The sequence below is a fragment of the Xiphophorus maculatus genome, chromosome 18 (assembly GCF_002775205.1).
Source record: "Xiphophorus maculatus strain JP 163 A chromosome 18, X_maculatus-5.0-male, whole genome shotgun sequence".
NCBI lineage: Eukaryota > Metazoa > Chordata > Actinopteri > Cyprinodontiformes > Poeciliidae > Xiphophorus > Xiphophorus maculatus.
In genome coordinates, this window is record NC_036460.1 from 16,514,516 (window position 1) to 16,658,694 (window position 144,179).

The 144,179-nt window shown below is 37.8% G+C and overlaps 5 protein-coding genes across 11 annotated transcripts; all 5 read right to left on the reverse strand.

Annotated features, from left to right (window-relative positions):
• Positions 1-10,686: 10,686 nt before the first annotated feature.
• On the reverse strand, positions 10,687-24,873 carry LOC102217182 (acetylcholinesterase-like). 2 transcript variants are annotated; one of them, XM_023350964.1, is made up of 10 exons: positions 24,768-24,873; positions 23,293-23,582; positions 19,456-19,690; positions 17,435-17,567; positions 17,183-17,334; positions 15,032-15,218; positions 14,112-14,422; positions 12,824-13,033; positions 12,590-12,747; positions 10,687-12,285 (listed from the first exon to the last, which is right to left on the reverse strand). In XM_023350964.1, the coding sequence occupies exons 2-10, from the start codon at positions 23,573-23,575 to the stop codon at positions 12,197-12,199; spliced, it is 1,758 nt and encodes a 585-aa protein (XP_023206732.1). In that variant the 5' UTR covers positions 23,576-23,582; positions 24,768-24,873; the 3' UTR covers positions 10,687-12,196. The 2 variants fall into 2 exon arrangements, with proteins under 2 accessions (XP_023206732.1, XP_023206731.1); XM_023350963.1 differs by lacking the exon at positions 24,768-24,873 and adding an exon at positions 24,226-24,284.
• Positions 24,874-27,006: 2,133 nt separating this feature from the next.
• On the reverse strand, positions 27,007-41,414 carry LOC102234152 (acetylcholinesterase-like). 2 transcript variants are annotated; one of them, XM_023350966.1, is made up of 10 exons: positions 41,352-41,414; positions 34,819-35,108; positions 32,039-32,273; positions 31,253-31,385; positions 31,002-31,153; positions 29,420-29,606; positions 28,524-28,834; positions 27,877-28,086; positions 27,647-27,804; positions 27,007-27,381 (listed from the first exon to the last, which is right to left on the reverse strand). In XM_023350966.1, the coding sequence occupies exons 2-10, from the start codon at positions 35,099-35,101 to the stop codon at positions 27,293-27,295; spliced, it is 1,758 nt and encodes a 585-aa protein (XP_023206734.1). In that variant the 5' UTR covers positions 35,102-35,108; positions 41,352-41,414; the 3' UTR covers positions 27,007-27,292. The 2 variants fall into 2 exon arrangements, with proteins under 2 accessions (XP_023206734.1, XP_023206733.1); XM_023350965.1 differs by lacking the exon at positions 41,352-41,414 and having other exon boundaries at positions 34,819-35,233.
• LOC111612027 lies at positions 41,362-42,772 on the reverse strand. The gene is made up of 3 exons (XM_023351706.1): positions 42,166-42,772; positions 41,909-42,077; positions 41,362-41,488 (listed from the first exon to the last, which is right to left on the reverse strand). The coding sequence occupies exons 1-3, from the start codon at positions 42,479-42,481 to the stop codon at positions 41,362-41,364; spliced, it is 612 nt and encodes a 203-aa protein (XP_023207474.1). The 5' UTR covers positions 42,482-42,772.
• Positions 42,773-44,364: 1,592 nt separating this feature from the next.
• On the reverse strand, positions 44,365-72,539 carry LOC102224809 (acetylcholinesterase-like). 4 transcript variants are annotated; one of them, XM_023350968.1, is made up of 10 exons: positions 72,225-72,539; positions 71,718-72,007; positions 68,937-69,171; positions 68,154-68,286; positions 67,900-68,051; positions 63,421-63,607; positions 62,509-62,819; positions 61,868-62,077; positions 61,638-61,795; positions 61,011-61,372 (listed from the first exon to the last, which is right to left on the reverse strand). In XM_023350968.1, exons 2-10 carry the CDS (start codon positions 71,998-72,000, stop codon positions 61,284-61,286), a joined length of 1,758 nt encoding a protein of 585 aa, XP_023206736.1. In that variant the 5' UTR covers positions 72,001-72,007; positions 72,225-72,539; the 3' UTR covers positions 61,011-61,283. The 4 variants fall into 4 exon arrangements, with proteins under 4 accessions (XP_023206737.1, XP_023206736.1, XP_023206735.1 ...); XM_023350967.1 differs by having other exon boundaries at positions 71,718-72,539; XM_023350969.1 differs by lacking the exons at positions 61,011-61,372; positions 61,638-61,795 and adding an exon at positions 44,365-44,376 and having other exon boundaries at positions 61,848-62,077; positions 71,718-72,539.
• Positions 72,540-82,729: 10,190 nt separating this feature from the next.
• LOC102221435 (acetylcholinesterase-like) lies at positions 82,730-110,357 on the reverse strand. Of its 2 annotated transcripts, none has more exons than XM_023350971.1 (10): positions 110,301-110,357; positions 106,127-106,404; positions 100,636-100,870; positions 99,882-100,014; positions 99,628-99,779; positions 88,065-88,251; positions 87,155-87,465; positions 85,247-85,456; positions 85,013-85,170; positions 82,730-84,281 (listed from the first exon to the last, which is right to left on the reverse strand). In XM_023350971.1, the coding sequence occupies exons 2-10, from the start codon at positions 106,395-106,397 to the stop codon at positions 84,193-84,195; spliced, it is 1,746 nt and encodes a 581-aa protein (XP_023206739.1). In that variant the 5' UTR covers positions 106,398-106,404; positions 110,301-110,357; the 3' UTR covers positions 82,730-84,192. The 2 variants fall into 2 exon arrangements, with proteins under 2 accessions (XP_023206739.1, XP_023206740.1); XM_023350972.1 differs by having other exon boundaries at positions 110,319-110,354.
• Between the last annotated feature and the right edge of the window lie 33,822 nt (positions 110,358-144,179).

The window sequence follows — 144,179 nt, forward strand, 5'->3', positions numbered from 1 at the left end:
TCACACTCAAGCTGTACATTATGCCCAATCAAATACATATACAGGAAAACATCATCCACTGTATACTAAAAATAATTTTGACTCGCTTGCATGAAAAAACCTAAACTTAGTAAAAACAAGAAGGAGAACAAAATAACCATCACCAAGAAAAAGGCAAATGTAAACAGAAGATGTAATAAAACAATAAACAAAAAGCTGCTGAATTGCATGAAACAATACAAAGAGAACTAATGCGATCTGTGCAAAAATAAACTTCTGTAAAATAGTACTAAAATTTTATGATTCAATGTTCTGATAAAATGGCACATAATTACAAAGAAAGTCTTCTAAACTTATTAAATGAGGAGTTGTCCTGAAATTCTATCGCACTGTTTGTGGATTTAACATCTGTTTTAAATTAAATTAACAGTAGGATGCCCTTATGTTATGATCGGGGGCAAACTAGCATATAGGACTACCAGAGATTTCTCCGGTGGACCCATGAGAGGGTGGGCTGCTAGTTTAGACCGACATTGTTGCTTTGGGATGACACTCTGCCTCAAACTATGCCTCAACCAATGCATCTCTGTCTCTCCTCCGCTCCAGTTAGGCAGATCTCAGCACATGAAGACGTGCTAAACGGCCAGCCAGCTGACAATGAAGAGCACAGATCAGAAAATCTAGTTTTATGAAATCTGGCCCACAAAAATAAATAGGTATGGGGCCTTAAGCACAATACGATTTAAGGGCCGCTCTTGCTTTTAGGAACATCACCATCACTCACAGCATTTTAATTCAGATTTGGTGGAACCTGGAAGAGAGGGCCAAGTTTAATTGGCCAAGCTTAAAAGCAATCACGAATTTGCTGATAAATATTTGAGAACAAACTGGGTAGTCCAAAAACATGACTGTCAGGTCAATTGGCCTCTTTAGGTTCTCATTAGGTGTGAGTGTGTATTTGCGTGGTTGTTTGTCCTGCTTATCTCTGTGTTTCCTTGTGATGGACTGGTTACCTGTCCAGGGTGTACCCCGCTTCTCGACCATTGATCACTGGAGATAGCCTTTATCCTCTCTCGTGAACCAGCAAGACAATGGATGAATGGATGGATTTTGCAAAGAAAAACATCACGTGTTGTTTTAATTTTTCAAATTATTCCAACAAATCATTGTAGAAAAACTTACAATAACAATATCTGGCCTCAAAGTACTTCTATTAGTAATGAATACTTATATCAGATTATTGTTCAAACTGTAGTAAATTACTGTAACGCTTTACTCTCAAGAGACGCTGAAATCAGAAGTACATTAGTCCTCCAATTTCCTGTTCAAGAAAACTCACATTAATCATCATCAGAATCATTAAGGTCTTTGTAGATATACACCTTACTTACTATAAGAAATTTGTGAGAAGGTGATTCTAGAGCATTGTGTAAAGCTGTGAATGTCATGGTTCTTTTGGAGTTTAGTCCTATGATTTTGTGAATTTCTGATCATTTTTGGATTTTTGTGGTGTGACTATTTTAGTTTTTGGTGAATTTGTTTCCCTGAATCCACAATCATTCCAAGTCAATTAGTCATTTTCCCTCTGCTCTTCCAGCAATGACACTTCCCCCACCTCAAACCTTTCACTTTAATTTGGTTTGAATCACTATCTCCTTGTTCCATTGATTATCCCTCTTTGTATCAAAGTTCTCTTTGCCTTCACTCCTTCTTTAATGCAACATGACACCCACTGTGCCTGTGGTTTATGTATGTTGTTTAATTCCTGTTGTGGTTCCTGCACCTATCCATTGTAAGCTTGAATTTTATTAATTAAAACTTTTCATTTTGACTGTCAGCCAATTTGTGCCTCCTTTAGGTCCTCAACCACAAAATATGGCAATACATCTCCTTATGCCATGTACACACAAGGTAGAAATGCAATTGTGTGACGGGGGCATTGGTATTAAAAATTGAGCGTGCCGAAACAGCTGGTCGTATTAGTCCACCAGATCAGTCCAGACTCATTATTCAGCAGGTAGAGGTGCAAGTTCATCAAGCTTTAAGTGAAAATAGAGATGAAGCAAAGCTGATTTTTTTTCTAATTCATATTCAAAAAATTAATTTAAGCACCAGAATGAAGGAATGCAGGGAACTGCATTTTGTGAGACACAGACTCACTGAAATACTGCCTACACTAAGCTACGTCTTTGTCAAATTCCCTTCATGACAGCACTATCAGTCAGGATATGATGGCAACAAAACATAGTTATCACCTTTGTACCTCCAAGTAGATTGTGCTCTCTTTGGAGTTTCAGTCCACCATTTTTCTCTCTGCTGTGTTTCTTTGCTCTTTTACTGCAAGTTACTTTGGATCACACAAATCATGTCTTGCCTCACCAAAAAAAGTAGCCTTCACCAATTTGATTGGTTGTTTTGCAGTTTTGAAATGATAAAGGCAGAAGAATGAGTCCTAACTAATTATGCAGATTGTTATAACTTTTACATGTGATGTGGACATTGTTGGACTGAGCAGTGGTGGTTTCTGATATGGGCTATACGGGCATTTACCCAGGGCTGTACTGAAAGAGGAGATGTACAAAAGCACCATATTGGAAAAAAAAATGCATTACCCTGTGTTGAGTAGGAAACCCTATTGCTTTTAAGAACAGATAAGTTGCACTGTTTGCTGTCTTTCCAACTGAGCTCATGTTAAGAAGGAGGTGGATGTTATTCTGAGTGCTCCATTTAGATAGGCAAACCAGAAAATGTCAATACAGTCTTTTCTTAAACTGTGCAGTACAGGAGTTAGGGGATGCTGAAGTAGGATACTTGGTCATTCATGCAAAAATCACTGCTATGGCTACAAAAACAGGTACAAACTCTGGGTTTAGCTGTTTTATAAGGAACAGCAGTTTGACAAGGCAATAACAGTATTCCAACAAGAGAAAGTTTCTTTTTCCAAACAAACTCTTGCATAATCAGGAGAGGTACAGAGTAAGAGTTTTTACTTCAAAGATCGTCTGTTTAACCCTTGTGGTTGTGTTTATGGTCAAGCAGGATATCCAATATTTGAAATCAACTCTAGAAAGTATCTGTAATAATGTACATCCTTCGTAACGGTTAATAACTTCTAAAAAGACTGAGTGCATTTTTAGATAGCTTTAAACTCCACAATTTAGCTGGTTAGCTTTAAGATCATTTTGTCTGTTCAAAAATAAGCACAGATTGCAACTGCTTAGGGGGAGTAACCTGGTCATTTTGTTTTAGATATGTGCAATCTGCCCATCAATATTTTCTACTGCCTGCTTTGTGGATTTGAACAAAATGGGTGCAAAAAGTTAAGGATATTGCATTGCTTTGTAACCCCCATTTTCTCAATGTGTTAATGGTTCCCAGAATACCAAATTAATACTTAAGCATCCATCTGTTCTCCAGCATGTAGTTCGGTTTTTCAGCTAACTTTGTGTCTGAGCTATAAGTTTAGCTATTTTTGTATCTGTGAGTCAAAGTTTTTTTTGTTTGTTTGTTTTTTTTAGAGTGAATGGCACATCCCACTATTTGAAGATAAAATTCCATTTCTTTTTTCACTTTTCAACTTGATTTCGAATTTTCCTGAGGGAGCTATTTTTTCCCCAGTCTAAGCTTTTAGACACCATATGTTCCGCTTGTGGTTATGTTTAGGAATTTAAGTGCCTGCCGATCTGATATCTACTGCAAGGGCTCATCATGTGGTGATAAGCACAACACATCATTATCTCTATTCTATTGTGTAGAGATCAAGAGAAGCCAAATCTTCTTGGAACCATTTAATTTACTTCAGGCAACCTTCTGCCCACATTTGCTTATCACACTGCTTTGATTTGCAGATTGACTAGGCATTTACTCTTTTTGTTAGACTGCTTGCATTTCTTACCTTTACCCAGTAATTAACAGCATCATTTGAATGGAACAAAACTGTAATTTATCACAGCATTTGCAAGTGATTTATTCACAACACACACCTCTGTGTAATTTTTCTAGAAGCTCACCTGAATCTTTTGCAGCTGTCCTCACAGATTTGGGAATCAGCAGCGTAGAGCAATCAGATGTTGCTTCTGATTGCTTCTGTTTTGCAATACACAGACTAAGTAATTATTTCACACAACTGACATGTTCCAGGATTCACTTGAGCTCATTGTTTTAGTCTTCAGTTAAATATTAAACTAAAGATGTGAGATTTGTGTTGCTTTTAACTGCTTTGCTTTTTAAAGCTTCCCCACAGTAGCAAACAATCAGCTCAACTCCCTCAAGAGAATTTGCTCCCGATTCTTCAACCTGAGATCATTCGGGTTATGTTTAGCAGTGGATGATGTACTGAATGCTAAAAACATACCCCAAAAGTCCATGAGATAATGGCTCGAGTGGCATTTGTGTCACGCAAACTAAGACTTCAGAGTTGACTCTGTCTAGTTTTGTAAATGCTAGAGACTTGAGGCCATCTTCCCTTTGGGATCAATAAAGTATTTTTGAATTTGAATTGAATGTGAATTTGAATTACTCTCTCTTTGGAACTCAAGTCTGATGAACAAACCTTATCTTGTATTAGCACAACAACACAATTTGAGTACTAAGTATCCTTGTCTTTTCTGAGTTACCCTACTAAATGGGTGCCAAGTAAAGTCAGGTTTATTTGTATAACACATATCAGCAGCAAGGCAGTTCAAAGGAATTTAGTATATAGAAACATAATACAGCAATTTACTATAAAACAAGGAGTAAACATCACATTTTGTCAAATACCATCATCAAAATCATCAAGAATAATCATTAACTATACATCAAATATATTGATTAATATTCCATTTATTATGAATCAAAGGGAACTTGTTAGCTTTGATGTAAAGGATCTCAGTACTTAAGCTGTCTGTAGGTTTGTGGAACATGAAAACTGAACGCTTGTTCTCCATGTTTGGTTCTGGCTGCAGAGTAGACTTGACTTGGTCCTGGAGGTGGTTCAATGACAAAAGGTCTCTCATGTATTTTGGAGCTAAACCATTCAATGATTTATATTGAATGGATTATACAGAAACTGAATTCTAAAATGAGTGTAGTTTTAATTATTTACTTAAAACAAGGTTAAGTATCTTTCTGAAAAGTTACTGTTAAGTTAGTCTTGTCTTATCTCATTTGCACTAGAAAGCAGTGAAAAATATTTAAGAAGATTTTATGTCTTTACAGTGCAGTGCTGCCAGCTGTGCCACCACACAACTCTATTGGAAAACCAATACTTTCTTAAGTGACTTTCCAATGCAGAACATTTTTACTTATCCTATGTTGACAACTTAAAAGTAGGTATGCTTTAACAAATCATCATAGGGAGCCTACAGAACTACTTTTGTGCCAGTGCCTAGAAAAAGTCAAATTATACAGTAAAGCAAAATGCATGACCAATACCATGTACGACAAAGACTGACTCATAGCAAAAAGAGACCCATAAAGGTTGAAGTGTTAAGTCACTAAGGGGAAAACCTTCCTGCATCTGAAATTCATTGAGGTAGTTATCGCTCTGTCCATCTAGATTTATACTTTTCGAAAGCCATGAGAGACGATAAATGGTTTTCTATTCCAAGCACTTTTCTTTCTAAGTGCCCAACTTTAACGACTATGGGGTAAATGGCAATTTAGGTCTCAGCACTTCTCCATCTTAATGTATTTAGCCTTACTTTAGTGTTGAAAGTACAAAGTGTAAACTGACTGAAGAATTGATTTAGTGAATTCAAACCTGCCAGTTACTGTATTTGGTTTTAGAAGATCATAGTTGCCAACTTATTCAAATGTCAAACACAAAGTGATTGCACTTTAAAAGATACATAAAAATAATTCATCTCACTATAAATGTGACATTACACAAATAAATACTGTATATGAACATTAACATAAATTTGTGTGACCCTTTAGTCAATGTTTGCTTTTATCTAAAGCAATCACAAGTGGTAAGTCCATACATTTACAAGTTACAGACCACAGATTTACAAACCAGACCCCAGTCTTTGCTAAAATTCTTTTGAGAACACCCCAAACAAGACCAGAGAAATAGAGCAACCACAACGCCATTTTATAGCACAATAAAGTAACCATACTACTTTCAGTTGTTATAAAAATGCTGCATCTATCCAACATGGCTTAAAATTATTTTGACTTTGCAATTTATCACCTTGAAATTGGGCCTCTGTCTCTTTAAGAAGCTCCTCCTCTTTCTGACTGTCAGCACACTTCAGCACGCCATCACAACGTTTCTCCATTAAGTTGCTTCCAACGTGTTGTTAGGAGGTTTGCACTTATGAAGTAGTTTGTATGATGAGTTAGGCAGATGCACACTTCTACCAGGTGTTAGTTGTTGGTGCCACTTATCTGAAGTAGTTGAGTAGGTAAGGTGCAGGGTAGGGATGGTGTGAGGTGGAAACTCGGCTTGGAGACTGCAGCTCCGGTGCTTGGTGAGAGAAAGTGGTTCTGCATCCCAAATGGCCGAAAATGGAAATTAAAGGATTTCTAAAGAATTAAAACAACACTTTGATTTTGGTTTCTGAGGAGGGATTAATATTACAACATGATGATGTAAAGCTAAAAATTATACATCATACTCCACCTTAATGAAAAAAGAGAGCCAAAAACCAGTTATATTTTAACAAACTTTACTATATAGGAAATATATTTTTTCTGGCTATCATCTTGTTGAAGAGAATGTGATTGATTAAATCATAACTGAACTTTTTAAAACAAATGTTTTAATCAAGGTCAAATCGAAATATAAATTACTATTTTAGGCTTAATGTGAATTTGGTAACTGGGCCTTCAGAGGGACTTTACAGATTTAATCCACCACTATAATGTTACATTTATACAAGCCACCAATACCATAGTAAACAAAAAACGTAGTGACCAAGGTAACACATAGATAATCTAATCCGATTGGGCAGAACTCCGATAATCCACACTGACATGTATGGGAAGCAATGCAGCCAAGAGAAAAGTTATAAAAAAGAGAATGGATTATTGGGTGTAGGTTAATAAAAATTGAACAAAAATCATAATTTAGGTTGTAGATATATTTTAGGTATTTTGATGGCCTGCAGAGAAGGCCTTGCAGGCCTGATAGGCCCAACACTGATTTTTACATAAATTGCTCACCAGTCATGAATGTCGCTGGTTCATATTAGACTACCTTGTGACCTTTTAGCCAAACAAGTTTTGATTACGATATACTGTTTCCTAAAACAGATAGAAAGTAAGGTAATGCTTGACTAAAAAGAAATGAAAGCTAAATTACATGGCAATAAAACTGAACAAGTTGGCTTTATAAACAACACAAGCAGAAGTATTAAACTTTGCAACATGGACATGGGAAAGTTAAAAATATATTCTTCATTTCTAGTGCTGGGCAGATTTTTATATCAACTGATGACATATACCCACACTCTGCATAATGTATGCAGGGACTGAGGTGGTTTTTAAAGGAGAATGCCAATTACGTTGTCACTGTGAATGACACCAAAAGTGGTTATACATTTAAAAGACAGTCAGTACAAGGTTGGCCATGTAATTAAAACTCTATGTTATCACTGGTTAAATGTTTAAGTTACAAAAAAGCATCTTCGTGAAAGTGAAATGATAACAGGTATAAAGCTATGTGGAAAAAAGAAAAGGGAAAAACTGGATGTACATAATAATATTTTCTCTTTGTCTTTTATTTCTTCTGAATTCTATATATTTATATTTGATAACTGTATAATGAAAGCAGATTTGACCAACCCTTGTTTGTGCACACAACCCTGGACAATAAAGCTGACTCTGATTTATCTTCATATTATATTAGATTTTCTAAATTAAAGTCACCAGAAGTGCTTTGAATTTGAAGAACGCCATGTCTCTGCTGCACCATCTGGAGACGTTTTTGAAAATAATTTGATGTTATTATGTTCATTAGAACATAATATAAAGAAGAATGCCATTGACGTCATTACACAAGGACAGAGACATTGATTTCAACTGACGCAGTTTATTGAAGCATGTTCAAAAATTATGACTTGCAAAAAAACAAAATTAGGGTTGAAGAAATTCTGGCCCATAAATCTGCAGGAGGGACTTCCATTGTGCTCCAGCAATAATGCACAAGTCCTCTGGTGATGGGTCAAGTCTGGTGGTGGTCAGTGCATGAGAGACCAACCACAAAGCACAATGAGGTTTTTTTCCCCCTGTAAATTAGTTAATTTCATATAAAGGCTGAACACATGCATTAATTGGATGAATGAGAACAACTGGGAACATTTTGTCCCCATGTGACGCAGACAAATTAGTCCATGCACTTGTTACATTATTACAGGATAGAGTTTTACAATTTTTTTAAACAAAATGTCCCCTGGAAAAGCTCTAAAAAATAAACATTCTGCTTAACCAAGGAGCTCAAGAGGGAGAGAACAGCTTGGAAACTCAGATACACTGTTGTCTCTGTGTTGCTCGGTAATCAATTGGAGATCTGTCCACTGCCTCTCTCCCATTGGCCATCGGAGAGAGAAAATGGAGAGATGGATGGTATCCAGGGGCAGGGAGGGGTTGAAATTCAGCCTGGGAGCTTGGTTTGGAGTGGCCTTTTATCCGATCGTGCACAAAAGTGGAATCGCAATTTTAAAATGACAGAACTTTCTGTGTTGTATGAAAACACTAAGTTTTTTCAACAATCAAAACTACTGTGTGTGTTTATGTATTTAATGACAGACAGTCAACAAAAATTTATTAACCCCTTAACTGTCTCCCTGAAAACGCTTGCATGTTGTCCAATGGGTTTAGGAGAACAACTGTGTCCTCATGACAGCTATACAAACAGCCTATAAAGCAAATGTTGGGGAACAAAAAACAACTTTCAAAGTTATACAGACCCAGACATCAAGAAGGGAAATTAATAATTTTATAGAATGTTTTTAGATCTGAAAAACCTGAGGCTTGGATTTTAAGAGGTCAACATAATCCTAAGGAAAGAAACATAAGTAAAGTAATTCCATCCTAAATAAAAGGCCTGTGCCTGGCCTTTTATTTTCATGGTTCCAGATCCACTCTCCTGTTTCTTCTCCTTCTGCTCATTTCTACTCTGACTGGAAACACCCTGTCCCTCTTTTACAACTCTTAGACTACAGCTGACACCGTTCTTGTCTACTTAACAGCAATAATGATAAACTGTATATGATTTTTGCAAAGAATTCGTAGTGTTAGAGTACAAAAACGATAAGAAAATCAACTTAAGAAAAGCACTAAACAGACAGGAAGTCAATGACTCACTTTATATGTATATTTCTTGAGCTATCAAGAAAAAAGCTACGTATTAATAAAAAATAAAAAAAACAGAACAGGACCACTAGATGTATAGTCTGAATATTCAGATATATTTTCTAAATTTGAACACACTTTGTCCTAAAATGTTTTTTTTATAAAGAAATGTGTCTTCTGGTCAGATGGTGTACAATTATTTTAACTTACGGAGCAGATGAATTATTCATGCATGCATACTGATAGGCTGCCTTTAATGTCCTGTGTGTCCTGAACACATTGAAAATCAAAAAAAAAAAAAAAAAACACAATATGCCAAGTCTGGGAACGGATTGTAGAGCGATGCAGACAATGCTTGCTTACCGGGTGAAAGAAAACATCTGTTAATTTACTCATGATACCTTTTTTGTTTTTTTTCTGTGTACTTTTTTCAGTCACTTCCATGTCTTTCACCTGTCTTTTTTGCATATTGGCTAACTTGACCCACTCCTCCTTACTCCTTTCCCTTTCAAATTGGCATGCAAACTATCAGGGAGACCCAATCTGACCTTTCACTGCATGTGAAGGACCAAAGTGGTTGTGAGGGCGGCAGTGTGGCAGCACTTTATTTATGGGGTAGGAAAATAAAAACACATTCCAACCACTGGCTGGTTTTGCCTTTAACACACCAGCTGCTTGGGTAACGTCCAATAGCGAAACCAGCCAACGATGCTGTGTCCTGACAAACAAACCACAAAATGAAGTGGAAATTCTAATTTTACATGTGGTCCAACAGTAAATATTGTTGAATGGCAGCCATAACAACAATTTCCAAGAGTTTCAACAGACAACAACACTACTGGGAAAATATCTAGTCAATATTTTTAGCCTCAACTCAACTCAACTCAAAATCACAGAGTTGTTCTTGCACTGTTGAATTTTCTTCCACATTTTAATTTAGATTACATACATGTTGCACATACCAAAAATCTAAAAAGAAATATTGGTAAGGATACTCTAAAGTAATGCAGACGCAAACATTCTAAAAGTCACACATTTCTACGTATCCAACAATGCATAAACAGAACCACACTGTGGAGGCTTTAGAATAAATGTGCAACTTGCTTTCTGAAGGAAAATGAAGAAGGACAATGGATAATTGTGAAACACCTTCACAGAAGATCAACTTCATAAGTATAATTATTTTTAGCTTTTCTCTCTGAGCGGCTATTGCTTCCTCTTTTTGTTTGATGTATGTTTGTATATAGATTAACTGTGGTGTGCCACATTTTTGAAAGGGTGAGTTAAATTTTTTTATCTGAACTCCAAGTCAGGTTCCAGATCCAAGCACCTAAAGTGAGTAATGAGCCTGTTTTCATCTTCAAGAAGAAAATCCTCTGTCTCTAAATTCACTCGCTGAGGATAAATATAAGTAAGCTGGATGACATGAATTCACTGCTGGGTTTTTTTTTTTTGCATTTATTCCTTTTTCTGAGGATATGGAAAAAGTAAAGTAGCTATATTATTTATCTGTCTTGACCTCTTGTCTTGAAAGCTCAAGCCAATAGGTTGAATAAGGATCATTTGTACAAGATTAAAGGACAGTTATTAAAGCCAAGACATACTTACAACGCAATATAAAAGATAATATTATCAAAAGTGTTCTATCAATATTCAAAATTGATGAAAAGAACTTTGGATTTTGATCTTAGCTTGAAAGAAACTTGAATGAAACATATTAATGCAAAGTTAGACTGCATTAGGTTTAAACCTGCTTTAGTTGCTGCTTCATTTTATTTAAATCTGAGATAGAAAAAACCCAAACAGTGGTTTCTAAATCCTTACTGCTTATTTGAAATTTTTAGCACATATTGGGAAAAAAAAAACCCTTTGAAGTAAAGAGAGTCAAGGGTGCCTCAAACAGATAATGCTTGCATTTCAATGGAAATAAACATAAGAACTACCCATCCATCCATCTTCTAACACCCTTGTCCCTAGTGGGGTCTGGAGGGGTGCTGGTGCCTATCTCTAGCAAATTTTCTGCGTATTTTTTTCTTTTCTATGGACAATAGCACCTAAAATAGTAACAACAATAGAATGACAGCATATTCTTTGAGAAAGGTATTGCTTAAGAATCTAACATTGTGGACACAAACCTTTTTGTCACATTTGTTAAGACACTGAGTCAGCTTTCATGTTTGAGGTTAGTTCAGATGACCAGAGTTATGTCTGTTTGCTACAAGATTGAATAGTATAGGGTTAGAGCCAGTAAGCTCGAACCCTTGAGTTTTAATTTCTTGAAACTCAGAAATTGACATGAAGTAGTTACTCTGCATTTATACAATATCTGAAAACCCTGAGGATGATGTAATAGTTTTGTAAGCTTTTAATGGGTTAATAATAAAAGTTCTCATGTGACGTCACACTTCAGTGAACTTTGTAACTGATGGCCATCTTGGTAGGCAGTTGCTATGGAGTTGCTATAGCAATAACAAACAAACTACAAGTTTAGAAATAGCTCTTGCAAATGTAGCTTATAAAGCTTATAAACAAGAGAGAGAGAGAGAGACTGACTACTGGACCATTTTCTGTTGCTATTTTCCCATTTTTATTTAATAACAAGGTGTTAAAAAGGCCAAAAAACAACTGGTGACTTCTTGTGTGTCTATAACAAATAAAAAAACAGCCAATGCACACAGCAAAACTTGTTTTAACAACTATTTCTAATAAGCATAGGAAGCAAGTTATTCAAACAGTGTAAAAATAGTTTTAAAGGGCCTTTTTACAAACTATGATTTTCAGTGAACCCTCAAGTAAAACAGGCTATAGGGCCCCAAGGATCAACATATAGCCTTCAGGTGGTGCTCTGATAATATTTGACATATTTAAGAAAAGCAAGCACCCACCTGTTACACATTAGACATTAAACACATGAACTAAACAGAGAGCAGGAGCTCGGTTAATGGGTAAAACTGATAACTAACAAAATAAGAGGGAACACCCAATTGTAGTGAACAATCCCACTTGAAGTGCACTGCGTCAGGGAATCTGTGAAAGACAAAGAGCAAAGAGATTGTGTGTGGGATTAAGTAATCTTTCACAAGGAATAGCTTCAGTTACAAGCTTTAATTTCCTCTTTGAGGTGAAAGAGAAAATTTCAGCTCAAATTGAGCTGAAATTTCATAATTTTTGTTTAAAAAATTAGAGCAAACCAAAATGGTGAATCTCAACAGGTAAATCATCTCTTTTCGAGATATGAACAAAAACTTTCCAACTAGAGATGCTTTATATGAAACCTAACGTGTACATTTGTGTCAGACTGTGTAGATTGACTTGTTAGTGTGTGTCTCACCTGATAACTGCTGGTATTTAGGCATCAAATTGTGCCACAAATGACACTCATTAGCTTTTAACCTCTTCTTTACTCTTCTAGTATCGTCATTCAAAGTGACATACTCCTGAGTATCAGCGGTAAACAGCGGCCATTCACCTCCTTTAAACCCTGGATTTCTGAAAAGGTGAAACAAAATAGTTTTTAGGTTTCTCACAATCCCTGCATGACTGACTGAAAATCTGTTTAGCCTACCCAGACCGGGCAAAGGCGCCAAAGTGATGCATAATCTTCTTGGACACAGTCATTTCATCCCACGTGTACTTAAGGGACTCATTCAGAGGCATCCCAAAGACAAATTCTATCTCGTAGCCATGCATAACACCCGCCCATTTTGGCCAGGGATTTTTGGATGACATTTGGTCAAAAAAATACAAAAACGTATTACCGCCACGTTCTGCATACCTAAAAAAATAATGAAAAGTCAATAAATACATCACATTTGCATTTCCTTAGAAATATTGCCACAGTTCAGAGGTGACATATTTATTTCAGTGCAGATGAAGCCCCAAACAGAAATCTGACATTTGAAACCCTTTTGTCCATAATAGAACCGCATCTCACTATTCCAGCCACATGCTTTATAGAGTAAGTCATGGTGCTAAAAGAAAAGTATTGAGCCACCTCCAATTTTATTTTAGCTTTTCTTTTTGAGTATCATGAACTCTATAGTAGCTGTATAAATACATAATATGCTTTTGCTACAAGCAGCATCTATAGAATCCATTATTTATTTTTTATCTTGAAAACCACTGATAACATCAAATAATTACCGTAGTTTAGTTTGACAACTAGAGTTTTTTTTTTTACTCAAATTATCCATTCATAGTTCTGCACTGTAACTAACCAGAACAGGGGTTTTTTTTGTATTATTGATATTTTTGTAAAGATAAGAAAACATTCATTTCCCCCTTTATCCCACCTTCAACTTTTTATAATTTGGCCAATTATAAACACAGCCTTATATGCACAGGCATATTAAAAAAGTGGCAGTGCTACTGAAATGTATTAAAAATTAATCAACTGAAACATTAGAGTAACTACTGATAGTAACTTATTTCTGGTAATTATGATAATTTTTGCTGACAGATCATGAAATCCAAAAATAATCCAAAACTGTGGCCTACAGAAAGGTATGTTAATAACTGCTTAAAAGTTATTTTCAAAATACATTTCTATTCTGAAAAACAAGCCTCATCAAAATGCACATTTAGATTTGTTGAATATGACTGTATGTGTTTGAGATTTTATATCATGGATTTACACAAGACAACCTGTGTTTGGTTGTCATTTCAATTCAAAAATACTTTATTAATCCCAAAGTGAAATTAAGTAAGTTCTATAACTATACTTCTATAAAGTAGTTCGATAAAGTTTTTTGGTATTGCTATCAGGGATCAAACATATGTAGACCACAGTTAGAACAGAGGATGTTTTTTCTATATAAAAGCATTTATCACTTAACCTGAAACCTGGAACTTACCGAGTAGCAAAGTCCATTAAAGGACAATTGAACAGCACATCTCCAACCATCCTCCCCATTTCATCACGGTTGGTCTTCGTATTGTTTTCATCTTGCCAATCGGTGTAGTGAGAAATAGCGGTTTCTTTAACAATCTCACTTGAATTTGTCAGTACTAGTGGTAAACCGTCCATAAAGTTCTTCCTGGTGATGAAACTTTCACCTTCAAGAGTGAAACCAGGCATTCCATAAAAAAGAAAGTAGGTTCCTTCATCTTTATTCAAGCCTATCAACAGTTCTTTTTTGGGAAGAGTAGAGCTGCTTAACAACGTCTGCAGATGAAAAATTATATGATTAAAATAATTATGTTGGACCCATACTCAATTAAAAGTTTTCTTGTTGTTAGGTATTCATTGACAAGTTAATTTTTTTGTTACACATAGGTTTCTAAGACCAGTTAAAAATTATGTTGAATCGCATTGTTTATTGGCAACGAATGTCACTTTCCTAGTGAGTAGAACATTAACAGGCAATAACCACACAACTACTGATTTAACATGAGCAAAATATTGTCTGTCCATATCCAACTTAAGATATTTCTGGGACCACAAGTTTACAGTGCCATACGGTGTAAAACCTACAGGAATTTACCACAAAATCTTATTTTTAAAAAAATCATAAAATTAAGTATGTACTGGAGTTAAAAGATTTTCATTTCCCCTTGAATGTTTGGAATTCCATAAGAGAGGAGAGAATTAGAGATCCTTGGTCACTGAGACAAGGTTTGCTGTTGTTGTTTAGCAAGAAGTTATTATTTTTCAAATGATAATTTAACATAGCATTCAATACAATTCAAATCATAATATTGCAAGTAATATGTCAAACATTTGCAATTCTTCACTTTTTGAATAAATCTCTTATACAAACACGTAGAGACTTACTTCTATATCAGATGGTATGACGTCTCCATCAATATGTGGGACAAATGGCATGGTCAAAATTGAAGGCGGAACAAGATTTTCAAATTGCTTGAGTGACATCTTTTCAGGATCAGCATTCAGCAAACAATACTCCAGACGAGCAGGATCATCCACGGGGCAGTCTAGCAATTTTGCTAGTTTTAAGGATCTGTTTGTTGGGAAAGAAGTTCAATAAAGCAACTAATTAGCACCAAGGAGGAATGACAGTACTATGTAATGTAAATAATACTGAACATTTATTAAAAATACTATATAAAAAAAAGATGGGATAAAAGCTAGCATGAAAAATATAAGTTCTGGGTTTTGGGATTTAGATCAGTCTGCCCTTGGTTAATGTAGTTAAATCACGTTTAGTATTCATTCTTGCATTTAGTTTAGAATTTATTTACTGTACATTCTCACTTATTAAGATCATTTTCTTTTTTATAATTAAAAATTAATACTTGTCCATGTCATGCAGCAGTTTGACACATTGATGATTAATGGAAATGGTCGACACTGTAATCAACCATCCTCCAAATGCCAATTTGAACGAGGTGGCTGTTAATACTAATTCAATATATGGGCACAGAGAAGCATATTCACATCTACATAACATGTGACAAAAAAGAAAATATCATATTTACATCCAATTGAGGTCTATCATCTTTTTTTAATGTGAGTCACGCTATTTTTGGAAATAAACTGGTTCAATTTTATCATTTAGCTTTAAACAATATAAGATGAAAATTGGGTTTGATCCTCTTCGAGTTAAATGACACTGAATGGAATCATATTATTTCAGTTCAAGTAGGTGAGCTTTGGAGATTTGTAGTTTGGTATTGTCAAATGAAAAAGTTCGTGTTGGTGCTGTAAACTTTTGATCTTCCACGGCAGATCAAAAGTTTGAGTGGATTACCGCTATCTGTGATAATGCATTTATTGGGAGTCGATCCAATACCAAGTACATACAGGGTCAATACCAATACTGATCATTTTCATTTAAGTTTTTATTTAAGACTACAAATCTAACAGTAATTGGCAGAGATTTTTAATTGGTGAAATTGGGTGTTTCTTAAAGTTAAAAGATAACTAAAAGAAGCAATTATTTCACTTGATAATATTGATGTTAGTCAGTCAGTTTAGAGTGCGGCCATGCAATTTTTTCCTGATATGAAAAAGTTATGGCTTTATGTCCCTCACCTCATTTTCTCCCTCCCTGTTTGTCGCAAAAAATAACATGATGGATGTTTTTACTTCTGCAAATGTGCCTGCAGAATTTGTCTTAGTTGTATGTATTTTAGTATTATTTTAATGATTATTTATTTATTTTAAAAAATTCAGCTGATCATTATTAAAAAATAAACAACCCATCTCTTTATCTTGTGTTGCTAGTAACAGTCCTCCCCCAATCAGAACTTCCACCACACGGCTTTGATCAACTTATCTTAGTTTAGATTCAAATTTTAGATATGTGTTCATTGTAATTGTTGATGTTTATTTGTAGTTGCTTTAAGGCGAAGAAAATAACTGGGAGTAAACCATTAAATCTGATTGAGATGCTGTGGCAGGATTTTAAATGTCACTGATGCTTGGAAGGTAAATGGCTAATGGAAATCTTGTTACACTTATAGGTGGCACAATCATTTTTTTTTAGTACATCAAGCAGGAATTACCTTTTCACATAAAACTAGGTTGGTTTGGATTATTAATTGAAATTAACATTTGAAAACAGTTTTTTATATTTCCTAAGATCATATTTGATATTACAAATAGTTTAGTGATCCATTAAGTGCACTAAAAAGCCAAAAGAGAAGAAAGCTCTGTCTATTTCAAGACCCTGTATTTTTTTACTAATAATGCTAGTTTTTTGGACACCCATTGCACTGCATATGAGTGGAAAAGAAAGCTTGGAATGAATGTATTCTTTTATGCTTTATTTCTAAGTTGCCTTCAGTACCAGGTGCCAGAACTGCTGTAGAACATGTTCAAAATTACCCTTCAGTATCAAATATTTTTTACTATATGGCTATAAGATATTTTGAAAGGTAATTGTCATACTTCAGAAAAAAACAACTAAATGATCTACACAAAATATCTAGGAACAACTAGCTCAATACTAAGCACACATACCTGTCATATATCTCAGTTTTATTTGCTGTGGCCCATGCTGCATTAGGGATGCCACTCTGCATCACAGCCCTTTGAAAGAGGCCCTGGCTGCCTGGAGAGAGCAGGTGGAACCCCACAGATGCTGCTCCAGCACTCTCCCCAAACAGTGTTATCTGGGAGCAAAAGTAAATGCCAGTGCATCTACATTAATTCATTCACGGTCCATACAATATTACTCTGATTTTAGGAAAAATAAGGACAATATTATTTTACCTTGGTAGGATCACCTCCAAATGCAGCGATGTTATCGGCCACCCATTTAAGTGCCAAACGCTGATCCAGTAGACCTTGATTTCCCTGGATGTTTGGGTTGTTAGGAATAGCCAGAAAGCCAAGAGGTCCCAGTCTAAAAATCATGACCACAAGAAAAAATAAAAAAAATACTGAAAGCATTCACCATATGTCAATATGGTGACATATTTTGCTGTCACTTACACCTTGTGTTCAAACTGACCATTGTTATCATTTTTGCAGATAAAGCGATGTAAAGGATACTTTATCGAAAGTATAGCAGTAACAAGAAAAATTATGACAAAATATGTAAAACGATTCAATTCAAATTGTAAAATGTGATTTGATGAATATACTATTATGATATATTCCACTGATACTCTTTTTATTAATCAGACTTTTATTAATCAGAATTTTGCAGTATAGTATTGTTATAATGTTCGCACGTTTGGGGTTCAGAATGAAAATGGTGATCGCAGACTGTGCACCGATTAGATGTCCAGATGACCCCGAGCCAATAATGAAGCCAAGTGATGGTTTGACTCTTTAATCAGCAGAATACAACTACTTAACAGGCCAGATGTTTGTGGATTGAAATGTGTAGGTGTGTAGTTCTACAAAGAAAATGAATAAATAGAAATTACCATCCACCACGAACACAGATGCTCTTTTACAAACACATTATAATCACATTACTTGTCCTTTTCATTACTATTAAAATTAAATAAAGGAAAAGAAAGCAACTAAATATAATATGGTTTACCATTTTAGAATAGAAATTAGCTTAACCTAGCCTATGCTTATTCTAAAAAAAAATCTAAGAGAAAATGTTCAAAGTACTAAAATACACATATAATGCCACTCAAACATAAATACACTGCAACCTACCACTCATATGGATGCACACTCGAAAGAAATCACAAACCCCGCTCAAACATCACGCCCGCTGACCTGCACAGCTTTTCAACAATGTTTTGCTATATGAAAAAAAATATACTACCCACAAACGCCACCTGGTGGCGAAGCTAGGAACTACAACATGGATTTCAGAACAAGTATATAGATAGATAAACATCAACTACCTTTCCGGGACTATAGAGCGCACCTTACTGTAAGCCGCACCTACAAATTAAAAAATAAATAAATATAAAAACTGGAAACGTAGATATATAAGCCGCTGGTATCTACTCCGCTCTCGGTTTTTCACAAGGACACAGCAGAGGTCTGCGTCCTTAATAAATCTGCTATTAAAGACGCAGCCATGGATTCGTGCAGCGGCTGTTTCCCTCCTGTACTGCCAGATCGATACTCCTAAACTTAAAAGCAGCATTTTTTTATTCGTATTGTTTCCATGATGAGAGGGTATGAATGAGTTTGAAGAAATATCTTCGTTGTGTCTGCTTGTTCTGTTGTTCGTGCCTGCTTGTGCTTGTTCTAAATGAAAATGAGCACTTTCTTCTTTTATTTCCAATATGGACTTCCAATGATTAATTTCCTGCTAAAGAGCCCCCTGGTGGTTGAAGAAAATTCCACCGAAAAGCCGGACGGGACGATAAACCTCATGGTTCAAAGCCTGGGAAAAAAGTAGTAGTAGTAGAATTTTTTAGTGATTTCACTTCTTCTGGCTGTTGTGGAGTGAATATGAACATGTTTATATTAATGTTTCACAGATGAATATTGAACTTGCTCTTCTAGTATTTGAGATTATCAGTTCAGTCAAACAGATGTATGAGATGCCTATTGTGGAATTTGTAACAGCGTTTCTCCAATCCTGGTCTTTTGTTCTCACTTTTAACTTCCCTGTTCTCGATGACTCTCATGTCTGAACAAATGAGTCAGAAAAGAGTTGTAAAAACTTGATTCTGTTGACATAAACTTTTTCTTTGAAAGCAATGAAAACTTGATGAAATGCTTTTGAGCAGAAACAGCCAAACACACAGAAAGCTGTGTCGCAAGAACTAGGATTGGGTACACTCGTGATTTCAATTGAAATGTTTTCTCACCTGTAATTCATAGTTACCACAACAACGTTCTGAGATTTACACAAGAAATGGCCTTGGTAGATATCCAGGGTGGATGTTCCTGTCATAAAGGCACCTCCATATATCCAAACTAATACAGGAACACTATCTGCAGGTTGGGGTGTGGGTGTCTTGAACACAGGGGCCCAAATATTCAAGTACAGACAGTCCTCACTCACAGGGGTGTTTGGATTCCACATCTCTGCACCTTCAAACCCTGCAACAATATCACATTGTTATTAACAATAAAGTTTGATTACAGCCAGAGTACTTGCAAGATTATAAAACCTTTGAGTACATTGAATCCTTAGCCTTTATCACAAGCATTTCACAGATTAGATATGCTGAACTAGCTCTTAACTATTATAATCTTAAGGTCAAAGTCTATTTAAAGTCTAAAGTCTATAATGTGCAAAGTTATGAATCACTCCATAATTTGTTGATTATTGACAAGCTAGGAACAAGGCATGTGGTGGAAGAGAGCTTTTTACAAGTTTTCACAGTTACAAATAATTCCTGTAGATTATTTGAATGTCCTTAAAAGCTTTTCATTGGACATCAGCTGCTTTTTCACTTATTTTCAGCACCAAAGTTTTTAGTTTAGTGTTGGGCTGTTCATCACTCAGTAGAAGGCTGATAATTATAATGATAGCTTTATAAAGTAATTAGGATACGAATTTCAATCAGCACATAAGGCAAAAGTTCAGTAACTTTCCTCATTAACATGAGTATATTGTTTGTGTTTGTATTTACCTTAGTAAATACAAACCAGTTGAAATTAGAAATATTTCTACCTTTAGCTCACACACAAGTGACATCTTCTGTCCATAACAGAAGGGAAAGGTGTTTGGTTAATTTTCAAACATCTATTGAAAATTAACCAACAAAGATCAGACAATGCTTTTCAAATGAGGTTCAACTAAATCATTTTAAATAATAAACTAATGAACAGTCCTGGACAAAAATGATGGCACTTTTAGAAAAAAACTTAAAGAAGTTCGACCAGATAGGGATATGTTCAATAAAAGTGTGTCTTCTAATTAGTATTAAAGGTATCTTAAAGCTTGTAGTCAGTCAATGATGCTCCTGCGACTACAGCTGCACATAATTTATTTAGAAGTTTAAGGTACACAAGACTTTAGTAAACGTCTCTGGCTGTGGCTGCAGGTGGAAACTGATGACAAACTGAAGGGAAGGATAATATGAATGGTAACCAAAGAGTCCAGAACTCAACATCCAAAGAAATTGATGGTAAACTTAAAGGTCAAGTTACGCCTGGGTCAGAACCCACCATCAGTCATTTGAGCAAAGTGAAATTCATGGGAGACGACCAAGGAGGAAAACAAAACATAAAAATATGAGACTGCAATGTCGGAGAAGGCTTATTGACTAGCCACAAAGCTTCTTGGAGAATAACCTTTGGACAGATGAGATAAAACTGGAGTTTTCTGGTAAGGCACATAAGCCTAATGTTCACAGATGGAAAAATTAAGCATACCAATAAAAAAACACCGACCCTGCTGGGAAACATGGAGGAGGCTCAATTATGTTGTGGGGTTGCTTTTCTATATCTGGCACAGGGTGTCTGGAATCAGTGCAGGGTGTCATGAAATCTGAAGACTATCAAGGCATTTTTGAGTAAATATGAAAACCTAAAACACACAGCTAAAAACACCCAATAATGGCTAAGAGCAAAACGTTGGACAATTGTGAACTGGCCTTCTATGAGCCCTGCTCACAAAAACCTTTGAGCTACATCTGCCCAACTGGCAGACAGGGAAATGTCTCATGCAGGATATTTTTGAAACACATATGGTTACACATAGGATAATCTACTTGTTTGCCTCAGATATATATCAGTTTAATTGAGGGTACTGTAGTGACCTCCAGTATCAGCATATTATACACTCTACATTAAACAGTAGATAAGAATTTTATGTATATAACAAATTACAGCTGCTGCTGTCAAGGTTAAACCTTAGTAGTGAACAGTGGAATGCCTGATTTGTTGAAATAATTTTAAAAAAATCAAACCTTTGTTTATGCAAAACTTTTCTACTAGGAGGTTTGGACAGTTACTCTGCTTAGTCAATTATACCAAGGCTGTACAAACCGCCACAGATTAGGTCACCCTACTTCCCCTTGATAAGAAAGTCTTGTATGGGTAATATAAAAAATATTACGTAGTCTGTCCTTCTGTAGGACAGACTACCTAGTCCAGTCTTTACAAAGAGATCAAGCAGTTCCTATACAGAGATTATTTGTTTGCAAACACAGCGGATGCTCGCTCAGCTTGACTGCAACAAGGGTCGGTTGGCCTTTAAAAGCTCATTGGTTGCCATGGTTACCCGCATTTATCTTGCTGTTATAATATTAGCCAGCATTTTTTCAGTGTACTACAACTCTTTATCACAGCGTGATAAAATGAACTATGCTACAACATTGACATTAGTGAATGAGATGAGTTCTAACGACCCATAAGCATTAAATTTAGGTGAATCGATAAACGACGAGAAAAAATGGCCCAAACGACGGACATTACCCAATACCAATGTGCAATCAATTTGTTCACTGTAAGATCATCAGCAATCATATCTTGAGTCCCTCCAAATAAGATAAACATATAGGTAGTCAGCAATATCGAACCAAAACAGGGATTTCCTAAAATGTAATTTAATTTGAAAAAAAAACAACCTCATATTTACCATGCAAAGGACAAATAAAATACAATAATTTCTTCCTAGTTTGGTCACATTGAGAGGGAAAACAAGAATGTTGCAGCATTCATCAAGGCAGGCGATAAACTAAGTCATCAGAAATTTAAAATGCAGTGAGTTGAATTGTTGCATTCAACCTGCGAATTGTAAATTATTTTATTAGCCTATTGTAGTATTTTTTAGCCTAATCAATGAGAAATTAACTATTGAAAGAAATCTCGGTTCTTTATGTAACATTAGAACCAGCTGAGTACTGGACCAGAGTCCTACCCAACTCTCCAGTCGTGTCAGTAATACTGTATGTCATGGTCAACAGTGTCAAATGCTGCACTGAAGTACAACAGAACCAGAATTATGGTTCTTGCACAGTCTGTATTTATATGGATGTCATTGAACACTTTGACGTGGGCAGTCTCAGTACTGTGCTGAGCCCTGAAACCAAAGTGGTTGGGTGTCATTAGGAAGCTATTTCACTGTTTAAACATTACTTTTTCAATAATTTTGCTGTAGAATGGGAGGATGGAAATTTAAGTTACCGGTAAATGTATCATAATTTTTGTGAAGGTCTTTTTCATTAGTTGTTGCTTGAAATGATAATGTTGAGCCACAATTCCAAAACAATGTCTGATTTTCATTGGTTAATTTTTCCAAAAACTCTACTAATTTCACTTTTGTCCAATTCAAGTTATTTTAGTGACCATTGTGGGATTTTTGGTAATTAACATTTGACATTTCTCTTCCTATGTCCAGTGTTATAGCCAACAGCTTTGAACTACTGGTTTAAAGGACTTTTAAAGGGTCAGCTGATAATTGTGGTTTAAAGAAAGGCATTAACATTTAGGTCATTGCATTTTTCCTCCATTGAGAATTTCTGGCCACTTCAGTTTTGCTACCTCAGTTTTACAAATGCCCCCACATCCAACTTGCAACAGCAGCAGATCATCTTTCTGTTGTTTTTTACTATTGTTTTATTCTCCTAAATTTAGTCAATGCAAAGGACAGAACTTCCATCATATTAAGACAAGTTTTTCAATGATACACAATATTTAGGTGAATTAAACATATTTTGAAATATCTTTATTTGTGTAGTATTGAATCATACCTGGAAACGTTTTATCTCGCAACTGGTAGCAGGAATTTGGTAAATCTTGGGCATTTTTTACATCATCCCAATTATCCATAGGCTCTGGAGGACGGAATCTTCGATATTCAGTAGGCGGCTTTGCATACGGAATTCCACGAAATGCTTGAATATGACCATCTAGCACATTAAATAAATTCCCTTGAACTTTTCCATATTTGGTGGTGATTATAGGTTCATTTTCATTGGCAAATGATGTAGTCAGGATGAGAAGCAGCAGAAGTAAAGGCTGCAAGTCTGCCATGGGAAATCTAAGAAGGACAAAGCAAAGGAACAGATACCCATTATTATTCATTCAAGAACTAACACTTTTAATAAACAGTGATTTTACTTGATTTTATCCTCCTTGCTATTCAACTATATTCACTTCTTTCATTGTCTGGCTTTATGGGATATTATTTTGTGTGCTGTTTAAATATCCATATCTCTCTATATCTAGTAGTTTTTATTTATATATTATTTCTGGCACATTAAGTTTACGTTTGTCATGTGAAATTTGTCAAAAAAAAAAAAACATTACAACATATGCTATTCACTTTAAATAGAAACTAATAGAGTTAGAGCATATTATGCTTTGAATTGCTTGTTACAAAAAACATTACCAAGCACTGTCAGGTGAAATTACTCAATCAGGTTTATTCATATATTGTGCACAATTCAGAGAGCGTGTAGGACAATCAATAAAGAAGGAGTTCTGGGTGAAAAGCTCTCCCAGGCAGAGACAACACATGAGTTTTATACCAAACTAAGGAATCTAAAACATGGGCGAGACAGTCTGGTTCCCTTGCAGCTGCAGCAAAACAATTTCCAACTTTTGTGTGTAGCCCAAACAGGTTCTTTTGGTGAGAATTCACAAGCATATCAAATAACATGATCAGCAGATGTTTACTTAACATAATTTTCCACCACACGCTGACTCTGGAACACACCGCACACATTTGTCTATGTCTCTTATTTTTGAGTAAAGCTAACATAATCGTATAGTTTCAAATCAAGTAGATCACTTAGCGTCAGAGCCCTGTGCCAGGTGGTCAGGGGCTGAATGCGGTGAGTGGCATGAACGCTGCTTGTGACAGGCGCACAGCCGACAAAAAACTGATCAAGCTGAGTGTGCTGCTATTTCTGCATCGTCTATATTCTTCAAATAGGGGTGAACTCCGAATGCGTGACAGTTCAGGTTACTGGATGTGCACAAGCTCTTGGGGAAGGGAGGGGAGAATGCAAGAGAGTGGGACTCTGCGCACACATGTTCAAACGCATGCAGTAATTATAAAGGCAAGCAACTTAGAAAAGAAAACACACGCGTGCACGCCCCCCCCCCCCCCCCCCCCCCATATATATATACATACATACATACATACATACATACATACATACATACATACATACATACATACATACATACATACATACATAACGTTTTAGGCATGTCTTACCTTGTCACTCAGTTAAGAATGTATTTGCGTGGACTGAGTCGGGACACAGCCTTAATGAGATGAGGAAGGCGTTTACACCCTTAGGGTAGTGTCTACCCGGCTGTCCCACCCATAATATGACTTCAACAGCTCCCGCCAACACACAGTCATTACAGCAAAGAGCAACTATTAATAGAAGCATTTTTGGTCACTACGTAATTTTAAATGATAACAATAAAAAATAAGTAAATGATAAAAATCGAATCATTTCAGTTTACTTTATAGTGCTAATTGTGCAACTGATGTCATCTGCTTTATGGGACAAACACGCCCAATTCACCCTCACAAATACCTAAATTAATCCGATAAAACATACACATTTTTTTTTAGCACAAATTACAACTAGTCCTAGTTAAAATAAAAATCTTTCTGAGTTTAAAGGTGTGTGCAAAATTCACATTTTGAAAGTTTCCCTTCCATTCTTCCGTTCTCAACTGCTTCCAAAAACAACCCAAGCGCTTAAAAAGACACTCAGTTTAAGTTTTTTGCTGCCGTTTCAAAAATCTCCAGATACGTAGTTGCAATTAAGGAAAACTACGCCATTACCTAGACGTTACCTAGCAACCCCAGCCGAGCCCATTTTCTCACGAAGCAACCCAAGCAGATCTCCAGCACCTTTAAGCCTTGTCCACACGGCAGGATTTTGGTCACGATTTTCCGTTTCCGACAACAATTTAGATTGTGTGGCGTGACGTCCCCCTACTGCAAAAGACAACGCAGCTTTTTGACGGGTAAGCCAATCAGAAAGCACGGTGACGTAAGCACAAAGGGGACTAACAAACGTGATGCAAATATGGCATACTACTACTAAAAGACAATATTGTCAAAAGTGTTCTATCAAAAGGGAAAATTGATGAAAATAACTTTGAATTTTGATTTTAGCTTGAATGAGAGATGAATGAAACATATTAATGCAAAGTTAGCCTGCATTCGGTTTAAACCTGCTTTAGTTGCTGCTTCATTTTATTTAAATCTGGGATAGAAAAAAACAAACAGTGGTTTCGAAATCCTTACTGCTTATTGGAAATTTTTATCACATATTGGAAAAAAAAATCCTTTGAAGTAAAGAGAGTCAAGGGTGCCTCTAACAAATGTTTTGCATTGCAATAGAGACAAACATAAGAACTACCTCAAGAAAGTCATTTCTCTCCAGCTTTAATTGCCATATCTCTTAAACAGTCAATAATTCATTATTCTACGACATAGAACTTTCTTGATATTTCAGAATATTTTTTTCATATACTCAACAATATTAAGTGTAATGTTTAAGTTTTCCAAAATCATGTCAACACAAATCAACTGAAAAAACAAATATAAATCAACTCGGATAATGTCACTCATTGGGTCCAAAACTGCATAACACAAATTTAAGCACAGTCATTTGTGTTACTTGTAGCCGGCTTCTGCAACCAATAATGGAACTGATATCCCTCCGCTGTCTGAGAATATTCAGTCTAAATTGTCAGCATTCTAGAATGTCATTGTTGATCTACGATGCAGATAAAGATGCATTCACCCTCTTGGATGTTTTACCCTTTTCATGTGTTTACAGGATTTTAATACATGAGTTTTAATCTACTGATTCTGATCAGCAGACAATTTATTATTATTTTTTTTCTATGGACAATAGCACCTAAAATAGTAACGACAATAAAAGGGCAGCATATTCTTTGAGAAAGGTATTGCTTAAGAATCTAACATTGTGGACACAAACCTTTTTGTCACATTTGTTAGACACTGAGTCAGCTTTCATGTTTGAGGTTAGTTCAGATGACCAGAGTTATGTCTGTTTGCTACAAGATTGAATAGTATAGGGTTAGAGCCAGTAAGCTCGAACCCTTGAGTTTTAATTTCTTGAAACTCAGAAATTGACATGAAGTAGTTACTCTGCATTTATACAATATCTGAAAACCCTGAGGATGATGTAATAGTTTTGTAAGCTTTTAATGGGTTAATAATAAAAGTTCTCATGTGACGTCACACTTCAGTGAACTTTGTAACTGATGGCCATCTTGGCAAATAGTTGCTATGGAGTTGTTATAGCAATAATAAATAAACTACAAGCTTAGCTGTTGCTATTTCCCCATTGTCACATTTGTATTTAATAATAATGTGTTAAAAAGGACAAGAAAGAATGGGCGACTTCTTGTGTGTCTATAACAAATAAAAAAAAACAGTCAAGGGCACACAGCATAAACTTGTTTTAATGATAAACCACTTTATAAACCATTTCTAATCAGCATAGGAAGCAAGTTATTCAAACAGTGTAAAAATATATATTTTTTGCACAAACATTCTAAAAGCCTTTTTTCAAACTATGCTTTTCAGTGACACCTTTAAGTAAAACAGGCTATAGGGCCCCGAGGAACATCATATAGCCTTCAGGTGGTGCTCTGATAATATTTGACATATTTAAGAAAAGCAAGCACCCACCTGTTACACATTAGACATTAAACACATGAACTAAACAGAGAGCAGGAGCTCGGTTAATGGGTTAAACTGATAACTAACAAAATAAGAGGGAACACCCAATTGTAGTGGACAATCCCACTTGAAGTGCACTGCGTCAGGGAATCTGTGAAGGACAAAGAGCAAAGAGATTGTGTGTGGGATTAAGTAATCTTTCACAAGGAATAGCTTCAGTTACAAGCTTTAATTTCCTCTATGAGCTGAATTTTTGTTTAAAAAATTAGAGCAAACCAAAATGGCAAATCTCAACAGGTAAATCATCTCTTTTCGAGATATGAACAAAAACTTTCCAACTAGAGATGCTTTATATGAAACCTAACGTGTACATTTGTGTCAGACTGTATAGATTGACTTGTTAGTGTGTGTCTCACCTGACATGTTCTGTAATTTAGGCAGGAAAGTCTGCCACAAATAACACTCTTTAGCTTTTAAATTCTTCTTTACTCCTCTGCTATGGTCATTCAAAATGAGATACACCTGACTTCTAGCATTAAACAATGGCCAATCACCTTCGTTAAACCCTGGATTTCTGAAAAGGTAAAACAAAATAGTTTTTAGGTTTCTCACAATCCCTGCATGACTGAAAATCTGTTTAGCCTACCCAGTCCGGGCAAAGTCGCCAAAGTGATGCATAACCCTCTTGGACACAGTCATTTCATCCGACGTGAACTTACGGGACTCATTCAGAGGATTTCCAAATACATAGTCTATCTCGTAGCCATGCATAACACCCGCCCATTTTGGCCAGGGATTTGGGGATGACATTTGGTCAAAAAAATACAAAAAGGTCTTACCGCCACGTTCTGCATACCTAAAAGAATAATGAAAAGTCAATGGCCTAAAGAAAGGTATTTTAATAACTGCTTAAAAGTTATTTTCAAAAGGCATTTCTATTCTGAAAAAAAAGCCTCATCGAAATGCACATTTAGATTTGTTGAATATGACTGTATGTGTTTGAGATTTTATGTGATGGACTTACACAACAAGTACATAATTTTGAAGTGTAGGGAAAATGATGTATTTTTTTTTATTATTTTAGAAAGTTAACCTTTGTTTGGTTCTCATTTCAATTTCAATTCAAAAATACTTTATTAATCCCAAAGTGAAATTAAGTAAGTTCTATAAATAGTTCTATAAAGTTTTATGGTATTGCTATCAAGGATCAAACATATGTAGACCACAGTTAGAACAGAGGATGTTTTTTCTATATAAAAGCATTTATCACTTAACCTGAAACCTGGAACTTACCGAGTAGCAAAGTCCATTACAGGACAATTGAACAGCACATCTCCAACCATCCTCCCCATTTGATCACGGTTGGTCTTTGTATTGTTTTCATCTTGCCAATCAGTGTAGTGAGAAATAACGGTTTGTTTAACAATCGCACTTGAATTTTTCATTACTAGTGGTAAACCGTCCATAAAGTCCGTCCTGGTGATGAAACTTTCACCCTGGCGAGTGAAACCAGGCATTCCATAAAAAAGAAAGTAGGTTCCTTCATTTTTATTCAAGCCTATCAACAGTTCTTTTTTGGGAAGAGTAGAGCTGTTTAGCAACGTCTGCAGAAGAAAAAAGACATGATTAAAATAATTATGTTGGATCCATCCTCAATTAAAAAATGTCTTGATCTTAGGTATTCATTGACAAGTCAAACTTTTGTGTTACACTAAGATCAGTTTAGAAATTATGTTGAATCGCATTGTTTATTGGCAACGAATGTCACTTTCCTAGTGAGTAGAACATTAACAGGCAATAACCACACAACTACTGATTTAACATGAGCAAAATATTGTCTGTCCATATCCAACTTAAGATATTTCTGGGACCACAAGTTTACAGTGCTACACGGTGTAAAACCTACAGGAATTTACCACAAAATCTTAATATTAAAAAGATAACTTTTTTCTGTAAGTATGTACTGGAGTGAAAAGATTTCCATTTCCCTTTGAAAGAGAGGAGAGAATTAGAGATCCTTGGTCACTGAGACAAGGTTTGCTGTTGTTGTTTGGCGAGAAGTTTTTTTTTTCCAAAATGGTAATTTAACATAGCATTCAATACAATTCAAATATTGCAAGTAATATGTCAAACATTTACAATTCTTCACTTTTTGAATAAATCTCTTATACAAACACGTAGAGACTTACTTCTATATCAGATGGTATGACGTCTCCATCAATATGTGGGACAAATGGCATGGACAAAACTGAAGGCGGAACAAGATTTTCAAATTGCTTGAGTGACATCTTTTCAGGATCAGCATTCAGCAAACAATACTCCAGACGAGCAGGATCATCCACGGGGCAGTCTAGCAATTTTGCTAGTTTTAAGGATCTGTTTGTTGGGAAAGAAGTTCAATAAAGCAACTAGTTAGCACCAAGGAGGAATGACAGTACTATGTAACGTAAATAATACTGAACATTTATAAAAAAAAAAAAAAAAAAAGATGGGACAAAAGCTAGAATGAAAAATATAAGTTCTGGGTTTTGGGATGTTGGTTGTCTTGGTGTTTTTTTTTTTGATTTACAGTTTTGATGATTTGTTTTGTGTTTGCTATTGTTTATTTTGACTGATCTTGTGCTTTAGATCACCTCACCTCATTTTCTCCCTCCCTGTTTGTCCTGTTTGTTGCAAAAAATAACATTATGGATGTTTTTACTTCTGCAAATGTGCCTGTAGTATTTATCTTAGTTGTATCTATTTTAGTATTACTAATGATTATTTACTTATTTTTAAAAACTCAGCTGATCATTATATAAAAAAACAAACAACCCATGTATTTATCTTGTGTTGCTAGTAACAGAAGCTAGCACGTCTTTTCCTACCCCAATCAGAATATCCATATATGGTAAGGGTATGGTACGGCTTTGATCAACTTATCTTAGTTTAGATTAAAATTTTAGATATGTGTCCATTGTAATTGTTGATGTTTATTTGTAGTTGCTTTAAGGCGAAGAAAATAACTGGGAGTAAACCATTAAATCTGATTGAGATGCTGTGGCAGGATTTTAAATGTCACTGATGCTTGGAAGGTAAATGGTTAATGGAAATTTTGTTACACTTATAGGTGGCACAATCATTTATCTTTAGTATATCAAGCAGGAATTACTTTTTCACATAAAACTAGGCTGGTTTGGATTATCAATTGAAATTAACATTTGAAAACAGTTTTTTAATATTTCCTAAGGTCATATTTGATATTACAAATAGTTTAGTGATCCATGAAGTGCAGTAAAAAAGCCAAAAGAGAAGAAAGCTCTGTCTATTTCAAGACACTGTATTTCGTACACAAAATTATAGTTTTCTGACAACCATTGCACTGCATGTGAGTGGATATTTGGAATCAAAAAGAAAGCTTGATGTGAATGTAATCCTTTATTTTTTATTTCTAGGTTGCCTTCAGTACCAGGTGTCAGAACTGCCAGAACATGTTCAAAACATGTTCATGTTCAAACTTCAGTATCAAATATTTTTTACTATATGGCTGTAAGATATTTTGAAAGCTAATTATCATCCATACATCCATTTCTTAACACCCGTGTCCCTAGTGAGTTCGGGAGGGGTGCTGGTGCCTCCCTCCAGCTAACGTTTCGGATGAGAGGTGGGGTACACCCTGCACAGGTTGCCAGTTTGTCGCAGGATAATTATCATACTTCAGAAAAAAAAAAACAATTAAATAATCTACACAGAATATCCAGGAACAACTAGCTCAATACTAAGCACACATACCTGTCATATATCTCAGTTTTATTTGCTATGGCCCATGCTGCATTAGGGGAGCCGCTCTGCATCACAGCCCTTTGAAAGAGGCCCTGGCTGCCTGGAGAGAGCAGGTGGAACCCCACAGATGCTGCTCCAGCACTCTCCCCAAATAGTGTTATCTGGAAGCAAAAGTAAATGCCCGTGCATTTACATTAATTCATTCATGGTCCATACAATATTACTTTCTGATTTTAGGAAAAATAAGGACATTATTTTACCTTTTTAGGATCACCTCCAAATGCAGCGATGTTATCTCGCACCCATTTAATTGCCAAACGCTGATCCAGTAGACCTTGATTTCCCCGGATGTTTGGGTTGTTAGGAATAGCCAGAAAGCCAAGTGGTCCCACTCTAAAAATCATGACCACAAGAAAAAAAAATACATACTAAAAGAATTCACCATATGTCAGTGCTGTACTCAACATATTTAACTGTCGCTTCCACCTTGTGTTAAAACTGACCATTGTTATCATTTTTGCAGATAAAGTGATGTAAAGGAAACGTTATAAAAAAAATAGCACTGATGCTCTTTTTTTTAATAAGCTGACTTTGGCAGTGTAGTATATTCAGATAGATAAACATCAACTAGTTCATCTTGTGATTTTTTAGTGATTTCACTTCTTCTGGCTGTATGGAGTGAATATGAACATGTTTATATTAATGTTTCACAGATGAATATTGAACTTGCTCTTCTAGTTTTTGAGATTATCAGTTCAGTCAAACAGATGTATGAGATGCCTATTGTGGAATTTGTAACAGCGTTTCTTCAATCCTGGTCTTTTGTTCTCACTTTTAACTTCCATGTTCTCGATGACTCTCATGTCTGAACAAATGAGTCAGAAAAGAGTTGTAAAAACTTGATTCTGTTGACATAAACTTTGTCTTTGAAAACAATGAAAACTTGATGAAATGCTTTTGAGCAGAAACAGCCAAACATACAGAAAGCTGTGTCGCAAGAACTAGGATTGGGTACACTCGTGATTTCAATTGAAATATTTTCTCACCTGTAATTCATAGTTACCACAACAACCTTCTGAGATTTACACAAGAAATGGCCTTGGTAGATATCCAGGGTGGATGTTCCTGACACAAAGGAACCTCCATATATCCAGACTAATACAGGAACACTATCTTCCGGTTGGGGTGTGGGTGTCTTGAACATAGGGGCCCAAATATTCAAGTACAGACAGTCCTCACTCACAGGGGTGTTTGGATTCCACATCTCTGCACCTTCAAACCCTGCAACAATATCACATTGTTATTAACAATAATGTTTGATTACAGCCAGAGTACTTGCAAGATTATAAAACCTTTGAGTACATTGAATCCTTAGCCTTTATCACAAGCATTTCACAGATTAGATATGCTGAACTAGCTCTTAACTATTATAATCTTAAGGTTAAAGTCTATTTAAAGTCTAACGTCTATAATGTGCAAAGTTATGAATCACTATAATTTTTGTGATTATTGACAAGCTAGGAACAAGGCATGTGGTGGAAGAGAGCTTTTTACAAGTTTTCACAGTTGCAAATAATTCCTGTAGATTATTTGAATGTCTTTTAAAGCTTTTCATTGGACATCAGCTGCTTTTTCACTTATTTTCAGCACCAAAGTTTTTAGTTTAGTGTTGGGCTGTTCATCACTCAGTAGAAGGCTGATAATTATAATGATAGCTTTATAAAGTAATTAGGATACTAATTTCAATCAGCACATAAGGCAAAAGTTCAGTAACTTTCCTCATGAACATGAGTATATTCCTGCTCAAAGTTGTCATGACAAAAACGTCCCCATAAATAATGACTGAAAGAATAAAATGTACAAACCAGTTGAAATTATGAATATTTCTACCTTTAGCTAAAATGCATGTGACAAAATTGTTGGCATCCTCTGTCCATAACAGAATACCCCTCAACCATCATTTAAATAACTTGAAAATTACAATTACAATTAAAAAGGTAATAATAAATAAACATCTATTGAAAATTAACCAACAAAGATCAGACAATGCTTTTCAAATAAGGTTCAACTAAATCATTTTAAATAATAAACCAGGTGGAAGTTTATCAGGTCATCAGGTGGAAACTGATGACAAACTGAAGGGAAGGATAATATGAATGGTAACCAAAGAGTGTCAATGATATGTTCGATTTGTTGAAATAATTAAAAAAAAAGAAAGTATTATTTATGCAAAACATTTTTCGTTTGGACAGTCACTCTGTTTAGACAAATATATATACGAAACCACTTCAGATTAGGCCACTCCACTAAATCCTCCTGATGACAATGTCTTGTATGGGTAATATTTTTAATGCATCCTTATAGGACAGACTACCTAGTCCAGTCTTTACAAAGAGATCAAGCAGTTCCTATAGAGAGATTATTTGTTTGCAAACACAGCGGATGCTCGCTCAGCTTGACTGCAGCAAGGGTCGGCCGGCCTTTAAAAGCTCACTGGTTGCCATGGTTACCCGCATTTATCTTGCTGTTATAACAATAGCCAGCATTTTTTCAGTGTACTACAACTCTTTATCACAGTGTGATAAAATGAATTACGCTACAACATTGACATTAGTGAATGAGATGAGTTCTAATGACCCATCAGCAATATTGAACAAAACAGGGATTTCCTAAAATGTAATTTAATTTGAAAAAAAACCCCTCATATTTACCATGCAAAGGACAAATAAAATACAATAATTTCTTCCTAGTTTGGTCACATTGAGAGGGAAAACAAGAATGTTGCAGCATTCATCAAGGCAGGCGATAAACTAAGTCATCAGAAATTTAAAATGCAGTGAGTTGAATTGTTGCATTCAACCTGCGAATTGTAAATTATTTTATTAGCCTATTGTAGTATTTTTTAGCCTAATCAATGAGAAATTAACTATTGAAAGAAATCTTGGTTCTTTATGTAACATTAGAACCAGCTGAGTACTGGACCAGAGTCCTACCCAACTCTCCAGTCGTGTCAGTAATACTGTATGTCATGGTCAACAGTGTCAAGTGCTGCACTGAAGTACAACAGAACCAGAATTATGGTTCTTGCACAGTCTGTATTTATATGGATGTCATTGAACACTTTGACGTGGGCAGTCTCAGTACTGTGCTGAGCCCTGAAACCAAAGTGGTTGGGTGTCATTAGGAAGCTATTTCACTGTTTAAACATTACTTTTTCAATAATTTTGCTGTAGAATGGGAGGATGGAAATTTAAGTTACCGGTAAATGTATCATAATTTTTGTGAAGGTCTTTTTCATTAGTTATTGCTTGAAATGATAATGTTGAGCCACAATTCCAAAACAATGTCTGATTTTCATTGGTTAATTTTTCCTAAAACTCTACTAATTTCACTTTTGTCCAATTCAAGTTATTTTAGTGACCATTGTGGGATTTTTGGTAATTAACATTTGACATTTCTCTTCCTATGTCCAGTGTTATAGCCAACAGCTTTGAACTACTGGTTTAAAGGACTTTTAAAGGGTCAGCTGATAATTGTGGTTTAAAGAAAGGCATTAACATTTAGGTCATTGCATTTTTCCTCCATTGAGAATTTCTGGCCACTTCAGTTTTGCTACCTCAGTTTTACAAATGCCCCCACATCCAACTTGCAACAGTAGCAGATCATCTTTTTGTTGTTTTTTTACTATTGTTTTATTCTCCTAAATTTAGTCAATGCAAAGGACAGAACTTCCATCATATTAAGACAAGTTTTTTAATGATAAACAATATCTAGGTGAATTAAACATATTTTGAAATATCTTTATTTGTGTAGTATTGAATCATACCTGGAAACATTTCATCTCGCAACTGGTAGCAGGAATTTGGTAAATCTTGGGCACTTTTCACATGATCCCAATTACTCACAGGCATTGGAGGACGGAATCTTAGGACAGAGCGAGGCACCTGTGCATACGGAATTCCACGAAATGCTTGAAGTTGGCCGTCTAGCACATCAAAAACATTCCCTCTAACCTTTCCACTTTTGGTGGTGATTATAGGTTCATTTTCATTGGCAAATGATGTAGTCAGGATGAGAAGTAGCAGAAGCAAAGGCTGAAAGTCTGCCATGGGAAATCTAAGAAGGACAAAGCAAAGGAACAGATACCCATTATTATTCATTCAAGAACTAACACTTTTAATAAACAGTGATTTTACTTGATTTTATCCTCCTTGCTATTCAACTATATTCACTTCTTTCATTGTCTGATTTTATGGGATCTTATTTTGTGTTCTGTTTAAATATCCATATCTCTCTATATCTAGTAGTTTTTATTTATTTATTTATATTTTATATATTCTTTCTGGCACATTTAGTCTATGTTTGTCATGTGAAATTTGTCACAAAAACATCACTTGACTCAAAACATACGCTTTTCACTTTAAATAGAAACTAACAGAGTTAGAGTATATTATGCTTTGAATCGCTTGTTGTGGAAAAAAAAACATTGCCAAGCACTGTGAGGACAAAAATGAATTAACTTCAACCAATTTTTTTTTGCTGTCTGGAAATTGAGCCGTTTCAAAAATCCCTATAGGCCTATCTCAAGTTACAATTAATAAAACTCTGCCATTACCTAGATTACCTATAGCAACCCCAGCCGAGCCCATTTTCTCACAACCCAAGCAGAACGCCAGTACCTTTAAACTTAGTCCACAGGGCAGGATTTTTGTTCCCGATTTTTCCCTTCTGACAACATGTTGGATTGTCTTGGCCCAATATCGCATCTTGTGTGTTGTCCCCCTACTGCAAACCAGAACGCAGCTTTTTGACAGGTAAGCCAACCAGAAAGCATGGTGAAATAAACACGGAGGGGAATCCCAAACAAAAAAATAACTGACATGGTGGAACTAGAGTCCGGTGGACATCAGAATTGAAGGACTGTCTGGTTGATATGTGGAAACACTGTGAGCCATGCAGCTATACTATGGTACGCACTGTGCAAGAAAGTAATAGTTTTTGAATTTTTTTAAATTATCTAATCCTCTTACACAACCTACTAACACAATTGTAGAGAAATCTTATTGACCGAACGGGACTGTAACGCAGTTGTACAAAGCATAGATGAACCATAGCTTCCAGATCAACAAAAAGAAAGTATGAGTCTAGACCACAGGCGTCAAACGTCAGTCCTGGAGGGCCTCTGCCCTGCACCTTTTAGATGTTTTATGTAAATTCCTTCCTCTTTCTTCTAAATGTCATCTCTCCTGCCATATGTTATTTATTTTATCTGTAATAATTGAGAACTTATCTACACAAGGAGGAGGTAAGTAAGCCATTTCATTCCAGTGTTTTGTACCTGTGACACATCTAAAAACTGCAGGACAATGGCCCTTGAGGACTGGAGTTTGAGACCCCTGGTCTAGACCAAGGTGCAAGAGAAAGGGATCAACCCTTTTGAGATAGGTAAGGAAAACAGGTCAGTCAATGTGGACAAGCCGCCTCCGAGCTCTATGACATTTCATTGCTTAGTGAACATGAAGAGTGCGCATAGCATGGAGGAGTTGTGCGGCTTGGAACATAGTTATACAGTAAGGTACACATGTCCGTCTCAGCTTGGAGATAAAAGCTTCATTAGCTAAGCTAATTTTGCTAGTTCGACAGTAAGTACTACAGTAAATACTACTGATATTTATCTTAGTATTACAGAGAGGTGGAAGAGTACTCAAAAATAGTGGTCGAGTAATATTTGTAGTGTACTTATGCTGTTTTCAAATTAGACAGGAAGAGATGAGAGCTGGTTTTGAGTCTGCGGATTGTTTCTTGTTGTCATAGCAACTCCGTAGCAGCTGCCTTCCAGAAAGACTGTCAGTTACAAAGTTTCCGGAAGTGTGGCGTCACATGACAACTACAGGATTATTTGTTTGTAAACACAGGAGAATATTCAACTGCCAGAGAACCGTTTGACAGAACGAGGCCAGCAAATGAGACGGTTTCGGGCAAAATAACGCTGGACTCAACAAATTGCACCACAATGTCAAACTTCACTCAGAAACATAAAGATAGAACCCTGAATAACATATTTAGATAGTTTATCAGCAAAAATAAAAGTTGATTTGGGTGTCAGTTTCAATTTAAGGTGACAAGAGTGCCCAAAGCAGTTCATTCTGAAAGGAGCTCAAAAATATGGTGTACCACTTGTAAAGTTACAAGATAAAAATAAATAAATAAATAAATAAATGAATGAATAAATAAATAAATAAATAAATAACAGTAATATTTTTGGTTTATATAACCTGTCACATAAAAAAGGGTGTTTTTTTTTTCCAGTCATAATTTCATCATAATTTCACCATGTTGTTTGGATATAGCTTTACTTACGATTTAATGAGATCTAATCCCTTTAAAAGCACATTCCATTCATCATAGCATTAAAATCCACATATCACCACTGTAAGAGCTGAAGCACATATAAAATGTGAGTAGCTAATCATTTTACAATGCTTAAATTCATACGCTACTTTAAGTTCATGCCAAATAAACATATCAACAGACAAAATACACATTAAAAGAAAATACAATGTACAATTAACAAACCTTTTCAGTATTGGCATGGGCTGCCAGTATGAAACAATGTTTCTTGTTGCAAGGTGAAATACAAAGTGAAATACAAAGTGCTGCACTAACTGCTGTAACAACTGTACTAACTGCTGCAACTGCTGTAACTGTCATAACTCCTATACCAACTGCTCTATTTGGGGAAAACCAGGTAACTGTTATACAACAGCACTAGACAGAGCGCAAATTCAAAAAGAAATGTATACAGCTCAAAATAGAAATCAAGGACTTCACTACATAAACATCAAAATTACTGGCAAAAATAAAATGTATTCAAATTTGCTGCAATAAAAGCCGTTTATGGTTTCTCACATTATTCATACATTTGTAAAAGTCAGCATTCCAAACTAGATATTTAATCCACACCTTTTAGAGTAAAAAATAAATATTTACTGTACATTTCAAATAAAATATTTAGTTAGGAAGCTAAATATTTAGCCTTCAAACAAATGTTTAGTTTCCAACTTGATGTTTAAATATGCATTTTTCTAACTATATATTTAGTTCTAAACTACATATTTATTTTCCAAGCTAAAAATTTAATTTTTAAACACTTTTTTTTTTCAAAGCAACAAACAGTTAATTTTCAAGTTACACTGTAAAAAAAAAGAGTCATTTTTACAGTAAAATACCGGCAGCTGCGGTTGCCAGAATTTAACCGTTAAAATTACAGTCAGACAATTTTTACAATTAATGATTCTACAGTAATAAATGGTGTTTTATTTAACCTTTTACTGTAAAAATGACTGTTTTTACCATTGAAATTGATCAAGTTTTATCCTAAAATTTCCATTAAAACAATATTACAAATACAGTATGTATATGAAAGTATTTTGCTGTAAAATTAACACTCTAAATTATAAAATATGTCACTGAACCTGTATTTCAATCTGGAGAGACTCAGACGGAGATAAGAAGACAATTAGAAGAGTTTATTGACAAACAGAATTTAAAGTCTTTGGCGCTCGGGCCCCGGCTGGGGATAACGGTTATTGCAGCGTTAGCGATAGGCTTCAGGTGAGAACCCCCGATGCTGTTAGGAACGTCATTAATGAAGGTCCTTATCAGCTGGGACTTGGTCGATGATTGGACGTGACGTGGCTTGGTCCGGCGTTGATAGGTCGACGATTGTGGGCAGGTCGCTTCAATTAACGGGTCCCGGTGGGGATAAAAGAGTCTTCCAGTTTGAATTTGCACCTAGGCTTCATAATTACAGGGTTTTGTCTGTATTTTTAACAGTAATTAGCCAGCAGCTGTGGTTGCCAGAATTTCACCGTCAAAATTACAGTAAGATATTTTTTACAATTACATAGATGAGTATTGGTGTTGCTGATTCTACAGTAATATTTTTTTTTAACTTTTACTGTAAAAATTACTATTATTACCATTATAAAAAATGATATTTTGTCCTAAAATTGATATATAAGATGCGGTTCATGCCATGAAATTTGAAAACATTTTACTGTAAATTTAACAGTTTTACCATGCTAACATTTCCCTAAATTACTGTATTGATACATGTTTTGTCTTTATTTTTCAAAAGAAAAAAACTGTAAAAATGTAGGATATTTATCCTTTTCTTTAATGGTAAAAGAGCACCAGTATTGCTGATTTTATGGTTAATTACTGACTTTGAAGCCATAATGTTATATAAAACTAAGAAAAAAAACCTTTCTGGCTAAAAATTAACATTGAAACATTAAAGAAATGTTTAGTTAGTGCAAATTGTGAAATTAAAAAGTGCAAATTTACATGGTAAAATTATCAAATCGATTAGAGCAGCTAAATAATGTGTTACCAGTTTTGTCTAATGGTAAAAACATGGAAAAGTATAAGTAGATTTTACATAAAATATCCAAAAACCAAACATTATTGTATTTTTTTCCAATTAATGAAAACTTTTTGGACTGTACAAACTTCTCACAACCCTGTGAACACTGATTACTACGGTGGCCGACAGGTGCAAATGCGCAGCAAAAGAGAAAACATGCAAACAAAAAAGAAGACACCCCCGAATGAAATGCAGCAAATAAAAAGAGAGACGCAAACACCCCCGAATGAAATGCAGCAAATAAAAAGAGAGACGCAAACACCCCCGAATGAAATGCAGCAAATAAAAAGAGAGACGCAAACACCCCCGAATGAAATGCAGCAAACAAAAAGTGTTGAAAACGGAAGTGCTCCAGACCACTAGGGGGAGTCAAAGAAAATAGTATTCATTTCTATGGGACCAGATGCAAGATTCAGAGAAAGAAATTTGAAAGAAAGTAAAGGTATCTCTCTGAATCTTGCATCTGGAAAGTGTGATTATTGTGAGAAGTCTGAAACAATAGAGCATGTTATTTTAGAGTGTTGTAAGTATGAAGAAGAGAGAAGATGCATGCTGAGAGAGTGTGTAGGTATTAAAGAAAGGTTTAATTTAATAGAATTTTTGAGGAGAGATTTCGGGAGTAGACATATTCAAATAATTATTCGGTATCTTAAAAAAACAAAGCTATTTCATAGGATATGAGTAGAGCAAGTTGGGTGTGAATGTGTAAAGAATATCAAAGAGGGGTATATAAAGTTATAAGCAAGTTGGATAATATAAGCAGGTGTGTATGTGTGGGGGTATGTTTAATCAGGAGTTAATGGAGGGAAAAGGTAGAAAGTGAAAGTTTATAGACCATCTCGAACCACACTCCATACTGGTAAGTGGCGGTAATGCTACTGTAAGTTTGTTGCCAACCGCCAATAAATACCAAGAAGAAGAAGAAGAAGAATCTTGCATCTGGTCCCATAGAAATGAATACTATTTTCTTTGACTCCCCCTAGTGGTCTGGAGCACTTCCGTTTTCAACACTTTTTGTTTGCTGCATTTCATTCGGGGGTGTTTGCGTCTCTCTTTTTATTTGCTGCATTTCATTCGGGGGTGTTTGCGTCTCTCTTTTTATTTGCTGCATTTCATTCGGGGGTGTTTGCGTCTCTCTTTTTATTTGCTGCATTTCATTCGGGGGTGTTTGCGTCTCTCTTTTTATTTGCTGCATTTCATTCGGGGGTGTTTGCGTCTCTCTTTTTATTTGCTGCATTTCATTCGGGGGTGTTTGCGTCTCTCTTTTTATTTGCTGCATTTCATTCGGGGGTGTTTGCGTCTCTCTTTTTATTTGCTGCATTTCATTCGGGGGTGTTTGCGTCTCTCTTTTTATTTGCTGCATTTCATTCGGGGGTGTCTTCTTTTTTGTTTGCATGTTTTCTCTTTTGCTGCGCATTTGCACCTGTCGGCCACCGTAGATTACAAAGAACTTGTAACACATCTTCCAAAAAGCAGCAAGCACTTATATTAGTGCAAAAGTTTGAACAGATATGACACAACATTATCACTTCAACCCCGGTGCAGTGTGTTTCAAATGAATAATCCATATCATATGGGATTGGCACATACACAGAAATAAGAACTTTCTAACATATGTGCTGGGCACCACTGTAACCTTTCTGAAATCTGTGAAATCTGTTCACGTTTGTCAGGTTTTTTGACTTGTAACTTGTAAATCACCACATATTCATTAAGCCGTGACAGTGGTGCAGCATAAAATCTGTTTTATTGTCATCTGCTATATACATATATAGAAAAAGAAATGTCTAACTGTCTTGCAAATGTCTTGCAAGATTTAACATGAAGATGAAAAATGTGAAATCTTACAGTGTAAACCTTAAATACCAATAAAATGCAGTTTTCAACATACCGCAACATAACAACATTACACATCATATCACATGACTCACAAAGTATGGTCTAAGTCCACTCATGGTCTGCAAGGTCAGCGATGAGTGTGAGGACTCTTGGGTTGACCGCAAAGATTTTCCTCCTCTTGCTATGCTCAACTTTTGTTCCTCTCTCCGGATTAATTGAAAAGAAACACCTTGAAGAAAATAAATTTTATTGCATTTAATGTTATGTTTATAAATGACTTAACAGAAAGATATCACGAGATCCAGCTTTGTGGTGGCTGGATTCAGTGGCAGAGCCAGAGGAATATTTAGTGACAGGCTTTTGTGCCTATCCTTCTTCACAAACAGACTGAAGAACTCTTCTGTCTTCATGGCCATAAAAAATATACAATTTAAACACTGCTCAGCAACAGCAAAGAAATGATAAAACATTTTCACAGTTTCTACTGGCATTATTTCTATCATGAATATTTAGATTTAGCAGTTTTTTCCCCTCCATTTCAATTGTCTTTTGTATTTATTATATTTCGGTAACTAGTAACATTCTGATATATATTGTGAAAACTTTATCTTGCTGGTAAATATAGACTGTGTGTAAGTATAAGAATGACCTCTGGAGGAACTCCAGTGTTGACCGCAGTCCCACTGGGTAGTGTATATTAAAACAGTAGTAACTGCCAAACATCAGGCAGATGGCACAGGAGAAGGCAGTGATGTGGTCATTGATAATCTTCTGATCAATACTCAACATGAAGCAGTCCGCAGTGAAGCAAGAGGACCCTTTGAATAAAAAACATGAACAAATTTATATCACAAAAAGCCCCTGTGTGAACCATTCAACTACTTTGTCAACTTGGTTCAGACATACCACACACAATAAGGCAGGGTGTTGCTGGCACATCCTCCATCTCAACCTCTTCAGGAAGGCTCGTCTTCTCAACATAGTGGAACATATGCTCTTCCTTCTCACCAAAAAAAGCAAGTAGAAGAAGAATCATCTCTGTACAACCACTGGACTGACCTTTTTCACTTGCTAACTTGAGGAGAGACTCCAGAACTTGTTTTTCTATCTGAGCAAAAACAGTTTTAAGGAAGTTGACGATGCGCTCCCCCTTTTTGTCTAGATTGGTGAAGAAGGCTTCCATCAGACTGATGCCAGTAAGTTGCTGGAAGTGTTCTGCCATGCCAGTTTCATGGAACAAAAAAGGCCATTCTTGGCATAGCTTCAGGATGCTTGTACCTTTATTGATGTCCTTTCGTTGCGTGTAATAGGTGGACTTGATAAGTTCTTTCACATCTTCTGCAGCATATTTTTTGTCTTAGAACATCTTTTTCATGTATTCTTTTTTCTTAAGCTGACTCTACAGTCTCAGAAAGGGGCAAAAACTTTGGCGCCCAGTTGACACAGCCATACGTGTCTTGAACACTGGCTTTCTGCTCAGCAGGTATCTCATCAGTGTCATTATCTGATTCTGCCTTGCGTTTAGTTATCTTTGGTGTGTCTTGTCGTTTGACATTTTCAATTCTTGCCTGGAGTTGTTTTACCAGGGAATGATAACCAAGTATAACGTCACCATCAATGACATCCTTAAGTGACTTTGGATACCTGCTCACCATCCTTTCTGCTATTTCAGTAGTGTTGCGTTTGGTTGGATTCTTGCAAATCAGCATCATTTCAGGGACAATAATCCTCACCATTTGTCTTCGAAGTCATGCACTTGGCCTTTTCTGTCGTTCCAAAATCTGTATCAGCTCTTCTGGAAGCTTCTGCCACGGTATCTGAAAACTGTCAACCCAGGTTGGCAAAACTGGGGAGCAGCTCAGGGAAGGCAATGAAGTAGCAGTAGAATTGAGCGGACTGAACGGACTGTGGAGAGGAGGATGCCCCACCTGAAGTTGAAGCCATTGAGTCTGGAAAGGTACAACTAGGCCTGTCGCGATAAATGATAAATCAATTAATCGTACGATAAATTAAAACTACCGACGTCATTTTAATTATCGGCATTATCGTCTCTTCCGACCTTTTTCTTTTTCAGCTAATGACACTGAATGAAAAAGGGCTCAACTCCGGTGCTCTCCACTGACTCCTCCCTTCCTAATTTCCTTAGTTTAATGCCCAGCGCACACCACACGATCTTAGAGCTGTCAGCCGATTGTCGGCCCATTTTCAAAACCTGACAGACCACACATTAGCCGACAGAAATCCTAGGTATAACGGTTCGATCGGGTTTGTTCCTGCCGTGTGGTGTCCAACAATGGGCACAAAATAATGGCTACAAGTCCAGTGAACTAATTTTAAAACCAGGTATTAATCAATGCTTTACTACAATCTACCTGCAATCCATGTGGCTAGTGTCAGTCCTGACTGAATGAAAATCATTAGAACCTATTTACGTCACGTTAATGAAGAACAGCTGAACAGTTACCGGTTTCGCTCCAACTCCTCCCGTTGTCATTTCTATATTCTTTGCATGTTGAATAAACATTAATGCTGTTTCCACGTATCATCTCCAATGTCTGCTGGTTGCACCGTGTCAGCTGTTTGGGATTCCCCTCTGTAATTTCCCCTCAGAAAACACTGAGGAGAATCCCCGCTTTCTGATTGGCTACCTGTCACATTCAACAGGCTGCATTAATGCTCCCAGTCGGGGAAAACCCCTGATTTGGATCAGAGCGGCAACGATGATCTACCATAACACACCACACAATCTTAGAAAGACCAACGTTCTAAGATTGTCCTACGGGGAAAAATAGGAGCAAAAAATCGTGTATCCATCCATCCATCCATCCATCCATCTTCTTCCGCTTATCCGAGGTCGGGTCGCGGGGGTAGCAGCTTCAGAAGGGAGGCCCAGACTTCCCTCTCCCCGGCCACTTCTTCCAGCTCTTCCGGGGGAATCCCGAGGCGTTCCCAGGCCAACTGAGAGACATAGTCCCTCCAGCGTGTCCTGGGTCTTCCCCGGGGCCTCCTCCCGGTGGGACGTGCCCGGAACACCTCACCAGGGAGGCGTTCAGGAGGAATCCTGACCAGATGCCCGAGCCACCTCAACTGGCTCCTCTCGATGTGAAGGAGCAGCGGCTCTACTCTGAGTCCCTCCCGGATGACTGAGCTTCTCACCCTATCTCTAAGGGAGAGCCCAGCCACCCTACGGAGAAAACCCATTTCGGCCGCTTGTATCCGCGATCTCGTTCTTTCGGTCATGACCCAAAGCTCATGACCATAGATGAGGGTGGGAACGTAGATCGACCGGTAAATCGAGAGCTTCGCTTTTTGGCTCAGCTCTCTCTTCACCACGACGGACCGGTACAGCGCCTGCTTGACAGCAGACGCTGCGCCAATCCGCCTGTCGATCTCCCGCTCCCTTCTTCCCCCATTCGTGAACAAGATCCCGAGATACTTAAACTCCTCCACTTGGGGCAGGACACCCCCCCTGACCCGGAGAAGGCACTCTACCCTTTTCCGGCTCAAGACCATAGCCTCGGATTTGGAGGCACTGATCCCCATCCCGGCCGCTTCACACTCGGCTGCGAACCGCTCCAGCGAGAGCTGCAGATCACGACCTGATGAGGCCAGTAGGACCACATCGTCTGCAAAAAGCAGAGATGAGATCCTAAGGCCACCAAATCGGATCCCCTCAACACCTTGGCTGCGCCTAGAAATTCTGTCCATGAAAGTGATGAACAGAATCGGTGACAAAGGGCAGCCCTGGCGGAGTCCAACTCTCACCGGAAACGAGCCCGACTTACTGCCGGCAATGCGGACCAGACTCTGACACCGGTCATACAGGGACCTGACAGCCCGTATCAAAGGGCCCGGTACCCCATACTCCCGGAGAACCCCCCACAGGGCTCCCCGAGGGACACGGTCGAACGCCTTCTCCAAGTCCACAAAACACATGTAGACTGGTTGGGCGAACTCCCATGCACCCTCCAGGACCCTGCCGAGGGTGTAGAGCTGGTCCAGTGTTCCACGACCAGGACGAAAACCACACTGCTCTTCCTGAATCCGAGGTTCGACTATCCGACGGACCCTCCTCTCCAGTACCCCCGAATAGACCTTGCCAGGGAGGCTTAAGAGTGTGACCCCTCTATAATTGGAGCACACCCTCCGGTCCCCCTTTTTGAACAGGGGGACCACCACCCCAGTCTGCCAATCCAGGGGAACTGCCCCCAATGTCCATGCGATATTGCAGAGTCGCGTCAACCAACACAACCCTACAACATCCAGAGCCTTAAGGAACTCCGGGCGGATCTCATCCACCCCCGGGGCCTTGCCACCGAGGAGCTTTTCAACCACCTCGGCGACCTTGTCCCCAGAGATTAGAGAGCCCAACCCAGAGTCCCCAGGCTCCGCTTCCTCAGTGGAAGGCATGTTGGTGGGATTGAGGAGGTCTTCGAAGTACTCTGCCCACCGGCCCACAACGTCCCGAGTAGAGGTCAGCAGCACACCATCCCCACTATAAACAGTGTTGGTGCTGCACCGCTTCCCCCCCCGAGACGCCGGATGGTGCACCAGAATCGCCTCGAAGCCGTACGGAAGTCTTTCTCCATGGCCTCTCCAAAACTCCTCCCACGCCCGAGTTTTTGCCTCAGCAACCGCCCGAGCCGCATGCCGCTTCGCCCGCCGGTACCCATCAGCTGCTTCCGGAGTCCCACAGGCCAAAAAGGCCCGATAGGACTCCTTCTTCAGCCTGACGGCATCCCCCACCGACGGTGTCCACCAACGGGTTCGAGGGTTGCCGCCGCAACAGGCACCGACAACCTTGCGGCCACAGCTCCGATCGGCCGCCTCGACAATGGAGGCACGGAACATGGTCCACTCAGACTCCATGTCCCCCACCTCCCCCGGGCAGTGTTCGAAATTTTGCCGGAGATGGGAGTTAAAGCTCCGTCTCACAGGGGATTCCGCCAGACGTTCCCAGCAGACCCTCACAACACGTTTGGGCCTGCCAGGTCTGACCGGCTTTCGCCCCCACCACCGGAGCCAACTCACCACCAGGTAGTGGTCAGTGGACAGCTCCGCACCTCTTTTCACCCGAGTGTCCAAGACATACGGCCGCAGATCCGATGAAACGATGACAAAGTCGATCATCGAACTGCGGCCTAGGGTGTCCTGGTGCCAAGTGCACATATGGACACCCTTATGCTTGAACATGGTGTTCGTTATGGACAATCCATGGCGAGCACAGAAGTCCAGCAACAGAACACCACTCGAGTTCAGGTCGGGCGGGCCGTTCCTCCCAACCACGCCCCTCCAGGTCTCACTGTCGTCGCCCACATGAGCGTTGAAGTCCCCCAGCAGAACAAGGGAGTCCCCAGGAGGAGCACTCTCCAGTACCCCCTCTAAGGACTCCAAAAAGGGTGGGTAATCTGAACTGTCGTTCGGCCCGTAAGCACAAACGACAGTCAGAACCCGTCCCCCCACCCGTAGGCGGAGGGATGCTACCCTCTCGTTCACCGGGGTAAACCCCAACGTACAGGCGCCGAGATGGGGAGCAACAAGTATGCCCACTCCTGCCCGACGTCTCTCACCCTGGGCAACTCCAGAGTGGAAGTATGTCCAGCCCCTCTCAAGGAGACTGGTTCCAGAACCAGAGCCATGCGTCGAGGTGAGACCGACTATTTCTAGCCGGAACCTCTCGACCTCACGCACTAGCTCCGGCTCCTTCCCCACCAGAGAGGTGACATTCCACGTCCCAAGAGCCAGTTTCTGCAATCGAGGATCGGACCACCAGGGTCCCCTCCCTTGGCCGCCACCCATCTCACAGTGCACCCGACCCCTTTGGCCCCTCCCACGGGTGGTGGGCCCATGGGAGGGGGGGCCCATGTTTCCTCTTCGGGCTGAGCCCGGCCGGGCTCCATGGGTAAAAGCCCGGCCACCAGACGCTCGCCATCGTGCCCCCCCTCCAGGCCTGGCTCCAGAGTGGGGCCCCGGTGACCCGCGTCCGGGCGAGGGAACACCAAGTCCAAGGTTTTCCTTCGTCATTGGGGTCTTCGGGCTGCGCTTTGTCTGGTCCCTCGCCTAGGACCTGTCTGCCTTGGGTGACCCTACCAGGGGCATGAAGCCCCAGACAGCATAGCTCCTAGGATCATTGGGACACTCAAACCCCTCCACCACGATAAGGTGGGAGCCCAAGGAGGAGATCGTGTAGTGTGAACTATTGCATCAGGTAGTCGATGTGCCCATCTTCTCTATTTAGTTCCGGTAAACCTAACCCTCCATTACTCTTTGAGGACTGAAGTATTTTAAATTTGATTCTTGCCTTTTTATTTGCCATACAAACCTTGATATTCTTTTATCCATCTCTTTAAAAAAGGAGTTAGGAATGGAAACTGGGAGTGATTGGAATACAAACAGTAGTCTTGGTAATACATTCATTCTGACTGTACCTACCCTCCCCCCGAGGGTCAGTGGTAGGATCTCCCATCTTTCTAGGTCTTTTATAATTTCCTTCTTCAGTTTCTCATAATTTGCTTTGAATAATTGTGAAGTTCGAGGTGTGATAATTATGCCCAAGTATCTAAATCCTTTATCGGTCCATTTGAACTTTACTTTATCTTTTAGCTGTGCTGGGCATTCCCCTGATACCATCATTGCTACTGATTTACTTTTGTTACTTGCATACCCAGAGATATTCCCATATTCTTTAAGGCTTTCTAGTAGAGCTGGTACTGACCGGAGTGGTTCTGTTAGGAGTACTAATAGATCGTCGGCAAACAGTGATATTTTATGTTCCACCCCTCCCTCGTCTCTTATTCCCTGGATTTGTTTATTCTGTCTTATTGCTTCTGCCACCGGTTCAATATTAACCGCGAATAGTAGAGGGCTTAAACAGTCCCCCTGTCTAACTCCTCTCTTGAGATCAAAAAATTCTGAACAGTACCCATTAATTTGAATTCGGGATTTTGGATTTTTATAGATTACTTTCACCCATTCAACAAATTGCTGTGAAAATCCAAATCTCAATAATGACTGGTATAAAAAACTCCATTTTACCCTGTCAAAAGCCTTTTGGGCATCTAAACTAATTAAAAGGGAGGATAATGATTTAAATGTTGTATATGACATTACATTTAATATTCTTCTAATATTGTTTGCTCCCTGCCTCCCCAGAATAAATCCCGTTTGGTCTGGTTTAATCAATTTAGCTATATATTTTTGCATTCTTTTTGCCATTATACTTGTTAGTATTTTTAAATCGTTGCATAATAAGCTCACGGGTCTATAGCCTTCACACATAGTTGGGTCTTCACCTTCTTTATAGATTGCCGATATAATGGCTTCAGACCATGATTTAGGGGGGTCCCCCTCTGTTAGTGCATAGTTGAATACCTTAAATATTGCTGCCGTTAGTTCTTGGCTAAATGTTTTGTAGAATTCCCCTGGCAGTCCATCTGTCCCCAGGTATTTGTTGTTTTTGAGGTTTTTAATAACATTTATAATTTCCTGTGAAGTTATAGGTTGGGTCATTTCCAGCGACTCTTCTTCTGACAAAGTTGGGAGATTAATCTTTTTGAAAAAAGAGGATGTTACATCTTCCTGAGTGTTTTTGTCCATATTATCATATAGTTTTTTATAGTATTCTGAGAATGCTTCAGCTATTTCTTTGGGTTGTGTTTTAGTCTGCATTGTTGAGGGGTGTTTTATTTTGGGGACATGTCTATTTATTTGGGCTTTCCTAAGTTGAAATGCCAAAAGGCGACTCGCCCTATTGCCCGACTAAGAGGTCAGTCCTGACTCGGAGGCCAGTCCCAACTCAGAGGCAGCCCCGAGTCAGAGGCCGGCCCCGAGCCAGGGGCCAGTCCCGAGTCAAAGGCAGGTCCCGAGCCAGGGGCCAGCCCCGACTCAGAGGCCGGTCCCGAGTCAGAGGCAGGTCCCGAGCCAGTAGCCGGTCCCGAGCCAGGAGCCGAGCCAAGGGCCAGTCCCGACTCAGAGGCCAGACAGGACTCAGAGGCCGGTCCCGAGTCAGAGGCAGGTCCTGAGCCAGGAGCCGGTCCCGAGCCAGGGGCCAGTCCCGACTCAGAGGCCAGCCCCGACTCAGAGGCTGGACAGGACTCAGAGGCTGGTCCCGAGTCAGAGGCAGGTCCCGAGCCAGAGGCAGGTCCCGAGCCAGGGGCCAGCCCCGACTCAGAGGCCGGACAGGACTCAGAGGCCAGTCCCGACTCAGAGGCCGGACAGGACTCAGAGGCCGGACAGGACTCAGAGGCCGGTCCAGAGTCAGAGGCAGGTCCCGAGTCAGAGGCCAGCCCCGACTCAGAGGCCGGACAGGACTCAGAGGCCGGTCCCGAGTCAGAGGCAGGTCCCGAGCCAGAAGCTGGCCCCGAGCCAGGGGCCAGCCCCGACTCAGAGGCCGGTCCCGAGTCAGAGGCCAGTCCCGACTCAGAGGCCAGCCTCGACTCAGAGGCCGGACAGGACTCAGAGGCCGGTCCCGAGTCAGAGGCAGGGCGAGGCTCAACATTTGGTCCATTGTTAAAATCGTCTTGACTCTCTTCTGAATCCTCTCCACAGCAGACAGCCTGTTCAATCCACTTCCACGCCTTTCTAAGATAATTTTTCTTAAGATGAATTTTCCTTGGACGTACCAGGGTTCTTCTGAAACATTCGGTGAGTTTGTAAATGACTATCGGGTTTTCACTTTTTATCATCTTAAACAATAATTCTTTAACTACGTCATCATTGCCACTGAGACGTTGAAAGATGTCTTGGCCGAGTTTTGTCTCCATCTCCTCAAAAAATACAAAATCTATGTCCTTTACTGCTTCCTAGAGTTTTGGAGCAAGCTTTTTGTGGACAGGGTCGGTGTCCTTCATTTTATAAGCACCATAGCTAGATCTGTAACTAGACGTGTAAATCAGTCTCCAAAAAATTCTTTCCACCGTATTTCTCCTTTCAGCTTCAGTTCCCCGTTTGAATCCCATCTCATTTGTGTCCTTCAAAAACTGTTCCGGATCCATGTCTGCCTGAGTTTAAGCCTCACTTAGGCAATTTTCGTCAGAATACAAATCCTCATTCGGAAAAAATGTCCTTCTGATCTTTATCTTCGTAGTTGTAAACATTTTCCTTTTAGGAACAGGATTCTCCAAGTGGCGTTTGAATTTTCTCACAATAAATATATGTCCTTCAGGGTAGTCGAGAAGTGCAATCAAATTAAGTCCAGAAGCAAAGTGGAACGCATCCCTTGCAATGCTCTGGAAAATCCTTTCGCTGAGTTCCTCTGATACGTCTGAAAGAACGTCCACGTTCTTCCCCTGTTTTTCTCATCAGTAAGGCCAAAAGTTTTTTGTGTTGTTGAGAAAAGATTTCTCTGACGAGATGCATCGTGGGGCCGTCTGCCACTTTCTCTATTACTTTCCAAAGAAGTTCGCCAAGAAATTTCCTCTTCCGATAATCTGAGGTGGTTTGCCCAGGATGAACTTTGTTAGAACAAGTCTTTCTTACTTTGTTCCAAAAGGAGACCTTGGGTCTCACATAAACTTCACTTTCGTTACTCATCTTTATTCAGTTAGCTAAAGTGTCCAAATGAATTTTGTGTTGACTGACCGGAGACTCAACTGATCAGTTGGTGATGTCATGGACTATGACGGGTATTCAAGAAAACTGTGAGGAGGTCCAGTTCAAAGAAATTTCCTCAAGCAGAGGTCCGCAATATCGTCTATTTGCAGTATGACAATATCGGAATACATGGTGTTAAAAAAAATAATAATACAGGTTAAAATAATTTCAAAGAGGTTTATTAGCACTGAAACACAGGATAACATTGTGTGGCTGCAGTTTAAATTAAAAATAACTAAATTATGTATTCAAAAATAAAGAAAGTGCTTAAGAAAAAATAGCAGCTTCAGTTTCCTTTTGTTTGAACAATCTCAATATTTCTGCTCAACAAAACAACTCTCAAAACACCTGAACTATTTCTCTTACATCTGTCTTCCCCCAATTTCCCTTGCTCAGTGTGAGAATTGAGCTTTGGCTTGCCCTGCCAACATTTTAAATCTGGGCTTGAAGGAGGTCAGGGCCATTCTCATGCACATGTGCAGATTCTCATTGGTGAGCTTGGAACGATATTTTGTTTTTATTATGTTCATTGTAGAGAACGCTGCCTCACAGCTGTATGTGGAGCCGAACATGGTCAAGATAAACAGGGCCACTTTTTTTCAGATCTGGGAAAGCTGTCTCAGAAACCATGTGGAGCCAGAATGTGGTAGATTCGGTTCTTGCAAACTGCTCTTTCAGGGCCACATCTGCCTGGAGGTCAATCATTTGCATCTGGAGAGGCCCAGTGTTTGCCCACTTGAAGTGATGTGTGACATCATTTGTGAATGCTCTGACATCAGTGATGAGAAATGGATTCTGTATGAAGAGGGTGAGCTCCTCTCCAATGCTGAAGCTATCAAAGCGTTTGCTGAAGTTTTCAATCAACTTGTCAACAAAGTCAACAAAAGAGGTGACATCTCTATGGCCCTGCACCTGTTCTTTCACTTTTGGGAAGTGTGTGTAGTCTCCTTGCAGATCTTCTTTATACACCTGAAGTTTTCATTGAAATGAGCGGACAGCTGTCATCAGATCACAAATGGAATTGTTCTTTCCCTGCAGCTGCAAATTAAGCCCATTCAGGTGTGACATGATATCAGCCAAAACAGCTACGATACCCATGTTTTTCTCGTCATTTAGAAAGACAGAAAAGTTGGCTGCTTTCTGACTTTCCAGTTGTTCCAAGAAAGCTGTTACTTCATGTCTAATTGACCAAAATCGCTCTAGCACCCTGCCTTTGCTGAGCCATCTAACATTGTTGTGTAGCAAAAGATCATCAGTTTGCATCAACCTCTTTGAGAAATTCCCTGAGCATGCGATGCTGACAAGAAGAAGATGCCCTGAGAAAGTTTATGATTTTCATCATTGTCTTCATCACCTCAGCATACTCATCTGACAGGGTGGAGCAAAGGACAGCCTGATGAATAATGCAGTGGTAAGAGATCAGGTCAGCGTTGTCTTCTTTCAACCTTGCCACAGCTCCCCTTTCTCTCCCTATCATGGCAGGGGCTCCATCAGTGGTTATTGATATCACTTGTTTTGGCTCTATTCCTCGCTTTGCTAGCATTTCCTTAATGGCCAGGTAGATGTCTTCTCCTTTGGTAGTGGTCTGCAGGGGAGTCACACCTAAGAGGTCTTCACAGAACTGATTTTTCTCCCTGTTTAAGAATCTTATGTAAACCAATAGCTGAGCATTGTCAGACACATCAGTAGATTCATCCACAGCCAGGCCAACACACGGTGCCTTACAAATAGCTTCTTCCAGCTGGGACAGTGAATCTTGAGCTAGTATCTCACTTGTCCTTGTGGCTGTGCAGGTTGACAGGGGTATTTTCTCTATTTTGTCACAGAGCTCATCTTTTTCTTTACCATCAAGTAACGCCTCTGCTATTTCAGTCATGCACTCTTTGACAATACTTGCATCTGTAAAGGGCTTTTTGTGTTTCCCTAAAACCCAAGCAACACGGATGGAACATTCATTAGCACGCTGTTGTGCGCTGAAAGCACGGCTTAATACCCTGGTGGACTGATCATATTGGGCAGTGAGACTTCGAATTTTCTGCGTCCGGAGTTCAGACTTAGGGGGGTATGATTGGTCAAATGCTTTGTGCTTAGTCTCATAGTGACGCTTGACATTGGCACTTTTAATAAGTGCCACGGTTTCGGAGCATATGAGGCACACTGGTTTCGTGCTCGCGGGTGGAAGAATGAACATGTATGCATCAGTCCATTCCGTGTTGAACGCTCGATTTTCGGCATCTACTTTTCTCTTTTTAGAAAGCGCCATAGTGTTTGCACCTCTTCTGACTATAAAATTCACGCCCTGTCTTCCTGTATCACCTCCCTGCGTTTCTCGCTTCAATCGCTTTTCGCTCGCCTTTCACCTCCTCTTCCTTATATCACACTGCGTGGATGTCTGTGCCTGGCTACAAACCTCTGCTTCGGTTTGCTCATACAACTCGCTCTGAGTTCAAGCTGGTGATTTGATTCGCTAGTTGAACCACGTGGTTAGTATGACTCGCACGTGATTGGTTTGTAGCTTCCAATCCTTGCTCAGTGCAGTGCTGGTAAAAGCACTTGTGTCAGATAGGGAAAAAAATAAATGCTCCGGTTTAAAATTAATTCTCCCGTCAAAATTAACAAAATTTTAACAATTTATTCCGGGTCCGGATGGGATGGCATATGGGTCCGTATCCGGACCGAGGTCCGTTGGTTGCGGACCACGGCTGTAGGCATTCATTCACACTATTGAGTTCCACTTTCCTGGTTGCTCCGTAAATTTCACCACGCTTCTTCTCCTGCATACTTTGTGCTATTTTCACCATTCAACTTTTAAACTACTCAGCTTGCTCTCCTAATGCCGGTTATATCTCTTGGTAGTCATAACCTTCATACTTTTTATAATATTCAGGTTTTTATGAATTTTTCACCTCATGGGGGAAACCGCTCCATCCTGTGGCTGAATTGAGAATTACAATATAAAATGTCTGTCGTGTTGAACAGTGGATGTTTTAGGTTCTGCCTATTAATGGCAATCAATCATCCAGTTTCAGGGCTGATGGAGGACACAAGGCAGTGGCCATTTTGAAGTTGGGCAGTTTAACAGCTTTTGTGCTGTTTAATAGCTGGGAATAATTTGAGCCTTTGACGTTGGTTTCTTCATGCTGCATGTGGCATGTTTTTTGTAGTCACTGTGCTAACCGATGCCTCCAAACAAATGTTGATATCTCAGGAACCATAAAAGTTTTGGATTTCATTCACCCACCATTTTTATCAGAGGGAATAGGGGAACGTTTCTGTCTTTTTCAAATTTTAGGTTTTACATGAGTTTTTTTTTTTACATTGCATAGAATATATTACTGTAAGTGAACATGCAAGTGGAAGCCTAAAAGCACCCATTAGCTTTTTAGCTACTTTTAGCCTTTTATATAATTTTACCTTATAAACTGCGGTGACCCTACTGTTTAGGTTAGGAACCGCTGTTCTCCAGCAATTTCTAATACTGTTTAGGTAGAATTTTTCCATAATTCAAAAGTTTTTACTCCTGTTCGCCAGTTTTTCTGTTATAATAATCCCATTTAGGCACTTTGCAGGATTATAATTTGTTCTGGTGCCTATTTCTTGCATTTCTGCAAGTCTTCAGCAGTTGACTTCAAACGTTTTGGCATCTTCAACAAAAGCATTAAGCATTCACTCTTGCATTTTCGCAGAATATGCACACTTTCTAATTTTTATTTTTCAAAAATAAAAAAGTTTACTAGATAAGGTACATGTAGCTTTAGTTGGTTCTAAGGTTATTTCAAACAGGAATGGGAGGCTGTGGCAATGGTAATCTAGTGTCATACACCACTGTCAATCAGTTTACTAATGTGTCTGCATTCTAATCTTCTTGTTTCATCCTTTACAAAGTACATGTGGTAGTGTGGAAGAAATTCTCCATGATACACTCTCATCAGAAAATGAAATGCAGATTCATCCTTCACCAATGTAAGGATGAGTTCACCAAACTCCAGTGACTCATCATTCCTACTGACTACAAATTGGCCCTTCTTGTACGTTATTACTGCACATCTGTGGGAGTCATTGTATTGTTTTCAGTGAACCCAAAATGAAGAACTGCACCTATAACTTCCTCACTGTAAAGTTCTAAATAAAATGGTGAGCCATCTTTTATTTGCAAGGTTGGGAGAGTCACTGTTCCAGCAGAAAGAAAGGCCTGTAACATTTGATGTCTCTCTGAAAGAGTCAAACACAGATTTTTGAAGTTCTTCAGTTGTCTGGCACATCTTTTGAAGTAACTATGTTTGCTCTCGAACCGCATGGTCCAGAGCCTGATGAGTGGACCAAATTTCAGAATCAGCCCTGGATAGTGCTGTAAATAATGATGTTTAGGTCTCAGTGCGTTATCTGGAAACATTCAAATATGAGAACATTCAAATATGCAATCTGAGGCTTGGAAATTTGCTGAACACAAATCAGGTCAACAATATCCTTAAGCTGCAATGTTAACTGCCATATATCATCTTGTGAATCCTGCACCTTATCACCAATTAACAGAGGCAACAGTCTCAAGAAATTCCAGTTTTGTACTGCTTGTCCACTGAGTTTCAGTGCTTTTGGAGTGACAGTACAAGGTTTGGAACAAGCATCTGTTGCTTTGTGTTTGAATTGTCTGATGCGCCTGTTCAAAATTGTGTATGTCAGCCATTTCTTTTTGACAATCATGTATTTGAGATAAAGTGCAACATCATATGAGAGGACACCCTCAAAGATGTCATGGCCAAGACAAGGGGGCATGCCTGGTGAACAAACATTAAAGTTCTCTAAAGTATTAAACACTGACCTGAATTTAATCCCCTGTACTTCTGTCACATCCTCTTTCCAGCTGTTCAGTGGCAGATTGATACGTTTCTGGAGTCCGCTCTGGTCCAATGATAGCTGGATTTTCACTCTGAAATTCAGACAGAGTAATCAGACAATATCTGCAGAAGTACTGAGATGTACTGAAATTTTCCGTAAAACCCCCGATTGCAGTGAGAGCCCAACTTGTCTCCAGCAATGCAATACAGTGCTCCTTTCACAACTGATTCATCTGCCATAGTTATCCCATTCTCCTCTAGTATTTTCAAGTCAGTCAACAGTTCTGAAAAAACTCTGGAATGGCCAAATTCCTTGAAATCCTTCTCTCTACACAACAAGACCAACTGCATATGATCAGTATTTGATCGGCCATGGGGTGGCATATTGAGTAGAGAAAAGTAAACAGCCAAGATCTTGTGCTTTTTTTTTGCAGATCCCAATGGGTTCACAACTTCAAATGCATCTTGATAGAGAACCAGCTTGAGACAATTTTGGTTTTCTTGAAAAAATACATTGGACATAAACACCTTACCATCATCACAGTCAGAGAGAACATCAGCTTTTGAAACGCCATGAGCCATCATTAGGCCCTGCCAATATTTGGAATCTAACATACCTTTTAACGTATTTAGCACAGGAACATAGTATGCAAATCTATCTTTTCTGTCCTCATCGTTGCCCAACAACACTTTTTTGGGTTCCCCATATTTGAACATGTCTTTAAAACACTGGGCTCTAGAATAAGCAGTTCTCATCGGCCCTGTGTGGCAAGCTGAGAACAAGTCCGACTGTTCTACTGTGTCACAGATTTTTGCAATGTCTTCATCTGCAAATGACATTTCTTTAAGAAGCAAGTTCAATATATTTAAAGAGTATGCCTGTCCCAATTCATGTATATTCTGCATCTCTTCTACAATGTTTTGAATGGTAGATGATGGAAGAAGATGCTGTCCCTGTAGTTTTATGTAAAACATACATACATTTCTAAGATACAAGTCACTGAAATTTGGTCCATCTATGACTGTGTCTTCTGCATCTGGCACACTGGAATCTTTTGTGGTAGCACTTGCAGCACTCTGAGTATCTTCATTACTTGTTTCACAAATCACATTTTCCAAATAATGTTTATGTTTCCTGGAGATGTGAGAGGTAAAGGAAGATTTTACACGAAACACAGAGGTGCACCCTTTCACAGGGCAAGTTACTTGGCGCCCCTCTACTATATGCTCCTTCAAGTGAACAACCAAAGCTTTTATCCCTTCACACTGCCATTTACAAAGTGGAACTGTGCATTTTAATTTCGTTGAACTTGTGTCCAGAGAAACTGTTGGCATGCTATTATGATGACGATAGAAGTGTGCTTTTAATGCTGCATAACCAGTACACACCTGCCTGCAACCGGCTGCAACACACTTGAACATACGCCTCGGTTCGTTGCAGTTTGCAATGGAGAACAAAGGCTTTAACAGATTTAACTGTTTCTGCACACAGGTTGCATGAATACATCTTAAATATATTACTTCGATGGATAGCTTACAGCAATGGCGATACAAAACAGATGTAAGCAATAGCTTTGTGGAGAGGCTAACTTTCCACAACTTTTTTTTCCCTCGTTTCCCCTGAAATTTCTTTTCAACCAACCGAATGCAATTCAAACTATTTGTTTTCTGAAATTTTCCGCAATATTTCCTTACCTGAGAAAGAGAACCGATCAGATGGAGAAGGTTGGATGATGAAGTCTCTGCACAATCTGAGCGGAATAGCTGGACAAAAACGCGAACCACCGAGTGCGACGGGTCCTCAAATGCAGCGCGCTGATTGGTCCGTTCAAATCCACCGCTTCCAAAGTACCGCCAGAACTCCACTTCGCCTGTCTGCGCGGACCAGGCGCAGGGGGCCCCTGTTGGGCCATTAATTAAGACTGACTACAGGCTGCCTGCCAGGTCTATAGGCAGGAAACTTGACTTACATGACTTTTGTTAAACCAAATAAATTATATTACAATATTGACTACAAATATCTCTAAAACATTTTCTGTGACTGAGTACAGATTATTTTAATTTATTTGTTAATGAAAAAAAATTCAATATTGGCAACAAGATAATTTACAGTACAGAACATTTCATGGAAAGATTTTTAATTTCCATAATTCCATTCAAAAAGTCAAACTTTAATAGATTCCAGATTCAGGACCCACAACTTCAGACGATTGCAAGTATTTGTTTATTTTTACATAATTTGGGCTATCAGGAGAATTAAAAGCAAAGGTTACAGCACTACTGCAATTTTTTTTTTTCATTTCCACAACAGTATGCATATTGACCGTTTTGAACTGTATACTTTAGATTAATTAAATGTAAAAATTACGATATATACTGCTAGAAAAATTATAGTATACTTTTGTAATTGCCACAGCAGTATGCATATTGAACAGTTTTGAACTGTATACCTTATAAATATTGAATGCAAAAACTACGGTATACATTGCTAGAAAAATGACAGTATGTTTCTGTAATTGTCACAACAGTATGCATTTTTAACAGCTACTAACTGTATTATTTAAGAAAGATGAGTGCAAAAACTACAGTATGTACTACTAGTAAAATTACAGCATATTACTGTTAAAAGTATTACAAGATTTTTTGTAACAGCAGGGCAATGTAAATTTTCTGAAAAAAAAAAAAACAGTAAAAATTACATTTTTTCCTAATTATCTTATTTACGGTAATTACTTCATTAGAGAAACAGTCTAAAACTGATTTCCAATTTACGGTTTTAAATTTTCATGGTTTACTTAATTTTTACTGTAAAATTTACAGATATTTTTTACAGTGATATTTATTTTCCAACCTGAATATTTAGCTTAGACCTAAATATTTAGCATTTATGTTGCTGGCTAATCTAAAAACCTAAATTATTATGAATCATTTTTGCCTGTAAGCTTTTGATGGGTTAATAATAAAAGTTCTCATGTGACGTCACACTTCAGTGAACTTTGTAACTGATGGCCATCTTGGCAAATAGTTGCTATGGAGTTGCTATAGCAATAACAAACAAACCACAAGCTTAGAAATAGCTCTTGCAAATGTAGCTTATAAACATGAGAGAGAGGCTACTGGACCTTTTTCTGTTGCTATTTCCTCATTTTCACATTTGTATTTAATAACAAGGTCTTAAAAAGACCAAGCAACAACTAGTGACATATTGTGTGTTTCTAACAAATAAAAAACCAGTCAAGGAAAAATAGAATAAATTTGTTTTAATGATAAACCACTTTAACAACTATTCGTAATCAGCATAGGAAGGAAGTTATTCAAACAGTGTAAAAATAGTTTTAGTGCTAATTGTGCAACTGATGTCATCTGCTTTATGGGACAAACACGCCCAATTCACCCTCACAAACACCTAAATTAATCCGATAAAACATGCAAATTGTTTAGCACAAATTACAACTAGTCCTAGTTAAAATAAAAATCTTTCTGAGTTTAAAGGTGTGTGCAAAATTCACATTTTGAAAGTTTCCCTTCCATTCTTCCGTTCTCAACTGCTTCCAAAAACAACCCAAGCGCTTAAAAAGACACTCAGTTTAAGTTTTTTGCTGCCGTTTCAAAAATCTCCAGATACGTAGTTGCAATTAAGGAAAACTACGCCATTACCTAGACTTTACCTAGCAACCCCAGCCGAGCCCATTTTCTCACGAAGCAACCCAAGCAGATCTCCAGCACCTTTAAGCCTTGTCCACACGGCAGGATTTTGGTCACGATTTTCCGTTTCCGACAACAATTTAGATTGTGTGGCGTGACGTCCCCCTACTGCAAAAGACAACGCAGCTTTTTGACGGGTAAGCCAATCAGAAAGCACGGTGATGTAAGCACAGAGGGGACTAACAAACGTGATGCAAATATGGCATACTACTACTAAAAGACAATATTGTCAAAAGTGTTCTATCAAAAGGGAAAATTGATGAAAATAACTTTGAATTTTGATTTTAGCTTGAATGAGAGATGAATGAAACATATTAATGCAAAGTTAGCCTGCATTCGGTTTAAACCTGCTTTAGTTGCTGCTTCATTTTATTTAAATCTGGGATAGAAAAAAACAAACAGTGGTTTCGAAATCTTTACTGCTTATTGGAAATTTTTATCACATATTCGGAAAAAAAATCCTTTGAAGTAAAGAGAGTCAAGGGTGCCTCAAACAAATGTTTTGCATTGCAATAGAGACAAACATAAGAACTACCTCAAGAAAATAATTTCTCTCCAGCTTTAATTGCCATATCTCTTAAACAGTCAATAATTCATTATTCTACGACATAGAACTTTCTTGATATTTCAGAATATTTTTTTCATATACTCAACAATATTAAGTGTAATGTTTAAGTTTTCCAAAATCATGTCAACACAAATCAACTGAAAAAACAAATATAAATCAACTCGGATAATGTCACTCATTGGGTCCAAAACTGCATAACACAAATTTAAGCACAGTCATTTGTGTTACTTGTAGCCGGCTTCTGCAACCAATAATGGAACTGATATCCCTCCGCTGTCTGAGAATATTCAGTCTAAATTGTCAGCATTCTAGAATGTCATTGTTGATCTACGATGCAGATAAAGATGCATTCACCCTCTTGGATGTTTTACCCTTTTCATGTGTTTACAGGATTTTAATACATGAGTTTTAATCTACTGATTCTGATCAGCAGACAATTTATTATTATTATTTTTTCTATGGACAATAGCACCTAAAATAGTAACGACAATAAAAGGGCAGCATATTCTTTGAGAAAGGTATTGCTTAAGAATCTAACATTGTGGACACAAACCTTTTTGTCACATTTGTTAGACACTGAGTCAGCTTTCATGTTTGAGGTTAGTTCAGATGACCAGAGTTATGTCTGTTTGCTACAAGATTGAATAGTATAGGGTTAGAGCCAGTAAGCTCGAACCCTTGAGTTTTAATTTCTTGAAACTCAGAAATTGACATGAAGTAGTTACTCTGCATTTATACAATATCTGAAAACCCTCAGGATGATGTAATAGTTTTGTAAGCTTTTAATGGGTTAATAATAAAAGTTCTCATGTGACGTCACACTTCAGTGAACTTTGTAACTGATGGCCATCTTGGCAAATAGTTGCTATGGAGTTGTTATAGCAATAATAAATAAACTAAAAGCTTAGCTGTTGCTATTTCCCCATTGTCACATTTGTATTTAATAATAATGTGTTAAAAAGGACAAGAAAGAATGGGCGACTTCTTGTGTGTCTATAACAAATTAAAAAAAACAGTCAAGGGCACACAGCATAAACTTGTTTTAATGATAAACCACTTTATAAACCATTTCTAATCAGCATAGGAAGCAAGTTATTCAAACAGTGTAAAAATATATATTTTTTGCACAAACATTCTAAAAGCCTTTTTTCAAACTATGCTTTTCAGTGACACCTTTAAGTAAAACAGGCTATAGGGCCCCAAGGATCAACATATAGCCTTCAGGTGGTGCTCTGATAATATTTGACATATTTAAAAAAAGCAAGCACCCACCTGTTACACATTAGACATTAAACACATGAACTAAACAGAGAGCAGGAACTCGGTTAATGGGTTAAACTGATAACTAACAAAATAAGAGGGAACACCCAATTGTAGTGAACAATCCCACTTGAAGGGCACCGCAGCTTGGAATCTGTGAAAGACAAAGAGCAAAGAGATTGTGTGTGGGATTAAGTAATCTTTCACAAGGAATAGCTTCAGTTACAAGCTTTAATTTCCTCTATGAGCTGAATTTTTGTTTAAAAAATTAGAGCAAACCAAAATGGTGAATCTCAACAGGTAAATCATCTCTTTTCGAGATATGAACAAAAACTTTCCAACTAGAGATGCTTTATATGAAACCTAATGTGTACATTTGTGTCAGACTGTATAGATTGGCTTGTTAGTGTGTGTCTCACCTGGCATGTTCTGTAATTTAGGCAGGAAAGTCTGCCACAAATAACACTCTTTAGCTTTTAAATTCTTTTTTACTCCTCTGCTATGGTCATTCAAAATGACATACACCTGACTTCTAGCATTAAACAATGGCCAATCACTTCCGTTAAACCCTGGATTTCTGAAAAGGTAAAACAAAATACTTTTTAGGTTTTTCACAATCCCTGCATGACTGAAAATCTGTTTAGCCTACCCAGTCCGGGCAAAGTCGCCAAAGTGCTGCATAATCCTCTTGGACACAGTCATTTCATCCGACGTGAACTTACGGGACTCATTCAGAGGATTTCCAAATACATAGTCTATCTCGTAGCCATGCATAACACCCGCCCATTTTGGCCAGGGATTTGGGGATGACATTTGGTCAAAAAAATACAAAAAGGTCTTACCGCCACGTTCTGCATACCTAAAAGAATAATGAAAAGTCAATGGCCTAAAGAAAGCTATTTTAATAACTGCTTAAAAGTTATTTTCAAAAGGCATTTCTATTCTGAAAACCAAGCCTCATCGAAATGCACATTTAGATTTGTTGAATATGACTGTATGTGTTTGAGATTTTATGTGATGGACTTACACAACAAGTACATAATTTTGAAGTGTAGAGAAAATGATGTATTTTTTTATTATTTTAGAAAGTTAACCTGTGTTTGGTTCTCATTTCAATTTCAATTCAAAAATACTTTATTAATCCCAAAGTGAAATTAAGTAAGTTCTATAGTTCTATAAAGTTTTTTGGTATTGCTATCAAGGATCAAACATATGTAGACCACAGTTAGAACAGAGGATGTTTTTTCTATATAAAAGCATTTATCACTTAACCTGAAACCTGGAACTTACCGAGTAGCAAAGTCCATTACAGGACAATTGAACAGCACATCTCCAACCATCCTCCCCATTTGATCACGGTTGGTCTTTGTATTGTTTTCATCTTGCCAATCAGTGTAGTGAGAAATAACGGTTTGTTTAACAATCGCACTTGAATTTTTCATTACTAGTGGTAAACCGTCCATAAAGTCCGTCCTGGTGATGAAACTTTCACCCTGGCGAGTGAAACCAGGCATTCCATAAAAAAGAAAGTAGGTTCCTTCATCTTTATTCAAGCCTATCAACAGTTCTTTTTTGGAAAGAGTAGAGTTGCTTAACAACGTCTGCAGAAGAAAAAAGACATGATTAAAATAATTATGTTGGATCCATCCTCAATTAAAAAATGTCTTGATCTTAGGTATTCATTGACAAGTCAAACTTTTGTGTTACACTAAGATCAGTTTAGAAATTATGTTGAATCGCATTGTTTATTGGCAACGAATGTCACTTTCCTAGTGAGTAGAACATTAACAGGCAATAACCACACAACTACTGATTTAACATGAGCAAAATATTGTCTGTCCATATCCAACTTAAGATATTTCTGGGACCACAAGTTTACAGTGCCATACGGTGTAAAACCTACAGGAATTTACCACAAAATCTTATTTTAAAAAAAATCATAAAATTAAGTATGTACTGGAGTTAAAAGATTTTCATTCCCCTTGAATGTTTGGAATTCCATAAGAGAGGAGAGAATTAGAGATCCTTGGTCACTGAGACAAGGTCTGCTGTTGTTGTTTAGCAAGAAGTTATTATTTTTCAAATGATAATTTAACATAGCATTCAATACAATTCAAATCATAATATTGCAAGTAATATGTCAAACATTTACAATTCTTCACTTTTTGAATAAATCTCTTATACAAACACGTAGAGACTTACTTCTATATCAGATGGTATGACGTCTCCATCAATATGTGGGACAAATGGCATGGACAAAACTGAAGGCGGAACAAGATTTTCAAATTGCTTAAGTGACATCTTTTCAGGATCAGCATTCAGCAAACAATACTCCAGAGGAGCAGGATCATCCACGGAGCAGCCTAGCAATTTTGCTAGTTTTAAGGATCTGTTTGTTGGGAAAGAAGTTCAATAAAGCAACTAGTTAGCACCAAGGAGGAATGACAGTGATAGGTTTATTTTGTCATAACCTGCAAAGAATCAGCCAGAGACAGAGATTAGGTTTCTTTTGATTTCTTTTCTGCAGAATAGGAGAATTGAGAACAGACGCGACGAATCGCTGTCAAACACTGTCTGGACTCAATTCTGCCAGTTCTTTCTTTGCATTTCTCTTTATTGTATAGAAAAAGGAGGTTGGGCTTCTTCACACAGTCACACAGAGAATTGACCAACCGTCTTTACATTCTGGAGCCTCCTATGGACATGCCCTTACAAGGGCATGTGACTGACCACAACTAATCAGTTACATATGGAACTAATAACACATGAATGTTTAACGTTTTTAGCTTCCAAGCAAACATCCTAAACAAAGTTAATAATATACTATACTACAAAAGAAAGAGAAGTTAAGTAAATATAAAAAGAAGAAGAATAGAGTAATAATATGAAAAGAATAATATGAAAGAATAATATGAAAACATAACTTGTAAAATAAACTCATGAGTAAATGAACAGGAGGATAATTTTTCTAACAGACAGTACTATGTAATGTAAATAATACTGAACATTTATAAAAAAATAAAGAAAAAAAAAGATGGGACAAAAGCTAGAATGAAAAATATAAGTTCTGGGTTTTGGGATGTTGGTTGTCTTGGTGTTTTTGGATTTATAGTTGTGATGATTTGTTTTGTGTGTTTTGTGTTTGCTATTGTTTATTTTGACTGATCTTGTGCTTTAGATCAGTCTGTCCTTGGTTAATTTAGTTAGATCATGTTTATTTTTTATTTCTTGTGCTTAGATTAGAATGTATTTGCATTCTCACTTATTAATAAGATCATGTTGTTCTTTATTATGATGGACAAATATTACTATTTGTAGATTTCATGTGTAATGCAGCAGTTTGACACTTTGATGATTAATGGAAATGGTGTGCATAGTGAGTGAAGTGCCAATCTGAACAAGGTGGCTGTTAATCAGTGAGAATGCATTACGGCATTACTGCCTTCTCATTTATTAAGTTCCTGTTTCTCTTTCTTATATAACTGGTACATTTTACTACATTTAACTACTTCTACTAACTAATTCTGCTAATTCATATATCAAAGCATTCTGCTTCTTCTGGAGAGACATGCTATATCTTTTGCTGTACTTTTTGAAATATTTTCACTTTTGTGCAAATTTCAACCCCATTAGAATACATTGAAATTCTTCAAAATTCTGCTAAAATCATCTGCTTTTTTACAGCTTACTACTGCTGCCCACTTCAACATATAAACTTCATTCAACTTTAAACAAGTTACAAGACATCAAATTATCTTCAAATGTCTCAAACATTATTGGATGTTTTTTGAACTTTTCATGCTTGTTGACAAACAAAATGATGCTGTTCATACATATTTGTCTGTACAGAAATAATTTATGCATCACGTACATGCATGTCTACTTTAAGGAACTATGACTATTATTGCTACAGGTCTTACAGTTTTCTGTCAAACTCTTCTGGAGCACGGACATTACAGCTTCTCCTATTTCTTCAATGTGTTTCTCTCTTGTGCTCTGTTTCTATTTTTGTGTCCCCTTACAAAAAAATCATATGAGGTTTTTTCCTATGAAATTCACATGGGGTCACATGTGGTTCCCATGTTCCACATGTGGTTCCCATTTTCCACATGTGATAACGTATTTTGTTTATGTGATCCACGGTTTATTCAAAAGGGGATCACATGTGATCACATATTTCTCACATATGCACCACATATGATCATATTTTGTTCAATGTAAAGATTGGGTGATTGTATTGAATATGTAATAAAAATCTAATTAATTTTACAAGTAAAAATCCCACCTGAAAATCATGTACCATATAAAAAATGCACATGTGGTTCGCACAAATTCTCACGTTTACATGTGATTTTGGAATACTTTGTGGTAAAAACCCATGTGATTCCCATGTTTGCACATGCGATTCCCATGCTTTCACATGTGCATCACATTTATATCACATATTTCCACATGTAGAAATGTGTGTATCACATGTGATCACATGGGAATCACATGTGATTTTACCATGAAACGTTCCAAAATCACTTGTAAACATGTGCTTTCACATGTGATTCACAACAGTCACACATCATTCACATGTGAAAAGTTGTGTCAACCACATGTGCAGTTTTCATGTGGCACATGTGATTTTCATGGGATTCTTTTGTAAGGGTCAGCATTCTTCTTGTCTTCCTTTTGTCAGATGCCTTCTGCTTTTACTGGTTTTACTGTCTACCAAAGTCTTCTGCAAACTTTCATCAATTTTAGCAATTCATATATCAAAATGTTCTGCTTCTTCTGCTGAACAACTATATCTTTTACTAAATTTTACAATTGAACTTTTTCAACTATTTCAGGTTGCATAGAAATTTCTGCTTGAACTTTTTCAAATATTTCAAGTTGCATAGAAACTTCTGCTTCTGATGACTTATGCTATATTGTTTGCTAAACTTTACTATTTAGCAGAATATTTCTGCCATGCATGACTGTAGCTTTCTTCTGCTTTTTTCCTAAATCTTTTGCTTTGTTATGCTCTTTATTGTATATTCCTGCAGATTTGCATTCTTATGGTTGTTTCGCTAGGAGCAGCAATTTTTCTAGTTCTAATTCAATATTTGAATTAATTCAATATATGGGCACAGAGTTGCACATTTACATCTACATAACGTGACAAAAAAAGAAAATATCCTATTTACATCCAATTGAGGTCTCCCATATTTTTTTTAAAGTGGGTTACACTATTTTTGGAAATAAAGTGGTTCAATTTCATAATTTAGCTTTAAACAATATAAGATTAAAATCATAAAAATTGGGTTTGATCCTCTTCAAGTTAAATGACACTGAATTGAGTAATTTTTCAGTGCACGTAGGTAAGCTTTTATTTAAGACTACAAATCTAACAGTAATTGGTGGAGAAAGAATGTTATCCTGGGGTGTTTCTTAAAGTTAAAAGATAACTAAAAGAAGCAATTATTTCACTTGATAATATTAATGTTAGTCAGTCAGTTTAGAGTGCGGCCATGCAATTTTTTCCTGATATGAAAAAGTTATGGCTTTATGTCCCTCACCTCATTTTCTCCCTCCCTGTTTGTCCTGTTTGTTGCAAAAAATAACATTATGGATGTTTTTACTTCTGCAAATGCGCCTGTAGTATTTATCTTAGTTGTATCTATTTTAGTATTACTAATGATTATTTATTTATTTTTAAAAACTCAGCTGATCATTATATAAAAAAACAAACAACCCATGTATTTATCTTGTGTTGCTAGTAACAGAAGCTAGCACGTCTTTTCCTACCCCAATCAGAATATCCATATATGGTAAGGGTATGGTACGGCTTTGATCAACTTATCTTAGTTTAGATTCAAATTTTAGATATGTGTCCATTGTAATTGTTGATGTTTATTTGTAGTTGCTTTAAGGCGAAGAAAATAGCTGGGAGTAAACCATTAAATCTGATTGAGATGCTGTGGCAGGATTTTAAATGTCACTGATGCTTGGAAGGTAAATGGCTAATGGAAATTTTGTTACACTTATAGGTGGCACAACCATTTTTTTTTAGTATATCAAGCAGGAATTACTTTTTCACATAAAACTAGGCTGGTTTGGATTATCAATTGAAATTAACATTTGAAAACAGTTTTTTAATATTTCCTAAGGTCATATTTGATATTACAAATAGTTTAGTGATCCATGAAGTGCAGTAAAAAAGCCAAAAGAGAAGAAAGCTCTGTCTATTTCAAGACACTGTATTTCGTACACAAAATGATAGTTTTCTGACAACCATTGCACTGCATGTGAGTGGATATTTGGAATCAAAATGAAAGCTTGATGTGAATGTAATCCTTTATTTTTTATTTCTAGGTTGCCTTCAGTACCAGGTGTCAGAACTGCCAGAACATGTTCAAAACATGTTCATGTTCAAACTTCAGTATCAAATATTTTTTACTATATGGCTGTAAGATATTTTGAAAGCTAATTATCATCCATACATCCATTTCTTAACACCCGTGTCCCTAGTGAGTTCGGGAGGGGTGCTGGTGCCTCCCTCCAGCTAATGTTTCGGATGAGAGGTGGGGTACACCCTGCACAGGTTGCCAGTTTGTCGCAGGATAATTATCATACTTCAGAAAAAAAAAACAATTAAATAATCTACACAGAATATCCAGGAAAAACTAGCTCAATACTAAGCACACATACCTGTCATATATCTCAGTTTTATTTGCTATGGCCCATGCTGCATTAGGGGAGCCGCTCTGCATCACAGCCCTTTGAAAGAGGTACTGGCTGCCTGGAGAGACCAGGTGGAACCCCACAGATGCTGCTCCAGCACTCTCCCCAAATAGTGTTATCTGGGAGCAAAAGTAAATGTCAGTGCATTTACATTAATTCATTCATGGTCCATACAATATTACTCTCTGATTTTAGGAAAAATAAGGACAATATTATTTTACCCTTCTAGGATCACCTCCAAATGCAGCGATGTTATTGCGCACCCATTTAATTGCCAAACGCTGATCCAGTAGACCTTGATTTCCCCGGATGTTTGGGTTGTTAGGAATAGCCAGAAAGCCAAGTGGTCCCACTCTAAAAATCATGACAACAAGAAAAAAAAAACATACTAAAAGCATTCACCATATGTCAGTGCTGTACTCAACATATTTAACTGTCGCTTCCACCTTGTGTTAAAACTGACCATTGTTATCATTTTTGCAGATAAAGTGATGTAAAGGAAACGTTATAAAAAATAGCACTGATGCTCTTTTTTTTAATAAGCTGACTTTGGCAGTGTAGTATATTCAGATAGATAAACATCAACCGGTTCATCTTGTGATTTTTTAGTGATTTCACTTCTTCTGGCTGTATGGAGTGAATATGAACATGTTTATATTAATGTTTCACAGATGAATATTGAACGTGCTCTCCTAGTATTTGAGATAACCAGTTCAGTCAAACAGATGTATGAGATGCCTATTGTAGAATTTGTAACAGCGTTTCTCCAATCCTGGTCTTTTATTCTCACTTTTAACTTCCATGTTCTCGATGACTCTCATGTCTGAACAAATGAGTCAGAAAAGAGTTGTAAAAACTTGATTCTGTTGACATAAACTTTGTCTTTGAAAACAATGAAAACTTGATGAAATGCTTTTGAGCAGAAACAGCCAAACATACAGAAAGCTGTGTCGCAAGAACTAGGATTGGGTACACTCGTGGTTTCAATTGAAATGTTTTCTCACCTGTAATTCATAGTTACCACAACAACGTTCTGAGATTTACACAAGAAATGGCCTTGGTAGACATCCAGGGTGGATGTTCCTGACATAAAGGAACCTCCATATATCCAGACTAATACAGGAACACGATCTGCAGGTTGGGGTTTGGGTTTCTTGAACATAGGGGCCCAAATATTCAAGTACAGACAGTCCTCACTCACAGGGGTGTTTGGATTCCACATCTCTGCACCTTCAAACCCTGCAACGATATCACAATGTTATTAAAAATAAAGTTTGATTACAGCCAGAGTAGTTGCAAGATTATAAAACCTTTGAGTACATTGAATCCTTAGCCTTTATCACAAGCATTTCACAGATTAGATATGCTGAACTAGCTCTTAACTATTATAATCTTAAGGTTAAAGTCTATTTAAATTCTAAAGTCTATAATGTGCAAAGTTATGAATCACTCTATAATTTGTTGATTATTGACAAGCTAGGAACAAGGCATGTGGTGGAAGAGAGCTTTTTACAAGTTTTCAAAGTTACAAATAATTCCTGTAGATTATTTGAATGTCTTTTAAAGCTTTTCATTGGACATCAGCTGCTTTTTCACTTATTTTCAGCACCAAAGTTTATAGTTTAGTGTTGGGCTGTTCATCACTCAGTAGAAGGCTGAAAATTATAATGACAGCTTTATAAAGTAATTAGGATACGAATTTCAATCAGCACATAAGGCAAAAGTTCAGTAACTTTCCTCATGAACATGAGTATATTCCTGCTCAAAGTTGTCATGACAAAAACGTCCCCATAAATAATGACTGAAAGAATAAAATGTACAAACCAGTTGAAATTAGGAATATTTCTACCTTTAGCTAAAATGCATGTGACAAAATTGTTGGCATCCTCTGTCCATAACAGAATACCCCTCAACCGTCATTTAAATAACTTGAAAATTACAATTACAATTAAAAAGGTAATAATAAATAAACATCTATTGAAAATTAACCAACAAAGATCAGACAATGCTTTTCAAATAAGGTTCAACTAAATCATTTTAAATAATAAACCAGGTGGAAGTTTATCAGGTCATCAGGTGGAAACTGATGACAAACTGAAGGGAAGGATAATATGAATGGTAACCAAAGAGTGTCAATGATATGTTCGATTTGTTGAAATAATTAAAAAAAAAGAAAGTATTATTTATGCAAAACATTTTTCGTTTGGACAGTCACTCTGTTTAGACAAATATATATACGAAACCACTTCAGATTAGGCCACTCCACTAAATCCTCCTGATGACAATGTCTTGTATGGGTAATATTTTTAATGCATCCTTATAGGACAGACTACCTAGTCCAGTCTTTACAAAGAGATCAAGCAGTTCCTATAGAGAGATTATTTGTTTGCAAACACAGCGGATGCTCGCTCAGCTTGACTGCAGCAAGGGTCGGTTGGCCTTTAAAAGCTCACTGGTTGCCATGGTTACCCGCATTTATCTTGCTGTTATAACAATAGCCAGCATTTTTTCAGTGTACTACAACTCGTTATCACAGTGTGATAAAATGAATTATGCTACAACATTGACATTAGTGAATGAGATGAGTTCTAATGACCCATCAGCAATATTGAACAAAACAGGGATTTCCTAAAATGTAATTTAATTTGAAAAAAAAAATACTCATATTTACCATGCAAAGGACAAATAAAATACAATAATTTCTTCCTAGTTTGGTCACATTGAGAGGGAAAACAAGAATGTTGCAGCATTCATCAAGGCAGGCGATAAACTAAGTCATCAGAAATTTAAAATGCAGTGAGTTGAATTGTTGCATTCAACCTGCGAATTGTAAATTATTTTATTAGCCTATTGTAGTATTTTTTAGCCTAATCAATGAGAAATTAACTATTGAAAGAAATCTCGGTTCTTTATGTAACATTAGAACCAGCTGAGTACTGGACCGGAGTCCTACCCAACTCTCCAGTCGTGTCAGTAATACTGTATGTCATGGTCAACAGTGTCAAATGCTGCACTGAAGTACAACAGAACCAGAATTATGGTTCTTGCACAGTCTGTATTTATATGGATGTCATTGAACACTTTGACGTGGGCAGTCTCAGTACTGTGCTGAGCCCTGAAACCAAAATGGTTGGTTGTCATTAGGAAGCTATTTCACTGTTTAAACATTACTTTTTCAATAATTTTGCTGTAGAATGGGAGGTTGGAAATTTAAGTTACCGGTAAATGTATCATAATTTTGGTGAAGGTCTTTTTCATTAGTTGTTGCTTGAAATGATAATGTTGAGCCACAATTCCAAAACAATGTCTGATTTTCATTGGTTAATTTTTCCTAAAACTCTACTAATTTCACTTTTGTCCAATTCAAGTTATTTTAGTGACCATTGTGGGATTTTTGGTAATTAACATTTGACATTTCTCTTCCTATGTCCAGTGTTATAGCCAACAGCTTTGAACTACTGGTTTAAAGGACTTTTAAAGGGTCAGCTGATAATTGTGGTTTAAAGAAAGGCATTAACATTTAGGTCATCGCATTATTCCTCCATTGAGAATTTCTGGCCACTTCAGTTTTGCTACCTCAGTTTTACAAATGCCCCCACATCCACCTTGCAACAGCAGCAGATCATCTTTTTGTTGTTTTTTACTATTGTTTAATTCTCCTAAATTTAGTCAATGCAAAGGACAGAACTTCCATCATATTAAGACAAGTTTTTCAATGATAAACAATATCTAGGTGAATTAAACATATTTTGAAATATCTTTATTTGTGTAGTATTGAATCATACCTGGAAACATTTCATCTCGCAACTGGTAGCAGGAATTTGGTAAATCTTGGGCATTTTTCACATCCTCCCATTTTCTCACAGGCATTGGAGGACGGAATCTTAGGACAGAGCGAGGCACCACTGCATACGGAATTCCACGAAATGCTTGAATATGACCGTCTAGCACATTAAAATACTTCCCTCTAACCTTTCCACTTAAGGTGGAGATTATAGGTTCATTTTCATTGGCAAATGATGTAGTCAGGATGAGAAGTAGCAGAAGCAAAGGCTGAAAGTCTGCCATGGGAAATCTAAGAAGGACAAAGCAAAGGAACAGATACCCATTATTATTCATTCAAGAACTAACACTTTTAATAAACAGTGATTTTACTTGAATCACTCAAAAATTTCAAAAATCCCCATAGGCATATCTCAAGTTACAATTAATAAAACTCTGCCATTACCTAGATTACCTATAGCAACCCCAGCCGAGCCCATTTTCTCACAACCCAAGCAGAACGCCAGTACCTTTAAACTTAGTCCACAGGGTAGGATTTTTGTTCCTGATTTTCCCCTTCTGACAACATGTTGGATTGTCATGGCCCAATATCGCGTCTTGTGTGGTGTCCCCCTACTGCAAACCAGAACGCAGCTTTTTGACAGGTAAGCCAACCAGAGAGCACGGTGAAATAAACACGGAGGGGAATCCCAGACAAAAAAAAAACTGACATGGTGGAACTAGAGTCCGGTGGACATCAGAATTGAAGGACTGTCTGGTTGATATATGGAAACACCGTGAGCCATGCAGCTATACTATGGTACGCACTGTGCAAGAAAATAATACACTGCTCAAAAAAATAAAGGGAACACTCAAATAACACATCCTAGATCTGAATGAAAGAAATATTCTCATTGAATACTTTGTTCTGTACAAAGTTCCATTTGCACAACAGCAGGTGAAATTGATTGTCAATCAGTGTTGCTTCCTAAGTGGACAGTTTGATTTCACAGAAGTTTGATTTACTTGGAGTTATATTGTGTTGTTTAAGTGTTCCCTTTATTTTTTTGAGCAGTATAGTTTTTGAATTTTTTTTAACTATCTAATCCTCTTACACAACCTACTAACACAATTGTAGAGAAATCTTATTGACCGAACGGGACTGTAACGCAGTTGTACAAAGCATAGATGAACCATAGCTTCCAGATCAACAAAAAGAAAGTATGAGTCTAGACCACAGGCGTCAAACGTCAGTCCTGGAGGGCCTCTGCCCTGCACCTTTTAGATGTTTTATATAAATTCCTTCCTCTTTCTTCTAAATTTCATCTCTCCTGCCATATGTTATTTATTTTATCTGTAATAATTGAGAACTTATCTGCACAAGGAGGAGGTAAGTAAGCCATTTCATTCCAGTGTTTTGTACCTGTGGCACATCTAAAAACTGCAGGACAATGGAGCTTGAGGACTGGAGTTTGAGACCCCTGGTCTAGACCAAGGTGCAAGAGAAATCAACAAAATCGCTGCTGAAGGGATCAACCCTTTTGAGATAGGTAAGGAAAACAGGTCAGTCAATGTGGACAAGCCGCCTCCGAGCTCTATGACATTTCATTGCTTAGTGAACACGAAGAGTGCGCATAGCATGGAGGAGTTGTGCGGCTTGGAACATAGTTATACAGTAACGTACACATGTCCGTCTCAGCTTGGAGATAAAAGCTTCATTAGCTAAGCTAATTTTGCTAGTTCGACAGTAAGTACTACAGTAAATACTACTGATATTTATCTTAGTATTACAGAGAGGTGGAAGAGTACTCAAAAATAGTGGTCGAGTAATATTTGTAGTGTACTTATGCTGTTTGCAAATTAGATAGGAAGAGATGAGAGCTGGTTTTGAGCCTGTGGATTGTTTCTTGTTGTCATAGCAACTCCGTAGCAGCTGCCTTCCAGAAAGACTGTCAGTTACAAAGTTTCCGGAAGTGTGGCGTCACATGACAACTACAGGATTATTTGTTTGTAAACACAGGAGAATATTCAACTGCCAGAGAACCGTTTGACAGAACGAGGCCAGCAAATGAGACGGTTTCGGGCAAAATAACGCTGGACTCAACAAATTGCACCACAATGTCAAACTTCACTCAGAAACATAAAGATAGAACCCTGAATAACATATTTAGATAGTTTATCAGCAAAAATAAAAGTTGATTTGGGTGTCAGTTTCAATTTAAGGTGACAAGAGCACAAGATAAAAATAAATAAATAAATAACAGTAATATTTTTGGTTTATATAACCTGTCACATAAAAAAAAGGGTGTTTTTTTTCCCAAAGTCATAATTTCATCATGTTGTTTGGATATAGCTTTACTTACGATTTAATGAGATCTAATCCCTTTAAAAGCACATTCCATTCATCATAGCATTAAAATCCACATATCACCACTGTAAGAGCTGAAGCACATATAAGATGTGAGTAGCTAATCATTTTACAATGCTTAAATTCATACGCTACTTTAAGTTTATGCCAAATAAACATATCAACAGACAAAATACACATTAAAAGAAAATACAATGTACAATTAACAAACCTTTTCAGTATTGGCATGGGCTGCCAGTATGAAACAATGTTTCTTGTTGCAAAGTGAAATACAAAGTGCTGTACTAACTGCTGTAACTGTCATAACTCCTATACCAACTGCTCTATTTGGGGAAAACCAATTAACTGTTATACAACAGCACTAGACAGAGCGCAAATTCAAAAAGAAATGTATACAGCTCAAAACAGAAATCAAGGACTTCACTACATAAACATCAAAATTACTGGCAAAAATAAAATCAAATTTGCTGCAATAAAAGCCGTTTATGGTTTCTCACATTATTCATACATTTGTAAAAGTCAGCATTCCAAACTAGATATTTAATCCTTTTAGAGTACAAAATAAATATTTACATTTCAAATAAAATATTTAGTTAGGAAGCTAAATATTTAGCCTTCAAACAAATGTTTAGTTTCCAACTTGATGTTTAAATATGCATTTTTCTAACTATATATTTAGTTCTAAACTAAATATTTATTTTCCAAGGTAAAAATTTAATTTTCAAACACTTTTTTTTTCAAAGCAACAAACAGTTAATTTTCAAGCTATATTCATTTTCCAACCTGAATATGTAGCTTAGACCTAAATATTTAGCATTTATGTTGCTGGCTAATCTAGAAACCTAAATTATTATGAATCATTTCTGCCTGTAGCCACTAGGCTTTACAATACCCAAGTCTGAGTGACTTAAATCTTATTTTCTCTGCACTCATTTATATGTTACTTATAGATTCATATATTTGCATGTGTTAGTCATTTATTTATTTACTTATTTATATTTAGACATATTGAATTATTTACATCAATCTTGGGTATATATTATAAACTTTGTCTTTTGTGACTTTGGACAGAGTAGCTTGTCAACTAATAAGCAATTTCCCCTTGGGGATCAATAAAGTCTATTCCACAAGATGAAATGGAGTGATAAAATCCCCTCTTTTAATAATTTAAAAAAAACTGACTTAAGACGTATACTGCCTAGTTGAAAAACGTAACTTTAATAATTAGAAACTTGCAAAAACTTGTAATGCGTCAAAAAATTAACTTGATCTCATAAGCAGATCCCTCTGTTATATGTTTTTACTTTTATTTTTCTTTTTGTGGTAATATACCCTTTTTTATATGTATTTGGTTCTATTTCTGACACTTCTTGTTATGAAAACAGCATAACTAAAAAGGTACACATTGTTTTATTTTAACAATGTATATATATTTATTTTATGAAGACAGTTTCATTTCTAAACGTTTTCTATTATTGTTAGACGTGTTTTCTAACCAAGGTTCTCTTCTCAGGTCTTCATTTCATCATCCCTGCAAAATGAATTTAATTCATTATCCATAATGAATTATGGTGTTCCAACATGCTGAGCCCTTATGGAGTCACAAGGGGTGCCTAGCTTCAGAGGTCAATGGGTGAAAGGCGACAGGTTGGACAGGTTGGACCCTGGACAGGTTATCATCCATCATGGGAATTTAATTCAGTTGCAAAATAAAAAGTGATCATTTTGATCAAGATTTGTGAAAATTATTTACATATACTGTTGGAGCTGCTTATGAATTTCCTTATCTTAAAAAATTGTGAACTTGAACAAACATGTTAATGAATTGAAATACGGTAAATCTGATGAACATAGGATTGTTCATTCTACACATATTAACCATATAAAAGATTAATAAAAAAAATAAAAATTCCTCCATCAGCACACAAAGAGACATTATTTCTATTCAATTTCTAAACCCTGTTTATTCTTTTCAGGGTCGATGGGCCAGAGGTTATTTCAGCTTTCAGTGGATGGTTGTGAGTATTTACTTGTCTACAAAACATTTCATAGCTTTTGCACAAGAGAACATTTACTCAAATAAAGCATACTTATGAAGCCTAGGTGCAAATTCAAACTGGAAGAATCTTTTATCCCCACCGGGACCCGTTAATTGAAGCGACCTGCCCACAATCGTCGACCTATCAACGCCGGACCAAGCCACGTCACGTCCAATCATCGACCAAGTCCCAGCTGATAAGGACCTTCATTCATGGCGTCCTTCGCTCTCCAGCCGAGCTCAACCCACCACCACCCCTTCTCCTCCATTCGCCCAGTCCTGAGGCCCCCACCCTTCTTCAACCTCCACCACCAGTGCCGGGCCCTGGGGGATGACGTTCCTAACAGCATCGGGATGCTCATCTGAAGCCTATCGCTAACGCTGCGATAACCGTTATCCCCAGCCGGGGCCCGAGCGCCAAAGACTTTAAATTCTGTTTGTCAATAAACTCTTCTAATTGTCTTCTTATCTCCGTCTGAGTCTCTCCAGATTGAATTAACTGTGTGCTTTATTTTTGTTAACATAAGCATTTCAATCCATTGTTTTTCTAAGAAACATTACATATACATCACTGTTTCTTTAGCACAGCTTTTTTCTCTTTTTTTTTCACTGAACAAGACTCCAAAACACTTCTTTATGCCATAATACCACTAATTGGCTGTTTGCGGATAAAAAGTTGTCTGCCATGTGTATGTAAGCAATATGCAAGGAATCTCATGGGAAATGTTGGAGTCAGAGCTCGTCATGTGGAGTTTAGTGCTTAGTCAGGAAAATATGTTTTCCACACTGTATCCACACTGGTTTCCTTATTTATCTTAAGAAATGCTGACAGTGTTATGTGTAGTCCTGAATGAGTCACTTGTGACATGTGCCAATGAAAAACGAGATGCAACACAAAGGACAGGAAACATAGTCTCAGGTAAAAATATATAAAATATAGGAAATAAGAAGGAAAAGACTAAGCGATAGAGAAAAACTCTTCCAGCAATGAAAACAGTGAGAAACAGCTCATTGTTGCAGATGTTACATAGAAGAATTGATTTTCCTTGGATGAATATATGCTGTGTTTATATTTGAATGTTTATGCTTAAATTATTTTTTTCTCCAGTTATACCTGTTTGGTATAACTGCTTGAAGCTATTTACAGGCTGCATTTGTTTTTTTGTTTCATTGACAAACATTAAGCATTAAGCTCATTGGATAATTTATATAAAAAATTTGACAAGTTCAACTCCAGATTAATCCAGATCATTCATTGGGTTAAAAAACAACAAAAAGCAAAACAAAATTTACCTACTTTTTCCTTTTTTTTCTCCATACATTTTAAATCAATTTTCTTCCTACTGAATACAACTGTCATGAAGTGCGGGGTATGGCGGTGAGGCAGACGCTGTAGACCCAGGTACGGAGTAAAAATGGTGGTTTTAATGCACAGAGTTACAAACAAAAATCCAACACAGTCCAAAAACCAAGGCAGCACTGCTGAGCGGAATCCAGGGCTCAACGCAGGTAGCAACAAGGCATACGAATGGACTAGATGCCAAATGAGACGAGGACCCGACAGAGACGCAGAGACACAGGTGACACTAAATACACACGGGGTAATTAGGGAACGAGAAACACCTGGGAAACAATCAAGGGGAAGACAGGACAACACGAAGACTCGGGGACACAGAAAACTCTAATTAAATACACAGAAAACACAGAACATGACAACAACAGTCTTTGATTTACCCACCGATAATTTAACTCCCCAGTTATAAGCCCAATTTTCAGCAGATGTAATAGCATTTTGTATTTTCTCATACACTAATCTTACATTTTTCCCTTTCCTCCACAAGACTCCATCATCAGCAAATAATGACTGCATGAGATCCTGATCTACTTCTGTAAAAACATCATTAATCATGATTGAAAATAATAAAGGACTGATAATACTTCCCTGTGGAGTTCCATTATAAATTTTATATTTATCGGATCTTGTTACTCCTCATCTGTACCCATCTGTATAATTCTATTAAACAAACAATCTTTAATCCAATTATAAGTCCTTCCTGTAATCCCCATTTTATATAACTTTATAAGTAACCCTTCCATACCATGTCATATGCTTTCTCAATATCAAAAAATATTGCTACCACTACTTCCCTATTAATTTGAGCTAATATCTGATTCCAAACACACAACTGGATCCATTGTACTCCTTCCTTTTCCGAATCCACTTTGACATGTAGACAAAAGTCCTTTATTTTCTACATAATATGTAATCCTTTCCATTATCATTCTTTCCATAATCTTTCCTAAATATGAAGTAAGTGCAATTGGTCTATAACTTGAAGGGTTTGTTGGATCCTTTCCCAGTTTAATAATTGGCACAATAATTGCTTCTTTCCAATTAGAAGGTAATCTTCCTTGTTTCTAGATTTTATTATATAAACCTAAAAGTTTTTCTTCAGCTTGATTCCCTAAGTGTTTTAACATAATATAGCATATCTGATCTTTTCCTGGTGCTGTTAATCCTGATCTAAATATTGTTCTCTTCATTTCTTGCATAGAAAAAGAAACATCCATCACATTACCTGGAGTTGTTTCACCTTCTAAAATAAAATCATTTCAATCATGAACTGCAACTCCAATTTCACACCCTGTTGTTTCAATAATAAGATGTAAATGTTTGTGGTTCGGATTCTCCTCCCGCCCCCTTTCTCAGTATGTACGAAGCCTTGGTGGACTATATACATATATTTTGGTGACTACTAATAAAAACCAGATCCAAATCCAATTTAGTTGACTACAGCTGTGCAATACATGTAAAATTAAATATAAGTGCAGGAAAATAATTAAGTAAGATGATTAAGAGAAAATACATGGGATGTGTGTGTGTCCACCCCCCCATATATATATATATATATATATATATATATATATATATATATATATATATATATATATATATATACATACAGAAGGGGTCTCACTCCCAGAAGGAACAATAGCAGACATAGAGGACAGTTACAAGTACCTAGGTATACCACAAGCAAATGGCAACCTCGATGAGGTCACAAGGAAAGGAGCCACAGCTAAATACCTCCAACGAATAAGGCAAGTCCTGAGAAGCCAGCTCAATGGCAAGAACAAAATCCGTGCGATAAACAGCTATGCCCTGCCAGTAATCAGATACCCTGCTGGAATAATTAGCTGGCCAAAGGAGGAGATAAAAGCCACGGATATTAAGACTAGAAAACTACTAACAATGCATGGAGGGTTCCATCCCAAATCCAGCACCCTGAGACTGTACACGAGCCGCAAGGAAGGAGGCAGAGGACTAGTGAGTGTGAGAACCACAGTCCAGGACAAAACAACTAAGATCCATAAATACATCAGGGCCAAAGCCTCAACAGACAATGTGCTCAGTGAATGTCTCAGACAACAGGGAACGGAGGTTGAGGTGCCAGAGATACCATCATGGGAGGACAAGCCCCTACATGGGATGTACCACCAGCAAATAACCCAAGTGGCTGATATCAGTAAATCCTACCAATGGCTGGAAAAAGCTGGACTCAAGGACAGCACAGAGGCCCTCATCCTGGCCACCCAGGAACAGGCCCTAAACACCAGAGCAATAGAGGCCCAGATCTACCACACCAGACAAGACCCAAGGTGTAGATTGCGCAAGGAGGCCCCTGAGACAGTCCAGCACATAACAGCAGGGTGCAAGATACTGGCAGGGAAAGCGTACATGGAACGACATAACCAAGTTGCAGGCATAGTGTACAGAAACATCTGTGCAGAATATGGACTGGAAACCCTGAGATCAAAGTGGGAAACACCCCCAAAGGTGGCGGAGAACGCCAGAGCTAAGATCATGTGGGACTTCCAGATCCAGACAGACAAAATGGTAATGGCGAACCAACCAGACATTGTCGTAGTGGATAAACAACAGAGGAAAGCCGTTGTGGTAGATGTAGCAATACCAAGCGACTGCAACATCAGGAAAAAGGAGCACGAGAAACTAGAGAAATACCAGGGCCTCAGGGAAGAACTGGAGAGGGCCTGGAAGGTGAAGACCACAGTGGTGCCTGTGGTCATCGGGGCCCTCGGGGCAGTCACCCCCAAACTGGACCAATGGCTACAACAGATCCCAGGAACAACATCAGACATCTCAGTCCAAAAATGTGCAGTCCTTGGCACAGCCAAGATACTGCGCAGAACCCTCAAGCTCCCAGGCCTCTGGTAGAGGACCCGAGCTCAGAGGATAAGAACCACCCGCGGTGGGTGAGAAGGGAATTTTATACAGTATATATATATATATATATATATATGATATATATATATATTTAAAGATGTATGCACGTGTGTTCTGCAATGCAATGGGTGCTGCGGCCAAAAGAGGAAGGAATTTTCCTGTGATCAGAGTTTTATAGATCTGACATCATGGCGATTCCAGCTGTGGTGACTCCTTCCTACATGAAAATGGGTTAATGCTGCATCCTGTGTCTCAAAGTTGTGCCAGTCTCTTTTGTTCTTTTTGTTCCTCTCATGACTGTGCCAAACACAGGCACTCTGACTTCTGTGGTTTGGAATCAGTTTCATAAGTAGGGTTAGTTGTACAATAGATCACATCCTCTGCATAAACTGTGTTGGCAAAACGCTCAGTCAGACAGATACTTCTTTCTCTGCACTAAAGTCTTCTATGACATAGACCTTTTTTTGTCCCTAGACGTCCTATCCAAAGTACAATGATCACATAGGCTTTTAAAGCTGATTAAACTTTAAATAAAAAATTAACATGCTCAGACTCAGTTTATGATTAAATGTTGTCCTTCTTCTAGATTTCTGTGCAAGAGGTCCCTAACCAAGAAACCAATGAGCTGATATGTTATTATAGGGAAACATGAAATAATGTTAGGAAGACAAAAAAAACAAAAGCCTTTGATGTGCAAATCTTTCTCTGAACAGTTTAAGAAAATGACTCCCAATCTGCTGTCCATAAGGACAGCCTTGTTTCTGGCGGTCAAGGGTTCATGGATTTATGTGTTTTGTCAGAAGACCAAAGCTGCTGGGCCACACATGAAGCTTTCACTGATGCCAGATTTAAAGTGACCTTGTCTATCATGACTAAGAACATCATCTGTCTGTGGATAATCTGGGATTTTTCTCTGTTTTCTCCCTTTTCATCAAGCTCTGAAATGCAAAGATTGCACATCTGTTGAGGACTTTCCAATTTGTTGTCTGTGACTGTAGCATTCAAAGTAACTTTTTTGTGATCCACATTTGCTTGACCAAATCCCTCCAATGCCTTACCCAATGTGCTATGTTGTATATACAGATGTAAAACAGTCCTTCAATATAAGTTCGGTGTGTATGAAGTTAACCAAAGAGAATGCAGTAAAGTCTGAGACTGCAAATAAAATACATTGAAGTTGAAGCTAATTAAACTTCATGTTAAACTTGTTTCATAGCAAGAAAATAATCATGTTTGGTAGTGCCATTGGGTATTTTTAATACAAGAGTAAAAATCCAGAAACTCCAACCTTTCAGTACCTTCTGACACTTTTAAAACGTTGAACCTGAATCAGCATCACACCACTCAGAGTGGATTCTGTCTCGTTTCTGGGGCACCAACAAATAATCTTATAAGCCTGATCTGCATTAGAGAGTCCCCATGCAAAGTAGCAGCTAAAAGATTTATGTGTATTACCACTACAACATTTGCTTGATTCGCCACACTTCAAAGCAAATATCAGATGTAAGATAGGTCAATTTTTTTTCTCCCTCTAATCTTTTTCCATCAGAGACTGCTGTTTTCTCTCCTCGAGTTGGAGTGGGCACCTTGCTGTATGCAGCTCCAGGGCAGAGCTAACTGACACTTAGTGCCATAGCTCTCTTCAGCCAGAGAAAGTGGAGGTGTGATATTCACAAATTCCTACAATCTTTTAAAAAGTTAACCACAATAGTAACTTCAAAAGCTGGGAACCTACAAGTTATGTCCTCCCAATGTATCAAATTATAGGAGAGATGTATAAATCACATTAAGTAAAAAACAAAGAAGTAGTTTGATGAATCGGACTCCTATTATTTAGAATGCCCATTGCTTTGATATTTATCAAAACATTGATAAACATCATTGTAAGTGTATCACATACACTTACAAGGTCTTATTTAATCTCTTCCTTCTTGAGTGGTTTGCTGCTTAAAATTACACACTTCACATTTAGACATGGTCAAAGCAATTTGCACGAACACAGACGCAAAGGCTTCCTCTTTTTAAGCACACTTTAGAAAGATGAGACTAAACACAGTTTAACCACTTTGACTCAGTGTATGCCCCAATATACCTCACTTCTTGCTTCTTTAGAAACCTTTGCTCAGGGAAACAAAATCTGTAATCAGCTTAGTTGTGTTGATGCATCAGACATTTTTAATCAGCAGTATTGAAAAGAGAGCAGCTCAGCACTAAGGAGCTTGGCAAATGCAGAGCACTGAAAAGAGAAATGAAGTGATGAAGAAAGAAGTGCATATTTACTTTTTATTTATCCATCATAAATATTAGAGAGTTGTGAGATTTTAAAACTTTTAGAGCAGTTAAAAATCATCTTTATTTTAAATGAACAGATAGATCACGGAAAAACACAATAAATAAATGTACTCAAGTTGCTTGAGGGCATAAGTGACAGTTAGCAAAGTTAGATTGCATTATGTTTAAAACATGCTTCAGTTGCTGTATCGTTTTACCAAACAGTGGTTTCGAAATCCTTACAACTTATTTGGAATTTTTATCACATATTGGGGAAAAAAAATGCTTTGAAGTAAAGAGAGTCAAGGGTGCCTCAAACAGATATTTTTTTGCATTGCAATGAAGACAAACAAAAGAACTACCTCAGAGAAAATAATTTATCTCCAGTTTTAATTGCCATATGTCTTAAACAGTCAATAATTCACTGTTCTACCACATAGAACTTTCTTGGTATTTCACAGAATCTTTCTTTCATATACTCAACACCAACAAAGTGTAAATAAGTTTTCCAAAATAAAGTCAACACAAATCAACTGAAAAATCAAATACAAATCAACAAATCAGTTCAGATAAAGATGCATTCATCCTCTTGGATGTTTTACCCTTTTAATGTTTTTTACAGAATTTTAATACCTGAGTTTTAACCTACTGATTCTGATTAGTAGACAATTTTTTTTTCTATGGACAATAGCACCTAAAATAGTAACGACAATAAAAGGGCAGCATATTCTTTGAGAAAGGTATTGCTTAAGAATCTAACATTGTGGACACAAACCTTTTTGTCACATTTGTTAGACACTGAGTCAGCTTTCATGTTTGAGGTTAGTTCAGATGACCAGAGTTGTGTCTGTTTGCTACAAGATTGAATAGTATAGGGTTAGAGCCAGTAAGCTCGAACCCCTGAGTTTTAATTTCTTGAAACTCAGAAATTGACATGAAGTAATTACTCTGCATTTATACAATATCTGAAAGCCCTGAGGATGATGTAATAGTTTTGTAAGCTTTTAATGGGTTAATAATAAAAGTTCTCATGTGACGTCACACTTCAGTGAACTTTGTAACTGATGGCCATCTTGGCAAATAGTTGCTATGGAGTTGTTATAGCAATAATAAACAAACCACAAGCTTAGAAATAGCTCTTGCAAATGTAGCTTATAAACACAAGAGAGGCTACTGGACCTTTTTCTGTTGCTATTTCCTCATTTTCACATTTGTATTTAATAACAAGGTCTTAAAAAGACCAAGCAACAACTAGTGACATATTGTGTGTTTCTAACAAATAAAAAACCAGTCAAGGAAAAATAGAATACATTTGTTTTAATGATAAACCACTTTAACAACTATTCGTAATCAGCATAGGAAGGAAGTTATTCAAACAGTGTAAAAATAATTTTAAAGGGCCTTTTTTCAAACTATGCTTTTCAGTGAACCCTTAAATAAAACAGGCTATCGGGACCCGAAGATCAACATATGGGCTTCAGGTGGTGCTCTGATAATATTTGACATATTTAAGAAAAGCAAACACCCACCTGTTACACATTAAACACACGAATTAAACAGAGAGCAGGAGCTCAGTCAATGGGTAAAACTGATAACTAACAAAATAAGAGGGAACACCCAATTGTAGTGAACAATCCCACTTGAAGTGCACTGCGTCAGGGAATCTGTGAAAGACAAAGAGCAAAGAGATTGTGTGTGGGATTAAGTAATCTTTCACAAGGAATAGCTTCAGTTACAAGCTTTAATTTCCTCTTTGAGGTGAATTTCTTTAGTTTAAAAACCTAGAGCAAACCAAAATGGCTAATCTCAACAGGCAAAACATCTATTTTTGAGATATGAACAAAATACTTCCAACTGGAGATGCTTTATATGAAACCTAACGTGTACATTTGTGTCAGACTGTGTAGAGAAGGGGTGTCAAACTCAAGTCCTGCAGGGCCGCTGTCCTGCAACTTTTAGATGTGCATCTGCTGCACCTCACTTGAATAGAATAATTAGGTCATTGGCAAGGCTCTGGAGAACTGATCTACACAAGGAGGAGGTAATTAAGCCATTTCATTCCAGTGTATTGTACCTGTGGCACATCTAAAAACTGCAGGACACCGGCCCTCCAGGACTGGAGTTTGAGACCTGTGGTGTAGAGCAGGGGTCTCAAACTCCAGTCCTCGAGGGCCGCAGACCTACAGTTTTTAGATGTGCCACAGGTACAATACACTGGAATGAAATGGCTTAATTACCTCCTCCTTGTGTAGATCAGTTCTCCAGAGCCTTAATGACCTAATTATTCTATTCAGTTGTGGTGCAGCAGAGGCACATCTAAAAGTTGTAGGACTGCAGCCCTCGAGGACTGGAGTTTGAGACCTCTGGTGTAGAGGGACTTGTTAGTGTGTCTCACCTGACAACTTCTGATATTCTTTCATCAAATTGTTCCACAAATAACACTCGTTAGCTTTGAACCTGCTCTTTATTCCTTTACTATCGTCATGCAAAGCGACATAGATCTGAGCTTTAGCGGTAAACAGTGGCCAATCACCTCCTCTAAACCCTGGATTTCTGAAAAGGTAAAACAAAAGAGTTTTTAGGGTTCTCACAATCTCTGCATGACTGACTGAGAATCTGTTTAGCCTACCCAGTCCGGGCAAAGTTGCCATAGTGCTGCATAACCGTCTTGGCCAAAGTCACTTCATCCTCTGAGTACTTCAACAAAGTATTCAGAGGCATCCCAAAGACAAATTCTATCTCGTAGCCATGCATAACACCCGCCCATTTTGGCCAGGGATTTTTGGATGACACATGGTCAAAAAAATAAAAAAAGGTCTTACCGCCATGTTCTGCAAACCTACAAAAATAATGAAAAGTCAATAAATACATCATGTTTGCAAATTTTTGCATTGCAGCTAGTAATACTAATAAGACTTAACAGATGTAAAATAAGTTTATCAACCTGTTTTTCCTTAGAAATATTGCCACAGTTCAGAGGTGACATATTTATTTCAGTGCAGATGAAGCCCCAAACAGAAATCTGACATTTGAAACCCTTTTGTCTAAAATGGAACTGCATCTCACTATTCCAGCCACATGCTTTATAGAGTAAGTCATGGTGCTAAAAGAAAAGTATTGAGCCACCTCCAATTTTATTTTAGCTTTTCTTTTTGAGTATCATGAACTCTATAGTAGCTGTATAAATACATATTATGCTTTTGCTACAAGCAGCATCCATAGAATCCATTATTTATTTTTTATCTTGAAAACCACTGATAACATCAAATAATTACTTTAGTTTGACCAATAGTTTTTTTTGTTTGACTCAAACAATTCACAGTTCTGCATTGTAACTAATCAAAAATGTTTTTTTGTACTCTTGATATTTTTGATAAAATAACATTCATTTCCCCTAATTGCATTCCTACCACCTTCAACTTTTTATAATTTGGCCAATTACAAACACAGCCTTATATGCACAGGCATATTAAAAAAGTGGCAGTGCTATTGAAATGTATTAAAAATTCATCAACTGACACATTAGAGTAACTACTGATATTTTAATTACTTATTTCCGGTAATTATGATGATTTTTACTGACAGATAATGAAATGACATAACATAGGATTAGTATGTTACATCAGATCAGTTAAGCAAAACATTTAATCTAAAAATGTGGCCTAAAGAAAGGTATGTTAATAACTGCTTAAAAGTTACTTTCAAAAGGCATTTCTAATCTGGAAAACAAGCCTCATCGAAATGCACATTTAGATTTGAGATTTGTTGAATATGACTGTATGTAATGAAGCCTAGGCGCAAATTCAAACTGGAAGACTCTTTTATCCCCACCGGGACCCGTTAATTGAAGCGACCTGCCCACAATCGTCGACCTATCAACGCCGGACCAAGCCACGTCACGTCCAATCATCGACCAAGTCCCAGCTGATAAGGACCTTCATTCATGGCGTCCTTCGCTCTCCAGCCGAGCTCAACCCACCACCACCCCTTCTCCTCCATTCGCCCGGTCCTGAGGCCCGCACCCTTCTTCAACCTCCACCACCAGTGCCGGGCCCTGGGGGATGACGTTCCTAAAAGCATCGGGGATGCTCATCTGAAGCCTATCGCTAACGCTGCGATAACCGTTATCCCCAGCCGGGGCCCGAGCGCCAAAGACTTTAAATTCTGTTTGTCAATAAACTCTTCTAATTGTCTTCTTATCTCCGTCTGAGTCTCTCCAGATTGAAATAGAGATTTTATGTGATGGACTTATACAACAAGTACATCATTTTGAAATGTAGGTAAATGATGTATTTTTTTTATTTTAGAAAGTTAACTTGTGTTTGATACTCATTTCAATTTACTTCAAATACTTCATTAATCCCAAAGTGAAATTAAGTAATAGTTATATAAAGTTCTATAAATATACTTCTATAAAGTAGTTCTATAAAGGTTTTTGGTATTGCTATCAGGGATCAAACATATGTAGACCACAGTTAGAACAGGATGTTTTTCTATGTAAAAGCATTTATCACTTAACGTGAAACCTGGAACTTACTTAGTAGCAAATGCCATTACAGGACAATTGAACAGCACATCTCCAACCATCCTCCCCATTTGATCACGGTTGGTCCGCGTATCGGATTCATCTTGCCAATCAGTGTAGTCAAAAATAGCAGCTTCTTTAACAAGCTTACTTTTATTTGTCAGTGCTAGTGGTAAACCGTCCATAAAGTTCTTCCTGGTGATGAAACTTTCACCCTCGCGAGTGAAACCAGGCATTCCATAAAAAAGAAAGTAGGTTCCTTCATCTTTATTCAAGCCTATAAACAGTTCTTTTTTGTTAAGAGTAGAGCTTTTTAGCAACGTCTGCAGAAGAAAAAAGACATGATTAAAATAATTATGTTGGATCCATCCTCAATTAAAAAATGTCTTGATCTTAGGTATTCATTGACAAGTCAAACTTTTGTGTCACACTAAGACCAGTTTAGAAATGATGTTGAATTGCATTGTTTATTGGCAACGAATGTCACTTTCCTAGTAAGTAGAACATTAACAGGCAATAACCACACAACTACTGATTTAACATGAGCAAAATATTGTCTGTCCATATCCAACTTAAGATATTTCTGGGACCACAAGTTTACAGTGCCATACGGTGTAAAACCTACAGGAATTTACCACAAAATCTTATTTAAAAAAAAAAATCATAAAATTAAGTATGTACTGGAGTTAAAAGATTTTCATTTCCCCTTGAATGTTTGGAATTCCATAAGAGAGGAAAGAATTAAAGATCCTTGGTCACTGAGACAAGGTTTGCTGTTGTTGTTTAGCAAGAAGTTATTTTTTTTTCAAATGGTAATTTAACATAGCATTTAATACAATTCAAATATTGTAAGTAATATGTCAAACATTTGCAGTTCTTCACCTTTTGAAGAAATTGCTTATACAAACACGTTGAGACTTACTTCTATGTCAGATGGTATGACGTCTCCATCAATATTTGGGACAAAAGGCACGGACAAAACTGAAGGCGGAACAAGATTTTCATATTGTTTGTTTACTATGGCTTCAGCACTAGCATCCTGCAAACAATATCCCATACGATAAGAACTATCCACGGGGCATCCTAGCAATTTTGCTAGTCCGACGGCTCTGTTTGTTGGGAAAAGAGTTCACTAAAACAATTAGTTGGCACCAAGCAGAAACTGCAGCACTATGTAAAGTAAATAATACTCAACATTTATTGAAAACATAAAATAAAAAAAAAAAGAAATAAAAAAAAAGAAGATGGGACAAAGACTAACATGAAAAATATAAGTTCTGTGTTTTGGGATTTGGTTGCATTGGTGTTTTTTCTGAATTTATAGTTTTATAGTTTTATTTTGGTTCGTTTGGCGCTGTGGGAGACGGCTGCCTCTCCAGTAGCTCTACAGTTTTTAGTTTTTAGCTTTTTTCTTAAACTTCTTAAGTCGCTGTGTGTGCTCTTTATTTATCCCATGGATAATTTCAAACCAAATACGCAACCAGGAGACTTTTTTCTCACTTATTCAAGAGAGGAACTGCTGGACTGGAGAACAATGGGACAAGCCGGCATAAGGCACAACATTCCGGTGGAGCTGAGGAGGAGACCGAGGGGCTGCAAGACTGGGGCTAAACTGAAGGCCAAGCTAGCGGACAATAGGAGGCTATACAAGCCATCGATTCCCACTGTAATCATGGGGAATGTGAACTCGCTGCCGAACAAGATCGATGAGCTGTCTGCACTGAACAACCAGCGGATCTACAGAGAGAGCAGCTTGTTCATCTTTACAGAGACATGGCTAAACCACCTCGTGCTGGATGCTAACGTGGACCTGCCAGGATTCACCGCTGTGAGGGCTGATAGGGACACGAAAGCGAGCGGTAAAAGAAAAGGTTGGGGACTCATCTTGTATGTGAACAACCGATGGTGTAACCCAGGACATATCACTGTAAAGACTGTTTGGTGTTGCCGGGACCTCGAGCTATTAGCCGTTAGCCTGCGGCCATACTACCTGCCGAGGGAGTTTAGTCACGTGATCTCCATCTGCGTTTACATCCCTCCGAGAGCGGACGCTACCACTGCATGTGAAAAAATCCACTCTGTCACAGCAAGGCTACAGACACAACATCCTGACGCTTTTATTATAATTTCTGGGGACTTCAATCATGTGACTTTGGACTCTACTTTGGCCACTTTCCACCAAGCTGTTGACTGCCACACTAGGAATAACAGGACAATCGACCTCCTGTATGCCAATGTGAGGGATGCATACAGAGCAACACCCCTGCCCCCACTAGGGAAGTCAGATCACAACCTCGTTCACTTACAGCCACTGTACACCCCCCTGGTCCAAAAGCAGCCTATAACATCCCGCTCCATCAGGAGGTGGTCCCCTGAGATGGAGAGTGCTCTGAGAGACTGTTATAACACCACGGACTGGGATGCACTGTTCAGCCCGCATAACAAGGACATAGAGGGGCTGACACACTGCCTGACGGACTATCTGAACTTCTGTGCAGATGTGGTATCCCCTGCCAAGACTGTCCGCTGTTACCCTAATAACAAGCCATGGGTAACGCGGGAAGTCAAAACTGTCCTCAATAAGAAGAAGGCTGCCTTCAGGAGAGGAGACAGGGAGGCCATGAAGGCAGCACAGCAGGAGGTGAAACAGTGTGTGAGGGAAGCAAAAGACAGTTACAGGAGAAAGGTGGAGCAGAAGCTGAGAGAGAACAACATGAAGGAGGTCTGGGAAGGTGTGAGGACCATCACTGGCCTCAACACAAAGACCAGAGTCGTTGGGGGAACAATGGAGAGGGCAAACGAACAACAGGTTCAACCAGTCCATGGCCCCCCAATCCCCTCTCTTACTTCAGCCACCCCTGCTCCTTACCACACACCTCCCCCCAGACAGCACTACACTGACAACCCCCCCCCCCCCCCACACACCTCAGCACACCCCCCGCCCCACTTCACCACAGACCAGGTCAGAGAACAGCTGAGGAAGCTCAAGCCCAGGAAAGCAGCAGGGCCGGACCAGGTGTGTCCAAGGCTGCTGAAGACCTGCGCTACTGAACTGGGAGAGCCACTACAGCGGATCTTCAACCTCAGCCTGCAGCTAAGGGAAGTGCCCACCCTCTGGAAGACATCCTGCATCGTCCCAGTGCCCAAGAAGAACAGGCCCAGCGAGCTGAATGACTTTCGGCCCGTGGCACTTACTTCACACCTGATGAAGACGTTGGAGCGGCTCTTCCTCAGCCTCCTCAGACCCCAGGTGGAACATGCCCAGGATCTCCTGCAATTCGCCTACCAGTCAGATGTTGGTGTGGAGGATGCCATCCTCTATCTGCTGCACCGGGCCCACTCCCACCTGGATAAGGGCAGCGGCACGGTGAGGATCCTATTTTTGGACTTCTCCAGTGCCTTTAATACAATCCAGCCCCTTCTGCTCCAGGATAAACTAAACAGCATGGGAGTAGACCCGCACCTGGTCACCTGGATCCATAGTTACCTCACCAACAGGCCGCAGTATGTCAGGCTGAAGGACACCGTGTCTGACACTGTGGTCAGCAACACAGGAGCCCCCCAGGGCACAGTGCTGGCCCCTCTTCTCTTCACCCTGTACTCCTCTGACTTCCACTACAACTCGGAGCTGTGTCACATACAGAAGTATGCTGATGACACAGCCATAGTCGGATGTATCAGGGACGACAGAGAGGAGGAGTATCGCTGTCTGGTGAGGGACTTTGCTCTCTGGTGCCACACAAACTACCTGGAACTCAACACCACTAAGACGAAGGAGCTGGTTATAGACTTTGGGAGGTCCAGACCAAAGCCGAGACCAGTCGCATTAGAGGGAACAGAGGTTGAGGTCGTGGACTCCTACAAATACCTCGGGCTGTGGCTGGACAGTAAACTGGATTGGTCAAAACACACTAGCCACCTGTATGGGAAAGTGCAGAGCAGGATGTACTTCCTGAGGAGACTGCGGTCCTTTAACATCTGCAGCAAATTGCTCTGGATGTTCTACCAGTCTGTGATTGCCAGTGTCCTCTTCTACACCGTGGTGTGCTGGGGAGGCAGCATATCCAAGAAGGACACGTCCAGACTGGACAAACTGACCAGGCGTGCCGGCTCTGTGGTCGGCATGAAGCTGGACTCTCTGGTGACGGTGGCAGAGGTGAGGACACTGAACAAACTGCTGGACATCATGAACGATAGCAGCCACCCTCTACACGCCGTCATCAGCAGCCAGAGGAGCCTGTTCAGTGACAGACTGCTGCTTCCCAAGTGCCGGACCAATAGATTTAAGAACTCTTTTGTCCCCCATGCCTTCAGACTGTACAATTCCTCATTGGGGGGGGGGGTGGGGGGGGGAGTGACACAGGACAGAGGGTGGAAGGAGTAGTGACCCCTTGTATTTTTCTCCATGCTTATCAGGTCAAACCACATAGTGCAATACGATATCACTGGTCAATCTATCCGCCAAATTCTTATATTTTTTTTGTGTTGTATTTATATTTACTTATATTCTTATATTCTATATTCTTATTCCTTGTTTCTTGCATAATTTAAGGTTTTGGTTACTCACATTTGGTGTGTACATTAGTATTTAATTTGTATTTTGTATTCTCTTGCACTTTTGCTTACTGTGTGTTATCTTTGTTTTTTTGCCTGGGAGCTGCTAGTAACTTCAATTTCCTGAGGGAGTCTTCCCAAAGGATCAATAAAGTCTAAGTCTAAGTCTTTTGATCATTTGTTATGTGTGTTTTGTGTTTGTTATTATTTATTTCAGTCTGTCTTTGGTTAATTTTGTTAGATCATGTTTATTATTCATTTCTTGTGTTTAGTTTAGAATGCATTTGCATTCTCACTAATTAAGATCATATTCTTTTTTATTATTAAAAATTAATACTTGTCCATTTCATGTGTAATGCAGCAGTTTGGCAATTTGATGACTAATGGAAATGGCCGGCACTGTAATCAACCATCCTCCAAGTGCCAATCTGAACGAGGTGGCTGTTAATACTAATTCAATATTTGAATTAATTCAATATATGGGCACAGAGAAGCATATTTACATCTACATAACATGTGACAAAAAAGAAAACGTCATATTTACTGATGCAGCTGCTGCTGAGCTGTGACCACTCACACCTGATCACCATCACCCTGATGTCCAGTTTCTGCCATATAAGGACAGATCTTCCTCCTGCATGGCATCAGATTGTTGTGAAACCCTCAGCGGTAACACCTTCAGGCCTGCTGTAGCTACTTGAGCGATTTGCCCGGTTACTAACCTGTCTGTCTCTTCCCTTCTGTCCAGTTGCCCTTCCTGTCCCTGATCCTGACCTACTCCACTGTATTTGGACATCCTGGCTCTGACCCCTTGTCTGTCTGACCCGGAGATCAGGATCCGCCTGACCCGGATTTTGATTCCCTGACCCTGGCCTGTCTGACTGTGAAAAAGCCGATCCCTTAATAAACACCTATTCTGTATTCACTGCTCAGTCCCTGCATCCGTCAGTGCCTGGATTGTGTCAGAACAATCTGACCAAACAACAGGGACCTGACTGAAATGGAATCCGCTGCGTCTCTGATGGACATCATAGGCCGACAAGGAGTTTTGCTAGGGCAAAGCGAACATCGACTCTCTGGACTGGAAGCAGCCAGCGAAACTCTCCATCTGGAAATCGCACAGTTGTCCTCACAGGTAGCTAAACTAACCTCAATACTTTCCCCCAATCCAGGACCGTCAGAAACTTCGGCTGCTCCACCACCCGTCTCCTCACCGGCCAAACCTCCTGTTGTCTCCGGTCTGGTAACCTCTCGAGGTCCGTATGTCCCTGATCCCCGCTCCATTCTCGGGTGAGGTGTCAAAGTGCCTCGGTTTTCTGTTACAATGTCGGATGTATTTAATCAGCAACCTATGACTTTTGCCTCCGATTTATCCAAGATATATTATGTCATGGGACTGCTGAGGGATCAGGCTTTAGCCTGGGCGCTAGCGTTTGATTCTGCTACACCCTTACCTTTGAACAGTTCTCTAAAAGTATTTAGCACGGTGTTCGATCACCCGTATCATGTAGGGACGCCTCTAAATGTCTGCTTAAACTTCACCAAGGCTCCCGTAGTGCGGCTGAGTTCTCAGTGGAGTTTCGCACATTGGCTGCCGACACAAAATGGAACGACGAGGCTCTCAAAGGAGTGTATTATCAAGCCTTAAACAATGCCTTAAAGGACTGCCTGTCTGTCACTGATGATGCCAAAGACTTGAACTCACTAATCACAACATCGATCAGTCTTGACCACAGGCTTCGTGAGCGAGAGCGGCCCGGCCAGTCTGCTTCAGCGCATCCTCGGCTGTTTCCGTCTGTTGTGGAACGCAGCAGCGCCACCCCTATCATTCCGTCGGCCCAGTCACAGGCTCCAGCGCCCCCTGGCGACGAACCCATGAAAATAGGTGGAACACACCTGACTGTCACAGGAAGACAGAGGCGTCTTCAAACTGGTGACTGCCTCTATTGTGGTAAGTCCGGGCACAGAATATCCAGCTGCCCTGTACGGCCAAAACACAAAACTCATTAGAGGTGGGGACCCTAGTGAGCAGCATGGGCAATCCCCAACTCTCAACCAGTTGCCTACTACTTGATGTTAAGCTTTGCCACCGGTCAACTTCCCACACGTTAACTGCCTTAATTGACTCTGGGGCTGAGGATGATTTTATTGATGAAGACTTAATTAAAGAACTTAATATTCCCATCAAACCCCCCCCCCCCCCCGTTATCTGCTGACGGTCTTAATGATGCTCTCTTTTCTGTCACCTGTCAGACATCCCCCCTGTTAACATCAGGTAACCACAGGGAGGTTCTCCAATTTAAAGTAATCCCTTCCTCCAGTTTCCCCATGGTGTTAGGACATCCCTGGCTGAGACTTTATAATCCCCATATTGATTGGGTCACAGGAAGTATAGTTAGCTGGAGTCTGCCCTGTTCTAATAACTGCCTTTGTGCTGCCCAGCCCAATTGTGGGAGTTTTTGTGAGAGTCCGGATCTTCCTGATCTGTCATTGGTTCCTCCTGAGTACCACAACCTGGCCACCGTTTTCAGCAAGCCCTCTCGCTATCCAGCCGTACGACTGTGCGATAGAGCTCCTGCCAGATGCATCGCTGCCTAACAGTCGCTTTTTCAGCCTGTCCAAGCAGGAACATGAGGCCATGGAGACCTATAGTACAGACCAAAAGTTTGGACACACCTTCTAATTCAATGGGTTTTCTTTATTTTCATGACATGATAAGGCAAGAAATCCCACTTATTAACCTGACAGGGCACACCTATGAAGTGAAAACCATTTCAGGTGACTACCTCTTGAAGCTCATCAAGAAAATACAGAGTGTGTGCAAAGCAGTAATCACAGCAAAAGGTTGCTACTTTGAAGAAACTAGAATATAAAGGGTATTTTCAGTTGTTTTACACTTTTTTGTTTAGTGCATATTTCCACATGTTATTCATAGTTTTGATGCCTTCAGTGTGAATCTACAATGTCAATAGTCATGAAAATAAAGGAAACTCATTGAATTAAAAGGTGTGTCCAAACTTTTGGTCTGTACTGTACATCAACAACTCTGTGGCAGCTGGTGTTATCCGCCACTCGTCATCCCCACTGAGTGCCACTTCCTTTTTTGTAGGAAAGAAAAATGGCACATTACTCCCATGCATCGACTATCGGGGATTAAACAAGATTACCATTAGGAATAAATACCCATTACCACTGATGTCCAAAGCTTTTGAACTACTGCAGGGGGGGGGGCAACCATCTTCTTCAAATTGGATTTATGAAATGCCTATCATTTAGTCAGGAAACGTGAGGGAGATGAATGGAAGACGGCTTTTAAGACACTAGTAGGCCATTTTGAAAAAACACAACCGTTTGTAGTCTGGACTAATCACAAAAACCTGTCCTACATTCAGTCTGCCAAAAGGTTAGCTCCACTCCACGCCAGATGGTCATTGTTTATCTCAAGATTCAACTTTGTCTTAACTTACAGACCTGGCTCCAAGAACTCAAAACCCTATGCACTGTCTCGTCAGTTTGAACCTGAGGCTCTGGAAAAGGAACCAGAGAGTGTCTTACCAGCTGTCTCACCAACAGTTGGTGAGACAGGCTCCACACGAACAACCCACCCCAGTGCGCTGTCCTCCCAACCATTTGTTTGTTCCAGAAAGTGTTCATCCTAAGGTTATCCAATGGATCCATGCTTCTAAGTTTTCCTGCCATCCAGAGGTCTATTGAACACTCATCTTATTGCGGAGCCATTTCTGGTGGTCATCTATGGCTCAAGACACCCGTCAGTATGTTTCCTCTTGTAATCAAGGAAAGTCCAGCAATTAACAACCCTCCGGGCACTTGTGCCCTCTGCCTGTCCCAGGACGACCCTGGTCACACATTTCAATGGACTTTGTTACAGGGCTCCCCCCATCCGAAGGTAACTGTTATTTTAACCATTGTTGACCGGTTTTCTAAGTCTGCCCATTTTGTAGCATTACCCAAGTTGCCGACTGCCATGGAAACTGCCAACCTTCTGGTGCATCATGTGGTTTGGTTACATGGCATCCCCCGGAACATTGTTACAGACCGGGGGCCCCAGTTCACATCCAGAGTCTGGCATGCCTTCTGTCGAGCCTTAGGAGCCACAGTCAGTCTTTCATTGGGCTTCCACCCACAGACCAACAGCCAGACAGAGAGGGTCAGCCAGGAATTGGAGACAGCCCTGCGCTGTATCATAACTAACAACCCTGCCTCTTGGTCTCAGCATCTACCTTGGGTAGAATATTCCCACAACTCCCTTACCAGTACAGCCACATGTACTGTAAGTCCCCATTTGAGGTGTCCTTGGATTATCAACTGCCTCTATTTCCCTCTCAGGAACAGGAACTCTCAGTACCATCTGTGCAGCATCACTTTCGCCGGAGTCATCGTTTGTGGCGACGGACCCGTGCAGCTCTCTCCTGGATCGCTGAACGCAATCGTCACAGGACCCAGCTCCCAGTTACCAACCTCTTCAAGAGGTTTGGTTGTCCACAAGAAACGTACCTCTCAAGACAGACTGTAAGAAACTTTCACCTCGTTTTATTGGCCCATTTACCATTCACAAGATTATCAATCCAGTGACTGTTCATCTTAACCTTCCTTGAACAATGAGGATCCACCCCTCATTCCATTTGTCCCAGATTAAACCTGTTGTCTCTAGTCACCTCTGTCCCCCTGTTCTACCTCCCCCTCCACCTAGGATTGTTGATGGTGGCCCTATTTACACATCTGTCTCCTGGGCGTGCGCCGTCATGGGTGTGGTCTGCAGTACCTAGTGGACTGGGAAGGGTACAGTCCTGAAGAGCAGAGCTGGGTGGCACGTTCTGCTATCCTGGACCCTCAGATCATCCATGAATTCAACTGTCGTCAAGGACGCCTTCGGCTGTCCTGAGGGGCACCTTGAAGGGGGGACCTGTCACAGCTGCTGCTGAGCTGTGACCACTCACACCTGATCACCATCACCCTGATGTCCAGTTGCTGCCATATAAGGACAGATCTTCCTCCTGCATGGCATCAGATTGTTGTGAAACCCTCAGCGGTAACACATTCAGGCCCACTGTAGCTACTTGAGCGATTTGCCCAGTTACTAACCTGTCTGTCTCTTCCCTTCTGTTCAGTTGTCCTTCCTGTCCCCGATCCTGACCTACTCCACTGTATTTGGACATCCTGGCTTTGACCCAATGTCTGTCTGACCCTGAGATCTGGAACTACCTTACCTGGATTTGTACCTGATGGCTCTGTCCCTCTGTGTGTCTGACCCTGAGATCAGGAACTGCCTGACCCTGATTTGGATTCCCTGGCTCTGACACTGGCCTGTCTGACTGTGAAAAAGCCGATCCCTTATTAAACGACCTGTCCTGTATTCACTGCTCAGTCCCTGCATCCGTCAGTGCCTGGATTGTGTCATTTACATCCAAATGAGGTCTCGCATAATTTTTTTTTTTGATGTGAGTCACACTATTTTTGGAAATAAACTGGTTTAATTTTATCATTTAGCTTTAAACAATATAATATGAAAATTGGGTTTGATCCTCTTCAAGTTAACTGACACTGAATGGAATCATATTTCAGTGCAAGTAGGTGAGCTTTGGAGATTTGTAGTTTGGTATTGTCAAATGAAAAACTTTGTGTTGGTGCAGTAAACTTTTGATCTTCCACGGCAGATCAAAAGTTTGAGTGGTTTACCTCTATGTGTGATAATGCATTTTTTTTGGAGTCGATCCAACAGATGCAGTATTGCTGATACCAATACTGATTATTTTCATTTAAGTTTTTATTTAAGACTACAAATCTAACAGTAATTGATGGTGAAAGAATGCTGTCCTTGGGTGTTGAAAGATAACTAAAAGAAGCAATTATTTCACTTGATAATAATGTTAGTCAATCTGTTTAGAGCATGGCCATGCAATCTTTTCCTGATAAGAAAAAGTTATGGCTTTATGTACCTCACCTCATTTTCTCCCTCGTTGCTTGTCCTGTTTGTTACAAAAGTAACATGTTTTTACTTCTGCAAATGTGCCTATAGTATTTGTCTTAGTTATATGTATGTCAGTATTTTAATTATTTTTTAACTTTTCAGTTGCTCATCATTAAAAAAAACAACTCATGTATTTATCTTCTGTTGCTAGTAACAGAAGCTAGCACATCTTGTCCTCCCTCACTCTGAACTTCCATATATGGTAGGGGTGAACATTTCATCATACGGCTTCATCAACAACTAGTCTCAAATTTTAGATATGTGTTCATCAGTGACGTGCGGTCATCATGGAAAGAAAGAAAATATATAATCATAAAGTAATTTAAATTGTTATATTCATCCGGTGGTTTGTACTAAAAAATATTTATTTTTCATGTAGCTTCACCAATTTCGATTTTTATTTGTTCAAAATGGCTGAATTTTCTTATTTTCCCATTCAAATGCTTGGAAGCGATGCCGGTGAGGCAGCAGCGAGCTCTGCCTCACCTTGGATTGCGCAACCCCTGGCTCTGCGCTGGCTGCTAAGCGGAGAGAGCATGTTGCTGTACGGCGTCAATAAAATGGTTTAAACAAATTTAATATGTGAACTTATTTCCAATAATTTAGCTTATGTATATAATGTACAGTGCTTTTTGTCACCAACTGTGTTTGTGTAACGTGTTTCGTGTAATGAGCGATTATAAACGGCAGAGAACAGGTTCGAGGTGAGGCAGGCAGTTCTCTTGCCTCATGGCAGGGGGCGCTCAAGATCCCAGACGTTCGTCTTGTTCACTCCTCAACTGCCGAGTAAGTGACAGCGAGCTAGGCTAAACGATTCGGGAAGCAAGTCAAGTGCAGCGATAGATTATAATAGAGATAGTGATTTTTTTCCTCTCGCTTATCCCGACTTTCGACATGGATGACTACATTACAACACTAAAAAAGTTTTCTCAAGTGGACTTTCAATCGAAGCAGGTAAGACAGTAATAACATTTATTTTGTTTTGTTTTTTAAGGAAATGTGTGTTTTGTGAGCTACAGTTTGTATGTGTAAGGATGCAGAAGTGAAACATAACTTGTAAACTGCTGTCAATCTATGCATCTATTTGCAAATCTGATTCTGATGACGTCAGTGCCTCACCAGCTATGAACCTCACCGCACGTCACTGGTGTTCATTGTAATTGTTGATGTTTATTTGTAGTTGCTTTAAGGTGAAGAATATAACTGGGAGTAAACCATTAAATCTGATTGAGATGCTGTGGCAGGATTTTAAATGTCACTGATTCTTGGAACGAATATGGCTAATGGAAATCTTGTTACACTTATAGGTGGCACAACCATTTTTCGGTGTTTATACAGTTATTACTTTTTCACTTAAAGCTAGGTTGATTTGGATTATTAATTGAAATCAACATTTGAGAACTGTTTTTTATATTTCCTAAGATCATATTTGATATTACAAATAGTTTAGTGATCCATTAAGTGCAGTAAAAAGCCAAAAGAGAAGAAAGCTCTGTCTATTTCAAGACACTGTATTTTTGTACAAATAATGCTAGTTTTTTGGACACCCATTGCACTGCATATGAGTGGAAAAGAAAGCTTGGAATGAATGTATTCTTTTATGCTTTATTTCTAAGTTGCCTTCAGTACTAGGTGCCAGAACTGCTGTAGAACATGTTCAAAATTATCCTTCAGTATCAAATATTTTTTACTATATGGCTATAAGATATTTTGAAAGCTAATTATCATCCATACATCCATTTTCTAACACTCTTATCCCTAGTGGGTTTGGGAAGAGTGCTGGTGCCTCTCTCCCGCTAACGTTTCAGATGAGAGGTGGGGTACACCCTGGACAGGTTGCCAGTCTGTCGCAGGATAATTATCATACTTCAGAAAAAAAAACAAACTAAATGATCTACACAGAATATCCAGGAACAACTAGCTCAATACTAAGCACACGTACCTGTCATATATCTCAGTTTTATTTGCTATGGCCCATGCTGCATTAGGGACGCCGCTCTGCATCACAGCCCTTTGAAAGAGGCCCTGGCTGCCTGGAGAGACCAGGTGGAACCCCACAGATGCTGCTCCAGCACTCTCCCCAAATAGTGTTATCTGGAAGCAAAAGTAAATGTCAGTGCATTTACATTAATTAATTCATGGTCCATACAGTATTACTCTCTGATTTTAGGAAAAATAAAGACAATATTATTTTACCTTTTTAGGATCACCTCCAAATACAGCGATGTTATCAACCACCCATTTAAGTGCCAAACGCTGATCCAGTAGACCTTGATTTCCCTGGATTTCTTTGTGTCCATGAATAGCCAGAAAGCCAAGTGGTCCCAGTCTAAAAATCATGACCACAAAAAAAAAAAACAATACTAAAAGCATTCACCATATGTCAGTGCTGTACTCAACATATTTTACTGTCACTTCCACCTTGTGTTCAAACTGACCATTGTTATCATTTTTGCAGATAAAGTGATGTAAAGGAAGCTTTATAAAAAATATAGTAATAACAAGAACAATTATGACAAAATATGTAAAACATTGTAAAACTAGTTCATCTTGTGAATTTTTAGTGATTTCCCTTCTACTGGCTGTAAGTTGTGAATATGAACATGTTTATATTAAGATGAATATTGAACTTGCTCTCCTAGTATTTGAGATAACCAGTTCAGTCAAACAAATGTATGAGATGCCTATTGTAGACTTTGTAACAGCGTTTCTCCAATCCTGGTCTTTTGTTCTCACTTTTAACTTCCCTGTTCTCGATGACTCTCATGTCTGAACAAATGAGTCAGAAAAGAGTTGTAAAAACTTGATTCTGTTGACATAAACTTTTTCTTTGAAAACAATGAAAACTTGATGAAATGCTTTTGAGCAGAAACAGCCAAACATACAGAAAGCCGTGTCACAAGAACTAGGATTGGGTGCACTCGTGATTTCAATTGAAATGTTTTCTCACCTGTAATTCATAGATACCACAACAACCTTCTGAGATTTACACAGGAAATGGCCTTGGTAGACATCCAGGGTGGATGTTCCTGACACAAAGGAACCTCCATATATCCAAACTAATACGGGAACACGATCTGCGCGTTGGGGTGTGGGTGTCTTGAACACAGGGGCCCAAACATTCAAGTACAGACAGTCCTCACTCACAGGGGTGTTTGGATTCCACATCTCCGCACCTTCAAACCCTGCAACAATATCACATTGTTATTAACAATAAAGTTTGATTACAGCCAGAGTAGTTGCAAGATTATAAAACCTTTGAGTCCATTGAATCCTTAGCCTTTATCACAAGCATTTCACAGATTAGATATGCTGAACTAGCTCTTAACTATTATAATCTTAAGGTTAAAGTCTATTTAAAGTCTAACGTCTATAATGTGCAAAGTTATGAATCACTCCATAATTTGTTGATTATTGACAAGCTAGGAACAAGGCATGTGGTGGAAGAGAGCTTTTTACAAGTTTTCACAGTTACAAATAATTCCTGTAAATTATTTGAATGTCTTTAAAGGTATCTTAAAGCTTGTAGTCAGTCAATGATGCTCCTGCGACTACAGCTGCACATAATTTATTTAGACGTTTAAGGTACACAGGACTTTAGTAAACTTCTCTGGCTGTGGCCGCAGGTGGAAACTGATGACAAACTGAAGGAAAGTATAGCTGCTCCCAACGTTTTCTCGCTGGTTGATGAAGGTGCAACACTTCGACTGATGGTTTCAAACGTTTTATTAAATGAATTTTTTGCCGCATAAACGTCCAAGACCACCGTGAACACTGCAATAAAATACACGGTGACAAATATACATCAGTAAAACCGTCATGTTCCCTTATATGAATTATTCAAATGAAACTTATTACACATATACAAACACAAGAATATTCCACTCAATTGTCCATACCGTATGCCCCTCCAACCAGAAGGTTAGGAGTTGCTAGAAGTCCATTTCTTCCCTATTTCAGTTCTTTGTCTTTCCTATTGCCGCTTGCGCACACCAACTGAGTATAAAACGAAACTTAAAGTCCTCTATCGAAAGCATCACGTGACCAAGTGACGACCTAATTACTGAGATGGTCAGATGATGCCACCAATCAAACAGTACCCCCCAAAATATGCACAAAAAATGCCCATGTGACTACGTTCGCTACAGAAAGGATAACATGAATGATAACCAAAGAGTCCAGAACTCAACATCCAAAGAAATTGAAGGTAAACTTAAAGGTCAAGTTACGCCTGGGTCAGAACCCACCATCAGTCATTTGAGCAAAGTGAAATTCATGGGAGACGACCAAGGAGGAAAACAAAACATAAAAATATGAGACTGCGATGTAGGAGAAGGCTTATTGACTAGCCACAAAGCTTCTTGGAGAATAACCTTTGGACAGATGAGATAAAACTGGAGCTTTCTGGTAAGGCACATAAGCTTAATGTTCACAGATGGAACAATTAAGCATACCAATAAAAAAACAGTCCCTGCTGTAGTGACCTCCAGTATCGGCATATTATACACTCTACATTAAACAGTAGATAAGAATTTTATGTATATAACAAATTACAGCTGCTGCTGTCAAGGTTAAATCTTAGTAGTGAACAGTGGAATGCCTGATTTGTTGAAATAATAAAAAAAAAAATGAAACCTCTGTTTATGCAAAACTTTTCTACTAGGAGGTTTGGACAGTTACTCTGCTTAGTCAATTATACCAAGGCTGTACAAACCGCCACAGATTAGGTCACCCTACTTTCTCTTGATAAGAAAGTCTTGTCCTTCTGTAGGACAGACTACCTCGTCCAGTCTTTACAAAAAGATCAAATGCATCTCATTTGGATGCAAATGAGATGCAAATGAGACCCCATACGTTTATGGGTATTAAAGCTTATGTATAAGCTTTAATACATTTAAAGCTTATAGGTATAAGCTTTAAATGTAGGTGAATCGATAAATGAGTGGCCCAAGCGTCGGACATTACTCAATACCTTCATTAAATCAATTTGTTGACAGTAGGATCATCAGCAATCACATGTTGAGGCCCTCCAAATAAGACAAGCATATATATGATGAGCAATAAGGGCCCCGGAATAGGGATTTCCTAAAAGGTATGTTTTTATTTGAAAAAAGAAATCATATTTATTATGCAAAGGACAAATAAAATACAATGGTTTCTTCCTCCTTTGGTCACAATCAGAGAGAAAATGAGAATGTAGCAGCATCCATCAAGGCAGGTGATAAACTAAGTCGTTAGAAATTAAAAATGCAGTGGGTTGGCCACAAGTTGTAATTTATTTTATTAGCCTAAATGTAATTCCATTAAATAGTTAGAATAATCTTGCCTGCATTCTGAAGACGACATGCACAGTAGAGTACAGTAGAGTCTTATCAGTGTGATGTCGACTGATAAGACTGCTTAACTATCACTTAATACTAAACCACACAAAGAAAATTGTAAACAAAACATTAACAATTGCTCCAGCTTTATTTGCAACAGTTGACAAGCCTGTCAACTGTTGCAAATAAAGCTGTGACTGTACTACCTGTGACTTTACTACCTCAACTCCAATCTAAAAGGGCCTGCAATGAATATGCCAACCACTTTGCAGAGAAACATTGCAGAAATTAGAGTAACCTGCACATCCACTCAAAATCCATTGCTGATGCTATGACCAAGCATAATAAATGCAGAAAAAAATTACTCAATTTCAACTACCTAACTTTAAATGCTTAGAAGAAATTATGAATCAATTAAACTCCTCCTCCTGTTGTCTGGATATCAAACCCACAACTTTCTAAAAAAAATTCCTTAATGTCTTTGCATCTGATCTGATTCAATTAATGAATTCATCCCTCTCATCAGGTGTTTCCCCTCAGACTTTTAAAACAGCAGTGATCAAACCGCAGATAAATAGAACTATCTGGACAAATCAATACTGCAGAATTACAGGTCAACCTCCAACCTTCCATTTATCTACAAAATTATGGAGAAAGCTGTGTTTCTGCAGCTAAATAGCTTCCTAAAAGTAAGCAACTGCCTTAATGTCTTTCAATCTGATTTCCGTGATCACCACAGTAGTGAGACTGCCCTGGTTAAAGTGTTCAATGACGTACACATAGACTGTGGACGAACCACAGTGCTGGTTCTGTTGGACCTCAATGCAGCATTTGGCACTGCTGACCATGACGATGACTACATGCTAGCTAATCTTAAAACAGCAAGATAAATGCGGGTAACCACGGTCACCTGTGAGTGTTTAAAGGCTGGCCCAGCTCTTGTTGTAGTCATGTGCATGCATCCCCTGTGTTTACAAATGAAAAATCCCTCTATGCTCCCACTGGCTCAGGTTATAACAGGAAATAAGATTATCTACCATAACTAGGCAAATAATACACAGCTCTACATTATTTTGTCACCAGGTGACTTAGAACCCATCCAAGCACAGAACATATGCTTAGAAATAATAAACACGTGGTTGTGCCGAAACCTTCTCCAGCTGAACAGAAACAAAACGGAAGTTAATATCTTTGGGCCTAAAGAGGAACAATCTAGAGTCAATGCACAAATTCAGCTATAACAGCTGGAAAGCAAAGATTAGGCCCGACATCTGAATGTGGTGATGAATTCTGACCTGAACCTTCAGCCACATAAGGACAGTTACAAAGTGGGCCTTCTATCACCTGAAGAATATTTCCAGGATTAGAGGACTAATGTCTCAGCAAGATCTAGAGAAACTCATCCATGCGTTTATCTTTAGACACAGTGATTACTGCAACAGTGTCTTCACGTTTGCCTAAAAAAATAAATCAGACAGCTATAGCTGATCCAGAACGCTTCTGCTTGAGTTCTCACTAAAACTGGGAAGATGGAGCACCTCACCCCAGTTCGAAAGTCCTTACACTTGCTCCCTATAGCTCAGAGAACAGCCTATAAAATACTATTATTAGTTTATAAAACACTGAATAAATTAGCACCAAAATGCATAAAGATCTGCTGTTGCATCAACCTTTCAAACCTCTCTGGTCTTCTAGCTCTGGTCTGTTCTGCATCCCTAGAACCAGAACAAAATATGGAGAAGGAGCATTCAGCTTCTATGCACCACACATCTGGAGCAAACTTCCAGAAAATTGTAAAACACTGAGTGCCTTTAAATCTAGACTGAAAACTCACCTGTTTAGAGTTGCTTTTGAAGCATAATAATTGAAATATTAAATGCCATTGTTACATTTTTAATTGATTATGTTTCTAAAGCAACTCTAAACTGGTGGGGTTTAAGTCTAGATTTAAAAGCACTCAGTGTTCCAGCTGTTTTGCAATTTTTTGAAAGTTTGTTCCAAATTTGTGATGCATAGAAGCTGAATGTTGCCTCTCTATGTTTGGTTCTAATTATGGGGATGCAGAGCAGACCAGAACCAGGAAACCTGAAGGGTCTGGAAGGTTGATACAGCAACTGCAGATCTTTAATGTATTGTGGTGCTAAACTGTTCGGTGATTTATAAACTAGTAACAGTATTTTACAGTCTATTTTATGAGCTGCCCTTTAAAAATGGGGTTGTGTTCTCTATCTTCCTGGTTTTAGTCAAAATGCTAACAGCAGCATTCTGGATCAGCTGCAGGTGTCTGATTTTTTTATGCAGACCTGTAAAGACACTATTGCAGTAATCAATATGACTAAAGATAAACACATGGATGAGTTTCTCTAGAACTAGCTGAGACAGCGGTCTTCTAATCCTGGAAATGTTCTTCAAGCCGACTTTGTAACTGTCTTTATGTGGCTCTGAAGGTTCAGGTCAGGGTCCATCACTACACCCAGATTTCAGGCCTGATTGCTGTTTTTTATTTGTAATAACAGAAGCCATGCATTGACTCTAGATCCTACATCTAGATCCAAAGATAATAATTTCAGTTGTGTTTCTGTTTAGGTGGATAAAGTTTTGGCACATCCACAAATTTGTCATTTATAAGCCTCTGTTCAGTTTGGATGGGTTTGGAGTCACCTGGTGACCTGATAATGTAGAGCTGTGTATCATCTGCCTATAGCTAATCTTATTTCATGTTATAACCTGAGATAGTGGGAGCATATAGATATTAAATAAGAGAGATCCTAGGAATGAACCCTGGGATATCCCACACCGGACTTCTGTCTGCTTTGATGAGAACTCTTTATGTAAGATTAGAACCAGTTGAGTAGTGGACCGGTGATTCCGACCCAACTTTCCAGTCGTTTCAGTAGTATGTCATGGTCAACAGAGTCAAATGCTTCACTGAGGTCCAATAGAACCAGGACTGTGGTTCTTTCACAGTCTGCGTTTATATGAATGTCACTGAACACTTTGACGAGGGCAGTCTCAGTGCAAAGAACAGAACAAGTAATTTTACTGACAAATAATATAGAGGTGCAAGATGAAATTAAACTTATTTTAAAATAACTTAATTTGTGTATTCTTGAATCATACCTGGGAAGGTGGTATCTCGCACCTGGTAGCAGGAATTTGGTAATGCAGCGGCATCCAACACATGTTCCCATTTAGGTTTAGGGGTCGGAGGAAGGAATCTATAACTTCCAGTAGGCGGTCTTGCATACGGAATACCAAGAAATACTTGAACCTGACCATCTAGCACAGTCATCAACCTCCCTCGAACTCGTCCATATTTGGTGATGATTATAGGATGAGAGGCAACTAATTCAGTCAGGATGAGAAGAAGCAAAGGCTGAAAGGCTGCCATGGGAAACCTAAGGAGAAAGCAAAGGAACAGATACCCATTATTACAAAACTTAATACTTTTAATAAATTACTTGATTTTATCAAGCTGAGCAGTATCTTATGCTCAACTATCTTCACTTCTTTCACTGTCTGATTTTATGGGATCTTATTTTGTGTGTCGTTTTAAATAATCACATCTCTCTTTATCTAGTTGTTTATTTATTTATTTATATTTTATATATTCTTCCTGGCACATTAAGTCTACGTTTGTCATGTGAAATGTACTTTATATATATATATATATATATATATATATATATATATATATATATATATATATATATATATATATATATGTGTGTGTGTGTGTGTGTGTGTGTGTGTGTATATTTGAGTCGGGGCACAGCCTTAATGGAATGAGGTAGGCGTTTACACCCTTAGCCGAGTGCCTACCCGGCTGTCCCACCCTTAATATCACTTCAATAGCTGCAGCCAACACACAGTCAATGCAGCAAAGAGCAACTACTAATAGAAGCATTTTTGGTCACTTATTCTAAATATTAATAACAATAAAAGATAGATAAATTATAATCATTCTTGTTTACTTTTACCCCTCCAGGGGCTCTTTTGTCCTTTATATGATAGTAGGCTGACAGGAAACGGGGAAGGAGAGGAGGGAAGACATGCGGCAAATGTCGTCGGTCCGCAACGAGGACTCAAGGCCTCCAAATACGGGTCGCTAACCACTATGCCACCACGGCACGCCCATTCTTGTTCACTTTAATTTGCTAATGTACAACTGACGGGACAAATACACCCAATTCATTCTCACATCAATCCAACAAAACAGAAGCAAATTATAGCACAAATTCCAACTCCATCCTTGCTATAATAAAATGCATTCCAAAGGCTTTTTCTTTTTGGTAAGTCTTTTATCGCTTAACATAAGTCCACAAACTATCGCTATTGCCACATCGTCGGCCATGTTTGCTTATGGTATGTTGTGATCAGGACTAAAGAAGCACGTTGCCCGCTTACTCACTTTGTCTCTATATTTATAAATTTTTCAAAACATTTATTGTAAATTTAGCAACTCTTTCTCTGTATTGGTGGATGCCTTTATGGCGACAACATTGGTGTGTGCGTGGGCGTGTGTGTGTGTGTGTGTGTGTGTGTGTGTGGGCGGGGGAGGTTGACCGAACCAGGCTGTGACGAAGTTGTACCATCCGCTACAACCTATACGGCACAAAGCATAGATGAACCATATGAGTGTCGACCAATGTGCAAGAGAAATCAACAAAATAGCTGTTGTATTGATCAACCCTTATGAGATAGATAACAGGTCAGTCAGTGTGGACAAGCTGCCTCCGATCTATATGACATAGTTCATTGCTTAGTAAACAGGAAGGGTGCATAGCATGGGGGAGCTTTATGGCCTGGAACTCATGGACGCATACAATCTGTGTTTAAACGGATTTGTAAATTACGTGCGACATCTTCACATAATTTGCAAGGTTCTGGTGACTGGCAGAGTAAATACATGTAGTAACGTACACATACTGTAGGCTATGTCCGTTTTAGCTTGCAGATAAAAGCTACATTAGCTAAGCTAATTTTGCTAGTTCGGCAGTAAGTACTACAGTAAATACCACTGATATTTATCTTAGTATTACAGAGAGGTGGAAGAGTACTCAAAAATAGTGGTCGAGTAATATTTGTAGTGTACTTATGCTGTTTTCAAATTAGACAGGAAGAGATGAGAGCTGGTTTTGAGCCTGCGGATTGTTTCTTGTTGTCATAGCAACTCCGTAGCAGCTGCCTTCCAGAAAGACTGTCAGTTACAAAGTTTCCGGAAGTGTGGCGTCACATGACAACTACAGGATTATTTGTTTGTAAACACAGGAGAATATTCAACTGCCAGAGAACCGTTTGACAGAACGAGGCCAGCAAATGAGACGGTTTCGGGCAAAATAACACTGGACTCAACAAATTGCACCACAATGTCAAACTTCACTCAGAAACATAAAGATAGAACCCTGAATAACATATTTAGATAGTTTTATCAGCAAAAATAAAAGTTGATTTGGGTGTCAGTTTCAATTTAAGGTGACAAGAGTGCCCAAAGCAGTTCATTCTGAAAGGAGCTCAAAAATATGGCGTGCCACTTGTAAAGTTACAGAATAAAAATAAATAAATAAATTACAGTAACATTTTAGTTTATAGAAAAAAAAGTCTGTTTTTTTTCAAAGTCATAATTTCACCATGTTGTTTGGATATAGCTTTACTTACGATTTAATGAGATCTAATCCCTTTAAAAGCACATTCCATTCATCATAGCATTAAAATCCACATATCACCACTGTAAGAGCTGAAGCACATATAAAATGTGAGTAGCTAATCATTTTACAATGCTTAAATTCATACGCTACTTTAAGTTTATGCCAAATTAACCTATCAACAGACAAAATACACATGAAAAGAAAATACAATGTACAATTAACAAACCTTTTCAGTATTGGCATGGGCTGCCAGTATGAAATGTTTCTTGTTGCAAGGTGAAATACAAAGTGAAATACAAAGTGCTGCACTAACTGCTGTAACAACTGTACTAACTGCTGCAACTGCTGTAACTGTCATAACTCCTATACCAACTGCTCTATTTGGGGAAAACCAGGTAACTGTTATACAACAGCACTAGACAGAGCGCAAATTCAAAAAGAAATGTATACAGCTCAAAATAGAAATCAAGGACTTCACTACATAAACATCAAAATTACTGGCACAATAAAACATATTTAAATTTTCTGCAATAAAAACTAATCATTTATCTTATTCATATATTTGTAAATGTTAGCATTCCAATCTTTTAACCCACATGATTTAGTTTACAAAATAAATATTTACATTTCAAATTAAATATTTAGTTAGGAAGCTAAATATTTAGCCTTTAAACTAAGGTTTACTTTCCAACTAGGTGTTTAACTCCAAAATGAATATCTGTATTTCTAACTAAATATTTTGTTCCAAACTAGATATTTATTGTCCAAGCTAAACATTTAATTTTCAAACTAAATATTTATTTTCGAACCTAAGTATTTAGCTCACACCTAAATCTGTAGCTTTCCAGGTATCTAGGTTGCTTGCCAATTTAGAAACCTAAATATTTTGCATATTAGCTAAATACTTAGCTAATATTCAAATTAACATGCTTATAAGCAGATATGGTATAACAAAATAAAATGATTTTTTGTTCTGACAGGCTAAATAAAACAAAATATTGCTATTAATTTCTATTGTTTATCTTTACCAAGGCACACCATACACAATAGGCAGAACTCACCAGACTAAAATCACATTATCTAAGAATGATTCAGTTCAATAAATGTAAAGAACATGTTTTGTATAGCTCATAGATCTATCCTAACCTTTCCTAGGAATCGCAACAGGCTAAAACGCATTGTTGCACATCTGCAGCTATTTTCCCGTGTTTGTGTAAATGTGTTTGTGTAAAAGTCAGGGGAGGGGCTGGGAATGGTTGACCAACAGCAGGTTATTTGGATTTAAAGTGACGAGGGCCTAAAACATCATTTTGAAAGGAGCTCAACATTTTGGAGGCCTTTTCATAAAGACACTCAGTAACATTTTAACAGCAATATTTTGGCCTGTATAGCTTGTCATAGGAAAAAAAAAAAAATCAGTCATAATTTCACCATGTTATTTGTAGCCTGACACCCCGAACAAGGATGAAATTTAACTGATGGTTTTATGAGATTTAATTCCTTCAAAAGCACGACATATCACCACTATAAGAGCTGAGACATATAAAATGTGTGTAACTAATCATTTTTCAATGCTTCCATTCATATGCTACTTTAAGTTTATGTCAAATAAACATATTAACAAAATACACATTTAAAGTAAGTACCTTTTAGAATTGACACACCTTTTGATTCTTCGGAGGGACCTCCAGTACGACACAATGCTTCTTGTTGCTCAGTGAGAAACAAAGTGGCATACTAACTGCTGTAACTTCAGTCTCAACTGCTGTAACTGCTGTATTAACTATTCTGTTTGTGGAAAGCAAAAAATAATATTTGGATTTCAAATTAAATATTTAGTTAGCAGGCTAAATATTTAGCCTAGGGCTATTTGTCTCTATAGCCTTAGTAAACCAAAATATTGGTGTTGATTTTTTTATTGTGTAACTTTACAAATGCCACCCGATACAAAATAGGCAAAACTGACCAGATTAAAATCTCATTATCTAAGAATAATTTTCTGTAAAAAAATTTAACAAATATGTTTTGTATAACTCATAGGCGTACCCTAAACTGTTCAAGGAAACATAACAGATGCCAGATAAAAAATTAAAATCAACTACATGCACTAGATTTCATTGTTTATGTGAAAGTAAAGTCAGGCATTTTGTATGGAAAAATCAAAATCAGAGGGTTTATGAGTCAGCGTCACTTTGCCACTCTACTGTGAATGTTGCCTTCAGAATGCAGGCAAGAATATGTTATTCTAACTATTTAAACTATTTGCAAATACACTAATTAAAGTAGTTTACAACTGGCAGCCAGAGCAGATCACTTCACTTTGTCTGGCTCAACTGCATGACGTTCAACCCTCTGCATTTTCAATAGATGCAGCTACATCTTCATTTTCCCTCTAAGTGTGGCCAAAGTAGGAAGAAATTATAGTATTGTATTTGTCCTATGCAAGCTAGACATAAATGCTGTGTTTTTTAAAATAAAAACAAATAGTGTTTAAGGAAAACCCTATTCCGGTGCCATTAGTTTGGTCACAATTAGAGGGAAAACGAGGATGTAGCAGCATCTATCAAGGCAGGTGACAAACTAAGCCATCAAAAATTAAAAATGCAGCAGGTTTGAAGGGAGGCAGTGCTAGAGACGATGTGCTGAAAAGAAAATCTCTGAAAAGAAAAACTGCAGACGGCAAAAAGCTGCATGTGGGAGTTGCACCGGACAAAGAGAGGTGATCTACACTGGTGGCAAGTTGTAAATTAGCTTAATTGTAAATATTCTAAATAGTTACAATAATATATTTTTGCCTGATTTCCGAATGCACACACAATGTGACGTTGACTGTTAATCTCTCTATGGATGCTGCTAGAAAGTTCATAATGATTATATATTTTGTGTGATGCCCCTTCTTTTCAGTTATGGAAAAATTTCATTTCTGAGATTATAGTTTTGGAGAGATACTATGACAGTACTGCTGTTATATATATGTTTTCAAAGTCAAATAATTTTGATTAAAAATAAACTAAATCATCTAATGTTAAATAAGATTAAGCTAGTAACACAAGAATCAGTCAGATCGGTATGTTTATCTTCACCGGATAGACTAGAATCAGTTCTGTTGACTCAACTTGTTCAGCTTTATTCATTTTTGTTTATTTTTTTATATCTTTCAGCCTGCAAGTGAACCTTAAAGTGGACATCAATCTGTATGCATGGGTCCATGGGAGTTCTGTCATGTAGGAGCAGTACGGTTGGACAATTGCACAGATGGAGGTAGGAAAGAGACAGACATACAAAACTAGAGAGATATGAATGAAGCAATTTGTTTGAGATGTGGAACCGCCTCATCTCCATCCTAACTGCACACCATCAGGGATTAGGTGGTTAAAGGAAGAAATGACAGGAATTTGATGGGGGCCTTTGAGAGAGTGTCTCTCATTCTGGCATCATCAGAATAGGCTGTGTTGTGAAATGTAACCCCAAACATACAAGTTAATTTCACCCATGCCCCTTTAACATCAATATGCTGTTATGAAGGATGAGCTCAGAAGTTTTAAAAAAAGACAGGGGAAAAAAAAAAACCCATTTAATTCATTTCTCGAGTAAAAGCTTGGAGCAAAGCGATAGCAAATATCCAATCATGGTGTCAGAGAGAAGAATATTGGTTTATGTCATGCTCTTTCTGTCTGTCACTCTTACATGTACTTCACATCTATCTGATTTCAAACTGTAAATATTTCAAACCATAATTTCAAATGTAAAATATGTCCTTATGCGTCAGTGATAAATCTGTCTACAAAATATTTGTTCTCAATTTTGGAGAAAAATGTGGTGATAAACAAGCCTGCTCATTAACTATTTCTAAGTTATGAGGAGGAAATTCTTTGAATTCTTAACTCAGCCCTTCTCAACATGTGCACTGGCCTAGCAATCAGAATGGTCTTAAACATTCTGGTTTCTTTATCCTTCACAGTGAAAGCATAGTGAAAATACAAAATGTTGGAATTGTATAAGCATAAATATTCTCAGTTTATGGAAGAGAGAATGGAAAAGCTAGGGAGATGGAGCAGGAAGTTTACTTAAAAACCAGTGGACTGCAAAAGAGAAAAACTGTGTGTGACATCTTATTAACTGGTTTCCATTGCACCACTCTAACAAGATAACTTGCTGGGGATTGTAGACTGATAAGAGTAAATTGGCCTGAACAGGACCAGCTGTTTCCAGACACAAAGAAATAGTTGAAATTTTTTACTGAACCAAAAGGTTAAGCAATAGAAAATAACTCTGTAATAGATAAAAATAGGTCTTTACAGTAATTGGCGATGAACTTTCTTCAACCCAATGTTAACAAGTAACGAGGGGAACACATGGTTTTCTACACGCACACTTAAGGAGAACTTAGAGTGACAAATCACTGTGGGAGGAAGCCGGAGTACCCGAAGAGAACCCAGGCGTGCACAGGGAGAACATGGCCTGTGGTCGGGATTTAAACCCAGAACCTTCATGCTGCAGGGCAACATACAGTGTAGATAGTTATTGTAGTAACTATCTATGACACTGACACTGTCATAGGTAGTTATTGTACCAACTATCTATGATAGTTGATTTACTATCAAGATAGTGTACCAACAATCTCTGAAAGTTGATACACTTTCACAGATTGCACGGTGCCAACGGTGCCACTGTGCAGCCCTAACCTTAACCAGTTAAATATTTTTTTGGTCGGTCCTAAGTTTGTTGGAGGTCATTGAACTTACTTTTTTTTCCTTAAAGTGATTTTACACCATTTTCAGTAGGATGTTTAAGCCAGATTAGTGTCCACTTTACTGATGTTGCAGTGTGTAGTTTCTGAGTAATTAAGCCCTGAAGCTCCAAACAAGGAAATGCAGTCACCTCTTACTGGCACTTGGCTTCCATGTCCACTCTCTGCTCTTTAGTCTATATGGAGTCATGTATGACATCACATTGCTAATAGGTCAGTTTCTTGGCTAATGCCCACATCCATATTTGGGTCAGCCTCACTCTTAAAATGTAACTCAGCACAGAACTCTGTGGCTGTCACACAGATTATCAGGGATTTAGCCTGTTTATATGACAGTATGGTGGTGGCTAAAGGTTAGGACACTGTGAAAGCAGTTTGACTCCACAGAAATCACATGTGTGTGTTTCTATTTGTGAGTCAGGGTCTACATAAGAGGGAGAAAATAATGGAGTTTGCGTGTGGCACTGGTGTGTGTGTGTGTTGGTGTAGTGGGTGATTCATTATACAGCACTTTTAGTGGCATAAAATTGCATTTCAAATCTTACGTACTGTTCAATCTTAATAAAACACTTTTCTGTCATGCAGCTCACCTAATGTACCATTGCATCTATAGCTGTCCTGCACTGTGTGGTCATGTGCATACGCTTTTGTTTATGTGCACACACAAAAAGGTCCTATCAGACACTGTATGTGTCTAAAGTGTTGTTTTTATATTGCAGCCATATTTCATTTTGGCCTACTTTCTTTTAAATTGCCTATGGGGTTTTGTATGGGGAGAGGTGCCATCACATTTATATATGAGACTGAAGGAAAGGAAAGTGAGGTGAGCGACTTGTGTATGTTCTTATTCATTTCCTGTACCTTCCTCTCTCTCACTCTATTTGTATGTTTTTCTTTCCCTATTGTGTTTTATCTCTTTTGGTCTTTTACTCTTTTTCTGTTCTTCTTAATATTATGTAGTGCACAAAGAGCTTTAAAGTAATTAGTACTCATAGACGAACGGACAATTATGTGTGGGACAAATAATTAAATGTGAAGAAATTAAAAATACACTGCTCAAAAAAATAAAGGGAACACTTAAACAGGTGTTTAACACTTAAAGTGTTCCCTTTATTTTTTTGAGCAGTATATATTACACAAAAGATTTTTAAAAATGAAGATGACTTACATTTTTAGTAAGATTGAGTTAAAATAAAAAATAAAAAAAAACACTTTCATAGATTAGTTATAGGTACATATTTGTTTCTAAACCTGAAGTATACTTTAACAGAATGCCATTATTCAAGTGACACTTCATAAACATAAAAATAAGTAAATTTAAACAAAATTGTCCTTTTTCTTGTCTGGAAAATATTTATATATTATTATATTTCTTCCAAAGTATGATGATCAAATGTAACTTCAAAAGGAACCAGCGCCTATCAAATGTCTTGATGTCTAAGCACTCTTTTTTGATACCTGCATCAAGTCAAATCAAGAATTTCTTTTCTGTATCATAAAATAATGTCCTTTGACCATTGTGCAATGCATACCATGGCTAAAATGACGGTCCTTCTCACTTCCTATTCCTAAGTTACAGTGGTATCTAGAGCAGGGGTGGGCACTCCCGGTCCTCGAGGGCCGGTGTCCTGCAACTCTTAGATGTCTCCCTGGTCCAACACACCTGAATCCAACAGCTGAATCTCCTCCTAAGTGCAGTCAAGTTCTCCAGAGTCCTGTTAACGACCTCATTATTTGACTCAGGTGTGTTGAAGTAGAGATGCATCTAAAAGTTGCAGGACACCGGCCCTCGAGGACCAGGAGTGCCCACCCCTGATCTAGAGGAATGTCCCCCAAAACATTCTACATAAATCCTAACAAGGTTGTGCAATCATTTGAATCAGCTATGCTGGAGAGGGGAAATATCTAAAACATGCAGGGCAATGGGGATGACTGAAGTAAAGTATGTGGAGCAAAAAATAAACTTTTATGGTGCTTGAAAGGTCCTTATAAATGTGTGCAATCCCATTCTCAGTTCCACTTTTTATTGGTTGAAATAGATTATGTAAAAATGTTGAATTATTCAAGTACTTTCACCATTCTCCAAAATTGCATCACCATTCTCAAAATGTTTGTGACTAATTCATGTTTTTAAGTTCAGATTATTGAAAACAAAGAAATTCCAGGGGCCACATGTGAATGTGACATTTACTGTAAAGACGTTATATTGACTAAGGCATTGATTATCCCGGAAATGCAATCCGTTTCCCCAGAAACACAGAGGTTTACGCAACTAAAAACACATAAATACAAGAAAAATGTTTTCCCACACAAGCTAAAACATTCATGAATATATTTCCTTTTACTGGCAATATTCAATTTATGGCAGTAGGGAACTCATTATAAAATCCCTATGGCCTTTGACACAATTGAGTTTCAGTATCCACATTGTATGTTTGTTTCTGCATGTGTTTGTGATGTGTGTCTTTCCATGCTAATCATTGCAATCCTGAAACCAATTTAAAACACGGGACCCACATCTAACATCAGGTGGGCTGCACGCCATGTGGATGCAAATCAAAGTACAGTTATTTAGTTGTGAAATTATAATGAATCCATATTCATTTACAATCAATTTCAAACTCCTAATGGAAAGCACTGGAGCCTCAAATTGCCACACGGTACTGACATGCCAAGCGTAGTTCGCTTGTTATGGGGTTTTAGTGGGCATGAACATAAAAGTGTGCTCAAGATCATTTCTTTTTGTTAAGATAAAACAAAGGTTGTAAAAGCAATCAACTTTTATGTACCCCTCCAGGGGGTCCTTTGTGGGCTCTAGTGTCCCTTATATGATAGTAGGCTGGCAGGAAACGGGGAAGACATGCGGCAAATGTCGTCGGGTCCGGGAATCGAACCCGCGACGGCCGCGTCGAGGACTCAAGGCCTCCACATATGGGTTGCGCTAACCGCTACGCCACCATGGCACGCCCTGCAATCAACTTTTAAATTCATTAGGTAAAATAATAATGTATACAGAGTCTACAGGGTCTATGAATATTTGCTTGGGCTGATCTAGCTCTTTAGTTGTCTTGGATTTTTGTGATTTTGTCCCTGCGTAACTATTTATCTGGCCCTCTAAACTCTAGGAGACCACATAAATTGAACTTTAATATAACAGTGTGCTTCAGTATTATTTTATCATTAAAATTAGATCAGTTTTCTTTTGTATAGGACCAAATTAGATGTCAAAAATATTATTGGGTAGTTTTATTAATATATTCTGGCACAACCGGCCATATGAGAGCATTTGTGATCTTGGTATGGCCCAAAATTAAAATGTATTTAACTCTCCTGCTCTACATTATAAAGTGGTTGTCTAGTTTGAAAAGCTTTGTAACAATAAACTTTGAAAGTTAGATTTAAAAGTGTGTTTTTTTTTCACGCAAAAGTATATTTTAAGAAATTATTATTGTAGTTTGTCCCCTAAAAGATGATTAAATGTTTTTTGTATAACTGGCTCATTTTCCAAATGTCTTCAAAAGTGCATTTTTGTAAGGCTATTTACTCTCTGGCTATTAGAGTGGATATATAGAGAGAGAATCATAGAGCAAAGGCGGTCTTGCAATGACAGCACTTTTCAACATAAGAAAAACTTAAAGCAAGATGCCAAAGTGCATGGTTATTACTGCATAATGCATCTTCACTTCAAACTGAGGAGAAATGCATAAGAAGAAAGATAATATACAAAGAGAATGTCTGCTTGATGAAAATGTGGTTCATATTAATATTTTGAAAAAAGGATTGCTTCATACGAAAACTTGAATTTAATTAAATGTATTTTTGCTTCTTTCAGTGATTTTATTTTTTTTACCAAGTGAAACATTTTTTTGTTACCTTTTTAGAGACAATATATAGACAGATTATGCTTTATTAATCACAGAAAGGGAAATTAGAAGGGTCACAGCAGTTAGTACCATAAAAACTAACAAATAAGACAATATAGAGTTTGTCTGCAAACAGTAATTTAAAACAATTAATAAAAAAAATAAAAGAAACAGAAGTACACATCCAAAAACCCATAGCTTATACAAGATCACTTAAAGAAATTGTGCTATTTTTAAAAACAGTTGTTGTTTTAATAATTTGTGTGTAGGCCTAGTTTAGAAGTACTTTTTTACACATACAAATTTATTCAAGCATGCTTTGCATGTTAGTAGATTTAAACTTTTATAGATTTGGATATGGGTGGCGATCCACCTGGGAGAAAAAAAGAGACAGAAAGAAAAATTGGAATACAGATAATTTTCCTGCTCTTTCTAAATAATCATAACTGTTCTGAAGTCAGGCAGGAGTCAAGCTGATATCTCGTGGTATAAATCTGCTGTGACTCATGCTTCTCAGATTTGTTGCAAAATGTGTCAATAAGAATTACAATTCTGAAAACGTTAGCTGCTTCTCCAGTTTCCCACCCTGTTATATTAAGTATATATTCTTTCAAAACTGATAAATAATGTGATAGTGTAGTGACATGTTAAACAGAGAGCATAAACAGACATTCAAGATTTGTGCTTCTTTGAAATTCAAAGAATCAGGCCAAATCGCCCGAGATATTCTACAGCTCTGCAGTGTTAAGCAATGTAAACTGAACTTGGTCACTTCCTTTTAATAATTCAGCAATGTGTGTGTGCTGCTGTGCATTTTGTGTGTAGGCAACTTCAAGTGCTTAGAGTGTGTGTTAAACTAAAGGTCCCATAGGCAGCATTGCTATCTTGACTAAGAGCTAATAGACCTATCAAACAGTCCCCTCAGGTCATACAGTGCTGTGTAATTGAGCCAGAGAAGAGTTTATCATTACCTGTGAGAACCATTTCTCCCAGGCTCACAAAAATTTATTACTGACAATGGTCAATACACAACCATTTAAAGTTGCAGTTTGTTTTCATGAGCTTTTTAGTTTTTTTTCTAAGGCAGCCCTCCTTAAAATAAACACATATGTAATAATCCCTACTAGTCTTTATCTAAATCTTGTAACTTCTTTTTCTGTCCTTCATTCATCTTCATTTTTGTTGACATCCTTGAGTTAGTGTAAGTATTAGTTTAGGCATTAGTGCCTCTCATCTCTCCATAAATGTTCTGTAAACACAAACATACTGTGTTTGCGAATTTGTTTCTCAGTTGAATGGAAATAGATAATTTTTTTTATTTGGTAAATAATATTTATGATTAGAAAGGACACCAAGTTTTTAACTAAACAGTCTACTGGATATATTACCAGAAGATGAAGTTTATCCTGCTTAACTGTAGAAGTAAAAAAAATACTTAACCCAAATCCAGAGCTACTCTGTGAGTTATGGTTAAGATAAAGTTGCTTGTACCATACTGTTTGTGCCATATTGTAATTGTGTTGCAGAAATGTGGGCTGTGGTATAGACTGTATTGTAGGTGCATACCAGGTAGAGATGACTGGTATGAGTGGTCTGACTGGTATGAATGGTCTGTACCTTTAGGGTGTTAGAATAATAATCATTCTTTTTAGTAGTGGCAGATGTTACAGGAAGTCTTCAAGACTTGTATGATACATGTTTTGGACCAAAGAATCACCTTTCAGCTTCCAGCTTCCTAATGGAACACATCAACCATCTTCTCTGGCTTTAATAACCACTCAGAAAAAAATGATTGCAAATGATTTTAATTTGTTTATCATTCCCAAATTGTTCATAAGTCCATGTGTTTTCCTACTTTCGAAACTAGTACTACTTAGTACTAGTTTCTAGACACTAGTACTTTCTAGTACTCGTTTTAGTACTAGAAAAAACTAAGAACTTGTGAAGGTATGTAATTAAAAAGCTACAAATGAAGATAAAATTAAAAGGCATCATCAAAAGAACTCTGCAGATGTGTGCCTTTTTGACATCAGAGACATGTACAGGGTTACATATACCTTAATGTAAAGGAATAAGCTGATTAAGCTGACAAATAACTAATGCTTACAGTATAAAAAAGTTTTGAATGTTACTGTGTGCAAAAAATGCACATCCCAGTGGATTATTTGTGCTTTTTCTCTTTTAAGAATCACACAGATAGAGCAATCTTGATTAAATGTTGCAAGCTGAGTTAATAGTTACTGTTTACTTCTAGGTTTTCTTTGTCTCTTTCTTCTCCTTGTTTTGGTTCTTACCCTCAGCCTTCCATTCGACCCTCTTCCCAGCTGTTAGTCATCATTTGCTCTCCCTTCAATTCTCTTCTCAAATCAGTTATTTTGTGATCTCCAGTCCCTTCTCTTTATATTAATCCCCCTAGCCTCTCCACTGGCTCCTTCCATTGCACTCCGGCTAATTTCCATGTTCACCATTGTTCCTGTGATTCATCCTTGTACGTTAGTCTTCTTTTCTTTTTCATTTCCTTCTAGCTCTATGCACATGGGTCCTCCTTATACTCAGCACTCGGACAACATAACGTTCCCCAGGAGCTCAGTCTAAAAAACTCTGCCAATTTTGGATTCTTTAACATCGACACATTGTGTTAAGTGTTTCATGAACAAAAGTTCACATCACTCTTGGGTGTGTTTAATACGTCTATGAAGATTTTGCATTATTCTGTCAGTGTTGTGAATTTGTGCTTCAAATAATGTGAAAGCCTCTTTGAAGCATCTATGCTCCTTCATGGTAGCAGATACAGTATCACTCACTGATGCTCCAGCTGATCCTTGAACTCCCCGTGTCCTCTAACCCATATCTTGTCCTTTCTTTGCCCTTTTGACATCTCGTAAGGCCTGATCTCAACATGAGCTTATTATATTGCCCATGCGCAGTCTCTAACTGCTGTATTAAAAATGGATATAACCCAAAAATAAAAACTCATTTAGAGATTGTAATTCTTTTCTGGGCATTCTGTGTCACTATTGTTTTATGGGGTCAGCTAATCTGGCACAGTTAGAAATGAGTAATTATCCTGCGTGCAGCATGTGTCAAACCCAAAGAAAAGAGTAAAAAAAGAGACGGTTGCTAAAGGCCAACTTATTTCTAATGAGGGCACTTGTTGACATTAAATTTAAATCAGAGGATTTCTGATGTTTGAGGTGCAATCAACTTACAGTAAAGGCCCCAGATGACTTGTACAAATGCCATATGAATATACTTCAGATTTGCTGTAGTGTTCTTTATCTTGCTAACTTCTTTGACATATTAATTCAAATCTGTTTTAAGTAAATAAAAAAAGATATCCAGTGATTAGGCATCATTTCTAAACAATACAACATGTCGTATAAATGTTGCATTCTTCACACATAATACATAGGCCCAGTAATGAAGAAACTATAATTAATATGTCAGAGTTTGTATGTGTGGGAGCCAGGAGAAAGACAGCTCAATTACCCTGTAGTAACACTTTAATCCTGATTGCCAAGAGTTTGGTCACATAATGGTGAGCTAAACCAGGTTTGCTGCAAATGAAGGGAAAAAAAAGGATGCTCTATGGAATCCTGTTTCCCCCAAAACCAAGTCTGCAATGACAGGGTCAGACTGGCCCTTATTTACTTAAGGCGTAGTCTGCGGCAAGACAGGCAGTTTGAATACATCTTTCTTTATCTCTCTCTCTCTCCCTTGGTTTCTCTCTTTCTCTTTCACATGCACATACACAAATATTATGTTTTTCTATCTTCACAAGGAGTTTGCATTGACTTCCTTTCATGTTACATTCATTTACATAGCCCAAACCTGACCCTTATTAAACCTGACCATCAGCAGTACATGCCTAAGCATAAGCCTAACCCAATTTCAATTTACACCTTAGTCCTAAAACCTAAGTCATAACCCAAAAACCTCCCCTTATTGGGTCCGGGCTTTTGGCCTTGTAAAGGGCAGTTGTTCCCTTCAATGTAGTATGTGTTAGGAAAATAGTCCTTACAATGTACCAAGTATAAGGCCACACACACAGAGAGAGTATAAATGTGCAGAATATTAAATCTTATATTTACCATGCACATTCTGTTCAGTTTATCCGCTCACCTGTATAAATACTGCTCTCTTCTCCGCCGTTCGCTCTGACCCGGCCACCAGGCAGCAGCTCCAAGAGGAGAAAGGCTGCCGTACTCCAGGCACCAGTCATTTTAAGGATGCTTATTGGTCCCCACAAAAAACAATAAAAATCCGGACATTATCATCAATCAATAAAATCCTCCCAGACCAAACTTGAAAATTGGACTTAGCATGTAGCAACAACTCATAGGTGAAAATGAGAGCACCGGGCAACACAAATAATGATCCGTCCAGAACACGGTGTGATGAAACATAATCTAACGAAGCTTCAGGGCAGATACATTTTAATTTTAATAATCGAGGTACTCGAATCATTCGAGGAATAGTTACAGCCCTAAATGAGACTTCGCCTAAAGCAGGGGTCACTACCTTCCTGAATAAAATCAACAAGTTATCTTGCCAGCATTTGATAGAGGCGTGGTAGAGCATGATGCATCTAACTGTAGCAGGACAATAGCTCTCACGACTGGAATTGGAGAACCTTTCCATAAAAGGTTGTAGCTACAGTAAAGTCAAGAAAAGGTAGCTCTTGAAGGTATTTATTTAGGAGGGGTTGTATCAAAGTGTATGACCACAAGAAAATTATGCATCCTTTTTTTCCACTTCCAAATTATGCACTACTTTGTGTTGGTCTATCGAAAAATGCAATAAAGTACAATAAAGTTTGTGGTTGTTATTCGATAGTGTGAAAAATGCCAAGGGGTCTGTATAACTTTGCAAGGCACTGTAATTAAAGGTCAAGTTCCTAGATGAACAAACAACCCGCAGGGTTTCTGGAACAAGAATGACCTCATATTTAATAACATGTTTGCTAGAATTGAATAAAAAGTTAGTTTTGGGGAAAAACGCAACTAAATCAATTGTTCTTCTTGCTTTGTTTTACACAAAGGGATTATGTTTATGCCTTATTCAATGAATCAGGCTTGATTGCCATGCTAGATCAGTATGTGTCAAAGAAAAGTCAACCCACATCACAAACGCATGAATACAGCATTGCAATTACTAGTCACATCTTGCACCCCTGAATGTCATTTAAATAAGCATATTTTGTTAAGGTATATATAACTCTTTTGGAAGGCACTATAATTTTCTAACTACTTGTAATCCTACTTACATTTCTCTTGTTATTTAATTATTTATATCTTTCTGAAATCTGTCTCATATATATCATTAAAAAAATCTAGGACCTGAGAGCAGCTAGGAACTTCTCCCAAACTGTTATCACTCTAAACTCCCATGGGTTATTATTAGACAGGATTCTATTTGGGCTTAAAAGGAGGACACAGAATTGAGGTCCCATTTAACTGAAAATTGCTCAACAGTAAAAAAACAAAACAAAAACAAAAAAAAGCTCAAATCAAAAAACACCTTTGTTTAAAAGTGAGAACACCTAAAACACTTTGGATTGTGTTTGCTACTATGTTTTTATTTCTGAATCCAGAAGCCTTTGTCACCCACAAGGTTTTACCTGGAAATGTCAACTTGCATAGTAATTTAAAAAGACTTTTAAAATAGCTTTATATTAATTTTGTGGTTAGGCACAACAACACTCGTTCCACTTTTGCTAAACCTGCTAGTTGGGTCATTAATCATCATCATGTTATTGGGAAAATGGAGGTTTGAAGTTATTTGCCATTTGTTTATTGTGTGTAACAAAAATCTTTCCTTGCACACAAGGTAACATTTACCACTGGCACTATAACTTAGTGATTTCAGTTTTGCTTTCTGGTGATAAAGTTTATGTATGTTGTAGTATGATAGTCTAATGACTGTCATGACTTGCTAACAGCTAACGGCTGGCCAGAAGAGACAACATTCCACACAAACACGCATTGAATGTTGAATGACACCATCAGTTGTTGGCAAGCAATGCTAATCCATCTCATTTGTTTGGCTGCTCCTCTTTAAATCTCTAACTGTATGGTTATGATTGACAATAGACAGTTTGAGCTTCCTTCTTCTCTCTCTGCTCTTTGGCCCATGAAGATTTGTTTTCAACTCATCTGGGATTTGGGGTCGTAGTTCAAGTATTATTTGAGCTTTTGAGATGCTAATTAGCTGCTCCCAGATATTTAAAAAGAGTATCTTGCTGTCATTTTTGTTGTCCAAAATTAAATAAAAGGAAATATTTTTCCAACTATGCAGCATTCAAACCCAGAGGGAATAACTATCCAAACATTTAATCCCCTAACCAAAATCAGTTTGAACAAAAGTCTACAAAAAGATCAAATCAATACTAATGTAACAAAGCTACTTAAACATGCTTCCAAAATGAGCAGCACGTCCTAGAATTCCATTATTATATCACTCTATCATTTACATATTTTTTAAAAATGGATCATAATCATTTAGAGTTAAAAAAGTCACTTATTTCTTCAACCTTATAAATGTACAGTATTTGACTGCAAACTCATAAAACCTAAAAAGTTATCAGAAAAACAAAATATCGATGCAAATGTATTGATTTACATCAATAAGAGATTCCAACTATTGCCACACCACAGAGATGGGCATGCCAGACAAGCAGAGGCTTTGCCTGCCAAAATGTTGAAATAAAAATGTTGAATGACAAGCTTTTCACACTTTTCACAACTCACCTTAGAAATACATTTCAACAACAATTACACCGCAGTCATAATATACAAGAGAAATAGGAACAATTACAAGATTGATAAGTGATGTTTCCTCCACAAAAGCATTTACTCGAAAGAAGAAAAACACAGCAAGCACAGTGGGTAGAGACAAAAGCAATTTATCTCAGGGTGACAGAGCCAAGTCGTTTCAGCACATATCTGATAACAGTACTATGGAATAACTTTAACCAAAGCATCCTTGTGCTTCTTTGTTAAAGAACTGCTCTTTTTAGACTTGTTTTTAAACATAAAATAGTGTATGTCACTAAATTACATTTTCAGAATGTGCTTACTTTTATTTATTTAGACTGTGAATTTGCTAATTTTTTGTAACATTTAAGTCAATCTTTTTCAACTTGTCATACAAAGTGTTGTACCTCTGTTTACCTATTTTCAATATGGATCTATTGTCTGCTGAATGATATTTGCCTGAGATCAGTTTGCCTTCAGACATTAGCAGCACCTGTGTAGTGCAAGAAGATTGATATAAAAACAATTTCTGTAGTTTTCAGTCAGTGCAGGCACATACATCTCTACACACTCAAATTTACTTAATAATATGTAGAGTGTTTCAAGTTTTTTTTTATTTCCACAAAAATGAGAAGTATTTCCTTGTGGGCACTGCCTCTGACTACCAGTTGTGAGCTGTTTTCTCTTAATTTGATTTCAGGCACCGTAATAATTATGCATAAGGGTTGATGGTAGTGACGGTGGCAGGAATTTGTCCTGCAATCATTGGGTTGTCGGTTTGAGTCTGTGTCTTTGTGCAAGACACTTCACCCGCCGTGGTGGTGGCCAGCAGGGCTGTTGATGTTGATGTGTGGTGGCCTCGCTTCTGTCACACTGCCCCAGGGCAGCTGTGGCTACAACCCAGCAGCTTGTAGGTGAATGGGAATGTTTGATTTAATTGTAAAGCAGCTTTGAGTGCACGGACAAGAGGTTCATAAGTTTGATATCATTTTATAATACAAAAACAGGCTAAAAATTTTGAGAATTCCCTATTGTCTTGTAACTGTACCACCACTCCATACCAGAAGCAATGATCTCCAACATTACAGAAGCTTAAAAAAATCATCTCCCACCTCAAGTTTCTGGGAACATAAACAAACAGCTAGAACCAAAAACAAACCAAACAATTATTTTTTTTTAATAGAACATGGCAACTAAAAGCTACTCAATCTTCTACAGCAATTTCACCACAAAGCATGGCAATTGTATGTGGCTTGTCAGTGGCACGATGAGAGACATTTGTTTCCCCAGCTGCCTGTTTCTGGCCGTATCTACATGGATAAGCAAATGCAGATTATTCCTGGCTGAGTCGTTTAACAAACTTGATCACAATAGATAAATAATATTGATTGTCCCTGCATGTACAAGGCCAGGTGGAATTTTTTTTGAACAAAGGGATTACCAGCTGCACTCTGCCATAGCCAATGACATATGAGGTTTGATTGTTTCCTAGGCTAGCCTGTTGGTGTTTTTAATAGATCTGAAGGTTTGCCAGATGCAGAAACACAGATATGGAACTAAATAATTTAAAAGCTCTGTCAGAGTAAAGAAATGTAAATGTGAATGAGCCTGAAGCACTTTCAGGCATCTAAAAACTGTGCGATGAGATGAACGAGGCTTGTGAACGTATGCAATTTTCTTCCTTTTTCCTTAGTTGACTTGATTTTTTTTTTTTACTTGTTGCATAAGTGAACATTTGTTTGTGGTTTTCATTCTGATCTTGAGACATTGGACCAGCGTTTCTTTTGGGGAATTTATAATTATTTAGATTCCTTGAGCAAATTTTCAAAAAACCCAGGGTCAATGCCAGTGAAGATGCAAATGTGGCTTCTGTAGGCTTTAGGATTAAAAAGAGAACTACTTCATCCAGGATGGGGTTTTTGTTAATCATGTTGCATAGTCACAATGAAGGTGGGTTAATTCAGTTCTTTCTCGGATTAATAGTTTTAATACGTCTATTTGTTCCCTCTGTGTTTCAATCCTTCATGGCCAGATCCCAGCACTAATTAAATGTCACTCAAGGAGGGGAAAAAAAAGCTATTTCCACTTGTTTATAGTGACTTACTGCAATGTATTTGCATTTTATCTATGTTCAATTTTTGCGGCACATTATGTTTACAAAGCTTTTGACTTTACCAGTCAGTGTTGATTATATAACCAGCAATCTCTTGCTAAATGAACTTTATGTCTACTAGTGTGATAAGTGGAACTTAAGAAGGCAATACCACTGAAGTGGTAGGAGGTGCCTGAAGATAAGACAATTATAGGGTGACCATCATAAATGAGAGAACAAAGGTCATATATTTATCAGGAAGGTGTTCAAAAGCTCCTTATTTCTGAAACCATGCAATGGATCTCACTGGAAAAGATTAGCATCTCGCCTTATCCTGATGAACTTGACTGCATCATTTGTCTGCTGCTCTGAAGAGCTTTAAGTAAGAAACTGTTAGCACTGACTGACTGAAGACATGCATTCTTCAACATATTTAGTTTAGTTTTTTAATTAAATTGATTTAACATTGCAAAAAGTTTTGAAGTTTTTGAAAGAGCATTTGTACAATTTGAGCATTGTACTGCATTGAAGAATGTTGTCTTTGGCAATTTTATTACTGTAAATTGATCCCCTTTAAATTATTTGGAAATGGACTTATAACTCCTTGTTTGATGTGAAGCAACAATTGCTTCTCCTAAGATTATTTGCTGATGTTTTAGGTATTTGGTCGACAACCATACCTGTTGTCTACTTTGCAGAATGGGTCACACTAGTATTAAAAGAAGGTCTATTGTCATTTTATAGATCAATAATTCCTGTGGTCAACTTGTTTATGTGAAACCTGTACCACTTTAGCATAAATAAAATTTAGACAAAGAACTTTTACATTTTCAGTTTAAGCCTTGGCCTAAGTCTTTATGCTCATTGGATTATTCACCTTTCACATTCAGCATTCTTTTATGAGAGATAAGTTGGAAGTAATAACAGCGTGTCTGGCAAGTTTGATTAGCTTTATGTGCACCAGTCACAATGATTTCAGCCAAAAATATGATGTAAATCAAAGAGTGATGATGAGAAAGAAGAAAGGTTTTGCCAACCAATTCATTTTCTGTCTTTCATTCATGTTTTATTATTTTTTTTTACTTTTCTGCCTTTTGTAGAGCTGCACAGCCCCAGCAGATGTCATTAATTCGGTGCCTATGGCCAGATGACTTTTTTTGCTAGTCTTTTAGCATAGTGTGATTCACATGAATCCCTTTCATCAAACACACACGTATTCTTAGTAACACTTATAGACACCAGGAATTTGGTGAAACTGCACAATCCTTACACCTAGCAGGGTGTAAGTTTGTGATGTGAGCATTTTATTACATACCTCAGAGTAGTTATAGTAAGATACATCTTCTTACCCCATCCCCTCTTTTCTCACCTTATAGATCATAGATCTAGATTCTAGAACATAGAACATAGCTTCATCCTGACATAGATCAGGATGAAGCAGGGCGCAGGACAGAATGACAAAAAGCGGTGCCTCGTGACGTAAAAGCGTAATAGAATCCATTCGACTGAAGGAGGCCAGCACTGAGATTGTTTTAAGCAAAATGATGTGGAATTAAAAAAATTACATGAAAATGTCAAAGGTCACACATAAACATATAGATAGAATCCTAAATCAATCAATAAATAAAGTTTATTTTCTTAGGACATTTCAGCAACAAGGTAGTTCAAAGTGTCAGATAATGAAAAATACAGCTGGTATACAGTATGTGTTAAGACATACTGCAAAGGGTGAGTGGCAACTAGTAAAAGAAGGCTAAGTGAGAAATACAGCAACTAGAGTGCAAATAGAACCTGTTTTTTCTTACAAGGGAGTGGCAAATTTTACCAAATAAAACGACATTCAGAATATGACTAAGAAAACTTCAACATAAACCAATTATTATAGTAATAATTAGTAGTAAAAGACAATTGCAGTAATAAAACAAGATTAACATTAAGCAAAGCAGGAGAAAATAACAGCACATGACTGCAATTCATGAAACCCAATGACAAAATCCAAGCACGGCCAAACCCTCAAACCATGACAACGTCCGTTGCCATAGCTGAGCAACGCCAGTAGGCAATTACTGCCAGGTGAGAATGTGACACTTTTCACATATCACTTAGCTGAAAGATTGCTTTTCTATTTCCAGCCTGATATTGTATCTGAAGAGAAACAGTTGCATGAGCACTCATGCTCACAAGAAGAAAAAAAAAAAGCATGGTCATGGTAGCACAGATATTCCAAACAAGATATCCAGACAAAAAGAAAACTAGTGGAGTCTATTTTATGGTGCTTATTAGTCTGTGCAAAATGTAATGTGCAGATGTAAAATGTTCAAAGAGCAAACATTAACCCAGCTTACTGTCTGTTTGTATGTGCATTGTGAAATTGGACAAGTCATTGAGAAAATTATATATCCCTATGATTTGGCTAATACTCTTTGGAAGGTTAAGTGAAAAAGGATTACACTTCCTGGCTAATACCATACTCTTGCTGACATTAAGTAAAGTGAGATTCACAGAGAAGAGAATTAACACATATAATGAAAGGAAAAGAAATTATTTAAGGAAGAAAAAGTGGGTTGAAAGGAAATGACAAAAAAAATCCTTTTAAGTCTGGAACATGGCTCAGAGATTTAACTACACTGATATCCCTAATTAAAATAAGCTAATGTTAAAAACAATTCATTTGTAGGGCTTCCTTCCTCAGGACCACACATGGGTAACAAAGCTAATTTTCTCCTCCCAATTTGTTTTTTATTCATATACAGTTCATGTATATGAACTGCATATATGTATCAGATATGCATACATCTTGATATGTATTAGAATTTTTTAATTGAATTGAACTTTCTTGGTTGTCATTTTAGTACTTTACAGAAAGGCACAGATACTCCAAGAACATTGGACAATCATTAAAATACATTTGTCAAATCTGTAGTCACATATTCAAAACTCGATAAATATTATTAGCACAGCATGTTTGTGTGGCCATGCCTTTGAGATGTTTTATGTTGTTTTCACACAACCAAATCTTGAGATCACCAACTTTAGATTATTTTTGTCTTATTTACAGACATTAATCCATAGCACACTAGAATATAAAAAGAATACTATAAGTGTCTCTTGTTTAGTAATGACTTTAACTAAAAATAACAGTAAAACAATTAAATTACATTAAGTTCATTCTTACTGTCCAAATTCACCAAAAAAGCCAATCTCAAGGCATTCAATTTATATCTTGATATATTTAACCAAATATATTGTGTGTATATATATATATATATATATATATATATATATATATATATATATATATATATATATATATATATATATATGTGAAATATAGTAAATCAGACACTCTTGCACCCTGTTAGTAAAATGGCCTACACAAGACTCCTGTAAAATGCATGTCGAAAAATTCAGAAAAAAAATGTATCTCCATTTTAATGGGCACCCTTCGCTTCATGAGCATGCACAAGTGACTCAATGAGAAGTGAGTGTTATTTTAATGGAGCAATGTTTTTTAAGGGTTCTTTTCCTCTGCTAACACCCCTCAGCTGCTCCAGCCCATATTGACTTCCCAAACTCATCTATTCTCATTTATGAGATGATGTCAAAACTCCATGGCAACCACTCTACCAGTAGCCCTAGGCTTGCTACCCAAAAATAAACAAGAAACTGGAGTACCATATGCACACACAGCCCAACACAGAGCCATTCAACTGTAACACTGATGGTGTGCAACATGGTGTCAGAATTTGTTTATGTTTCACATGGAAACCATGTTGAAACTCTCTTGCTACAGAATAATGAATTTGTTATCATAACAAATTTAAAAAATAAGTTCCATATTGTAATATCCAAATACATCAACCCTTCACTCATATGTCTAAGGCAAAAAAGAGAAATATTCATGTATTCTGAAAGCTGTTTTCTTGAGATTGCTGTCAGGAGATTGATGTAAACAGCACAGGATTCAAGCTTTAGTCCAGAGACAGGCAAAGATAAAAATAGGAATTATTGAAACTAAAACAAGACATGATCTCCCAAAACGCATAGCTCAAAACAGTGAAACTGGCTGAGGCAACCCAAGAACTGGAACAGAGGGAACACACAAAGGAACTAAAGTAACTAAAGATCTGAATAGAACTAACCAAACACCAGTGACAGTGAGCAAGTAAATAATAAAGGAGGACCAGATATTTTGGGTCTGTAGAAAGCAAGACTAGGAAACAGAAACTGATAAAACAACAGATCAACGAGACAAGATAAATAATGTCTCACATTTGTTGGAAGCTTGCTGTCCGTAATGTGGTCTCCTCACAAAAACTCCCCATTGTTATCAAAATGTACAGTACATATGTCTTGTTAAAGGGAGGGTACTATGTAAAATTGTCTTTTCTGAGGTCTATATATTCCCATATCAAAAACACAGTTAGAATGTTGCTTTGGTTTCTTCTTGCATGTTTGAGGAATTCATGAATCTCATTTTGCAGCCATTCTTGGGTGCTTAAGCTCTTGCTCTAGCAAAACGCGACATATGTCTACAAAGCTCCTCCTTAAAGCAGCACTCTCCAGGTAAGCTTCCGTCTCACAGGGTACACTCCCCGTGACTCCCCCACTCGGCTCCTCCAGACTAGCGGCAGCAGCAGTTAGCAAACACCTGGTGGAAAACCACATCTGCTGGGCTTGTCATATAAACTACTCAGTCCAGCACTCCTAAGGGCAGTCTTCAATGGCATAAGAGAGAAGTGTAATGATTTCAAGATCTGTCTCCCATTTTACTTCTATAATCTGGACGAACCACATGCACACTGGAGTGAAGTTATATTTTTCTTTCTTTACAAAAGGTGCATTTATTTGTGTGTGGGAGAGAGATTTATTTGTATTCCCAACTTGATAAACAACATCCATGCCTACATTGCAATGCAAACTATCAGAGAGACATCCCAACCAAACTTTCTTCCCATGACTCAATGGATTCTTTCAGTTCTCTCTGGGATAAGATTGACCCACATAATATAGGGTTACTTGCTATTGTTGTGACTCAACTTTGTCCCTGGGCAAACAGATGAGATGAACGCTCTGCTATTGAGCAGATTCTGCTCTGACATCTGAATGCTTTGGTGTGTCTGTTTGGATCAAGTAATAACGCTTTCACTCATGCATGCGCAAAGTCTGTAACTGCCTTCGATCCATATTAAGTACCATGGACAACTGGCTGGCACTTGCTCTTTCAATCCATGATGTTCCTGGGCACGTAGTTGAATGTCAGAGTAGAATTTCTAGCCTTAATTCTAGGAAGACACATGCCCCCGAGGGATTGTTTGTCCTAGTTTTATTTTGGCACCAGTGTAAATTGTGTTACTCTCCACGACAAAAGGCCAGCTGTCCCTCCTTTGAATCTAGAGGTCCTGCTGTCAGCTCTATACCACAAGCCATCTGAGCCATCTGAGCTAGAGAACTGTCACAAGTCGATATTATTATTAGCCATTAGGGCAGTTTGGAAGACTCCATGACATTTTATGATGTGAAGAATGTGGTAAGGTTATGTCAACATGATTCAATGCTCAGACCCTTCACTCAATTCTTAGACTTTTCATAGAGGCCCATACCAAATGTACAAACTATCCAGATTACATTGCAAAGGAACCAGAATAAGTCTCTTTTTTCAGTTGACATTTAGGGTTTGTCTGTTCGGAAGGCAGTGCTAATAACTTCATTTTCCAACTCTTGCACCTGCTAGGGTCCTCAAATGGTCACTTCTTGACAACAGCCTTTAAACATGATTGCTATCAATTCAAGTGACTGGATAATTACAACTTTGAAACATAAAGTTATGACATGGAATTTGAGCCCATGTATAAACTATCTTGGTGGGCTTCTATGATCACGTTTAATATTTCTCTTGTGTATATTTCTTTCTATGTACATGACAAAGATAAATATTTTTAGATTACCTTATCTTATTTTTAGAAAAATATATTTACCACTATAACTTAACTTCTCTCTGTCTCTTCTTGCCTTTTCTGCCATTCTGTTTCATCTTTTAGATCTTTCTCTACCACGATAAGGAGAAAAATAATATAAAGATAATAAGAGGTTGTTTGCTATGCTGTCTAGTTAGCTTTTATTAATTTGATATTTTTTATTAATTTGCTCTGAAGAAGAAATTGTTACTGTTTTTAGATATAATGCCAGAAACATGTCAGATCAGCCTAATAAGTCAACATAAAAAAAAATCTGTATAACGTTTTACTGGCTACTAAATGGAAAGGAGAAAACTTTTTCTTCTCCTCCATTTCAGCTACACTCAGTCATATGGAGCTAAAAGAGTCTCAATATTCACAAATGAACAGGGCGATTCAAACAGGCATTCCTTCGGTGCTGTGTGTACATGCAAATGACTCTTTTTTTTAAATAAAGAGTTCAAAAACAGAATAAAAGCAAACATCTGTGCTAGTTTTTAGATAAACACATTATATTTTAGTCATTTTTTAGGATTTTCATAAAGCACACCAAGTACCTTTTTTTTTTATTTTCTTCCATTATGAGATCTTGGCATGTTCAAAATATCTCCAGGAATTCATCCTTAAGAGCCTATTTTAATGATTCCTGTTCACATATTTGACCAAATATTACTTTTTAATCCAGGTATCTCAAATATTACCAAGGCAGTCCTTTTTTCTCCTCTCAATTTGTAACTAAATTCTAAACAAAAAATGTATTCTCAAAAAGTTAATAAATAAAATAGCATCAGTGTTATTGTCAAATTTCTTATTTCTCCATTTATAGCTTACATGTGCAAATGTGACTTAACAGCATTATGTTTTAATTTATTTAAAGATTATGTGTCTCCACACTGAAGCTCTGTGTTGAAATGTGGGACTACAATTAGGGTGTAAGAAAGTCCAACATTTCCTTAGAAACCCAGGATCACTCTTCCACTGCTGCCTTTTCTCTGCTTTCATCTGCGCTTCTCATGGAGCACATTCCATGGGCCATTACACTTAAAAAAACAACAAAAAAGCTGTACAAAACCATTTAAAATTGTGGGTACAAAAATAAACTAATGAAAGGCAAATTGAAATGATTTCAATGCTGATTATTATTGTTCTGATTGTGGTGCTTGTCATGTGAGCCAATTTGTTTTTTCCTCCTTTCGTTTTGCTTTGAAAGCAAGATTTTTTTTCTTGCTAATTGCCTTGGCATCACTCAGGCAAAGCCTCGCCAATAAAGCACCTTGAAATTGAAAAGTGAATTGGAACGGAGTGCAGGGAGGAGATTTTCTCTCTGTGTCTCCCTCTTTCTACAGCTGGTAAAGCAGGATTAGGCTTGGCACAGAAAGACACAAAGAGGAGCACATGTGTGTTTGCAGTTGGATTTGTGAATGTGTCTTTGTGAATGTGGGATGCATTTGTGCAGCAAAGCTGTCCGGGAGTCAGGGCAGGAAGGTTTTTAAGGACTCAATTAGTTAGGGCCAAACACAAATCCAGAATCTTCCACATTTCAGGTTTTTCTGGGGATATGGTGGAGGGGGACAGAAAAACTACCCGCACACAAAAACAGCTCAAAGTCCCTTTCCTATTCCGTTTATCCAAGAGAATCCATGCACACTGGGAGCATGGGGGCTCCGATCACAGAAAGAATCCCCCGATTAGCCGCTGCTGTGGGTTTTCTGGTTTGCTTAGGGTGAAACGCGATTTGGCCCAGTGTCTATTGTTTTCTCACTTATTTGAATTACATTAGTTGGAAAAAGATATTTGGTTTGTGTATTTATTGTATACATGCTTAATAGAAGACTAATGAAAAGAAGTTACTTCATAACTAATTTTAAAATATAAGGTATCCCTTTTAATCTCCTACAGGGCACTGTGACCATTTCATCTGCTTGAGTATCCATAAGTTTTAAAATCATGTTTTAAAATTCACTAACAAAGGTATGTGAAAGTATATGCTTTAAAGATGAGATCATTCCAATGTTAAGGACTGCTTTTTGAACAGACATAATACACAGTATCAATATTAAGCTGATGTACACTGTGCATTGAAAATTGTGTAAATGACAAGGATTTTGTAGAACATACATTTTTTTGAGTAGGTATGTTGTTTTTAAGTCTAGTTAGAATAGAATAGAACTTTTTGTTGTTGCAACAACAGTGATAGAGCAGTTTAGTAACTCTCTGTATAGCATCCTAAACTAAAAATAGCTGTACACAATATACACAATTACTTGTAGGACAAATTCACAAAAAATACACAGAGAATAAGATTACTATGCAGGAAACCTAATAGTGAACAAATTATATTCTATGTACCCTATAAACTGGAATATTTACAAATTAGGGGGCAAACATGAGGTCAGTGATATGTTAAAATCTTGAACATGTAATATGACAAGCTTGTGGTTGAAAGCTATTGTTCAGTCTGTGGTGTTTCAGTTCAGGATGGGGCATGTATTTAAGGATGACGTATGTGGTATTGGCAATTGTACTACTTAAGGACATGACTTGTTTTATATCACAGTCTCAATATCTTTTTTTTTCTGTGTTTATAGATTAAGTGATCATCTGGGAATTTAGTTGCAATGCTCTGGATCAGAAAATTAGAATAGTACATGAAATCAATAAAGAAGGATATTTAGGATCATATTCTAAATATCCTTATTTCTGAAAAGTGTAATTTCTGTCAATAGTTGGCTGGGGACTTTGTTTACACCACTTACATGGTGGGACAAGGAGGAAGTCAGCCTGTTTTGTTTAGATTTAGATTGTAGCCTTCAGCTTATCTGCATAGCTGGGTATGGTGTTTGTCATTGTTCTCTTGAAAATACCTCAGATTCTCCAGAGGATTAAGGTCAGGCAAGTTTGCTGGCCTATCAAGCACACTTGGTCATTGAACCAGCATTTTTAGCTTTGGCAATGTGTGAAGTTTTGGTGTCAAGTTCTGGTGGAAACTAACATCAGGATCTCCATAAAGCTTCTCTGCAAATGGGAAGAATAAAGTGATCTAGGATTCTCTGGTAGACAAATGCATTGACTGTGGAATTCAGGATCACAGTCAATGCACAGTCCACATATTGGACCAACACCAGCAGATGACATGGCAACTTTAATCTATCACTGATAGTGGAAGCTTCACACTGGACTTCAAGCAGAGTCTATGCCTCTCCTCTCTTCTTCCACAGTCTGGGAGCTTGATTAATAAATAAATAGCAAACTTTACTCACACCTGTAACTTGAGAGGACTATAGGCTAGGCATACACGGTTTGTTCAATTCAGTCATATTCAGCTCAGTCTCAAACTGTAAGACTACAGGCAGGGTTCAATAATTCACAGCTTACAAATGATGCTCACACACCGTATGAACCAATGCTTACATGCAACCTGATTGCTCAGGCAGTATTTGTGCTCGCAACATGGAGCCAAGAATCCAGGACTACAAAGAAGAATAAAATCCGGAGGTGAGGAGATGCTGGTCCAAAAAGAAGAGAATGCAAAAACAAACGCAAACGAGAGAGATTTGTGAGCCCTTTGAATTAAATATACAAGTTGAAATACTTGGTGATAAAATATTTTTATGTGGCTTGAAGACATTTGAAGATCCTAAACTTCAATATTTAAATTTCTGCCTGTCCTTTTCACTAACACATCTACTTTCAAGCAAGTATTAAATTTAATATGAATATGTTATATTCATATATTTATTATATAGTAAGTCAGGTTAGTTATATAATTTTTTGAGTAACATTTTGGTGAGAGTATATGTCTCAGGTAAAATTGGCTCATGGTGCTTCTTTAACAGTGATATACCCAAATGAGGAGTGATCAAAAGTTCAAACAGGTTTGATATGGGGTGTTAATCACATCCCAATACATCCTGTACGAGACACGATACAAGACACACAAATAGGCACTATTCTGTGTGCAGTTTGCAAGTTCTTCATGTGCATGTGTAGATTTTGGTCTGGGTAAAATGTCTGACTCCCAAAGTCCAAACACATATTTTTGCACAAGTCACTGCTCTGGATTATCTTGAACTGTGGGTATGTTGCCTTTGGCCCTGTCCTGGACCTACAGCCTATCCAGGCCTAACCCCAACACTCACTAAATGAACAATGGAGTTAGGCACAAGCCCAAAAGACATTAAAGCACATAATTTAGAGATGGTGTACTTTCATTTGCTATGAAAAAAAAGACAACCTACAGAGTAACCATGCTATAGCTTCCTAGAATTTAAATAAGTGAAGTTCAAAAATGTTTAAGTGAAGTTTCACTGAATGTCTTTTGCAGAGTAAAATAAGATGGTGAATGTGCATCAGCTTGCCTATTTGGATTCTGAAAGCTTGGTAGAGAGAGATATAAAGAGCTTTTGACTCCAGGTCTTACCTTAAATCTGTTCCTCATATTTTTCAAAGTGTTTCTCCAGGACACCCAAAGAAGTATAGTGGGACACTTTTGTCAGAGGCAAATTAACCTTATATAAACAGGTTTCTGTCAGAGGACTAAATCTTAAAGGGGAAGAAGGGTTGCTAAGTAGAGGGGTGAAATAAATTGACAAGAAAATGACAGAATTCCAAAGCTGCATGGAAAGAAAAAAAAGACCTGAAACACTGAACAGTCTTGATTTGGGGTAACAGAGGAAAGATTCAAAGAGAAAGAGCTATTTGCTTTGGTTTAGGATGGCAGCCAGTGCAGCAGCTCATATGAGGTAAGCTGCTTCCAGCTGAGTGAAAGGAGTCATACAGGCAGACACACATGGGCAGAGGAGGAAGACGATCAACATGTGAGGCTCAGTTGTAGCAAGCCATATGTGTACATTTATTCAGTACACTAATAAATAACTTTTACAAATAAGATATGTTTAGATGAGCTCTGACAGAAACACAGTGGCCCGAACAGAAGATTTTACGAGATATACTGAGTCAAACTCAGCAGGCATATGCATTTTCCGGATTCCTGCTTTTGGATTGAACCAAGTGTATCAATGTCCTCAGGCGTAAATCTTTCTTAAATCTGCTGTCACAATGTTTCTAATCTTGCAGTATGGATTGGTGTATCTAACAATACACATTATTGCCAACAGGAAATAAATGAACATTTGTGTAACAAGGTTGTGTGATGTATTTAAGATATGAGTTTTATTTTTGATGCTTATTTGTGTTATGTGTATTGGGAGTGAGGCTGTCAAATTTACAGTTTACTACTGCCAAGAGAGTAATTGATTTAATCTTAATATTTCATTAATATGAACGACGACCACCTCTCGTTTGACAATTTCTAAATAAATATAGCATATTCCAGAGCGACTTATATATGTTTTTTCCCTTCATAATGCAAGTGCCTGATGCAACTTATACCCCGGAGCAACTTGTAGTCCTGAAAATATTCAGTGTTCATTTAAGTACATCTCTGGGCCTCCATATTTGAATAAAAGTCTTAATTATGGAGGGCGTATTGAGAACTTATGGTGCGTTCACACTAAGTGCGTTACGTGCATCAAAAACACGTCTGACGCTTCAAGTTGCGTGTGCACTTTTGGTGCGTTCACACCAAATGTTTTTTGAGCGTCAGGCGCGTCTGGTTTAATCAAAGTCTGCGGAGTGTTGGACATGTTGGACGTGCTCGATGCGCCAAACAGGCCACAAGAGCCCTCGACGCGCCTCTAGAGAGACTTTGAATGTAAACCAGATGTGCCTGCCGCTCAAAACGCGTCTTGATTTGGGGTAACAGAGGAAAGATTCAAAGAACTGGCCTTTCTAAGAAGCCATTTGATGCTCACAAGGTGCTTTTATTTCAGTCAGATTTAAGACCCTAATAATATGAATATATTAGGAACACATTAGCTGTGTATAAATTCAGCAACACTATAGTTTAGTACAGATAACTACCTCAAGCATAGATTTCATTTTGATTAGAAAAATGCCAGAGAGATTCCAAGTAAGCAAAGAAGCATTTTTCAGGACCTGCTGCATTTTGCTTATTGTGTTGGGGTTGGCATTGAAACTTCCATAATTCACCTGCTTTTAATACCCACTGGGATCTGGCCAGAGAGCATAGCACTGAGGATCATGTTCTATTATTTCCATTATTTGATTTGTGTTCAACAAGCAATTCCTATTTTCAGTGTATTTTTCTCATATGCTTTAAATTATTCACAGATAATGAACTGTGAGTTCAGTGGTTTTCTCACGTTTTCACTCTTCTTATTCTCGTTATGCTTTGATGCCTGTTGCAAAACTCTTAGGGTGTGGGCTAATCTCTAATACCTCACAGTCTTTAATTATGGATTGCTAACTAAAGTACTCAGATAGAATTCCTCTTTTGCACTGTGCACAACAGTTTTGGTTCTGCTAGAAAGATAGAAAGGAGTTTTCAAACAAACTGATAAGAAAAAATAAACATCAGTACCCCAGTTCATGGGTGTCAGTATGATGTTTCTGCTTTACAGTGCGTAACCTCTTCTTGTTATCCTCTGTTTTCCTTGGCCTTGTTTAATTTATACAGCCTGGAGCCGGTGATAACAGCAGCAACACAGGCCACAGCAATGAAAAGGAAACTGTGGCTTGACATGTACGCAGCAAACTGAAAATGTGTATACATATAAATATTGATACTAACACATACAAACTCTGAAACCTCTTGAGGAAATCAGACAGTGCCCGGCTGTGCTATAAGTTAATGGTCTTGAGTCATGACCTTGGATAATTAGGGGTTTATTATACAACTGAAAGATTTCTGAAGGTAATAAAACTTAGCAAGGGTCCAACTGCAGCTCAAAGAATCTTCCCTTCATTGTACATCATGTACAAGAGAATCTGATAATTAGTCTCCAAAACTGAGAAACATTTGTATACAAATGTATATTTGTATATGATGGTGTGAGAATTTATTTATTGAAAATAAATGTTCAACAATACTGCTGTTTAATTCAAAAGATATTTATTTTTTATGAGAGATTAACAAAGAGAAAGATAGGGAAGTAATTCCTATTTCCTTTTAATAGAAAAACGTACAAGACTGAGCAATACTGGTAAAATATATAGGAGAAGAAAGAACCACATAACAATGATACAAAGGGGCAAATAGTAGGCAAATGAGCAGACCACACTAATCTGTCTGAACAAAGTCCAGTGGCAGACATTCAACAAAGGCTCTCAGGTATGAAGAACTGTCAGACCTAGGATCTATTGCACGGACATCAGAACGTCATTTGGACTGGAGAAATGTGGCCGGATGGCGACAAAGAGAGGAAAGGTAATCCACACAGTGGGGATTACAGTCCCAGAAGGAAGAAAATCAGATGGCAAGGAATGTTAAATTGTGAAACTGCAACCACAAAGAGGCCACAAGGGAAGCAACAACAGACAAATATTTAGATTGTGTAAGACAAGTTCTGAGAAGTCAGGTCAGTGACAAGAACAACAGTTAACAGCTATGCTTTACCAGTAATCAGATATTTACTTAAGCAATAATTGTTATTTTCATGTTTATGAAGTAACTATGGGCCATGCCTTGACATGCCTTTGCCTCAATTTATGGAGTTTCTTTTGTTTTGTTCCTAAATACATTTATACTAAATCCGAAATTAATATCAAACTATTTTCCACCGTTTCCACCCATATTTCTCTTGTTCAATTGAGTTTTACTGGCATTGTGGTCGCCTTGTTGGATGAATAATACTGGAATTGGAGATTCTGTTCTTTGATCATCAGAACAATATAAGACATTGAAAGGGGGCTGTGCATGTCATACTTTTGTGACTCCCAGGTATCTGGAAACTTACTGCTTCTGAGCTGCAGAGAGCCATCTGGAATGTCTTTAAACCAGCCTGAATCCAGTACTTAAATTATACCACTGCAAAGATCTACAAAAGTTGGATGCTTTAGCTGAAACAAAGGATAAGAGTGAGATTTATGAGTTTATCACTCCTCCCGCATCATCAATTGTGTTTTAATGTAATAAAATGAATCATTATTTAAATATCAAAATCGTTCGGGTTGCATAGGAAAAAAAAAACTAACTAGAATTTCTGGAGCATAAATAATAAAAGAACTTTATGGCAACTCACGAAAACATCTGGATGCATAAAAATAATTAATAAGATTATTTATCCTGGGGGTGATAAATTTATAGAGGCTACTAATGCCCCACTTGCCTCCACCGGCATGGTTCTGAAAAACAAAGCAGTTCTATTGGAGGTCTTCTGGTTTGCTCCAAATTATGCCAAAATACTTGTTGTTTTAGACCATTTCTGTCTGTGATGTTTTCTATTTTCTGTTTGCCTGTTGTTGTTTTCAAAGCTAGAGCAAACAACAGGTTTTAGCATCACTGCAGAAAATGGGATTTTAGAGAGAATTTTTGTATATTTAAATTGCTAACAGTACGTGTTACAATGATCACTTAACTCAGATTCTTACAGTTACATTTTAATTCCATAACTGCCTTGCCTCTAGCTAATAACTCTCTGGAGTACATTCTTGAACACCTCTCATTAACTGTTTCTTTCTCCTTTCTCCTCCCTCTCCTTTTTGCCTCTGTGGCAGTACAAGGGTCGCAATCATTGTAATGTGTTGTAATCACATTTAGATAATTGACAAATCAAGGGGGTAGTTATGGAATAATATCAAGTAGTGGGGGGGTATTTGAGGTTGAGATCTGACTGAGATCCATTCACGTTATCAAGCCCCCTCAGCACACATCCCACAATCCATCTCATTTTTATACTCCCTCACAGCTTCCCTCCCACTCTTGTATCCCCATTCTTCTGACTATCAGCGCCCAGCCTCGATTGTGCTGATGGATTATAATGATCTTTAATTAGATCTAAGTATAACAACAGGCACACACTGCCATCAGTGCCTCTTTCTTTGCGGACGGGCTATCATTAGGTTGGGTAATAAGAAGCAAAGAAAAAATGTGAAAAAGACTGGGACTAGGTGGCAGGGAAGAAAAGAGGGGGGAAAGTCCTTCATAGATGGATTGAAATAAAACTTGAGATGAAGAAAGGGACTGAAACCATGTTTATTTTTTTTATTATTCTCTAGAGGTTCATCATTTATTAAGGAAAAAGGGTTATTGAAAATTGTTTCTGACAATTTTCTATTTTAAATCAGTTCATTCACAATGACCAGAAGAGAAATATTTTCAGTTATTTTCAGATGACCATACCAGTGAATTATAAGGCTGGCAGGCTACCAGGCATTATTTGTTTATTAAATGTGAAATATATATTTTTATACACCAGTAACAGTGATTGCAAAGACGGGTAGGGTATTTTTGGTGAAATGGTTAAAAATGCAAGACAATGAGCTGCTCGTTCATCTACTGACGGAGGGGGGCGTGCATCGCCTAGCCCACATTTTTAATGTTAGCCAAGTCGCTGCTAGATGAGGTAGAGTTAGCTAGCATTGATGTAAGTTCTTTGTAAAAGCAACCAATAGGATCATATTTGTGCCACCAATCTGAGCGTGCAGTGCGACTGATGTGACTGCATCTATCTTGTGGCATGTGTTCACATCTCACACATGCTCGCCCAGTATGTGTTCTCACATGCGCTTGGCTCTATGTCTGTCCTTGCAACTGGACAATGTTTATGTAAATGAGCCACACAGCTAGCCAATTACAGACAGGTCTTTTTCATCCAATCAGTGTATTCCTTGCAAAAACCACATTCACTTTGATAAATAGCAACCAATCAGAACCAGCAAATCAAAATACTGCACTAAGCAGCAGACATTACTTTGCAAAGCAGTAGGATTTAGGAAAACATGAGAAAACTTAATACAATGCTATATCTAAATGCAACTACTTGAATTTTTGGACCTCAAGAATATTTAGTTAAATGTGGGGTATGTGTGTTATATAAATGTTTTATTTTTACATATTTATTAACACTGTCACCATGACATTATACCTGCAAATGTGTGGCAGTATCACCCATTTGTCTTATTCTTGTGAAACTCAGATTTATTTTCTGCTTTTAGCTAAGCAGGCATCTTCTAATAAATAACAGATAGAATTTGTTGGAGCCAAACTCTATCTGGTTTGTGCTCATCCGGTGGCACATGGCCACACACGTGAACTTGTTCATTTCATTATCATTACAGATGGTCTGCAAGAACATTTGCGTCTTTGTATCATCAGGCAAAGACCAAATACTAATTAAAGTGATCCATCGTCTCAACTTGTACATTCTTTTATCTCAGGTCATGGTCGTCTCTCCAAAATTAATATGTCAGTGGGTATGTCTGTGTGCCTAGCAAAATTACAGCATAAAAAAATTATTTTAAATTTGGATAAGCGTCCTATTAAACATAAATTACTGGTTACATTAGGTCAAACATGTTCATATATTTTAAAGGCAATAATTTGCATATGCTGTGTGGGGTATTAAAGACTTTATCACTGTGCATACATATATGCACATTTTATCACGCCATTACATCCAGAGTTTTAATAAAGTCATGATGCAGGCTGTTGCTTTTGAAAAGCTTTTCATAAGATAGTCCAACAGAGTTGGTGCAGAAGGCGTCAGCATTTCTGAACCTCATTCTAGGAGGTTTTCTAACACAGAGAGATGGAATATGATTTGATAAGCTAGTAATTAAATTATAATTTTACATTCTACATTCAGATTTGTTCATGCATATCAAATCAATTTGCATGTTGAATTTACTAGTTGTATATGTTTTATATTTACAGAAAAATAGCTAATAATATAGTTGATCATAAATAATGTCTCCAGCAAAGGGGGCCATATACAGTACACCTATAACATTTGTTGAGATAATTCATCTCTTTATATTCCAAAGTGTTGCCCAATTTATTGTGGGTCTATTGATAAGTGTGTTTAATACCTGGTTAAAGGTTTTTATTTTCAAACAACCCTCATTGAAACACATCTTCAAATTGATTTGAATAACGCTATACTGTTAGTGAACATAATGCTGTGACAAATTATTAGTCAGTCAGTGATCATGGATATCCAAAAAGAGAATATGAATGTAATGTTCTATCTGCTAACTAACCACCATATCTGGAGGACTGTTATATTTAAAATTGGATTAGAATCAGAATCATTGAGGTACATAAAAACTGATTTGTACTTCCAAACAAACAAATAATTTCTTTGTCTTTTTTGAAGTTGTTGCCATTATGTCGGAACTGATCAGCTACTAGTCAAAGTCAATGACATACACAACATTTTCAAGCAGTCTGACAATTCCTACACTCTTTGTTTTTTCTCTGTAAAATATTTACAAATATTTGCATATGAGACAAATGTGCAATCTCACTTAACAGTTGATGTACCAAGCTTTGCAAAATATTAGACTGTTTAAAGAAATCTTCTTTTGTTGCTTGGGTTTTCCATGTTGTCATCTCTCCCTTTCTATATCTTTTTTTCCCCAGGATAGTTCTTTTTATCATGATTTGTTGACTGTTCATGCAGGCTTATCCAAAAATTCAGTTATAGATAGGACTGTGAAGAAGAATACAGCAAACTGGCTCCAAAAATAATAAAAATGTTAAATTGTCAGAATAACGTTAAAGGTTTCATAGCAACAATAAAAACTGAATTGAGTTTCAGGTTATGTTTTGCTTTTGTTTTTGACATTTCAATTGCATATGAGACAGATGCTCAATCTCACTCAAAAGTTGATGTACCAAGCTTTGCAAAATATTAGACTGAAAGAAATCTTATTTTGTTTATAGTTTTGACTCCTATTCAGAAGAGTTACTTTTTTGCTTTTATTTTTCACTAACTTGAAATTTACCACCATTCCACAAGAGGTTTTTTTTTTATTTACTGTATTTAAGGAAGCTATTCTAGGTCAGTATATTGGAATCATATGCCAATTGGCCAACAACTGCCAATTAGTTCTGAATAATTACCAGCAATTCACAAGTCCATAAAATTCTTCTAAACGAGTAGCCAGGTAAAAGCCATCCTTTGGCACATCACATGGGCATATAATGTACTTTCATGAGAAAGAAAATCCTGTGATCTAATGATAAAAGGAGGAAAATGTTCATCCCAATATTTGAACACCCCTTAGCCATAACATTTGCGCAAC

Excerpts from the sequence above, each read along its gene's own strand:
- LOC102217182 (XM_023350963.1), bottom strand. The coding sequence starts at position 24,269 with ATGTGTGCGGTGTGTTCCAGAGTCAGCGTGTGGTGGAAAATTAT. Across the intron at positions 19,691-23,292 it reads GCGAGATAAAACGTTTCCAG|GGTTTGAAGGTGCAGAGATG; the intron begins GTATGATTCAAT and ends ATATTGTTGCAG. Across the intron at positions 15,219-17,182 it reads AAAACTGAGATATATGACAG|ATCCTTAAAACTAGCAAAAT; the intron begins GTATGTGTGCTT and ends CCCAACAAACAG.
- LOC102234152 (XM_023350965.1), bottom strand. The coding sequence starts at position 35,152 with ATGAATAATAATGGGTATCTGTTCCTTTGCTTTGTCCTTCTTAGATTT. Across the intron at positions 28,087-28,523 it reads GTAATGGACTTTGCTACTCG|GTATGCAGAACGTGGCGGTA; the intron begins GTAAGTTCCAGG and ends TTATTCTTTTAG. Across the intron at positions 27,382-27,646 it reads TAAATTACAGAACATGTCAG|ATTCCCTGACGCAGTGCACT; the intron begins GTGAGACACACA and ends TGTCCTTCACAG.
- LOC111612027 (XM_023351706.1), bottom strand. The coding sequence starts at position 42,481 with ATGGCAGAACACTTCCAGCAACTTACTGGCATCAGTCTGATGGAAGCC. Across the intron at positions 42,078-42,165 it reads ACCCTGCCTTATTGTGTGTG|GGTCCTCTTGCTTCACTGCG; the intron begins GTATGTCTGAAC and ends TTTTATTCAAAG. Across the intron at positions 41,489-41,908 it reads ACACTGGAGTTCCTCCAGAG|GTGTTTCTTTTCAATTAATC; the intron begins GTCATTCTTATA and ends ATTTTCTTCAAG.
- LOC102221435 (XM_023350971.1), bottom strand. The coding sequence starts at position 106,397 with ATGGCAGCCTTTCAGCCTTTGCTTCTTCTCATCCTGACTGAATTAGTT. Across the intron at positions 100,871-106,126 it reads GCGAGATACCACCTTCCCAG|GGTTTGAAGGTGCGGAGATG; the intron begins GTATGATTCAAG and ends ATATTGTTGCAG. Across the intron at positions 100,015-100,635 it reads GTGGTATCTATGAATTACAG|ACTGGGACCACTTGGCTTTC; the intron begins GTGAGAAAACAT and ends CATGATTTTTAG.
- LOC102224809 (XM_023350967.1), bottom strand. The coding sequence starts at position 72,051 with ATGAATAATAATGGGTATCTGTTCCTTTGCTTTGTCCTTCTTAGATTT. Across the intron at positions 62,820-63,420 it reads TCATACCATCTGATATAGAA|ACGTTGTTAAGCAACTCTAC; the intron begins GTAAGTCTCTAC and ends TTTCTTCTGCAG. Across the intron at positions 61,373-61,637 it reads TAAATTACAGAACATGCCAG|ATTCCAAGCTGCGGTGCCCT; the intron begins GTGAGACACACA and ends TGTCTTTCACAG.